The 144,179-nt window shown below is 44.5% G+C and overlaps 1 protein-coding gene across 6 annotated transcripts; it reads left to right on the top strand.

Moving 5' to 3' along the window:
* Positions 1 to 55,650: 55,650 nt before the first annotated feature.
* On the top strand, positions 55,651 to 127,314 carry MARK3 (microtubule affinity regulating kinase 3). 6 transcript variants are annotated; one of them, XM_088455303.1, is made up of 19 exons: positions 55,651 to 56,207; positions 64,190 to 64,381; positions 66,615 to 66,668; positions 83,492 to 83,540; positions 85,054 to 85,119; positions 90,054 to 90,124; positions 95,274 to 95,330; positions 96,533 to 96,769; positions 99,690 to 99,809; positions 100,506 to 100,605; positions 102,194 to 102,306; positions 103,225 to 103,378; positions 103,505 to 103,722; positions 107,426 to 107,529; positions 109,201 to 109,362; positions 110,827 to 111,084; positions 118,787 to 118,813; positions 123,670 to 123,714; positions 126,781 to 127,314. In XM_088455303.1, the coding sequence occupies exons 1-19, from the start codon at positions 56,157 to 56,159 to the stop codon at positions 127,124 to 127,126; spliced, it is 2,424 nt and encodes an 807-aa protein (XP_088311429.1). In that variant the 5' UTR covers positions 55,651 to 56,156; the 3' UTR covers positions 127,127 to 127,314. The 6 variants fall into 6 exon arrangements, with proteins under 6 accessions (XP_088311429.1, XP_088311430.1, XP_088311424.1 ...); XM_088455304.1 differs by lacking the exon at positions 118,787 to 118,813; XM_088455298.1 differs by lacking the exon at positions 109,201 to 109,362 and having other exon boundaries at positions 55,653 to 56,207.
* The last annotated feature ends 16,865 nt before the right edge of the window (positions 127,315 to 144,179 follow it).

Raw genomic sequence — 144,179 nt, 5'->3', positions numbered from 1 at the left:
CCCCCCTCCCCTAATAATTTCAGGAAGTGCCCCCAATAATAGTCCCCCCTATGCAGTGCCCCCAGTAGTAGTCCCCTCTATGCAGTGCCCCCAGTAATATTCCACCCTATGCAGTGCCCCCAGTAGTAGTCCCCTCTATGCAGTGCCCCCAGTAGTAGTCCACCCTATGCAGTGCCCCCAGTAGTAGTCCCCTCTATGCAGTGCCCCCAGTAGTACACCCTATGCAGTGCCCCAGTAGTAGTCCCCTCTATGCAGTGCCCCCAGTAGTAGTCCACCCTATGCAGTGCCACCAGAAGTAGCCCCCCTATGCATTGCCCCCAGTAGTAGTCCCCCCTATGCAGTGCCCCCAGTAGTGCCCGTCCCCCCATAACGTGCCCCCAGTAGCGGCCCCCACAATACAGTGCCCCCAGTAGCGGCCATCCCCCCCATAACATGCCCCCAGTAGCGGTCACTCCCTATACAGTGTCCCCTAGTAGCCACACCCCCCCCGTGCTGTGCTTGAAAAAAAATACACACACAAGAAAAGGCAACTTACCTGATCCCCGCTCCTGCAGATGACCACCGCTGTCCGCTCCTCTAGGCCCGCTCTTGCTCTGCACTATGGAATGGGAGAGACGTCATGACGTCTCTCCCATCACCCGCTGCGGAGGGAGCCGGTAGACGGAGCTCATGAGTGAGCTCCAGCCGGATCCCTCCGTGGACGACGCAGCAACCAATGAGAGTCTGTCTGACTCTCATTGGCTGGCTGTTATAACAAACAGACAGCCGCCGCTGGCTGCTATGTGTTTGTAACTGTGTAGGGCAGACCACTCTCACTGCGGTCTTCCCTACACTTGGGGACCGGGGGACTAGCGGGGCTAGTTCAAGCCCCTGGGGTAGTCCACCCATTGGCTGCTGGTGGCACTGCCGGACGGTGCCCCCCCTTTGGCCGGCGCCCCTGGCGAGTGCCATCTTGGCCAATGGGTAGATACGCCCCTGACCCCGAGCCAGAGGCACCTTAGTTTGTGTTGGTGCCCAGCCGGAGTCGGGTCACTGTTAACGCAGAGGGTCTGCTTAGTAGCCCCTAAAGCTATTTTATGATTTGGAAGTTGTTGTTTTTTTTAACTATCTGCAGAGCGCACAGCAACAGACTGCCCATTGGACGTCTGTGCTGCCTCTCCGTCACCCAGCCGGCGCTGCAACGCCAGTACCGATCTGGGGATTTCGTAGAGACCCCGGGGTCTGTGCTAGCTGGGCCCCGAGAACTTCCCAGACTGTGGCCAGACGTACGGTGACTAGGTAAGGCAGGTCACCGCTTGTGGTGACCCGCGTATTAGTAGACATTGTCTCAGGAGACAGACCGGAGACTCTGAGGTGAACGCAGGCCCCCCATACCCTGAGTTTCCACTAGACCACCAGGGACAGTATTGGCAACCAGCGTCCCAGGGGTTAATTTTCAGCCAGGGGAGTCAGCATTCCCTGTTGTAGCGGCTCCTCAGCTCAGTGTGCCTTTCCACTGCAGTCTGGCTTTGCTGAGCTGTTTCTTCCTGTGGTCATTCTCTGGTGTTTAATCGCAGATCTCTCAGGCCAGCGTTATCAGGCAAGTTATGGGCTGCAGGATTAAGTGAGGAGAATTTGAATATATATAAATAAACAAGGGAAAAGAAGTCTGTTGCTCAGATGTAAACTCCATCACAGTCTCATATAATCCGGCTTCTGAGAAAGTTCCACATTAGTAGGTGCAGCTCACTTCTTTGGCCCCCCTCACGGGCAATAATTTCTAGAAGCAAATAAACAAGGAGCGCACCATGGTGAAGTATGTAAAATATATACTGTATATATAATAACCTGGTCTCCTTTGTTCAGGTACTGGCCACTATTTCGGACTGCATAGCGGAACCGGCTGTAATTCCCCCTAGGGGGTTATCACAGAAGGACGTAATGCTCCCTTTGGGGTTGTCACATCAGGTTCAGGAGATACAGGTACCTCCTGTACCCCCACCATGGGTAGATGTACTCTTTAAGTCTGATGGCTACATCTCATGCCTTTCAAACCATGTTGCAAGGTGGGAAACCTCTACCCAGTAAATTCTTTACACGTTCTGTGTTATCGTCACAGATGCTTATCTCTCTAACCCTGACTCTCCTCTGGAGGATGAGGGTTCAGAAATTATTCCTGCCTTGGTGCGAGCTGTCAGATCCATCTTATTAATAGAAGATGACGAACCAGCCTCTAAATCCAAGCACCCTCTGTTTAAATGACAGAAAGAAGCTTCAGCAGAATTCCCTCTATCGGATCATCTAGCTGAACTCATGGCTGCAGCCTGGCAATCGCCTGGTAAGAGGTTTCATATTAACCTCATGTTACTCTTTTCCTGTGGCTCATTGTGCAAAATGGGAGACTCCCCCCTGCAGTGGATTCACATGTTTTGAATTTAATTAAAAGCGCTAAGTTGCCTATTCATATGGTTACTTCCTTGAAGGATCCTACGGATAGGAAGGTGCAAGCTTGCCTGAAATCGATAAACTATTTCAGGGAATGTTGCCCGTCCAACCATGGCTATTGCATGGGTGGCTAAAGCTATAGAGAGCTGGGCTGATGCACTTTAAGACTTTATTCCCTCAGATGCTTCTAGGTATCACATGTCTTTTGTTGCTCACATTCGAGATGCAGCTTCCTATATTGGAGAAGCGACAGTGGATGCCAGTCTCCTAACCTCCAGAGTCTTGGCTGTATCTGCCCGCCGTACCCTGTGGCTATGCTAATGGAAGGCAGATGCAGATTACAAAAAAGGCCTAGAAGGGTTACCCTACAATGTGGAGTTTGGCTCAGACCCTGACAAGTTTGTAACCATGTTGGCAGCATCAGAAACTGCATTTCTGCCTTCAGCAACTACTTCTATTAGGCCTCGGACTACATCATTTAAGTCCTTTCATCCTCAGGGATAGCCTAAAGGGGAATCGGTATGAATTACCGACAGCGGCTGCCCGACATTTGTGAAAATCCCGATCGTCCCCAGGTAAGTATTTACTAACATAACCCTAACCCTCCTTAGGGGTGTCTAACCTTAACCTTCCCCCCAGTGCCTAACCCTAATCCCCCCTCTAAGTGCCTAAACCTAACCCCCCTCTTCCCCGCCGCCTAACCCTAAGTCCCCCCCGGGGGTGCCTAACCCTAACCCTCCCTTCCCCTTACCTCCCAGGGGGTGCCCCTAACCCTAAGTCCCCCCCTGGAGCCTTAAACCTAACCCTCCCCCCGCGCGGCTGTCCGCGCTCGATGCCCGGCATCACTTCGATCGGGATGCCGGGGCCGGTCTCCCGGCATCGGTAAAGTGACAGGCGTCTAGATTTAGACGCCTGTCATTTAACCCTCGCCGGGATAAAGCAGTCGGGAAGACGGCCACCGGGATTACGTCCACCGGCTTCCCGACTGCATACCTCTAAATGTTAGTCTTTTCCTAGGCAGTCGGCTTCCACTAGGGCTACCAAATACTGGACCAAGCAGACCTGGAACACCAAACGCCCTGCTTCAAAACCTGAGGATATATCCTCAAGCCTGACGGGACGGGCCTCCCTCTGGGATATCCCAGAGTGGGAGGCCGACTTCTTCAGTTCACCCAGTGCTGGTGTCAAACCACCATGGATGCTTGGGTAAGAGAAGTGGTCTGCAAGAGTACACCCTCTCATTTCTCAGACTACCTCCCCAACAATTTTTCTACTCAGACTCTCCTTCAGACCTGAACAAGGCCTTACAGTACAGTTTTTGCTGCAAGCAGAGGGAATTGTGCCAGTCCCACTATCTCAGTGAGGGACTGGTTATTCTACTCTCTTTCTAGTTCAGAAGCCGAATGGGTCTCATCGGCCTAACCTCAAATTCCTCAGGGTACTCAGGTTCAGGATGGAAACCCTACGCTCCATCATCCTAGCTATGGAACCTGGGGACTTCATGGTTTCTCTGGATATTCAGGACTCGTACCTATAGTGCCCTCACATCAGCGATATCTCCAGTTTGCTATACTACAGCAACACTTCCAATTTCAGACTCTGTCCTTTGGACAATCCACAGCTCCACAGATGTTTACCAAAATTATGGCTATCATGGCGGCCCAACTATGTAGTCTGGGTGTCAAGACTGTTGCCATATCTGGATGACCTCCTGCTCCTAGCAGCATCCCCAGAAGTGCTTCACCGCCATCTGCAGTTAACCATTGCTTTCCTGCACAAGCACGGATGGTTAATCAACTGGAAAAAGTCCTCCCTGAATCCCTCACAGAGAGTGATTCATCTGGGAGTCCTGCTGGATTCTCAGGATCAGGGAATCTTTCTGACATCAGACAAGATCTCCACACTTTGACTACGAGTGCACAGATGTCTCCACAGTTACCGAGTGTCGATCCACTCAGCAATGCAGGTTCTGGTATCCATGGTGTCCACCTTCGACATGGTGGAATTTTCTCAGTTCCATTCCAGGTCTTTGCAAAGGCTGATCCTCTCCAGGTGGAATGGGTTACCCCATTGGATCAAAGCTCAGACAAGGGTTTCTCTCCAGAGGTGCATCTGTCTCTATCTTGGTGGCTACAGACATCTCATCTAAACAAGGGTCGCCCCTTTTGGATCCCAGACTGGGTAATCCTAACAATGGATGCCACTATCCGGGGCGGTGGCGCAGTGACTGGTCTGCACTCCTTTTAGGACCGTTGGACATCGGTCGAATCAACCCTGCCATCAACATATTGGAACGTTGATCTGTCTACAGGGCCATCAACCTGGCCCAGCACATACTGCACTGAAAACCTGTACAGGTTCAGTCCAACATTGCCACAAAAGTGGCTTACAATGACCATCAAGGAGGCACTCCAAGTCGGGCAGCAATGACAGAAGTGTCACGCATTCTGACATGGGCCGAGGGTCACCTCCCTGCCATCTCTGCAGTGTTCCTTCCGGGAGTTCTCAATTGGGAAGCAGACTATCTCAGCCGTCACAATGTGCATCCCGGGGAATGGTCGCTTCTCCAAGAAGTCTTTCAACTCTTAGTGCACAGATGGGGCCTCCTGACACAATGACAAACACAATCACAAAGTGTACGGGTCCAGAACATGAGATGCCGAGGCAAACTTGGTAGATGCACCAATGAAGTGGACCTTCCAGTTTGCATACCTATTCCCTCCAGCCACCCTTCTTCCTCGAGTTCTTCAGAAGTTCAAACAAGACAGAGGCACTGTCCTGCTGGTGACTCCAGCTTAGCCCAGACCTCATTGGTACTCAGATCTTCGGAGTCTCTCCATCGACACTCCGTTCCTGCTGTCTCGAGGTCCTTGCCTTTACCCAGACCTGGGTCATCTGTCTTTGACGGCGTGGCTCTTGAGACATCCCTCCTGAGGTCAAAAGGATTCTCTAGCTTTGTAGTCAAAACTATGCCCAGAGCGTGTAAGCCAGCCCCTGCTCGGATCTACCACAGAGTGTGACATACATATTACCAGAAGCTACGATCCTCAAATGTTTAGGATTTTCAGAGTCCTGGCTTTCCTTCAAGCTGGATTGGACCTTGGACTTCGCCTTGCTTCACTGAGTACATGTCTCTGCTCTATCCATTTGGTTCCAGAGTAGACTTGCTCCACTACCGGATTCAACCTCTCTTTGTCCCTCCAGTTGCTCCGTGGGATTTGTCAGTAGTTCTTCGTGCCCTCCAGGGTCCTCCATTTGTACCCCTGGATCCTGTAGAACTCAAGTGGTTCACAGCGAAGACTTTTTCTTCTGGCTATGGCATCTGCCAGGAGGGTGTCAGAATTGGGGGCGCTCTCCTGTCGTCCCCCCTTTCTGATATTTCACCAGGACAGGGCTGTGCTTCGCACTCGCCCTGATTTTCTTCCTAAGGTGGTTTCTCAGTTCCATATACACAGGAAATTATAGTACCGGCCTTTCAGTCACCAGACCTCTCGGCTGGTGAGGCCTCATTGGATGTGGTCCGAGCTCTCAGGATTTCAGTGGACCGTACCAGTTCCCTTTGGAAATCAGGCACCTTGTTTGTGATCTATGGATTTCACAAAAAGGGATGGCCAGCCAACAAACAGACATTGGTTAGATGGCTTTGCATGACTATCTCACAGGCTTACAGGCAGGCAGGCCTTCCTGTACTGGATACTGTTACTGCTTACTCTACTTGCTCTGTGGGTCCTTTGTGGACAGCTTGCCATGGTGCCTCACCTGAACAGCTTTGTAAGGTGGCCATATGGTCCTCTGTACATACATTTCTGAGGTTTTTATGCCTTTGATACATTTGCCTATCAGGATGAGTCATTTGGGCGACGGATTCTCCTCTTAGCATAGGAGCGCCCCCAGCCTTAAATGACTGCTTTGGGACATCCCCATTGGCCAGATGGCTTCGTATGACTATCTCAGAGGCTTACACATAGCCAGGCCTGCCTGTACCGGCTACTGTTACTGCTCATTCTACTTGGTCTGTTGGCCCCTTGCCGTGGTGCCTCGGCTGTTCAGCTTTGTAAGGCGGCCACATGGTCTTCCATTCAGACCTTTCTAAGGTTCTATGCATTTGATACTTTAGCCTCTCAGGATGCTTCCTTTGGGCTCCGGATTTTCCTCTCAGCGCAGGAGCGTCCCCACCCTTACAAGGACTGCTTTGGGACATCCCCAAGGTCTCCCTGTGGGGCCTGAAGAAGAAAATGAGAGTTATAGTAAGAACGTACCTTTATTAACACTCTTTCTTTGAAGTCCATAGGGTCCACAGGGCACCTGCTCTGACGCACCTGGCTTCATTTGGGCTATATTTCTGGTCACCGATTTACCGTCTCCTTCTCTGTGAGAGTGTGATTCTTGTGTGTACCAGTCTTTCTTCTCTCTTATCCTCCTCCGGCCTTTGGCTACTTACCAACTAAGGTGCCTCTGGCTTGGGGGCGGGTTATAGGAAGAATGGACCAGTTTATCCTGGGACCAAAAGCTTTAATTGCATGGTGCTCGGGATCCAGATCCAACCTACCCCCCAAGGTCTCCCTGTGAACCCTAAGGACTTCGAAGAAAGAGAGTTAACAAAGGTAAGTTCTTAACATAACTCTCATTATTCTTGCCTTGGTGCGAGTTGTTAGATCCATCTTACTCATAGAAGATGACGAGCCAGCCCCTAAATCTAAGTACCCACTATTTAAACAACAGAAAGTGGCTTTAGCAGAGTTTCCTCTATCGGATCAACTAGCTGAACAGATGGCTGCAGCCTGGCATACGCCTGGTAAGAGGTTTCAGCCCCAAAAAGGTCTGACCTCCTCTTATCCATTTCCTGTGGCTCATTGTTCAAAATGGGAGACTCCCCCTGCGGTGGATTCACATGTTACGCATTTAATTAAAAGTGCCACATTATCTATCCCCACAGTAACCTCTTTGAAGGATCCTATGATGAAGGTAGAATCTTGCCTTAAATTGATAAACTCTCTTTCAGGGGCTGTTGCCCGCCCGACCATGGCTATTGCATGGGTGGCTAAAGCTATAGAGAGCTGGGCTGACGCACTTGAAGACTCTTCCCTCAGATGCTACTAGGGATCAGATGTCTTTTGTCACTCACATACGAGATGCAGCTTCCTATATTGGAGAAGCAACGTTGGATGCCAGTCTCCTAACCTCCAGAGTCTCGGCACAGAGGTGTCTGCCCGCCGTACCCTGTGGCTACGCTTATGGAAGACAGATGCGGATTCCAAGAAGGGCCAAGAAGTGTTACCCTACAATGGGGGAGATCTTGTTTGGCCCAGACCTTGACAAGATTGTAACTACATTGGCATCAAAAACTGCATTTCTGCCTTGAGAAACTACTGCTACAAAGCCTCGGACTACATCTTTTAAGTCCTTTCGTCCTAAAGGTCAGTCCTTTCCTAGGCAGTCTGCTTCCACTAGAGCCGCCAAGCCCTGGACCACCAGACGCTCTGCTTCAAAACCCGAGCATAAGCCCTCAGCCTGATAGGATGGGCCTCCTTCTGGAGGATCCCAGAGTGGGAGCCCGACTTCTTCAGTTTGCCCAGTGCTGGTGTCAAACCACCACAGATGCTTGGGTAAGAGAAGTGGTCTCTCACGGGTACGCCCTCATTTCTTCGACGGCGTCCCCACCAGTTTTTCTACAAAGGCCCTCCTTCAGACCAAGGCCCTACAAATCCAGAAAGCCATACAGTCATTGCTGCAGGCAGGGGTAACTGTGCCTGTCCCGGTATCTCAGCGGGGGAGTGGTTATTATTCTACTTTATTTCTGGTTCAGAAGCCGAATGGCTCTCATCGACCTAACCTCAAATCCCTTAACAAATTCCTCAGGGTACCCAGATTCAGGATGGAAACCCTACACTCTATCATTCTAGCTATGGAGCCTGGGGACTTTATGGTATCTCTGGATATTCAAGACGCATACCTACATACCTACCTATAGTGCCCTCACATCAGCGATATCTCTGGTTTGCTTTACTACAGCAACACTTCCAATTTCAGGCTCTGTCCTTTGCACTATCCACAGCTCCACGGATGTTTACCAAAATTATGGCTATCATGGCGGCCCACCTATGTAGTCTGGGTGTCCGACTGTTACCATATCTGGACACCTTCCTGCTCTTAGCAAGATCCCCAGAAGTGCTTTATTGCCATCTGCGGCTAACCATTGCTTTACTTCACAAGCACGGATGGTTAATCAACTGGAAAAAATCCTCTCTGAATCCCTCACAGAGAATGATTCATCTGGGAGCCCTGCTGGATTCTTAGGATCAGAGAATCTTTCTGACATCAGACAACAATTCCACACTTAACTACGAGTGGGCAGATATCTCCACAGTCGCCGTGTGTTGCTCCACTCAGTAACGCAGGTTCTGGTATCCATGGTGTCCACCTTCGACATGGTGGAGTATGCTCAGTTCCACTCCAGGCCTTTGCAAAGGCTGATCCTCTCCAGGTGGAACGGTTTACCCCATCGGATCAAAGCTCTGACAATGGTACTCTCTCCAGAGGTGCATTTGTGTCCCTCTCTTGGTGGCTACAGACATCTCATCTAACTAAGGCTTGCCCCTTTTGGATCCTGGACTGGGTACTCCTTACAACGGACGCCACTATCCGGGGTTGGGGAGCAGTGACCGGTCCACACTCCTTTCAGGGCCGTTGAACATCGGTCAAATCAACCCTGTCAATCAACATATTGGAACTTCGAGCTGTCTACCATCATATTGGCTCAGAACCTACTTCACAGAAAACCTGTACAGGTACAGTCTGACAATGCCACAACAGTGGCTTGCATCAACCATCAAGGAGGCACTCAAAGTCGGGCAGCAATGACAGAAGTGTCACGCATTCTGACATGGGCCGAGGGTTACCTCCCAGCCATCTCTACGGTATTCATTCCGGGAGTTCTCAATTGGGAAGACTTCCTCAGCCATCACAATGTGCATACTCAGGAATGGTCTCTTCACCAAGAGGTTTTTCAACTCCTAGTGAGTAGATGGGGCCTCTCAGAGGTGGACCTCATGGCCTCCCAACACAATCACAAACTGCCGGTGTACGGGCCCAGAACAAGAGATGCCGAGGCAACCTTTGTAGATGCATTCTCAGTGAAGTGAACCTTCCAGTTTGCGTACTTATTCCCTCCAGTCTCCCTTCCTCAAGTTCTTAGGAAGTTCAAACAAGATGGAGGCACTGTCCTGCTGGTGGCTCCAGCTTGGCCCAGACGTCATTGGTACTCAGATCTTCAAAGTCTCTCCATCGACACTCCAATTCCTGCTGCCTCAATGACCGGACCTGTTGTCTCAGGGTCCTTGCCTTTACCCGGACCTGGTTCGCTTGTCTTTGACTGTGTGGCTCTTAAAGCATTCCTCCTGAGGTCCAAAGGATTCTCTAGCTCTGTAGTCAGAACTATGCTCAGAGCGCATAAGCCAGCCTTTGCTTGGATCTACCACAGAGTGTGGATACATATTTCCAATGGTTTCGTACCAGGAGCTATGACCCCCAAGTGTTTAGGATTTCCAGAGTCCTGGCCTTCTTTTAAGCTAGATTGGACCTTGGACTCTGCCTGGCCTCACTGAAAGTGCATGTCTCTGCTCTATCCATTTGTTTCCAGCGTAGACTTGCTCCACTTCGGATGTCCACACCTTCCTCCAGGGTGTCCTCCGTATACAACCTCCCTTTGTCCCTCCAGTGGCTCCATGGGATTTGTCAGTAGTGCTTCGTGCTCTCCAGGGTCCTCCGTTTGAACCCCTGGAGTCCCTGGAACTCAAGTGGTTCACAGCGAAGACTCTCTTTCTCCTGGCTATGGCGTCTGCCAGGAGGGTGTCAGATTTAGGGGCACTCTCCTGTCGCTCCCCATTTCTGATATTCCATTAGGACAGGGCTGTACTTCGGACTCGCCCTGGTTTCCTTCCAATAGTTGTTACTAGTTTCCACCTTAATGAGGAAATTGTAGTCCCGGACTTTCAATCACCAGACCTCTCGGCTGGTGACACCTCCTTGGATGTGGTCCATGCCCTCAGGATATATGTACCAGTTCCCTTTGGAGATCAGACTCCTTATTTGTGCTCTATGGATTTCACAAGAAGGGATGGCCAGCCAACAAACAGACATTGGTTAGATGGCTTTGCATCACTATCTCACAGGCTTACAGGCAGGCAGGCCTTCCTGTACTGGCTACTATTACTGTTACAGAGCTTACTCTACTTGCTCTGTGGGTCCTTTGTGGACAGCTTGCCATGGCGCCTCAACTGAACAGATTTGTAAGGTGGCCATATGGTCCTCTGTACATACATTTATGAGGTTTTATGCCTTTGATACATTTGCCTATCAGGATGAGTCATTTGGGTGACGGATTCTCCTCTCAGCATAGGAGCGTCCCCACCCTTAAATGACTGCTTTGGGACATCCCCAATGTCTCCCTGTGGAGCCCTAGGGACCCTGAGGAAGAAACGGAGTGTTATGGTAAAACTTACCTTTGTTAACTCTTTCTTCGAAGTCCATAGGGTTCACAGGGCACCCGCCCTGACGCACATGGATCCATATGGGCTATGTTTCTGGTCACCGGTTTCCCATCTCCTTCTCTGTGAGAGTGTGATTCTTGTGTGTACCAGTCTTCCTTCTCTCTTCTCCTCCGGCCTTTGGCTTGTCACGAACTGAGGTGCCCCTGGCTCGGGGGCGGGGTATATGGGGATGGACCAATGCATCCTGGGAGCTGAAAGCTTTAACTGCTTGTTGCCTGGTCCTCAACCCCCACCTACACCCCAAGGTCTCCCTGTGAACCCTATGGACTTTGAAGAAAGAGAGTTAAAGTTTTACCATAACTCTCATTGGTGCCACAAAGTCTCTGTAGTGCTTTACATAGTAAAAAAAAAGAAATAGGAATACAACCAATTTAATATGAAAAGTACAGACATTATAAACATTGTCTGTGAGTGGGATATAGAGGAGGGCCCTGCTCCTGAGAACTTTGACTAATGGTGCGTACACACGGTACGATTAAAATGCACGATATGAACAACGATATTGATCAAATCGTGCTTTTTTCGGTGCCTCCAACCGACCAATGACCTGCATTGTGCGGGCACGTATGGACGATAAAGATATCGTCCATCATCCGTGCATGCAGGCCAACCTGGTCGATATCAACCAGGTTACTATAGGGACCAGCGATCTTTGATCGTCGTTGGTAGTGTGCTGGACAATTAACCTCGATAGTCCACCACACACGGGAGATCTTTCAATGTTATCGTTGACTATCGTCCGTGTGTATGCTCCAGAAGAGTACAGGTATAACTGAGCTGAGAAGAAATGATGGAGGGCAAAATGTTGAGTTAGATATGTGAGGAGAGCTGATGGCTTTGACCGAGTGTTTTCAGGGAACATTGGAATAAATTTTGTCAAATATTAATAGAAAAACAAATAATAATCTAGACGTGTCACAAACTGCACTTTGTGGGCAGGTTTGCCTACTGCCCATAAAATTATTACAGTAATACATCACTGCTTGTAGCAACAGTCAAATATATGAGTCTTTGCAGTACTGCTCTCTCCATGTGTACTGTTTATGAGGGAATGGGATTGAAATGCCAACAGCTGTGTAGCCGCTGGTTCAATCCCGACAGCGTAAGCCCGACACGGAGGTAAGTAATCTAACCCTCCCGTCTCCCCATCCTAACCCTCCTTTAGTGGTGCCTAACCCTATCCTCCCCCCCTTAGTGCCTAAACCTAACCCTCCCGGGGGGGGTCCCTAACCTCCCCCCCTTTCCCTAGCCTAACCCTCCCCGGGGGGCTGCCTAATTCTAAGTCCTCCCGGGGGGTCCATAAACCTAACCACCCCCATCCCCGGCTACATTGCTACTTACCTCCGCTGGACGATTGATCCGGCGTCCTGTCGGGGTCCCGGCGTCGGGATTAACATAGGCGTCGGTATTTCGATGCCTATATTAAATCCCCTGCCGGGATTGTATTGTCGGGATTGAGACCCTACATCCCGTTTATGAGATGTGGCCCTACATTATACTGGTCAAATGGGCTACGTGGCAGGTTTTTTTATTTTTTTTATTTTAATACTTTCTTTGAAAGAATATAAATCCGTTTCCCAAACTCTATCCTCAACACTAACTGCATGGTTTTAATTTTTCCTAGTTGGTGCACAGGTGTATTCATTACTGGCTGACACATTTAAAATAGATGGAGCTAATTATTTCACACGTGATTCTGCAGGAGACCTGGAAAACATGCACTGAGGAATGAGTTTGGGAAACATTGATATACATAATGCTCATTGGCTGTCTAATGCCACACGACAGCTTTATTTTTACATTGCAATTCAGATTTGAGGTTTGCACACGTCCCTCCCAAATCTAACTGCACTTATTACACCTGCAAGTGCAACATGGTTTTACCCAGGTACTAAGGGCCTGATTCAGACCTGCTCACTATCTGCATACGCTCGCTGGATGCGTATGCAAATTTGTGAAAGTGACGCCACGGGAAGTGAACGCTCGCCAAGGCATAAGCATGCCCACTATGTCTTAGCGAGCGGCCACTTTGTCTGAGCGTACGCCCAATTGCACAGGCAGAGTCGCCCACCAGCACACGTCATCTCCAGGAAGTGTATTAAAACATTGGTACATCGAGCACCATCGGATGCTAACGCAGTGCTTGCGGTTGCTTTACCCTACCGCAAGCATTGCGAGGACTTCAGTGTAAAAAAAAGGCAAGTGACGGGTACTATGACGCTGCCTGTTAATTATGCACGCCTCTAAAACGGCTTTGAAACACTCAGGCACGCCTGCGTTCGCATCTCCAACCCCCCGTTATTAGTGTCCTGCCCGTTACCACCCACAAACGGCCTCTCCTGTCACTCTTTACCCTGGGCTGCCTTTGCTGGGCGAGAGGGTTGCGATCGCAGTGTGTAGTTCGCGCACGCGCAGAACAAAGCGTTCACATGCGCGTACGCAAAACATCGGGCCGCTTGCAAACGCACAGCGCGAGCGAGCTGCTCTGAATCAGGCCCTATAAGTTTCTTGCTCCCAACTTTAGAATCAGCCCTTAAAGCTTTACCGTCCCTCTGACAAAAATATTAAGTTATTCTTTGATATGTGCAGATTTAGAATTGCAAGTATATTCCAAAACCTAGAATACATTTCCAGTGTATATTCATATTGGACTAAATGTTATATGCTCAACACAAATAAAATAAAAACTGAATTAATGATTTTTGATTATGTGGCATATATATTAATGATCACAGCAATGGCGTTATTATCGACAGTCTGTTTTGTGACAGACTTCTTCATTTGAAACAAAATTTGCCCTTTTATGTACTAAAGGTAACTTGCAGGGACTGAGGTAGCGATAGTCGCTGTCCCTGTGTGCTAGATCCTGGCTGCATCGGAGGAGTCTTTCAGATTGCGAATGACTCCTCCAGGAAATCTGTCAGATTCAGGAGCCGGATGGAGGCTGCAGGAGAGGGATCTTGCGAGCATGCAATAGGTCAGAGGTTCCCAAACGCGGTCCTCAAGGCTCCCCAACAGTTCAGGTTTTAGAGATATCCATGGTTGAGCACAGGTGACTTAATTAGTACCTCAGTCAATTTGATTTAACCAGCCGTGCTCAACCATCGATATCTCTAAAACCTGAACTGTTAGAGATTTTGGGAACCTCTACAATAGGCATAAGGCAGTTCACACCATCTGTAGATGGTGTAAACCACAGGTTCTCAAACTCGATCCTCAGGACCCCAAACAGTGCATGTTTTCCTGGTCTCCTCACAGAATCAGCTAAATAATTAGCTCCTCCTGTGGCTCTTTTAAAATGTGTCAGTGAGTAATGAATACATCTGTGCACCTGCTGGGGGGTCCTGAGGGCCGAGTTTGAGAAACACTGGTGTAAACCACAGGTTCTCAAACTCTGTCCTCAGGACCTCAAACAGTGCATGATTTCCATGTCTTCTCACAGAATCACAAGTGAAATAATTAGCTCCACCTGTGGCTCTTTTAAAATGTGTCAGTAATGAGTGCACCTGTTGACCTGCTGGGTGACCTGGAAAACATGACCTGTGTGGGGTCCTGAGGACTGAGTTTGAGAACCACTGGTGTAAACCAATAGTGCCACACTTTTCAGAGTTTGGTACATAGGGGTCAGACCGTATGTCCCATTGACAATAATGGGGACTCTGGTCTCCAACGCTAATTAGTCATCTGCAGGAGATTTCTGTGAAATTTGTATTAGGCTGTTAGCACATAGTAACAGTTCATAAAATTATAGACACTGCTGTTTCTACATTAATTTTATGAATAAATACTTGATATATAGGCACCTATATCTCCATCTAATGTTGAAAATGGTATTGTAGGGGCTGTTACTTTTCACAATTCCTATTTCTAGCTATGGGATTATAGGCTAACTAATCTCGTGTGTTGGCTGGTACATGGGAGTTGTGGACAACGCTGCAAGAGTGTTTGCTATTGGAAATACAGATGGGGGAGCTGTATCAGAGCCCATAGCAACCAATCCGCTTATAGCTAGCATCAAGTATATGCTATAAACCACAGGTTCTCAAACTCTGTCCTCAGGACCCCAAACAGTGCATGTTTTCCAAGTCTTCTCACAGAATTGCAGGTGAAATAATTTACATCTGAAAATTAAATATAAATTATAGCAGAGAACCTCTGCTATATAAACTGATAGGTAGAAGCTGATTACTTGGTAAGGGAAACACCATTATTTAGAAACTTTGATACATGTTCCCCATAGAAGCAGACATAAGTTTCAGACCTAATTTCTGACTGGATGTATCTGTCCGACTAGGCCCTACATTAGATGGGTCTAGTCCCATGGCAGCCAGACCCTAGAACTGTATCTCATGGGGCTCTAGTACTGTGATGGGGCACAAACCCATCTCTCCAGTTACTTAGACGGAAAAGCTATCCCCGATCACCGGACTATTTGGCTATACTCCCTACCTGGTGACGCTGCATGCAGGACTGCGCGGAGTGTCCATCTCCTCGGTGGCTCCTGGAGTGTCACAGTGCGCCGGACCCCGGTACCGTCTCATCCGTTTGGTTTTGTGATGGCCTGTCGACTACGTTTATTCTTCTGCACCTGATCCAGTGTCCGCCAGTACCTGTTTAGGGGAACCTAACCTGAGGGCCGTGACCTGTGTGTCGGACGCAGCCAAGTCCATACCTTCTTGCGAGGGTCCCTGGTGAATACCGCCGGCACATTAGACTCCGTGCCTCAGGCATAGGTCTAGCCAATTCCCTAAATACGGGCCGCATCCACAATACGTTCGAGAGTTGTGACATGGAGGAACTGACTATCAGCCAGATAACACCCTTGTGCTCAGGCTCGAAGAGGTTGTTGACCTTGTGGGACATCCCAGCATTTACACCAGTGTGGCCGGCATCTCGAGAAAGACAATCCAGCATAACAAGAATTGCAGCTCCGGAGGAGAAACTGTGCTGCGGAAGAAGGGCACAACTACTAAATAACTTGCCAAGTCTGCGGACAGACACTCGGCCCTGGATGCAAGAGGCGCGTGGCCGGGACACCTTCCCTGTGGAGTTGGAAGACGGACTCTATTGAATCGGCGCCTATACCCCCTCAGGAAGTAGCGGAGGAAAAGACCTCTGACCTGATCGGCGCTCCACACCCGCTCTGTCGGGGATACTGCTAAACTGCGGTGGCTGTGCTGCTGATGCCAGAAAAGAGTCTAGCCACCAAAGGATAGATGCAGCTCTCCCGGTGTGAGGACTTTCTATCTAAAGTGGTCAATCCAGCCGAGACCCACGGACTACCAATACCTGAGGTACCCAATATTGATATTCTGCTTTAGCGTAACGCTGGGACAGTCCGCAGAGACAATTCACATCTGTTTATTTTGAATCTCTGAGTGCATTCAGTTAAGACCTACATGTGGTGTCTATAGATAAAAAAACAAATATCTGTGTATTTTCTGTCTTTTGCTAGTGAAATTGTGCTGGTATTTTCCAGGCATAAATTTAGATATATAGATCAGCTGACAGTCAAAAAGAATATTGACAAGTATATTATCAGCTATATATCTTAATGTATTGGAATATAATCTAACATAATTTTGATATCTGAGTGTAATGGAGCGTACACACGGTCAGATTTGTCAGACTTGTCAGATTTGTCAGATGAACGATTGAACGATTAAACGATCTGAACGATTTGAACGATTTTACCAAAGTTCTGAACGATTTGAACGATTTAACGATTTTTGACTGCATTAAAATGAATGGAATCGTCCAAGTCTGACTGCAAACCCATCAGATGTCAGATATCGTTATCTGACAAACGGGAACGCGCATCGTTGATCGTCCATCGTTCAGGCATGTCAGATATGAACGATTTTCCTTCAGATATGAACGACTGAACGATTTTTAAATCGTTATCGTTCATATCTGAAGGAAAAATCTGATCGTGTGTATGCACCATTACAACGATCAAGTATCTAATACTGATATATCCTACAGTCATTTGCTGCTATCTAGTGGTAATTTAAGAATATTGAGAAGGTCTCTATTTTCTTACCCTGATATCATAAATGACAAAGTGAGATGGAAGGGATATTTATCTAACCAAAGGATAATCTACATTAAATATCAGCCTGTCAATGAAATCTATTGTCTGAGGGGATTTAGTGAAAAGTGTCACGACCGGGGTTTCCCAGCATAGGGGACGATGGGTATTACCTGTGAGGGTGCTGTGGCGTGGTCCTTCCGGCGGAGGGGCTGGTGTCTGGCGGCGGGCATTGGCTGTGTGAAGTGTTCCGCGGGCACTGTGTCATTCTGGCCGGGGTAGACCTGGTGGTGTTTCCATTCCACTCTGGTAAGGGGGCCGCCATCTTGCCTCTGGTCATGTGACTTAGCTGCTCCAGTCCTGGCGTGTCACATGCTCTCTCTGACCTATCACGATTCTGCACTGGGTACTTAAGGGAGTTCAGAGCTTCCCATTGTTGCCAGTGAGATGTGTTTCACAGCATAGCTGTGAGAGAGTTCCTGTGCTTCTGAATAAACCTGTCTGAGTGCTCGCCTGTGCTCCTGCTGGATCCCGGCTTCCAAAGTAGCCTGCACCGCTCTGCCTGCTCCCAGTCTCCTGCTGGAACCATCCTGCACCTTCTATTTACCCTTTCCCTGCCAAAGGACCTGTGTCTACAGTTAACCCTGAACCTGCACTGCCTCCATTTACCTAACTCTACATTGAGCCATCTCAGTACAACTCTCCACTTAATTTCAACAGCTGCTGCTAATCCAATTACTCCATAACCTCTCTGGATCTTATCTCACCAGTATCAATTAGTAACTGTTTTCCTGTCTGCAGCCCTGCAGTGACCATTTGGATTACAAAGACTCTTATTAATTCTGCCACTACCTGGACATTACCCATTCATACTTCACTACAGTTTCTAATCATCACCATCCTCTTAATATTCTGGACATTATTTTATCTGTATACATGTCTGCAAGTTCACCCATTAAAAAAAACACTTTTCAATTTAAATCTGTTCTGGTGTCTGCTCTTATTTCCACCCTGGATCCACAACAAACCCAGATCCTAACAGTTTGCACTGGCCCAATGAACTCGGCCACGGGACAGGAATCTGGAATGGATTTCATTCAGACCATAGCAACCCGTTTGGAAAACCTGGAATCTATGCAACACCAAATGGCTCAGGGCCTGATTCAGACTCGCGAGCGAGCGCATAGCACTCGCAAGTGGGTCGATTTTCCCCCACTGCGCATGCGCCGCCTCCGATGTGCGCATGCGCGAGCCCCAGCATGTGGCAGCCACTCCGGGGCTCACTACAAGACAGGGCGGCTGTCGATGTTGATAGACAGCTCGCCCCTTTTTGTAGGCGGGCAGGGGGGGTGGCTACACAAATGCAGGCGTTCCCTTAGGTTTGTGGGCGGCCCTACTGACATCACTCATGATGTCTATTAGAGCAGGAAGTCCACTCGGGCTTGCGGGAGCCGAGACCCTCCTGCAGGGACCATCGCCAGGCTGCTCGCACTAGCTGTGGGTGGTCACCCACAGCTTTGCAAGCGGCCTGGAGACCGAAACAAAAAAAAAAAAAACTGCCCTGATTCAGAGCGAGCGCTCGCAAACAGCGAGCGCCTCTGAATCAGGCCCTCAGTTCTTTCAAGAAATGGTTAAACGTCAAGATATCATGCAAACTACTTTGACTACTTCAAATGTTACAGTGGTTACACCTGCTCCTCTGTCAGATAATACAGGTTATAAAGCATCTCCTCGCTTGCATCTACCTATGCCAAGTAAATTTGATGGCAGTCCTAAGTTATGTCACGGATTCCTTAATCAGTGTGATGTGCAATTTACTTTGCAGCCAGATAACTTTCCTTCCGCTAGAACTAAAGTGTCCTTATTGACCAGCTCAGCTTTAGATTCGGATTCTCCACTCTGGGAGCATTCAGACACTCTGCTGGACAATTATACTGAATTTCTAACATCATTCAGGAGGATTTTTGATGAGCCAGGAAGAACAGTTTCGACCTCATCCAGTATTATGACTTTAAAGCAGGGAACCCGTCCTGTCAGCCAGTATATTGTACAGTTTCAGATTTTGGCATCAGAGCTCAAATGGAATGAAGAAGCCCTCACCTCAGCTTTTTGGCACGGACTTTCTAATCGGTTAAAAGATGACGTGGTCACCCGCGAACTTCCAACTAACTTAAATTATATGATTTCTCTCTGCAATAAAATTGACCTACGCTTTAGAGAACGCCAGGCTGAGAAGCATAGAACTGACCGTTACAAGCCACCCCCACTACCCACTCTTACCCACCTACCTCCTTCTCCTACAAATGAAGAGCCCATGCAGGTGAATCATACTCGTCTCTCTAATGGAGCATACACACGGTCAGATTTGTCAGATGAACGATTTGACCAAAGTTTTGAACGATTTGAACGATTGAACGATTTTTGACTGCATTAAAATGAATGGAATCGTCCAAGTCTGACTGCAAACACATCAGATGTCAGATATCGTTATCTGACAAACGGGAACGCGCATCGTTAATCGTCCATCGTTCAGGCATGTCAGATATGTCAGAACGATTTTTAAATCGTTATCATTCAGATCTGAAGGAAAAATCTGACCGTGTGTATGCACCATTAAGAGGAATGACAGAGAAGAATATTAAAAAACTTCTGCCTATATGGTGGAGATTCGGGGATTGCCCATTCCTAACTGGTCCTAGGGACATCAAGTTATGAGTAATAAGTCCGTTCCCAAAATCGAAAGATTCTGCCTTGATCTTAGCCATAGATCTTAACCCTAAACCTGTTTTTGTCACTGCTCTGTTAGACTCTGGAGCAGCAGGAAACTTCGTGATCTCCAGTTTTGTTGACAAGGTATAAATTCCTTGTACATCTCTTGATCACTCTATCTCCCTGACCTCTGTAGATGGACGACCTCTGTTAAATGGAACTGTCTCTCAGGAGACTCAGCCAGTCTTGGTTCGTATTGGAGCACTCCATTCTGGGCATCTTAAGTTCTTTGTGATACCCAAGGCTTCCCATTAAGTTATTCTAGGATTACCATGGTTACGTCAGCACAATCCGAGGATTGACTGTTGCACTATGCAGGTTCTCTCATGGAGTACAAGTTGTCAGGAATCCTGTCTTCCCAAAGTACGACCTGTGAGGAAAATAGCATCATCAGTACTTCCAGCAATTCCTAAAGAATATCAAACCTTTGCTGATGTCTTTTCTGAAAAACAAGCTAATGTTTTACCTCCTCACAGAAAATGGGACTGCCCAGTCGATCTACTGCCTGACAAGATGCCTCCTCTTGGTCATACTTATCCTTTGTCACTGCCAGAGACCAAAGCCATGTCAGAGTATATCCAGGAGAATCTGGAGGAAGGATTCATTCGACCTTCCACTTCTCCTGTTGGAGCAGGTTTCTTTTTTGTTGCTAAAAATGATGGTGTGCTAAGACCATGTATAGACTACAGAGGCCTTAATAATATTACAGTTAAGAACAGATATCCACTTCCATTGATTACAGAACTATTTGATAGAGTCAAAGGATCTATCATATTCTCCAAGTTACACTTATGAGGGGCCTATAATCTTATCCGTATTCGCGCAGGAGATGAGTGGAAGACCACTTTCAATACAAGAGATGGACACTTCGAATATCTTGTCATGCCCTTTGGGTTGTGCAACGCACCTGCTGTTTTCCAAGGTTTCGTCAATGCAATTTTCAGAGATCTGTTATACATTTCCGTTGTCTATCTAGACGACATTTTGATTTTCTCTTCATCCCTAGAGGAACACCACAAACATGTAAAAGAAGTCCTGTCCCGTCTGAGAAAGAACCATCTCTACTGTAAATTGGAAAAATGTGTCTTCAGCGTTCCTAGTGTACCATTCTTTGGCTATATCATCTCTGGTTCCAGTCTAGAAATGGATCCTAAGAAAGTTCAAGCGATTTTGGACTGGTCTCGACCTCAGACAATGAAGGTGTCACGACCCTGTCTAGTTGTCACCTTTTTGCCTTGAGACTTACCCCTGTCAGCTGTCCCATGGATCTGTGTTTGTAGTTCTCCCTGGGGGATCTGCTCTGACTTCTCTATGCATTCCTGTCATAGTGATTATTGTACCTGGCCTCTCCTGTCTGTGAGCACTGCTAGCCCTGATTGGAGTTGCAGGTGTGGTTCTGATTCTTAGTGCTGCAGAGATGAATACTCCCTCTGCATGTTGTGCCTTCCACCACTCAGAATGCTACAGTCAGACCACCTGTCCATATCCACCAATTGCTGCCAGACTCAGGGTATATATTTATCCTCCCCTGATAGCATTCTGGGCCTGAACATCTCGTCTTACCGTGGTGTATGGTTCATGCTGTTTCTGCATTCAAGTATATCCCTGAAACCTGCTACAGCAACCCCTGGTGCAATCCAGAAAACCTGTTACAGCTGTACCTGGCAATCCAGTAAATCTGCTGGCAGCAACCCCCGGTGCTTCCAGAAAACCTGCTACAGCTAAACCTGGCAATCCAGTAAATCTGCTGACAGCAACCCCTGGTGCATCCCGAAAACCTGCTACAGTAATACCTGGCATCCAGTCGTCCTGTTACAGCAATACCTGGCCTGTGCTCTGCTGCTAGTCCTACTCCTGGTTGGTTCCTGGCACTCTGTTAACCTGCATCGTGTCATCCTGCCTTGCTTCCTGCTGTGGATCAACTCCTGCTCCTTTACCTACCTACTCCCTCCCTGAACCTAAAATTCCCAAACCTACCCATTCCTTCCTGAAACCGGTTATTCCCAATTATCCAATCCAGCCTGCACCTGAGTTCCAACCTTGTCACAGCATTTCCGGATCACCCTGTTTAACCCTCGTCTCAGCATTACCTGATTTCCCTTCAGCCATTGTCACATTATTCCAGTCCAGAGTCAAGTTCCAATCTCATCAGTTCAGTCCACGTTGTTCCAGTCCAGAGTCAAGTTCTTAGTTCATCAGTTCAATTCAACAAGTCTTCCTGCTGGTCCCAGTCCGGTTCCTCCAGTTCCTGTCATTTATCATCAAAGGCAGTTTTCACTGCTACACAAGTCTTGTAAATAGAGCTATCTACATCACCCATGGTTCCGGTCCAGCGGGCCTCCAGAGAATCCAGTTCATCACCTGAGACAGGTAACTCACAAGCACCAATCATGACAGAAGGCTGTTCAGAGACTTCTCAGATTTGCCAATTATTATAGACATTTCATCAAGGGATTTTCATCTTTAATGGCTCCCATTACAGCTTTAACCTGCAAAAATGCCAACCCTGCCAACCGGACGCCTTCCGTCTAGGCCGGCCCTGGTCACGGGTTAGCTCTTTCGGACTCCCACTCACCGTCAGTGACTGGCTGTCACTGACTCTGCCCACTGCACCGTGTGCGTTTACTGAAGCTGCCACCACCCAAACTCTACCATCGGCGTTTGGAACCGCTTCTTAGTTACACTCAGGCAAACTCTACCTCGGCACCTGGAACCGTTTCTGCTGCGTATGTGTTTGACTAGCTGTGGCCACACCCCCTGATTGGTGTCAGCTGATTCCTCCTGATCCCTCGCAATGGACCAGGTCTGCATGGTAGTTTGGCAGAGGGCTTGAACTTGGAGACATGGAGCTCTTACCCAGAACAGCCGGATAACGGAATAGCGTTTGGCGCAATTCTGTTGGTCGCAGGATTGAGATGCAATAGTCAGGCAAGTTGTTTATTGCTCAAAGTCTTGAAAAAGACCTTCCTTCAAGTTGAAGGGGTACATCAGCATACAGGAATCTTATCAAATAGCAGTTCTTCTCCTCAAAGAATTTACAGGGTTGTACAATACTACCAGGCACGAAGCCTTCATTTATGCCACTACAATACACATTACCACAGGGGGTAAGTCCGCCCTGGGCTCCTTCTAGCCAATCATGCTAGCTCACAAAATATAAATAAATAAACACATCTTACATTTTAAAGATACTAAGCTAATTTCCTCTTCACCACCCAAAATCAGTTGGCTTCCTAAAGCATAAATTGAGTTAGCATATACTGTCTCTCAAAAGGTAAATAGAATGCAAATTTCTAGTGCATTCGTCCTTTTACATATCTACAACTAAAACCAGTTTTGGATTTCCCAGTTTTAACACCTTCTGAGTTCTTAGGAAGTTACACCCAATAGGAGCTCCTTAAAAAAGAAATTGTTTTTTTCCACACTTGCTGGGTATTGTACACAGAGACACAGAGGAGCCTTCCTAGCCCGCATTTCAATGAAAGTGATGTAAACGAAGGGTTTGGTCACTACATTGGGATAATTACATATCACTAGGAGGTGACAATGTCTCATAACCATTTGACTTAAATGTTACAGCCTTCTAAAACAAAACAACGTATACATTCCTTATAAGTGCATAGCCTAAACATTTAAAAAGTGCATTTCCACAACTGCGCAAAGCACATTGAATGACATGTTCAAACACATTACCCATACATTCGCAGTACGTGGTGCACTGCGCCCAAAGGTCCCTTTAAAAATGGTGCAGCGGCATGAGGGTTAATCTCTTCAGTGCCATGGCAGCCATTTTAATCACGTGTGGTTGGCCTCCGGCCACAGAAGTGGACGCATCTTCAGAGGCAGTGGGAGCTGTCCTCTCCCAACGATTTGAGGATAATCGAATCCATATATGCTGGTTCTTTTCTAAGAAGTTCTCTCCAGATGAAAGAAACTACGCCATAGGAGAACAAGAACTTTTAGCCATTAAATTGGCATTAAAGGAATGGCGATACCTTTTGGAAGGAGCTAAATTCCCCTTTACCGTCTTCACGGATCATAGGAATCTTCTGTTCTTGAAAAATCGTGAGTCCTTGTTTGGCCCAATGGGCAATATTTTTTGCTCGTTTCCAATTTACTTTGACTTTCCGCTCAGGAGCTATCAACCAAAAGGCTGACGCCTTGTCAAGGTCCCTGTCCTGTGACAACAATTCTGAGATTCTGCGTAGTACTCCAGTGTTAGAGTCGAATGTATTTGCTGCAATACAACTACAACCTCCTACTGGGAAATTTTTGTGGCTCCGGAGTTAAGGAAGCAGCTACTTACATGGGCTCATTCTGCACGGTTCACAGGTCACTCTGGCCTTCGGAAAACACTGGAGTTCCTAAGAAGATCTTACTGGTGGCCATCAATGAAAGTTGACGTAGTGGAGTTAATTTCTTCCTGTACCCTATGTGCACAGCACAAGTCTCCTCGTCAATCCCCAGCTGGTGAACTTTTACCTCTGCCCATTCCATCTCGCCCGTGGACACACCTCTCCATGGATTTTATAACAGATTTACCAAATTCTGATGGCCAAACCACCATCTGGTTCGTGATAGACCGATTTTCAAAAATGGTTCACTATGTACCTCTGAAGAAATTACCTTCTGCATCGGATCTGGCTCATCTTTTGTTCAACACATATTTTGTCTCCATGGACTTCCTGCCGAGATTGTCTCGGATCGTGGTGTTCAAGTTGTAGCGAAGTTTTGGAGAGCGATCTGTTCTTTTTTACAAGTGAAATTGAATTTCTCTACGGGTTATCACCTGCAAAGTAATGGATCTACTGAGAGAGTAAACCAGGATCTCGAGACATTTTTAAGAATTTTCATGTCCTCCTCCCAAAATAATTGGTCTGAATTTCTTCCCTGGGCTGAGTTTGCGCACAATGCTTCTTACCATTCCTCCACAAATCAAACTCCATTTCTGATTGTGTACGGTCTCCACCCTCAGGTCCTGAATTCCAGAGTCTGCCTGTCTTTGACGTACCGGCTGTGGATGATGTTACAAAATTCAGGCGGACAGGAAGAGAAGTAAAGTGTCTCAAATGCAAATCGGGGATCAAGTTTGGCTATCCACCCGTAATTTGCGCCTCAGAGTTCCATCAATGAAGTTAACCCATCACATTAATTGGACCCTTTTCCATTACTGAAGTAATTAATCCAGTTTCCTACCGTCTCCAACTTCCTTCCTACCTAAGAATCCCTAATTCTTTCCACATTTCCCTACTCAAGCCTTTGATTCTCAACAAGTTCCTCAAAGTCCTTCCAGTTCTTCCCCGTGTACAAACTGAGAGAGGTGCGGAGTTTGAAGTGTCCCAAGTCTTGGACTCCCGTGTCCAAAGGGGTCAGTTGCAATATCTTGTGGATTGGAGAGGCTATGGCCTGGAAGAACGCTGCTGGACTAATGCCCAAGACATTTGTGCTCCTACACTTATCAGGAAGTTTCACTCTGCCCATCCAGTGAAGCCTGGTAAGTGTCCTGAGACCACCCGTAAGGAGGGGGGTACTGTCACGACTGGGGTTTCCCGGCATAGGGGACGACGGGTATTACCTTTGAGGGCGCTGTGGCCTGGTCCTTCCGGCGGAGGGGCTGGTGTCTGGCGGAGGGCATTGGCTGTGCGAAGTGTTCTGCGGGCACTGTGTCATTCTGACTGGGGTAGGCCTGGTGATGTTTCCATTCAACTCTGGTATGGGCACCGCCATCTTGCCTCTTGTCATGTGACTTAGCTGCTCCAGTCCTGGCATGTCACATGCTCTCTCTGCCCTATCACAATTCTGCACTGGGTACTTAAGGGAGTTCAGAGCTTGCCATAGTTGCCAGTGCGACGTTTTTCACAGCATAGCTGTGAGAGTTTCTGTGCTTCTGAATAAACCTGTCTGTTTGAGTGCTCGCCTGTGCTCCTGCTGGATCCCAGCTTCCAAGTAGCCTGCACCGCTCTGCCTGCTCCCAGTCTCCTGCTGGGACCATCCTACACCTTCTAAAAAACCCACTTTTCAATTTAAATCTGTTCAGGTGTCTGCTCCTATTTCAACCCCGGGTCCACAACAAACCCAGATCCTTACAAAAAGCCACTGTCCCCACAGATCAATTAAGTTACCTAGGCACAACTACAAGGGATTCTGAAAGCTTATTTTACAAATGAATCAGTACACAACACATGCTATGTCTCTGTAGACTGGTCCAGTAACTGTTGGTCTGACATTAGCGTTGCCTCATAGTGTTTTGGTTAAAACTATTATTCATCAGATTTTATTAACCAACTGATTCTGTTTTATCTCGATATCTCAACCTACTGTAATCTTTATTATAAGTATCCCAATATTTAGAGGCATGGGTACAATTACTCAAGTTTGACTAAACCTTTCATACTCATTTACCTTGTTATCATTAAATAGAACTGAAATGTAACATAAATTTGCATTACCAGGACGCTGCCCTGGGAACTATAATGTAAGGTAAACAATATTACTCCCGTCCAGATATTTTATCTATAAATAATATCATCTAGATGAATAACAAACTGTATTTCTCACAATCTCAGTTCTTAGGACATGGATAAGATTTGTAGACAGAGCTATGCCTCCCAAACATTCTAATCCATCACAAAAATCCGGCAAGACCAAAGGTTCTTCTCAAAAGTCGGGTCCCTCATAACCATCACCTTCTGATTCAGGGTCAGTAGACTTACCAAATGACAAATCTACCCCTCTCACTGCTAAAGAGATCTCAGATGTAATGATTTGAGGATCTTCAGATGCGTCTGGAATCTGGATTAGCCAGAATTGACTCACGTGCCTCCCGGTTCTAGTAGCTTTGGAAACCAGATTGAGCGACGCAGAGGACCACATGCAGGCCTGCCAAACAGAGGTTGACACTCATGATAGGGAAATACATCAATTACAAGAAAAAAATTGATGATTTGGAAAATAGGTCTAGACGGAACAATTTACATTTTGTGGGGTTCCCAGAGTCAATCACTGGTATTAGCCTGTTATCTTTTTGGCTACTGACATTCCTAGTGCTTTAGGAGTAATGGATGAGCTTGAAATCCCTCACATAGAGAGAGCACATAGAGTCGGAATAGAACAGGAAGGAGCTAGATGGCGATCTCACCCAGTACTGGCCAAATATTTAGACTTCAGAACCAAGTAAAAAATATTAGCCTCTTACCGCAAAATGAAAGAATTGATGATTGATGGCAATAAGATCTTGATTTTTCAGTGACAGTGACCCAGAAACTTAAGGCATTCTCGGAGACCTGTACCTTTTATATAATAAAAATATATGATCTGCCTTACTCTATCCAGCCAAACTAAGAGTGGTGGAGAACAGTAATAGTACTTTATTGACCCAGAGAAAGCAAGATCTCACTTTATTTCCCCAGGATTTCCGTCTAGATCCCTTAGAAAGTGATTTACCTTAAATATGAATATCTGATATGATTATTAGGGGTTATTTCTTCTGGACGGGGAGTTATCTATTTCTTCTTTTGACAACCCCCCTAAGGGGTTTCATTCTGCTATAATATTTACTGAATTCTATTGTTAGTGTACCAATTTGGTGTGCGCCTCTAGGAGTAGATGGTGCTCACCGTAGCTTTGGAAGTTGAAAAAAAGTTTAAAAATGGAGTTCTGGGACATGGTGAATTTAAGAAAATAAATTAGCAAAATTTATGGCAATTATTAGTAATGAAACCGATTTCTATTGATTTATATACTTAAGGTTGTCACAACCCTGGCTAGTTTTTACCTTTTGCCTTGAGACTTACCTCTGTCAGCTGCTCCATGGATCTGTGTGTGCAATTCGCCTGGGAGATCTGCTCTAAATCATACTGGCTGTAATACTTCTGTGTGTGTATTTTGACTGTGCTCTCCTTTCCACAGTGATTATTCACCTGGGCCCTCCTCTGTCTGTGAACACTGCTAGCCTTGATTGGAATCGCAGGTGTAGTTCTGACTCTCAGTACTGCAGAGATGATTGCTCCCTTTGCATGTTGTGCCCTCCACCACTCAGAGTGCTACTACCAGACCACCTGACCTTATCTACCAATTCCTGCCAGACCCAGGGTATATACATCCTCCTCTGATAGCATTCTGGGCCTGAACATCTCGTTACTACCTGTGGTGTACAGATTGTGCTATATCTGTATCTCTGTGTACTAGTGTATCCCAGGCTCCTGCTGGCAGCAACCCCTGGTGCATCTGGAAAATCTGTTGGTTCTTAGACCAGTCATCTTGCTAACAGCAATTACCTGGCAAATCCAGAAATCCTGCTTACAGCAATACCTGGCAAATCCAGAAATCCTGCTTACAGCATATATCTGGCAAATCCAGAAATCCTGCTTACAGCAATACCTGGCAAATCCAGAAATCCTGCTTAAAGCAATACCTGGCAAATCCAGAAATCTTGCTTACAGCAATACCTGGCATACCCAGAAAACCTGCTGATTCCCAGACCCGTTCAATCAGCAATCCTGCTAATAGCTATACCTGGCGCATTTGGAAATCCTCCATTTACGTGGAGTCCAGTCACCTCCCAGTCCTAACCGGTAAACCAGCCATCCTCCAATTACGTGGAGTCCAGTTACCTGCCGGTCCTAATCAGTGATAATCCAGCTGTCCTCCATTCACCTGGAGGGTCCAATTCAGCAAGTCCCCTTAGTTTACTAAATGAGCCTCCTCACTGTGCTTCCTAAAGTATTGATAGCAGCACCGAGTAGCAGTCCATGCTACCACCATTCTCATAAGGTTCCCTAGCCGCACCGAGTAGTGGTCTGTGTTACCACCATTCTCATACGGCTCCCTAGCCGAACCAAGTAGCAGTCCGTACTGCCACCATTCCTCATACGGCTTCCTAAGCCACTCCAAGCAGTCCGTACTGCCACCATTCCTCATACGGCTTCCTAAGCCGCTCCAAGCAGTCTGTACTGCAACCATTCCGCATACGGCTTCCTAAGCCACTCCACGCAGTCTGTACTGCCACCATTCCTCATACGGCTACCTAAGCCGATACAAGCAGTCTGTACTGCCACCATTCCTCATACGGCTGCCCAAGCCGCTCCAAGCAGTCCATACTGCCACCATTCATCATACAGCTATCCAGCCGCTCCAAGTAGCGTACGTGCTACCAACACTCATCATACGGCTACCCAGCCGCTCCAAGTAGCTTCCGTGCTACCACCGTTCATCTTACGCTACCCAGCCGCTCCGAGTAGCTTCTATGCTACCACCAATCACCAGTAGGACGGGGTACCTACTGGTAACCCGTCCAGCTCAGCAAGCTTTCCTGCCAGTCCCAGTCTGGTTCCTCCAAGTTTTCTACTGGTCCCACTCCAATGTTTCAAGTTTCTAGTTCCTGTCATTTACCACCAAAGGCAGTTCTCACTGCTACACAATTCTTATGCAATAGAGCTATTAACATCATCCATGATTCCAGTTAAGCCGGTCTCCGCTGAATCCAGTTCATCACCTGAGTAAGGTAACTCCCAGACACCAATTGTGACAAAGGTATTATTTTATTGAAGATGTCTGTCTGCCGGAACCTGGAAGCCAGGAGATCTGAGAAATACCGTTCTATTGTTCAAATCTATTCAGTTATGATCCTGCTCCCATGGGGGAGGTGAGTAGCCATGCCGTCATTAATACATGATCCTACAACAGTTATTCCTCTGACACTGCTAAACATATTATCCTGGAATGTAGGTGGTCTGAACTCTCCTATAAAAAAGAAAAAGAGTTCTTACTAATTTGAAACGTTTCTGTCCTGATGTAATATTTTTTTACAGGAAACACATTGGCTTTCCTCAGAGGAAAACAGCTTACAGGCAAATTGGATAGGCTCCTGTTTCTCAGCCTCTTATAAGATAAAGGTACGTGGGTTTGCCATCCTCTTCCATAGAGATCTCCCAGTGACTGTTCTCTCTCAAATTGCTGATCCAAATGGAAGGCATATCATTCTAGATACAACACTTTACCAAACTAACTACACACTTGTAAATGTAAATGCTCCAAATGTGAAAACTCATCACTACATACAGGATTTTGGGCATAACCTTCAGGGGCGAACAAATCGCCCTTTAATTGTTGGAGGTGATTTCAACATGGTTGAAGATCTATTACTGGTCAAATCACCCCCTCTACCACGGACAATACTTTCCCATCACCAATCTCTCTGTCACGAATGGTGTCTGAGTTACCTGTCTCAGGTGATGAGTGGGATTCAACGGAGACCGGCATAACTGGAACCACAGATGACGTAGATAGCTCTATTGCAAGATTTATGTAGCAGTGAGAACTGCCTTTGATGATGAATGACAGGAACTTGATTGAACTGGACTGGGACTGGCAGGAAGACTTGTTGAGTTGAACTGGTGAACTTGGAACTTGACTCTGGACTGGAATAACGTGGATAGAACTGAAGAACTTGGAACTTGACTCTGGACTGGAATAACGTTGATTTAACTGAAGAACTTGGAACTTAAATCTGGACTGGAATAACGTGACAATGGCTGAAGGGAAATCAGGTAATGCTGAGACGAGGGCTAAACAGGTTAATCCGGAAATGCTGTGACAAAGGCTGGAACTCTAGTGCAGGCTGGATTGGGTAATTGGGAATAACAGGTTCAGGAAGGAATGGGTAGGTTTGGGATTTTGAGAGCTAAACAGGGTAATCCGGAAATACTGTGACAAAGGCTGGAACTCAGGTGCAGGCTGGATTGGGTTCAGGAAGGAATGGGTAGGTCTAGGAATTTTAGGTTCCAGGAGGGAGTAGGTAGGTAAAAGGAGCAGGAGTTGATCCACAGCAGGAAGCAAGGCAGGGTGACACGATGCAGGTTTACAAGGTGCCAGGGACCAACCAGGAGTAGGGCTAGCAGCAGAGCACAGGCCAGGTATTGCTGTAACAGGGCGTCTGGATGCCAGGTATTGCTGTAGCAGGTTTTTGGGATGCACCAGGGGTTGCTGTCAGCAGGTTTACTGGATTGCCAGGTATAGCTGTAGCAGGTTTTCTGGATGCACCAGGGGTTGCTGTCAGCAGGAGTCAGGGATACATTTGTATACAGAAACAGCATGAACCATACACCACGGAAGTAACGAGATGTTCAGGCCCAGAATGCTATCAGGGGAGGATATATATATATACCCTGGGTCTGGCTGCAATTGGTGGAAATGGACAGGTGGTCTGGCAGTAGCATTCTGAGTGGTGGAAGGCACAGCATGCAGAAAGAGTATTCATCTCTGCAGCACTGAGTCAGAACTACACCTGTGATTCCAATCAGGGCTAGCAGTGTTCACAGACAGGAAAGGACCCAGGTGAAATAATCACTGTGGAAGGAATGCATAGAGAAGTGCTGCAGCAGCATGATCAGAACAGGTCTTCCAGGTAAATTACACATACAGATCCATGGAGACAGTTGGCAGTGGTAAGTCAACAGGCAAAAGGTGAAAACTAGACAGGTTCGTGACACTCTCACAACTTCTCGACAATTAAATATGTCAGACCCATGGTGATTAAAAAACCCAACAGATAAAACACATACATTCTTATCCACAGTCCACGGATCTGTTTCCAGAAAAGACAAAATATTAATCTCCGATGCCTTGATGACTAATGTATACCGAGTGGATATGCAAGATATATTAATATCGGATCATTCACCGATCTCCCTGGCCCTAACGCGCCCACAGATGCATCCCACTGACTGGATATGGCATTTTCCTTCTTATCTAGTATGATCAGAGGATTTTAATTTGTATTTAACTAACCACTGGACGAATTATGTAGATGACAATCTCACACATTGGGATCAACCAATTATTTTTTGGAGTGCCTCTCCATATTATTAGTTATGTCTCCCAGAAAAAGAGAACAATGAGGGAAGAGTATAATTCTTTAAACTCAGCAATGTTGGAAGCCTTCCAAAATTATTCTAATAGCCCCTCAGAGGAGCATATGCATGTTTATAAACAGGCACGTCAGATGTTGGAGGCATATTTATTAACACAAGCACAACATTCACTAGAATTTACAAAGAATACATTTTATCGTTGAGGCAACAAAGCGGGCAAACTCTTTGCTACATTATCTAAACCCCACAAAAGAACGGCACATAATTACTTCGCTAAAACACCCCCATACAGGTAAAATAATAACTGATTCCCGGGAAATAATACTTCAATTTCAAAAACATTTTGAAGATCTATACCCTTCCTCCCCTATAGATGGAACGATTCAAGACGTCCTTCTAACAGACAAGATATTACCTCATTAACATTAGACCAAAGGGAGGCGTTAGCGGGCGACATCACTGTAGAGGAAATACATAGAGCTATTTCACTACTCCCTCATGGCAAATCTCCCGGCCAGGACAGGTTGTCAGGGGAATTTTACCGCATGTTACAAACACACATCACCCCAACGCTGTTGTAACTTTTCAGAGTTATAAGTGAAAAGAATACACCTTATCCTGCTTTTAATGAAGCCTACACAACTCTTATACCTAAACCAGACAGGGACCCGAATCTACTAACTTCTTATAGACCAATCAGTCTTCTAAATGTAGATTTTAAACTGTTAGCGAAGATTATGGCATTAAGTCTTCAAACAATGCTCCCAGATATAATCACCGAACATCAAACAGTTTTTGTCCAGGGCCGTCATGCGTTGAAGGCCATAAGAACAGCAATAGCGGCAGTAGTGTTGTCTGGTAGATCATCTCACAACGATAATCTTCTGGGCATAGATATTAATAGAGCCTTTGACATGGTTTTGTGGGAGCATCTGTTTCACATTATGGAGTGGAGGGCTTTTGAGATGGGTTTCATCAATTTAGTTTGATACTTTCACCAGAATCCCTTCACCTCTCTACTAATTAATGAAATGGTGAGTCCTCGTTTTCACTTAGGGGGCATCCTTGGCGAGTACTTCTCTCTATCACCATTACTGTTCAATATAGCACTGCATCCATTAATTAGATATCTTCAAAATTAGAAATCCTTCCAAGGTATCAAAATGGGTCATCAAGAAATAAAAATATCGGCATTTGCAGATGATATCCTTCTCTATATCAGGAACTCCTCCCAAACTCTTCCTTTAATCTTAAATACATTAGGTCAATTTAGATCAATATCTGGCTTAAAAATTAGCATGGAGAAATCAATAGCGATGCCTCTTACAGGTTCAACTCGCTGTCCTGGATGGGCCTCTCAATTCTCCCTCCAATGGGCAAAACATCAAATCCCTTACTTAGGAATAACGCAACATATTTAACCTATATAAATTAAATATTAAAAAAGCTATTGCAACTTTAGCAACGGATATTAAGGGATGGGAACGTCTTCCTTTGTCCTTTTTGGGGAGAGCGAATCTTTTGAAAATGGTGGCACTACCTAGACTACTATATGCCATACAATCACTTCCGATAATATTAACCAAAACGGATCAGATCCAAATTAACACATTAATTCGTAGATTTATCTGGAAGGAAGGCCGACCCAGAATAGCTCAGAGGAAACTACAACAATTGCAAAACAATGAAGGTATAAACTTCCAAGATATTATTGCACACAATCAGGCTGCGATCATGAGCCATTTGAGGGACTGGCTTCAGCGAACCTCAACTTACACCAATTTTTATCTGGAACAAGGTTTTCTAGAAAATTGTGACTTAGTCTGTCTACTGCATCAACATGATCAGGAGATAGATGAATCAATAAGAAAATCCATTGCTGTGGACTAGAAAGCTATGGCATATTTTGCATCACAAAGCTGGCCTTAACCCGTGTCACTCCCTCCACTTACCACTAATCCGATATCCAAACTTTCTTGATGGCATGGATGCTCACCCTTCACGATATGGCGCTTAGCAGGTATCTTAAACGTCAACTCTCTTGTCTCGGCCTGGGGAAAGACGCCTTGTCATGTACACAGAACTCTTGCAACACTTTCCAACCATTTGGGGCCTATCTGTTAGCATTTTTATCTGGTGGCATGTCCAAATGGCTGATTCATTTTCCATCCTTAACAATACCTCTGATGGAAAAAGCATTAGAATATTCCACGAAAACTTTTCCAGCTAGTATGTACACAGAACTTTTCCTAAACATATATCACAACACTTACCTATCCCCACTCCGACGGTTTAAGATGGGAACAATTACAAACCACGTGTCCCAGATGTCATCAGGAAAACGCAGATAATTTTCATTGCCTTTGGGCCTGTCCCATTGTAAAATACTTCTGCCATTTAATCCGAAAATATGCACAAGAAAAGTTGGTGAACTATGGCCCTCATTCAGAGCCTCTTTCAAAAAGCAAGCGCTCGCTCTGAAGAGGGCGGCCGCTTATTTTTTTAAAGCCGGCCTCCTGGCCGCTCGCTAAGCTGTGGGTGACCACCCACAGCTTTTGCGAGTGGCCAGGTGATGGTCACGACCATCGGGCTTGCGACGAGACCCTTGTGGTAGGGTCTCATCTGCCGCAAGCCCCAGTTAGCTTCCGGCTCTAATAGAGCTGGAAGCTCACTACTGACATGGTGATGTCAGTAGGGCCGCCCACAAACTGCAGGCATTCCTTCAGGAACTCCTCCGTGTGTCCAGCCACCCCCCCACCCCGCCTACAAAACGAGGCGAGCTGTCGATCAACATCGACAGCCGCCCCGTTTGTAGCGAACCCCGGAGTGAGTGAATTTCTCACTCACTACGGGGCTTGCGCACACCGCACGTGTGCAATGCACAACCATTGACCCGCTTGTGAGCATATAGCGCTTGCGAGCATATAGCGCTTGCGAGCGGGTTTGAATGAGGCCCTATGTCCCTTTCACTCCTGAATGGGCAATTTTGGGACTTTTTAACTCAGAAATAAGGATGACTCCAGAGAGAATAAAAAATCCAGCTGGCTGTGAGCGCAGGTGGTAGAAAAACAATATTACAGACAGTTCAACCCCCAGTTTCCGTTATTTCAAACGAAGTTCTATTTTATTTTTAAGATGGACTGGGTGGAGACACTCTTATATAAAGAGAAAAGAGTGGAACGTTTTTTTAGGTTGTGGGAGGTATATATTGATACCCTTCCGTTACCAACAAGAAAGCAATTACATAGCAGCTTTAAAAACACCGCATGGTACCTCACCAGGTTAGTATCACAAGACCCACCGATAAACATGATATAAAAAGAGGTATGAGTGGGTTCCTTCTTCCGAGATCCCAGGACAACGGACTCATTGTTTATTTGTCTAATTGTTTATTCGTTTAAATTAATTTGCCATTACGAGCTTAAGATATAACTATGAACTACTGAAATTCTTTCTATTTCAATCGTTGAAATATGTAACTATGAAAATGTTATATGTGATCTATTGAATACAACTGTTAATGTATGATTTTCTTTCATGATGTCTCAATAAAAAGAAAGTAAAAAAAATCTAATAACAATAATTATCATAATGCGTACATAGCGCTCTGAAAAAGTACATAACCAGAAAGAAAAAAAATTTTGCAGGACTACAAGGTTTATAAACATTGTTACACAAGCAGTCATAATACCCAAATAAACAGCGCCAGCTGAATGCAAAAGTTTGATGCCATTGTTGGCAGTGGGGAGGAGATGATATATAAGGGAGGGAAGGAAAACCACATGAAGGTAGAGAGCCCTTCTCTTGAGAGCTTACAATCTAAAGGGGGATGGAAGACAGACAGGAGTGACACGGGGTGGAGGCAGTGACCGATGAGCATGGAGCAGTGGATTAGAAAAATAGCTGGAAAGCTTTGACAGAGACTTGGGGGAATCTTTATGAGAAATCTTCTGAAATCCAATGTTATCACTCTGTGAAGTTTTTGTCAAAATTAAGTGATGTCGTCCAAATCTATCCCGTGAAAGGCCCAGAAAAGGATCCCTGGTTCAAATTTATGCCCGGCACATTCTGACGTGAGGTCCAATAGTGACCAATCCATTAGGCATCCCAGACCAATTTCCACCCCTCTGTGAAGTTTTAATCCAAATCCATCCAGTGAAAAACCCAGAATAGGCACCCGTGTCGAAGTTCTGCCTGTCGTACACCAACCGGAGGTCCGCCCGGAACCTCAACCCCCTAGTATGTCTTCTCGGATCCACTGTTGCCTCTCTCAGAAGTTTTTGTCAAAATTATGTGATGTCGTTCAAATCTATTCAGTGGAAGGCCCAGAACAGGCTCCCTGGTTCAAAGTTCTGTCCGGGGCACTCCACCATAGTGGCCGACCAAGACCCCAACTACTCCATTAGGCATCCCACAGACCAACTGCCACCCCTCTGAAGTATTCATTAAAATTTATCCAGTGGAAGGCCTAGAACAGGCTCCCCGGGTCACAGTTCTGCCCAGCATACCCCAACGGGAGGTCCGACCGGGACCTCAACCCCCTAGTATGTCTTCTGGGATACCACTCTGTGAAGTTTTCGTCCAAAACCATCCAGTGAAAGACTCAGAACAGGCTCCCCAGGTCAAAGTTCTGCCCAGCATACACCAATGGGAGATCCGACCGGGACCCTAACACCCTAAAACCTGGCCAGGATCCAACTGGACCACCTCGGGTTGGTTTAACCCCAATCGGTGCAAGGGTTTCAGAATGCACCAACCAACAAATTTTATAAATAAGATAATTTACTCGATAGGGTTCAGCACAGAATGTTGTTATCTGTCCACTTATACTGTTGTTTTTATTAAATGTTCTAACTTTGTCTACAATTCTTATTGTAGGGTAAGGTTCTAAATTTAGAGTTATTGTCTTTTTATGATTTTTCCTATCTGTTTCTCATTAATAAATTGTGGTTCTTTTCTGTAATTGTTTCTATATGCATTTGTCTTATTGTATTGTTCTTTGGAATCCTTTTGGGGATTCAAAGGGTAAAGAATGTTTTTTTTGTTTTGTTTTTTATAACATGCTTCCCCCTCTTTTAATCTTGATTTTATATATTTTTTTTATGGTGTTTGTAATCAATTCCATGTTGCCAATATGTTCTAATACACATTGTTTAATCCTTTGTTTTAAACTACATATAGCCAGTGGGGAATTAAAGCTTATGGGGGCCCCCATCAATAAAATTGAAAAAAAATTATTCACTAGCAATGTTATTAAAAAGTATAATGTGTTAATCAATATATATAGGGCATGATTCATTACGGATCGCAATATTGCGCATGCACGCAGTTCAACTGCGATAGCATGCTAATCCATTGCGATCACAATGCAAGATCAGCACTACATAAGGACGCCCACTTTACATTGCACACATCCGTAATACTTTGCAGAATAGTGAAACCATCGGTGCAATCGAGTACCATCGCAGCCTCACGCACACTTGCACAAGCTCTGACCTTACTCAGAAATTGCTAAAAACCACGCACGCTATGAGACCGCAGACTGCATATGGGATCGCAGTGGATAGTTTATGCATGCCCCTGCAAAGGCATGCGGACGCAATGGCACTGCTGCGTTTGGCCGGCCGGTCACCACCCACAAACGACACTTCCTGTCAATCACTCTGCAATGGGTCTGCATAGTCACTGTGATTGCAGTCCCCACCACAGCGGCCGGTTTGCACACTGCGATGCATACTCATGCACAGTGTGAAACAATCGGCAGATTGCGTACGTATTCGCAGTTGCATACGGAGGTGAATCAGGCCCTTAGTACATAGAGCATCCCAATGACTGATCACCACATATCTCTATCTCTATAACTCAACAGCTAACCCTACCCCACAAGCTCACTGCTCAGGAGTTATACCTGACTCTAAGCTGTCCTTTGTTCCTCAAAGTCAATATGTTTCCAAAACCTATCCAGAATATGACCATATCCTACGCAAGATACTGCAAAAACTCTTATTCATGCACTTGTTATCTCCCACATTGATTATTGCAATAGTCTCCTTACTAGTCTTCCCCAAACAGACTCTCACCACTTCAATCCATTTTGAATGCAGCTGCGAGTCTGTTATTCCTGGCTAACCGCTCATCAAGTGCTGCTCCGCTCTGTCAGTCCCTCCATTGGTTACCTGTATTCTATCGAATTCAATATAAAATACTTCTACTCAGAGCCGTAACTAGACTTTTTGGTGCCCTATGCCACAAAGAACATTGGCGCTCCCCCTATTTTTCAAATAGGGACATAGGACCTCATTCAGAGTCGGTCGAAGCGGCCGCACGGTCGTACAGGAAAAGGGGCCGGATATTCAAATGATTCCCTCGCAAGTTGCGTCCCTAAGTTCGGATCGGTAGTTGGCCGACCAAGGGGAGGAAGCGGTCGGAAGACAAAAAATACGCCCCCTTCTCGTACGCATTGAACGCCATCTCCGGGCATATAAGGATTAATCGAGACCATCGGGAACCATCGGAACTGGTCGTAGAGCTTAAGTTTGACCATACCCTCTCTTAAGCTCTACGATCATGTCAGTGTAAAAACCTCCCATGTCACATGTGCCATGACGCTACTTTAATTATGCACTCCCATAAAACGCCGTTCGCATAATGAGGCACGCCTGCGTTCGGATTCCACTCCCGCGTTTTCAACCACCTTCCCCTGTTACCACCCACAAACGCCTCCATCTGTCACTCAAACTACCGACCTGGCTGTGTTCAAGGAGAGAGAAGTTTCTGATCGTAGCGGCTAGTTTGCACACACGCATTGCGAACTTTACACATGCGCATTATAGCAAACATCGGTGGCGTACGACCGTGCGGCCGCAACGACCGACTCTGAATGAGGTCCATAATGCACCCGAAAAAGAGCCATGGCCTGATGGGGAAGGGCCAGGAAAAAGACAGGGGAGGACAGAAGATGCTGGGGATAAAATAAGATGAAGCAACAAGTGAGAATAATAATAAACAGAAAATTGACAGGCCCGAACAACGCCCCCTGCCCTGCGGTGCCCTGTGCCATGGCACTGGTCGCACTACCCTAGTTACGGCCCTGCTTCTACTTACACATGAGGATATTAACCAAACTAAACTGACATACATCTCTTCACTATCTCATATCTCACAAACCAAACTCTCCTTTCTGCACAAGATCTGCGTCAGTGTTTATTTTGTCGACAAAAATTTTGCCTAAAGGTAATTGTCAACAATTCTTTTTTTAGGACTAAATTGTAATGATAACGAAAATATAAATATTTTAATAATGAAAATTACGATATAATCTGTGTTCAATTTTAAATAAGCAACTAATACTAACACTACATGTAAAAGGGATAGTATGAAAGATCGCCGGACCTATGTCCGACAGTTCAAATACCGACAGCAGAACACCGGCAGCCTCCAAAATCCCGATCGTAAGTATTTTAACTATTACTAACCCTTTCCCCCCCTAACCCTCCTTTAGGGGTGCCTAACCCTAATCTCCCCTATAAGTGTCCAAACCTAACCCCCCTTCCCCGCATGCTAAACCTAAGACTCCCGGGGGGGGTGCCTATCCCTAACCTCCCCCCGGGGGTGCCTAACGCTAACCTCCTCTCCCCCCCCATGGCCCATGGCTGTCCGTGCTCGCCGCCCGGCTTACCTTTGTTTGGTATGCCGGGTGTCGGGCTCCCAGCGTAGGGATAATGATAGGCGTCGTTATTTCGACGCCTAACATTAGTCCCATCGGGATTAGACAGTCGGGAAGCTGGCGGTCGGCATTTGGACCGTAGGCATCTCGACTGCATACAATGTAAAATCCTTGTCAAAATGAACACTGGTTTTAACAAATTTATGGGATTGATTTGTATAACGCATGCTCACTCTGCCTACTGAGCCTTGAATACTAAACACATACTGTAGATAAAGGTATGCTGACTTCAAGTTCTCAGGGGAATTTCAGAGAAAGGTTCTTCAGTAAAGTCCATTACAGTATCATTAAATTACAACTAAAACCATTGACTAAAATGAAAACTGAGGTCCACTGACTATGGGTCTCATTCAGACCCGGTCGCAAGCGCCAATGCACTCGCAACCGGGTCGATGGTTAGCCCTGCGCACGCGCAGCGGCTGCACTGCGCACGTGCAAGCCCCGGAGCGAGAGAGAAACTCTCCCGCTCCGGAGCTCGCTACCAAAGGGGCGGCTGTCGATGTTGATCGACAGCTCGCCCCGTTTGGTAGGCGGGCCGGGGGGGGGTGGCTGAACAAATAGAGGCGTTCCTTTCGGAATGCATGCCATTTGTGGGCGGCCGCACTAACATCAATGATGTCAGTGGGGAGCTTCCTGCTCGATAAGAGCAGGAAGCTCCGTGGGGCTTGCGGTAGACGAGACGCAACGTTAGGGTCTCGTCACAAGCCCCGATGGTCGCCATGGTCTTGACCATGGCGACCATCACCCTGGTCGCTAGCTAAGCTGTGGGTGGTAACCCACAGCTTAGCTTGCGACCAGGAGGCTGCACTAAAAAAAAAGAAACGCTCGCCCTCATTCAGAGAGAGCGATCGCTTCTTGTGACCGCCTATGAATGAGGGCCAATATCTTGACTAAATAAGTGATTATAGGCCGGATTCAATTAGAGGCGAAAAGCGTTTGCCGATGCGTTGTTTTAGCCACATTCCCGCTTATCGCTCTATTCAATTCCACATATGTGAACAGTCCATAGGCAAAAACAGATGTAAAAGTTTCTCCACCCAGAGGCAGGAGAAAAGTTGTGCAAAATCTCTATTTTGGGCTAAAAAATTGGGGACTTGGGGCCCAATTCAAACCCGCTCGCTAGATGCGTTCGCACGCTGCCAAAGTATGCAAATCCCGCGATCGCATGGCAAGGCATTAGCATGGAGAATATGCCAATCAGTGCATATGCATGGAGACCGCAGCACAAGATGCAGATGCCCAGCCCCATATTAAGCCGCCCATCTCCCTTTACTCACAGCCTGATCAGCACGCAAGATAGCGTAAACATCGGTAACATCAAGAACCATCTGACCCATTAGCATAATAGCGGTTGATCTGACCTGCAGCAGGCATTTGGCCGCTTCCTGTGTACAGCTTACGGTATGGCTGCATATGCCGCTGCACTGTCTTAATTATGCACGCCCCTATAACGGCGATATAACGCCTGCGTTTGCCTGACCACCCCCTGTCACCACCCACAAACGGCACTTTCCTGTCACTCAATCTCTGAAGGGTCTCCGTACACACTGCGTGTAGTCTACTTACCATAACCCGATCACACTGGCTAGTTCGCGCATGCGCAGTGCAAAAACATCGGCCAAGTGCGTGCCTTCTCTCCTTTGCGTTCCTTGCTGAATCAGGTCCTGGGTCTGGTATTTCAGGTCCTGGGTCTGGTATAGGTGGGACAGGTGTTTTTAGGATTGCAGGAGGCTGCAGCAGGTGTTTTGTTTTTTAAAAGGCACTTTAGAGACCCAAAAAAATACTAGCACCCATTTAAATGTACCCCCAATTTAAGTACAGCTATTATGTTTCACAAAAGTAATTGCTTTAGATCATTTTTCCACACTTATGCAAATATGTATATAACAGCCTTTTGACTCAATTTAAGAACTCATAATACTTTTATTAGGGCTATTAATACACTTCTATATTAATCTCAGTTAGGCTTTTTATGGGGGTACAGATTGATTTCCCCCAAATAAGCTTTCCTTTTCGCTAGTTTCGCCAATCGCGCATATGCGTTTTCGCCTGTTTTGGAATTGAATAGGGCAAAAATCAGGAGCGTGCATACTGAAAGTACATGAAAACTTTGCGTCCAAACAGGCGAATGTGGCAAAAAGATTGCAGTGGCTAATGCATTTCACCGGCCGTGACTTCTCACTTCTAATTGAATTCGGCCCTATGATTGACACTAAATTTGAAATCCTTGTCATAATTAATACTGATCTTCGTTTCATTAACACGCATCATCTGCTCCCATTCATGGTTACAGGACTTTTTTCGGGCTGCAACCACTCTGTCGAATGCCCTCCCATGTACAATAAGACTTTTTACTAGGGGTATATTTACTAAAGTGAGAGTTTGTAGTAGTGGAGATGTTGCCCATAGCAACCAATCAGATTCCAGCTATTATCTTCTAGAAGATGCCAGTTAAATGTTAAGTAGAATCTGATTGGTTGCTATGGGCAACATCACTTCTAAAAACTCTCACTTTTGTAAATTTACCCCCTAGGGCCATATTCAATTTGGAGCGAAATGTCAGAATCGCCTATTTCAATTGTTTATTATTATTATTATTATTATTATTATTTTTTCAGAGGTTCGAAAAGTCTTTGAAAAAAAAACAGGGATAACTTTTCACCACTGAAATAGGTGGCGAAAAAAAGTGCACAATTGGGGATTAGGGGTGCAGGCTTGAAAAAAATAACCTGCACCCCTGGGAATGTCATTTTAAAATAAACTATGTTAAAAAAAAGTATAAAAATAAAAAATCGGGACACCCCCAAAAAATTAACTATAATTTTGGGGGTAAAAAATAAAATAAAATAGGGAACACACTTCTAAAATTGCCAAAATAAATTCAGAGGGGTTCCCAAGTATGCGGCAGGTGTTTTCTTCATTGAGGGAGTAGCGGCAGGTGCATTTTTGCAGAATTTTTTTTAAAACATTTTAGGGACTTAAAAAAATGTTTACAGCCACTTTCGCGTACCCCAAATTTAATAGCAATAGATATTTTTTTAAAAAAATATAAAATCTAAGTGCTATTCTTCACCCCTTCTTCATAGCCGCAAATTTGCACCTGCCGCGGCTATTAGAAACCCCGACTTCCTTCAGCAGGTAAAAATGGGGGTACCCATAGTGATCCCCCATGTCTAGACATCTTTAGGGGGGTCCCTGGAATATTTCCCTAAAATTCCTGTTTTTTGGCGATACTTACCTTTCCGCCGGCTCCTGTTTACGTTGATTTCTAATTGAATACAGGGATAAAGCGGGCACGAGCCCGATAATTTATTCCCAGAAAACCTGCGATGTGGAGCGAAAAGTTCAGCATGGACTTTTTCGCTCACAAATTGAATACCCCCCCTAGTCTTCAAACCTTCAAGTGTTCCCTGAAATCTCACCTCTTCAGACAAGCTTATCAGATTCCAGAACCACCCATATAACTTCCATAAGCTATCCTATCCGATTACATCCCCTCTATACAGTCCATACATAACTACATATTTTCTCTTTCACATCCTGCTGACTCCAGGCCAACATTCCTGTGTGACAATGGGGCCTATTCATGATGTTAATTATGGAGGTCCATTCAGACCCCGATAATTAACATTCTAACTCGCCGTGGAATCCGGAGCAATTCATCATTACTTCGGCGTGGTGACAGCTGATGCAAAATCAGCTGTCCCCATTTGCAGCTTCACTGCTCCTTTCGGAGCAGTGACGGTAGTGCGCATGTGTGACCTACAGGTCACGCATGCGCACAAGAGCCCCGACGCCCGGCGGAAGGAGCCGGACAGGGACAGAGGGATCCATATGGAAGGAGTGGGTTGCGATCCACAAGCAGGTGCATTCGACATATGAAGCAGTTTGTGAATCAAGGGGTGAATACAATTGACACATTCACTGTAATTTCATAAAAATGCAAATATTTATTTCTAACAGTGAGATTAATTAAAATGTGAAGTAATTACTGGTACCATTCAGAAATAAAACATATATATTCTAACAGACTGTTAACAGTGTATATATTCACAAATATTCTCTATTCTACTTCTTTAAAATGTAGTACTTGAAAACACCATACAAACTTGTAACAGTGGGTCTCAATCAGACCCGCTCGCAAGCGCCGATGCGCTCGCAAGCGGGTCGATGTAGAGGCCCTGCGCAAGCGCAGCGGCCGCACTGCACAAGCCCCGGAGCAAGAGAGAAATTCTCTTGCTCTCGGGCTCACTACAACAGGGGCAGCTGTCGATGGCGATCGACAGCTCGCACCGATTTGTAGGTGGGGCAGGGGGGTGGCTTGCCAAACTGAGGCGTTCCCGACGGAACGCCTGCCGTTTGGGGGGGTGGCCCCACTGACATCACTCGTGATGTCAGTGGTGAGCTTCCGGCTCTAATAGAGCCGAAAGCTCACTAGACGAGATCCTACCACAAGGGTCTCCTCGCAAGCCCTGATGGTCTCGATGGTCTTGACCATCGCGACCATCAGCCTGGCCGCTAGCTAAAGCTGTGGGTGGTCACCCACAGCCTAACGAGCGGCCAGGAAATAGATGCGGCCGCCCTCATTCAGAGCGAACGCTCGCATTTTGCGAGAGCGCCTCTGAATGAGGTCCAGTGTGTCATAACATATTGCTACTGTTATTAATTGCAACTCTGCAGAAACTTGATAGATATTATTGATACAGTGTATGTGTACCTGTAAGAAATATTTAAGTAGGTGCTGGACAAAATTGTCCCTTGAAGGAATGTTCAAAAGCTGCGATGGTATAATTCAGCACAGCTCTACCCTTAATGGGGAGTGATTTAGTTTATGGAAAGAATGTTTATCCTTTTCAACCCCTTACTGTGTATATTCACTATTAGGAAAGTTTGATGTTGAATTACTACCTGTCGGACTCCGTATATTGAACTCCTTTATCAGCCGCAGATGAATAACGGGAAGTAGACGTGGAATCAGCAACTGGAATCCCGTTCTAATTTAAGGAAGTCACAATATTTATGCTCAACCCAACTAGTGGGGAGCTTGGATCTCCATACAGCAATTTCTCCCAGCAGCTGCAGATTCCATTGCCGGAGGTCACAATGTCTCAGCTCCACCTGGCTTGCAGGGAGCCTGGATCTCCGAACGGCAGTCTCTCCCAGTGGCTGTGGATTCTGGTGTATGGGGACAGCGGGCCATTCCGCAAAAGGAAGGTAAGCAGGAGATATCTGTGATATCTCCTGCTTTACCTTCTTGATGAATGGCCTGATAACTTGATTTCTACGATTGCAGGTGAAAATGTGAATTACCACCTGCTTTTGTACATATCAAGTGATGATGAATAGGCCCCTTAATCATTCAGCCCACCGAGAACCTCTGCAATCTGGCTGGAAAAATATTCAATAAGTTGCACCTATAGAATGTAAGCGTGTAAGCTGGGCCCTCTTACCTCTATGTCTGTCTGTCTTTACCCAATCTTGTTAAATTACTGTTTGTACTTTGTTCCCAATTGTAAAGTGCAACGGAAATTTGCTGGGGCTATATAAGTAACTGATAATAAATAAAAAAATAAATCAATCAGTACATACAGTACAGAGCATCCAAATGTACTTATTTATATAGCGCAGACATACTTCACAGAGCTTTACAGAGCATATTTGGTCAATCACATCAGTCCCTGCCCCAGTGGAGTTATACATATAACCTAGTGTTACATTTTTTTGTGAGAAGCTAAATAACCTATTAGTATGTTTTATGATTGTGGGTGAAATATGGCAGAACAAGGATACAGTCAGGAAGCCGACGGTCGAAATGCCGCCCACCGGCTTCCCCACTGTGAAATCCCAGCAGGGGTCTAATGATAGGCGTCAAAATCCTGACGCCTATCATTATCCCTACGCAGGGAGCCCGACGCCAGGCATACCGAATGAAGGCAAGCCGGGCAGGGGCCGCAGGGGAGGGGAGGGTTAAGTTAGGGGCTCCCGGGGGACTCTTAGGGTTAAACCTTTGGAGACATGAGGGAGTTTCTTAATGAATATTTGTACCAGTTGTATAAACTGAATAGTAAAAAGGCTGTATCTTTATTGAGATGTAGTTGACATCCTGGCAGTCGGGATGGTAGTACTCAGAATACGACAGCAGTTGGAATCCCGGCTCCAGAATCCCGACGGTAAGTATTAGGGTTAGGGGGGACGGTCAGGTTTAGGCACTACGGGGAGGGTAAGGGTTAGGGGGAGAGTTAAGGGTTAGATAACTTACCTTTGGGCATCAGGATTCAGACTTTCACAATGTCGCTGTCCGTATTCTGACTGCCGGCATCCCGACCGCTAGGATCCCGTATCCAAGCTGTTTAATTTATAGTAATTGATTATACTATAATCTGTCCAGCAGTGACTGAAGAGCTACCAGAGAGGTTTCATGGTCCGTTAAAGACAGTAGTATGTCATCAGCATATAAACATATTTTGGGTCTGAGTTGGACACATGGGCAGTCATGTCTTTTGCTGCAATCACATCTGCGTCTTGATGCTAATGCCGCCACAAAGCCCTTCCCTGGTGTACGTCCGTAGCTCCGAATGTGCAAGGGCTGAGGCACCCACTGCTAGAGTCCGTAGGCACTGTAATGCCTCTTGATGCGTCTTTAGATGCCACCATTGGTCGCCCCATCGAAACTTGCAGGCAGGTGCAGTATGTCTGTGAGTATGGCCTCCCATGTGTGTGGTTCAGCGACTTTGTATGCAACCACTTTCATCGTCGCACCTACGACATTCCTGCTACAGTCCCATTAGGCGCAACATCACCGTGCATCTTCATAGCCACCCCCTTGCTGCTTCCAGTCACCGTCCTGGAATGCCCCTAACATTTCTGATGCCGTGGGTCCAGATTTCTACTGTGACTCTGTACGTACAAAATCTGGACGCAAGTGTGACTCAGATGCATGCACAGAAGAAAACCATTGCTCCACTGCGTCCTACATGTGACTTAACGTGCCGCTATAACGCTTTCTGCTTTGCCTCTTTAACGAGGCGAAGCAGGAAGCACTACCGATGAGATGTATAAATATCTCATCGGCCGGAGCGGGCAAGCATTAACTTCCCCCTCCGGCGATCCCCGCTAGAAACCACAGCGCATCAGCCTAGTGCTGATGCGCTGTGTCTCAGTCCCAGCCGGCTCCACTGAGCATGTGCGGGATCTCACATGTATTGCGAGATCCTGCTGGCTCCAGTGCTGTCCCTGCTGTGGGGATAGGGCATTGCCAGGCTGTAGCTGTCGATAGCTACAGCGGGCAGAACGGTCAGGCGAACTGACCGTTCATACATTGCCCAGGTTGACGGCGCTGCTATCTTGAAGATAGCAGCGCCGATAATGTCATTTACCGCCAAACTCCCCGATCATACGTCGGGTAGAAGCGATATCAGCGCACATAACGTGCGCTGAAACCGCTTCTTACATCTCTCCCATTGTTTGTAATGCAGACGCATTACATGAAAACAGTTGTAGACCCTGGTACAGTGCCAGGATACCTTAAACTATGAATCCCTCAAAAGCAAATTGTCAGAGGGTGTGGGCAAGTTAGGACCAAGGGTGGCAGTCAAACGCCTTTTCAGCATTAAGAGACATTAATGGGGAGATTTATGAAACTTTCTAAAGAGGACAAGTGGAGCTATTGCTACCAACCAGTTTCTAGATATCACTATGTGGTGCATTCACTAAAATGATAGCTAAAAGCTGATTTGTTGATATGAGCAAAACCGCCGCTTGCCCTTTTTAGTTTTGATAAATCTCCCCATAACAGAGAAAATGGGATTTTGGTACCTACCGGTAAATCCTTTTCTCTGATTCCACAGGGGAGGTGCTTACGCTGGGGTATAGAGGCGTGGTAACTGGAGCTTGTAGCCAGGAATGGGGAGCAAGAGAATCTAGCCTTCTGAATGCTGCACACTTCCTATATAAGGGAGAGATGCTGTCATTTAACAGTTAAACATCGGCAGCCACGCTGTTACTACAGCCGCTTGCCGCATATAGAGAGCCTGCGCTGATTAGGCTCCGCCCCCTTCTTTATGCCCTAAGGGCTCCGATTATGGCTGTTATGAAGCCATTACCTCCCCCTCCGCGCTACACCATGTGTATGAGCGGGGAGAGGGGAGAAGCAGGGAGCCGCGTGTAGCGCTGTTTCAATAGCGCTATGTGTAACTGAACACAGCGCAGCCTGTGCTAGCGCTGGTCAGCGAGGAGAGGGGAGAAGCAGGGAGCCGCGTGTACTGAGTACACACAGCTTCCCTGACACAGCAGGACGGGAGCCACGTGGGCAGGAGCCGGGGAATGTGCAGCATGTTACTCACTGCGTGTCCCTTGTAGTCTCTCTCTCGGCAGGTCAGCACAGTCTTCTCTTCTTCTGTGTGAAGACTTGCTGTGGCGGTAAGGAGCTGTCAGGAGCTCTTTTGGAATGAGCCCTGTGCACTCCTTCCTGGTGTTTTCTAAAACCCAGTGCGCCAGGTACCCGGACCCCACCTTTTAGATAGGTGGCGAAGGGTACCTATAGGATATAAAAGATGCTTAGAAATAAACAAAATAAATAAAATAAATGTGTTGCTGGAGCACAGCATAATGTGACCAGCTCCTAGAGGCACATTTTCTAAACTGAGGGCTGATGGGGCATAGAGGGGGAGGAGCTTCACTTCTAAATTATTTAAAGTGCCAGCTCCAGTTACCACGCCTCTATACCCCAGCGTAAGTACCTCCAGTGTCCCCTAGTGGATGAAAGAGAAAAGCTTGTAAGACACAGATGTCAACATAATTAAAATGATTATTCTTTGATTGCAAAGCTTGTCTGCAAATAAGCATATTTACAAAAAAAAAAAAAAAAAAGACTGATGTGAATCAGTTCCGGAATTATCCTTTGTAGTTTACTAGCTATACACAGAGTTTTCCAAACTCTCTAATTACAGCCCAGGTTTGAAGGATATCCATGTCTGAGCCCAGATGGTTAAATCAAATTGACTGAAGTACTAATTAAGTCACCTGTGTGCTCAAGCAGGGCTATCCTTAAAACCTAGACTGTAATGGCAAAGTATGGGAAACTCTGAGATATAGCATACGTTTTGAGTCTGTAGTAGAGTAATGGAATTAGTTTAAAAGGTGTGTGTGGTGAGAGTCTATGTAAATGCTTTCTAAGATTAGCCGTCTGGGCCAGGGGTTCCAGCCAATGAAAGGGAATTGATTGCTGAAAATATCTCCTCTGACATACAAGGGGCATTGAGGTGCACTAGGACAACTTTTGATTAGTTTGGGTAAATGGGTAGTGAAAAATATGTTAAATATTAAATTATATTTTGGTGTGGTTTTTTGTGTCATATTTTAGATTATGAAGACAATTATAATCTGCAAATGTGTATGCTTAAACTGTAGGCAATGACTAAAGGCCTGATTCAGATATGTACATCTCTGATGTTTAGGGGTATGCGCCCATGCAGGATCCGTTCTGCGGATGTACAGAATGGGCCCTGCGATTATGCTTGCAGTGCCCCCTCCCCCCCTAAACCGCAGCAGAATTTACATGCTGCTGTGTTTGTGGGCGGAGCAGGGGTCTGGCCAGGGTCAGGGTGGGCGGGCGCAGCTTCCTGGTCTCTGTAGTGACTAGCACCCGGTCAGCCTGCGGGAACCTTCAGCTCCGGCAGCCTAACCAAATGAGCAACCATCGCGACCAGGGCCAAATTAAGGTCTGTGTGGGCCCCTATTAAATGTGGACAAACTAGGGGTATGCGCAATGGGGACCTCATGCAGAGCCCCCAGTAGTGCCCCATATGCACAGCCCACAGTAGTGGTGCGCTTTATGCAGTACCCCCAGGAGTGGTGCCCTTTATGCAGTGCCCCAATTAGTAGTGCCCCCAGTAGCCATGTCCCCAGTAGTAATGCCCCCCAGTAGTAATGCCCCTAGTGCTCCCAATAGTAATGATCCCTGTAGTAGTGCCCAAGTAGTAATGTCCCCCAGTAGTAGTGCCCCCCAGTAGTCATGCCCCCTGTGGTAGTGCCCCAATTGTAATGCCCCCTGTATAAATGCCCCGAGTATTTCCCCCTGTATAAATGCCCCAGTAGTAATGCCCCCCGAGTATTGCCCCAGTAGTAGTGCCCCCTGTATAAATGCTCCAGTAGTAATGCCCCAGTAGTAAAGCCGCTTGCAGAAAAGAAAATCTAATACTTACCTTGAGCCCCGCTCCTGCTGCCGTCTGGTCCGCTCGGCTGCACTATGGGAGAGACGTCATGACATCTCTCCCATAGTGCACTGCGGGAGCCGGAAGTCAGGATTGAGCTCCAGCCCCCGGCTCAGCCTCCAACTGCCGCTGCGGGGAGGGAGCCGGGCGCCCGCTGGTTACAAAATCTCAGTGGGCGCCCGGCCAATAGAGCCTCCTTGCGGCGCCGGACTGAGGTGGGCTGGAGAAGGCGGAACTGGTTCCGTCTCCTCCGGCCCACTTTAACCACGATGTGTGGGGGCCCAGGGACGACCGCCCCTGTCTCCCCCCCCGTTAATCCTGCCCTGATCGCGACCATCGGTGTCTGACACCTCTGTATTTGCATCAAGATGGACGTAATTGCAAAGCTGCTTGTGTGCGGATCTGCAATCCCGTCCATCTCTGAATCGGGCCTTAAGCTGTCTACGTCCGACTAGAGCTCTTTCAATAGGAAACATGCCGAGATAATTTAATACATTTCTGTTTTAAGAGTTGCTCATGAGCTAATACAAACTGTTTAATGAGACTTGGGGGTATATTTACTAAAGTGAGTTTTTAGAAAAGGAGATGTTGCCCATAGCAACATCTTTAAAATTATAACAGTTTGGTGACGAACAATGCCTTTTCCAGCATGATGGAGCACCTTGCCATAAGGCTAAAGTGAAAACTAAGTGGCTCGGGGAACAAAACATCACAATTTTGGGTCCATGGCCAGGAAACTCCCCAGACCTTAATCCCATTGAGAACTTGTGGTCAATCCTCAAGAGGCGGATGGCCAAACAAAAACCCACAAATTCTGACAAACTCCAAGCATTGATTAGGCAGGAATAGGCGGCCATCAGTCTGTATGTGGTCCAGAAGTTGATTGACAGCATGCCAGGGCCAATTACAGAGGTCTTGAAAAAGAAGTATCAACACTGCAAATATTGGCTCTTTGCATAAACTTAATGTAATTGTCAATAAAAGCCTTTGACACTGAAATGTTTGTAATTTTATTTCAGTATACCATAGTAACATCTGACAAAAAGGTCTAAAAACACTGAAGCAGCAAACTTTGTGAAAACCAATACTTTTGCCCATGCCTGTACACTCCACTATACAGAGTGACAGATACATCCCATTATACAAAGTAATAAACACCTATACCCCACTACACAGGGAAAGAGTTATTTAAACCTCACTATAAAGAGTAACAGACAGATACACCCCATTATACAAAGTAACAGCACCTACACCCCACTATACAAAGTAGCAGACAGATACACCCCACTATACAGAGATACAGACAGATACACCCCATTATACAGAGTAACAAACCGATACACCCCACTATACAAAGTAACAGACAGATACACCCCACTATACAGAGTAACAGAAAGATGCACCCCATTATACAGAGTAACAGACAGATACACCCCATTATACAGAGTAACAGACAGATACACCCTACTATACAGAGTAACAGCACCTACACCCCACTATACAGAGTAACAGACAGATACACCACATTATACAGAGTAACAGACAGATACACCACATTATACAGAGTAAGAGCACCTACACCCCACTATACAGAGTAATAGACAGATACACCACATTATACAGAGTAACAGACAAATGCACTCTATTATACAGAGTAACAGACAGATACACCCCATTATACAGAGTAACAGACAGATACACCACAGTATACAGAGTAAAGGCCCCCATACATCAGCAATCAATTTCTGATGTATGGGGGCCTTAACAGACTGATACACCCCACTATACAGAGTAACAGACAGATGCACCCCATTATACAGAGTAACAGACAGATGCACCCCATTATACAGAGTAACAGACTGATACACCCAGTGGTCGAAGTGGGAATTTTGAAGTGGGGGTATGGAATATTTAAAGTCATACTTATGTGTCAGAAAGGGGGCATGGTCCCTTAAAGGGGTGTGTTCTTAAGACACGCCCCTTTTCATCAGTGTACTGTACCACATTGTAGTACCCCTTATGCACATTATGCCACACAACAGTAGTGCCCCTTACACATTATGCCACACAGTAATTCCCTTTACAATTGATGCCACACAGTAATGCCCTCTACAAATTATGCCATTCAGAATAGACAATTGGTAGGTTAATAGCAGGTTGGTAGTATGTTGGCAGGTCATAGGTAAGTAGAGAGTAGACAGGTAAGTAATAAGGTATGTAGTAGGAAAGTGGGCAGTAGGTATGAAGACAATAGTTAGGTTTATAGCAGGTAGGTGGTATGTAAGCAAGTGGTAAGTATGTAGTGAGCAAACTGTAGATAAGTAGTAAGGTAGGTAGTAGGTAAATTAATGGGTAGTTAGCAGGTACACAATGTATGTAGGCAGGTGTTAGGTAAGTAAGTAGAGAGTAGGCAGGAGACAAACTATAAGTTAAACGTATATAGTCGGGCACCGGCTCCCAGGGGCAGATTGGGATGGAAAACCAGCCCAGGAAATTTCTGGAAGCAGGCCTAATTGAGGTGGGGTTACTTGAGGAGACGGGGGCTGTAGAGGGGGGTGAGATCTAGGCCATAACAGGGCAGTTGCAGCCTGTGCCGGCCTCTCCAACACTAAGTGTGCAACGTCATGACATTGTGCGCATGACATCCTGACATCGCGCGAAAATGGGCGCAGCAGTCAAAATCCAAGCACCAGAATCCCGACGGTAGGTATTAGGATTAGGGGCGGGCTAGGTTTAAGGTTAGGGGTTAGGACCTAGGGGGAGGGTTAGACTGCGAGAGGGAGGGTTAGGCTGCAGGTGGGAGGGTGAGGGTACTTACCTAGTTGGGTCGGGATTCTGACTGTCGGGATGCCGCTGTTGGTATTGTGACCGCCGAGTCCGTACCCAACCTAATTGAAAGTAATTTTTGTATTGTGTTTGTGAATGCTACGTAAGGGGTCACCAAACCTAAAGTACAAAGTAAATTATATAACAGAACTATCAACAACATTCAGAAACCTTTCACTTCTCAGAACGAATGATATTTAAAAGAAATGTGAGATCTTGGTAAGGAAAGCAAACTCCCTGGGCGGGATGTATCAAAGCTTACCGACTTGAATGGCGGTGCTGACTTCATCGGGTTTCTTTACATAGAGTTAACTTGAAAAAAAAAATGGGAAAGAGCGTCATTGAACTCCCGCGATGTTGCATACACAGCTGATGGGACAAGCATCTGCGCGTACGTAACAAGGGAGGCGGAACTACTTTTCACGTTAACTTTATGTAAAGAAACCCGATGAAGTCAGCACCGCCATTCGAGAGCTTAGACCGCGCCGGTAAGCTTTGATACATCCCGCCTCCTATCAGTTGTCCCATTGAAGAATACTAGGCTTAATTCACTAGAGGACAATCGCAGCTGCATTCTCTCACGGATCGCAGTTGCTAAAATATGCTAAAGCCCTCCAAAGCACAGCCAAGCACAGGAACGCCCACTGCTGCCTTCTCTTTAACGTATGCCGACGTGCAACTGTGTACACATCGGTACCATCGCCGTACATCAGGCAGTCACGCAGCATGTAAGTCATGTCTGACCAGACGCAAACACTGCACCTTTCCTGACACGCAGAGAGGTCTCATACTCTGAATGCAATTGCAAGGGCTAATTTATGCACGCCCATGAAACGGCATTCAAACATTCAGACACACCTGCATTTTTTGGGCCACCCAAGCAATACCTCCCCCAAATGCTGACCTGTCACTCACTTTGCGATCACTGTGAATGCGCAATAGTAAACAAATGCTCGTTCTGCGTAAATATTGGCATTGCGTTCTCTGGTGAATCAGGCCCACTTAACGCAGTTTTATAACCATCTTTTACAGGCATTGGGCTGAGAATAGTACATTATACTGCACATAAAATGTGAATGTACAGTCACACATCTCAAGTTATGGTATGGAAAGTTTTACATAAACATGTTTAAATGTGATTAGCTGGGGGGTTTTTGTATTATTTATTTCTAATGGTCCTGTAAGGAAAGTAACACATGGGTGCTTTAAGTATTTGCATGTTTTAGCCCCATGACCTGCAATTACACTGTCATGCAGGTACAAGCAGTTTCTTCCTACCTTGTCCTCCTGTCCTGTGAAAAGAGCAGGGAGCCAGGACAGTCAGTGTTGTGAGGAGGGACATGTACGCAGTGAATGCCTCAGTTGAGGAGCAGAAAGAGGAGGGCTGATTCGTGCAGCCCACTGAGCTCGGTGATAGGAAGGCTGGGGACCCTTGGGGAAGGGCCAGCCAGTAATGTCGGACAGGCTGGCCCCAGTTCCCGGAATGTGTGATACCTGGCCGGCCCCTCACTGCCCTGGCTGCGCTGTAGCTGACAGCACCTGTCAACACCTTTCAACGATCAGTACTGCTCCAGCTCCTATCGCGGCAGCCAGACAGCCACAGTAATGAACAGCAGGCATGGGAGAGAGCGCGGCCACTGAGGGGAGCACGGGGCCCGGCCCAGCGGGAAATGTCCCGGCGGCTCCTCTGCAAGTAAACAGCCAGAGCCCCCGAAGGACTGGAGGGTGGAAGCAGCAGCGGGGAGAGAGACGCTGGTCCCGATCAGGGTGACAGCAGCAGCAGGGCCCGGGGGAGGGCACAGTGAGTCTCTACAACTAGAAATCCACGGGACCGAGCCCCTCTGAGGTAAGCTGCTGCTGCTCTGCACTTCTCCTCCGGTGATCTGCCAGGGCTCCCAGGTCGGCAAACTCCAAGTGGCACGCGGACCTGTCAGCCTGGCTGGGAGCCCTGATAGAACGCAGGGGGAGAAGTGCGGAGCAGGAGAACCTGTCCAGAGCACGGAAGAAGTGCAGTAGGCAGCAACTTACCTCGGGGGAGAGGGGGCTCAGTGTTCATCTCCCGCAGTAGGGACTCGGTCTCCTGGATTTGTAGTTGCGGAGATTCTCTGCGTCAAAAGTTACCTTTACCTCACACCTCCCACACACGCTGGTTTCTCCTCCGAGCCCAGCGTCTCCCTGATTGCCACATGAGTTGAGCTCATTTCCCGTTCACGCTGGGGAAGTGACTGTGGTAGTTCCGTCCTGTTAGGGCAGTGGACGGCAAAGCAGCACCCCATTATACAGAGTAACAGACAGATACACCACATTATACAGAGTAACAGACATGATACACCCCATTATACAGAGTAACAGACATATACACCACATTATACAGAGTAACAGCACCTACACCCCACTATAAAGAGTAACAGACCGATACACCCCATTATATAGAGTAAGAGCACCTACACCCCACTATAAAGAGTAACAGACAGATACACCCCATTATACAGAGTAACAGCCTGATACACTCCATTATACAGAGTAAGACATATACACCCCATTATACAGAGTAAGACATATACACTCCATTATACAGAGTAACAGACAGATACACCACACTATACGGAGTAAAGGCCCCCATACATCAGCAATTGATTGCAGCAATTCTGCAATTTGCAATCGATTGTGTATAAAAATATTTCCCTTTTTCAATCGATTGCAGATTTGCCACAATCGATTGAAAAAGGGAAAGATTTTTATACACAATCGATTGCAAATTGCATGATTGCTGCAATCAATTGCTGATGTATGGGGGCCTTAACAAGTTGATACACCCCATTATACAGAGTAACAGACAGATGCACCCCATTATACAGAGTAACAGACAGATACACTCCATTATACAGAATAACAGACAGATGCACCCCATTATACAGAGTAACAGACAGATACACCCCATTATACAGAATAACAGACAGATACACCCCATTATACAGAGTAACAGATAGATACACTCCATTATACAGAGTAACAGATAGATACACCCAATTATACAGAGTAAGAAGCACCTTCATGTCACTATATACAGTAGTGTAGAGTAACAGCACCTACACCCCACTATACAGACTAGCACGGTGCACCAGCTCCATAGGAACACGCAGAGTCGCCCTTAGCAACAACAGGCAGCAATGCGCTTGCTCCAGAACCAATAACGACCGCGGACGGGACAGACGTCACTTCCGGCGGTGGCGGCAGCGGGGCTGGGCTATTAGGATCCGTCCGGAGGAAGCGGGGCGGCCATCTTGGATGGTGTAGGAGCAGCACGGAGGGGGCAGAGCGGTTCTGTGTGGGGGGTGGAAATCATCGTAGAAACCGCCCCCAAATGCTCGGGGGAGTCTGGAGAGCGAGCCGGGCCCTGTGTACAGCGCCGGCGGCGTAGCCTCCCAGCCGCTCTGTGAGAGGTCGCGGTAACCCATGAGCCTCGCCCCAGTGACATCTCCTCTGACTTGGGGCCTGTGTGACTGGCTGCTCGGTGCCCGGGCTCACCTTCCCCCTCCCCCTGTATGTGGATGATGGAACACGGTATCTGACCCCCCGGAGCCGCCTGTACATAATGAGCCCCCGGGAGGCCAGCGGGTGTCTGCTGCGGTGAAGGACGGCGCCTCCGGTTACACATTGGTGGATCTGACCGTAACCACTAACGCCCACTCCCAGGCTCGGCGATCCCGGCCTCTTCCCACACTGCAGGGTGCTCAGACAGGGGTCACCATGTCCACCCGGACCCCCCTGCCCACGGTGAATGAGCGGGACACCGAGAACGTAAGTGGATGGGGCACCCCTTCATTTGGGCATCTCCCCCCTGTACCACCTAGTTGGGCACAGGCCCTCCTCCCCTATTGCCAGGTGCCTGTCTGGATATCCTGGCTACATAATATCTTCTCTGACTAGTGATCATCATCTAGGTCAGTCATTGTGGCACTACACATCCCAGCATGTCCTGCCACAGTTATAGCATAGCTGGCAAGGCCTCCTGGGGCCTGTAGTTCCACAGCAGCTGGTGTGCCACACTTTGCTGATCCCCTGATTTACTGCACAATTGGTTCTTAAGTTTCCTGGGAACCTGTTCTGGTCCCTCTGTGTCACAGACCCTGTGGATATTGTTGAGGGTTAGGCCCACTATTTAGGCCCTGATCAGTTTGGGAACTGTGTGTATAAGCAACCTCCATATCCTTGCTTAATTTCCAGCAAACACATTATATCTGTTTTCTATCAAGTCAGCGTCCTTTTATACATAAAGACATGTTATTTGAATTGTATATATTTTTAAATAGTTTCTTTGTGCAAATCATTTTATTGTCTACTGTGATGTGTTCTCTATCGTTGGCTTATGGGAAAAGTGGAAACGGTCATGGTGGATCAATACTAAATGCACGTTTGTTAAAATATCTGATAATCAGGTGGTGCAATGAGTGTATTATAGATTTTTGCTGTATTTTCCTTTCAGTATATTGACTTGTTATTTTGAAGAAGGCTCCATCATTCTGTAATGTTGCTTTTGAAAGGTTTGTTTTCCCCCAAATTTCCAGTAAGTACTGTTTATATCCATATCCCAATGTAGAGTTGACCAGTCTGTAGGAAAGAGCTATGTGGTTACTGGTTTTTATGTAGTGCAGGCTTGTGGCAGCAATGTGTTGCTGTGCATCACACCGAGGTTCCCCGTGTCCCAACATTACACATTTTGGTGCATATCTCTATAGCATGTGAGGGAAAATGTGGGATGTTGGTGGCCACGGGGTGTCTGTGTTCCTACAGTTTCTTTGGCTCTTTTTGACCCTTACCGCTAATTGAATTTCCCCGTGGAGTCTATCATGTACATGTATTCCAGCATGATCACGGCTTGATTAATATTCAGTTGCATTTTTTTGCGTCTGCTTCCAGATGTATTTGTAATGCTGCATACACATGATCAGATTTTAAAGATATGAACGATTTTTACAATAGTTATCGTTCATATTGTTAACATGTTGGGCATGCATCGACCAGCTATGCTTGTTCCCACATGTCCGATAACGATATCTGACATCGACTCGACTGGTTGCAGTAAGATTTGGACGATTTCATTCATTTTAAATGTCCGAAATCGTCCATCGTTGATAAAATGGATCAAATCGTTCATCGTTCTCTTTCAACGATGATCTAGCAAATCTGACCGTGTGTATGCACCATTACACTACCAAGTTTTCTGTTTCAATTACAATGGAGCTTTGGATATAATTGTCCTTATATTGTTTAGAATGCTGTCCTTTAAGTCCGTTTCAATGCATCGTTTTATTCACCTCTGTAGTGATGACATTCATCTCATCTCTTCTGTGTGACATGTTTCTAACCAATTGAATTAGTGCTTTTACTGGTGTATAGTGCTGATACCTAGAGCAGTTATTTAAGGAGTGAACTTATTGGGCGGAATTAAATTCTTTTCATACCCTATCGCGCCCGACGGAGCTATTCTATTCTTGCTCCTGTCGGGCGCGATCAGCTGCCAAGCGCTACATTTCAGCTTGCAGCCCCTGGGGGATGAGAGCTGAAATGTGCGAAAAGTGACTTGTTTGGGCGCCCAAACATCACTTTTTGCGATCGCGCCCAGCACTTTGGCCGGGGTTAGCCGTTTTACGCGGCTAACCCCGACCACTTTGGGTGCGATCAGCGTGAAACGCTGGCACAATTGAATAGCGGCCCGCGATCTCCTGTCACTTTAGACGGGAGATGCGGGCCGCGAAATCAATTGAATTCCGCCCTAAGACTGTTTGTTCAGTCTATAGCATGATACCACTATTTTAGTAGTTGTTGTTGTTTTCTAATTGCATTTTTGTATGTTGGAATTCCAGCCTTTTCAAACCATAGAACTACCTGCTCATCAAATGTATAATTGCATTAATGTTAAAAAAGAAAAAATAACTTTTTATGATGAATTTGTGCAATACATTTGCAAGTATTGGCATGTGATCTCTTCCAGACAGGGATCTCCTTTCCACTTGGTGTCATACACACACATTTTACTTAATTATATGTCTTAAAAAAACTATAAAGTTCATGACATATTTTAATGTGGAAAAAAAGTAAATTTTTGTGGTCAAAATAAACGTATAAATGCGTCATTGTAACAAATAAGACCTACTCTGTTATAATGAGACTATGCACTGTGTTCTGCAAAACTATTATTATTACATTTATCTGACCCCTGTGGTATTTGCAAAGCATGTTGTTGTTGGTTGTTTTGATTCCATGCTGTAAATTATTTCCTTTATGCAAATTTAGAGGGAAAAAATGTCATCTGCATTACTGATGAGTGGTAGTGGGGTATATGTTTAGGTCTGTTACAGAAGCTCCGGTTACAATGCCTGTCTTGAGCTGGCTGTCAGGAAATGCGTCAGTGCTTTGTGGGGAGAGCCCGGCAGATGACGATGTCAGTTATGCAGCCCACAGACTGAAGTGGGCCCTGCTTTTCATAATGTTCTCCCTCTGCTTTGTGTAACCTTGTATATTTAACACACCAATAATCAGTGGTTGTGAAGATATTCAGCAGAGAACAACGGTATAATGCTTGCAGTCTGCGGCATAGTAATGCTTGTCACAGTCTTAAAATAGACGCTGCTTAACCATTTTCACCGAGTCCCTGGTAGCCAACGGTTGGCATTCACTGGAAATAAGTAGATTTCCATAAAGTTAATAGCTTCGGGTGGTGATCGTCTCTCCATTTGGCACATATCGACTGACCTGGATTTTGGTTGAAGGATAGTAGGACTATTGCATGTTCTCTAGTGATGCAGCAACACCCAGTAATTTTAGTTTTGAACTAGAGACTATATACGTATTTTCAAGGTGCTCTTTAGCAACTGATTCATACTTAAAGTTGGGGTTATTTGCATGTATGTTTTGAGGATAACTCGATTGTCTCTAGAACATTGTTAAATACAGAACCAAATGGTTATACTTAGTCGTTTTCTATACTTTCCACAAGAACCATAGTTTTACACAACTGGAGTATTCCATGAATTTGTAGCATTAAGCTAGGGTTCACACTATACAATTATTGGGCTGATTTGTCAATAATTGGGTGATCTCCCTGATTTATTGTATAGGCATGAGTGTTTCGGTGTTTTGCTGATAAAACAGTAAAAAAAGGCCACAAACGCACTCCGATTATTCGTTTGGTCAAACTTGCCAGAAAATATTGGCCAAAGGTATCATGCATTGGACTCTATTCAATTCAATGCGAATTGAATAGGGCCAGGAATGAGCTCCCGAAGCTATTCAATCAGCGCGTTGCTAAGCCTGATTAAGGATTTCTTCTCGCATCCCTCATGGGGTGCGAGCAGAAATGTGACAAAAGTACAGGTGCGATGCTGTTTTCTGCCCTTAGTGCGGCGGAGACAACATCGTGCCGGGAAGCTTAGTTGGAGAAAGCCCGTTTTCATGCCTAAACACCCTGTTTAAGGCGTGGGAGAACTGGCATTCCCCGACCTAACAGAGCGCAGAATTGAATAGCTCCAGGAGCTCATTCACGTGCTATTGAATTTGCGTTGAATTGAGCCCATTGGGTGGAATTCAATTGTATTCGCGGCCCGCATCTCCCGTCTAAAGTGACAGGATATCGCGGGCTGCTATACAATTGTCCAAGATGTTCGCGCTGATTGCGCCCATAGAGGTCAGGTTTAGCCGCGTAAAGCAGCTAGACCCGACCAAAGTATTGGGCGCGATCGCGAAAAGTGATGTTTGGGCGCCCAAACATGTCACTTTTCGCACATTTCAGCTCTCATCCCCCAGGGGCTGCGAGCTGAAATGTAGCGCTGGCAGCTCATCGTGCCCGACAGGCGCAAGAATTGAATAGCTCCGTCGGGCGCGATAGCGGCTATAAAGAATTGAATTCCGCCCATTGTGTGCATACTTGATCTTATAATTCTTGATAAGCTTTACCTGATTACCTCATCCTCCTTGTGGGCGGACATATGCAAATTCAGTGTCGTGTAGCAGAAATTCGTTAACTTATTTAAAAAAAAAAAAAAGTTTAATGTATAGCGACATTTTTGGGATCTTCCACTGACAGAAAATCAGGTTGTTTGTCGGTCTGATTGAAAAGTATGTAGCTTTCTTAAGGGGCCTATCCATCACCCGACTTTGAACTGTCCGACCAAAACCAGGAGGTTTTGGTTGCATTGTTCACAAAGTCGGGTAATGGATAGCCAGCGATGCGCGTGCACGCTGCGTCCTTGCCGACTCCGACTATCTACTGAACATGCCCGTCAACCTGACTACGCTCGTCAGGTTCGGCATGTTTAGAGATAGGAGGTTGGGCTCCTGCAGTGAACGTCGTTAATGTGCGGGCACCGCACCTCGGTCACCTGAAGGTCTGAACGCTAGACGTTCAGACTTTTCAGGTCGCCTAATGGATAGGTACCTTTAACTTTTTATTTCTGTGCTGTAATTAAACAAAGTATGGCAACAAATCAAAATATGTCAATAAACACTTCGGGAACCAATAGCGAGCATAGTATACTAATTTGTTTAACTATTTTATCATATTGTTTTTAGGCAAGTACTCTTCAATATTCACTTAAAAATAATTTGTCTATAGCTTAAATGCTAGTCACATGGGGTTATTGGGATGTGTGAATTAAGCATTAAAAGTGCAGTTTGTGTTGTGGTCCTCGGGGGACAGATTTCTTTCTTTGTTATATACTCTGATATAATCCGTTCTTGATGGTGCAGATCAGTGTTTCAGGGCCATGTATGGGATGATTTGGGGGTTGATTTTTCTAAAATGCGAAGGCTTTTGCAGTGGCCTTGTATGGCAAGCAGAACACTTTTTACTGAATAAATCTCCTTGGTGAAATGCAATTTGTTTTTCCGCACCCCGGATATTTTGTGCGTCCTTCCGAGCCATTCAGTTGTTTCTGCCGATGACAGTGAATGCTTAATTTTGTCACGCACCTTCCTAAGGTGGCAAACGAAAATCTGCAGAAAGTGAGCATGACAAGCAGGACAGGTATAGCTGGTTTACACGGCTAATACCAGTCTAAATGGGTGCAACATGCACGAAAATCTGCAACAGTTGAATATCGCACTGTCCGTTTGGACGGGAGAATAGGCACGCCAAAAAAAAATTATTTCCCCCCTTCGAAATTATCCTTTAGTTTGTGACCGTCAAGTACAATATATAGAAAATGTTGGTACCATGCTGTATAGTTGGAATATTGATCGGTTTGTTCCACTGTGTGGTATACACTTGATTTTTATTTTTTTTTAGATTTACCTGTTGGTCTGGGTGTCACGTCATGGCTCATTTTACAAAATGAAAAGAAGATTTTAATAAGATTACTTGAAGTGATATTTATTTGGATGCAGTAGACTGGCTATGTGAATCTGGCCATACTTCCCGCGTTATTCAAAAGCTGTAGACCTCTTACCACTGACCAAACATAGGGGGCGATTCAATTCAACGGAGGGAGCCCCCGCAGCTATTCAATATACAGCGCTGATTGGGCGCGTTGAGGATTTTCTCTCGCACCTCCCTGGGGATGCGAGGAGAAATCCGACCAAAGTGCCAGGCGCGCAGCTGTTTTTCTGCATAGCGCGGCACTAACAGCCTCGTGCCCAGCACTTTGGTCAGAGGATGCCGGTTAATGCACCTTAACACCCTTGTTAAGGCACGATAACCGCATTTTTCGACCACACACCGCACTGAATTGAATAGCTCCTTGAGCTCGCTCCCGGCGCTATTCAGTTCGCGTTCAATTGAAACGCTCCCTTTGCCAACATGTTGCGCAGCACTTTACAGTATAAATAACTGAATCATAATCAAGGTGGAATGAAGGCTTTTCTGCAATTGAAACATTTAAAAGGGTAATTGGTTGTATCGTTGAGATTTCTGTAAACAATGTTTGTTCGTTTTATGCTGAAAATCAGTATAAAACAGAAAGGTGAACTCATACTTTATGGCTGACCCTGAAATTCCTTTTGCGGCACTGTCAGAAAATGCCCAGAAGGGTACCAAGAGGGAGATTCAATTGTTTTACCACGCCTTCTCATGCGATATTGAATTGTTTGTTACGGCACTTGGGCGCCTAGTGCGTTGCACATGACACTCCCAAATAGACCGGATTTAGATGCGTTAAGCATCTAAACTATTAGGCGTGACAAGGGAAATGTGAGATGCTGGACTTATCGCACATTTCTGCTTGCCACCTCAGCAGTGTGCGGGCATAAATTATGGGCGCCCAAAAAACAAAAGCATGCATTGTTGTTTGAACTTTTGAGGGAGAATTAAATTATGTGCTTTACCGTGCCCCTCAATTTTACTTTGCATATTTGTACAGAATATTTGTTACATTTTATATTGCAAGCCAACCATTTTTCTTATTTTTAGGCTGCAGAATAGCGCATCAGCTTTTTAAGATGGCATAAAAGGCATTCTCTGCAGTTTTAGTTACATGTAGATGCTTTCGTTATTTTGTGTGGTGCAGGAATAAAGTCTCAGTTCTCGGCCATTCTTGGTACTACTTATGCTGGGCATACACTGCCAGATAAAATGTCTGTCAGACCGACAGACATTTTATCTGGCTGCCTGCCAGCCGCAGATGTCGCCGGCATACACTGTGAGAGAAATCTCAGTGTATAGCCCGACATCCGCGCTCCGCCCCCGGTGGAGGAGACATTTCCCTGTTCCTTCCGTAGGAAGGAACACAGGAAATGTCTGTCTGTCGGCCGCGCTGGGCATACACTGCCCGATGCGGCCGACAGTTTCCCGGGTAAATATCGCATCGGACGGGCATGCTGGACAATCCAGCATGCCCGACCGAGCAATATTTAACCCTCGGTCGCCCGCATACACTGCAATTATCGCGGCGATCCGCCGATATCGGGCGGATCGTCCCGATAATTGCAGAGTGTATGGCCAGCATAAGTATGTCTGATTATTATTATCGTTTATTTATATGGCGCCACAAGTGTTCCGCAGCGCCTTACAAAGTACATAAACAAATAGATTGATATACAGTGACTTACAGTACAATACAATACAATACATTACAGGACATGGATAATGTACATTGCTACATTCACGACCATAACACCCAGATAAGCAACAATGCAAAGCAATCAAGTGTTAGGTGCCCTGGTAGAGAGTAAGAAGTAGATGAAGGTATAGTAAGGAGATGCACAAGAGGGTAGAGGGCCCTGCTCATAGGAGCTTACATTCTGAATAAGTATATTTGGTGTGCGTGTGCGAATACCCAGTGATGTATAATACCCAGATATTTAAATTGACTGTAACAACCATGGTCTGTTTGTAAATAAGCAATTATAGTGCTCAATGGAACAATTAATTTTCCCCAGGGTCCTAAACCTGGCTACACACTAGTAAACCTAGTCACATGACCCTTCTTGTAGTTTACATTTTATCACAATTGGCTTAAAATGGAAAAAAAATTAAATAAAATATGAATTTCATAAATTGGTGTAAAACAGATGACTAAAGTCATATTTGGGTGACCTTGGAACGTTCCTGGCTCATAAATTGTTTGGTCTAGTGTTTTAGTTGGAGCACCTGTTGTATTTGTTCCTCTAGCAGAAGTAGCGTGCTGGGGTAAAGCAACCTGTACACAGTTGAAGCCTTAAATCACATATATGCTGTGTGTGTATATGTATATATTTTTTATTTTATTTTTAATTTTTTTTTATTTTATCTAGCATTAAATGTACTGTAAGCTTATTTTGTTTTTGTTTTTTCTCCTTCTATTATTCAGCATACTTCTCATGTAGACGGAAGGCAAGATGTCCCGCCCCGTTCCGGCCGTTCTGGAGCTCGAAACAGGAATTCAATAGCGTCTTGTGCTGATGAACAGCCGCATATTGGAAACTACAGACTTCTTAAAACTATCGGCAAAGGCAACTTTGCTAAAGTGAAACTGGCCCGGCACATTCTCACTGGCAGAGAGGTAAAAAACCACAGGACGTAGAAGAATATCGACAGCAATTTATGGTCGTCATGGAGTGTTATGTAACATAGAGTAGATTGCATGCATATTTCATGTGTGTATGCTGGAATTTACTGAAGCATGTGTATCTTTATAAGTCCTCATTGTGCATTCACTAAGGCTTTCCATCCCCATGTTGAATGCGCTCCGGTTCACAATGAGCATGTTTGCAGTAATTTTGCAGTAAAGGTCATGGCTAAGACTCGGCCTTGTCATTATAGGGTAGCATTAGCATGACGTTGCTGTAGGCATTACAATTTACTAGAATAAATCTTGATGCTAGAAATAGTTCTTCCTGAAGTCGCCTGTTGAAATTGTAGAAACACACTTGCTGTGATTTGACACGTAGAGAGGATCTGACCTTCCTTTGCAATGTCTGCAGTCAATCAAAATGTGTACTTGCATGATTAAAAAGCATCTGGAATTATTATGTTAGGTTGTAGACACTGTTCTGCAATGTTTTTTTTATAACTCTAAGCCAAAAAGTAACTATTTAGAAATGCAAACTAGAACACAGGCAATTGTTTTTGAGATGTGATTTAATGGGTTGGCGACCTTGATCTTTTTCCGCCTCTGCTTGCAGAGCTGGGGCGTCCCAGTGCTTGACTCCTGCAAGAACTCCATCCCCCCCCCCCCTTGCCTCTGGTTGTGGTCACTTTTCTCTATTGAGATTGAGTGAACACGTCATCAAATTGTAAATGCTGAAAAGTCCGTTTTAATGCACTGTTGCATTTTACAAAAGCTTGTCACTATCCCACTCATTGATTTACAAAGAGTGCATTTGAAAATGTTTAATCGATCCCGTAATATGACTAAGATGACTACTCCTCTAGTGCAGGGGTTCTCAACACAAGTCCTCAGGTACCACCATCTTTCACCTAACTGACTAATATATAATCCTAAAACAGCTCAAATTATCGTGGGATCTTTATGATTGAATTAGGTCAAAATCATCTATTTATAACTTATCCAACACAATTTCTCTTTTTTTTTTTTTTTTTTTTTTTTTTTTGAAACACAACACTAAATCAATTTTCATATTGGTCGGCGATATATCGAACATCACAAATTTGCTTTTCCCCAGCGGTGCTGCTCTGCACGGCCGCCAGGTGTACACTGGGGGGGGGGAGGGGAGGGGGCGAGGGCTGCTTCATTTACATTTTCCTGACAGCTGCTTCTCTCTTCAGACCCCTGGTAGGGGGTGCTACCGGGCTGCCCGATCAGCAGTTATCAGCTTCATGGCAGACACTGGCGGAGAAGTTGCAAGGATGCATTGGGGCCGGGAGGTCCTTCTGCGATTAGCGGCTGCTGGAAGATAATCTCCAGTGGGTACTTTAGACTGGTCTCATTGTTTGAAACCATGTCAGGGAGCTTGCAGCCTGGCATGGTCACAAACGATGCTGCCAGGCAAGTGGTTAATAATGCACAGGTGAGTATCTATTTTGCTGGGTCAGTAATTGGTGTTCACGCCAGACCAGGGGCAAGGCGCGGAGCTGATGTGTGTGTGTTCTCATAAAGGGGGTGTGACTGACTGGGGAAGGGTCGTGTCCTTGTGACACATCCCCAATTTGTCACTTTTCGGAGGTGCTGGGCTTCCCTGAAGCTGTCCCCTCACTGTCAGTAGATGCCTTGCTCATGTGCCCGCCATCTATTCATCCGGAGGTGATTGGAAAACGCAACATTTCACACCTGCGGGACACTGCGGCCCGAGCGTGGGGATGGCACAGAGCAGGCTGCTTTAGCTGGATGCCGCTATAAGGGCTGGGCGCATTTTGCCACTTTAAAGTCGGTCCGAGCACGGCGCCACGCTAAATCAGCCTACCGGGAACACTGAATTATCCCACCTGCTCCCACAAACCGAAGTCCACAAAAGCATTCTAACCTGGTTGGATTCCGTACCCAATACACAGGATTGCTTAAAGAACCACTGGCTGATACACAAGCCTTTGTGTGATTCAGTTCCTATACTTTGCCGTTTACTTTGAAATACATCTCAATAACAATGCGTTCTGGGAAATGTCATTGTGTGCCCTGCTAATTATTGCGGTGCCTAGTTACATTCCCAGGAAATGTGTGGTAATATTCAGGAGCACCTTGTTTACCCAATTCATATCTGTGGTTTGTCGTCGTATGCTCACTGCTACACAATGTCACACAAGGACTTACATCATTTTTTTATCTATTTTCTCTTTAGGTGGCAATAAAAATAATTGATAAAACCCAGTTAAATCCAACTAGTCTGCAAAAGGTAAGATTCAAGTGTGTTGTGTATAATAGTATCTGCTTACAAGCTGGCACATGTATTCCCTGGAATAGCTGCATTGTCTTTATGTACGATGCAGAACACTAGAGCAAAGTGACTTACTTTGTGACTTCCCTCTGCTAGGGCAACTAAGTCTCACACAATAATGTACATGGGGATGCAAAATGTTCAGGAAGGACACTGATCAGTGTTTTAATGATCTAGATCTATATATGTCTCTAGCTGTGTAGGTGGATCTAATCTATGTCAATGCAAAGTAGCAACTGTGTTACTAAATTTAGTAGTGGTTATCCCTGTTCCTTTCGAAGTGGTGTAGTCAGTGCTTGTTGCAATACTCATTGAATGTACTCTGGGAAACCAACTAATCCTGATATTAGCAAATAGCTAGTAAACGAATAAAGATAATGTCTCTAGGGGAGACCTAAGTAATGCTCTGTAAGGCCTAGCGCCCCTACACACTAAGGAAAAGAAAATCAGACTAGTGCAGAACATGACTCTGCCACCTGTTTCCAAAGTTTAAACCTAACTTGCCATTTTGAAGGGTCCGTGTTTATCACTTCATCAGAGAATAAAAGTACAGCTGGGTACACACTGGAGCGACGGGCATTCGTTCCGTCATCTGAACGAATGGTCGTGAACAGCGATTGTGCATCCACACTGGACGACTTTAATGAACAACGATATAATTACCATTACGGCATTCATTAAAAATGCACTGGCCACTAGCAATATTGCTAGGTTTGATAATGCAGCACGTCAAACCTGGAGACCGTCGCCAGCGACCGCGGGAGCGTGCAATTGCTGGTACACACTGAGCGCTGTAGGCGATTTGTCGTTCCAAAACAGCAAATTGGCCCGATATCGCTCCAGTGTGTACCCAGCTTAACTCCTGTACAGTTACTTCACTCCCTCCCCCCCCTCCCCATGATTCTGTGGCCACTGCATGGTCAGTCTGAATTATTATTTGAAGTTTCCAAATGGCGCTCTTGCTCTGTTTATGGCACTTAATGAGGCGAAGAGTTAGATAAAATGCCACATTTCCAAACACTGCTGTGTAACAGATGGTGACTATTTCCCAGCAGTGTTTTCAGTTTGAAACCTGATCAGGATGCAATTGTTTGTGCAAACGTAAAGCTTTCTAACCAGGCCAGTCCCTGCCAGAAGTGCAGTTTTATTAGAAAAAGAAATTGTATTGTTACTGTTTTCTCCAGACATGTATAGTATTGCAAATGACAGTAGGCAATGTGGGGTCAACAGTCAGCTGTCTTTTCCATCCCCATAAAGGAAGGTAGGAAGATCATTTCCCATAGGCAGCAGTTTCCTCCCAGCTCCTGTTGTCCTGCTATCAGCCACATAATCTGCAAGAATGGGAGACGGGGGATGGGGAAAGGAATGCCACTGACAGACAAAAGTCCTGTTCATGCCATCCTGCCACAGACCCCAGTACATTTATCTTCCATCTAGCCTGCACAGTCTGAACTCCTCAACTCTGGGCTTAATAAGGCTGGTACCAAAATGTCTGTGTATCCCCCTAGTAGGAAACGTATCCTGAATTAGCATAACACATTATTCTTAAACAATATATAGGTTACTTCAGTGTCTGAATCTGCCGGTTTTCTAAAGGCTTTTGTATGGTAAAAAGACAATCTCCTTGTGATGGGTGATTGACCTCTGTTCTGCTGCTGCTGCGTGAGGTCATTGGATAAGCTCATATTTAACCTGCAGTACAAACAGTATGGAAGCTTCCACTCTAAGGGGCAAATTCAATGCGATGTGCCGCAATGCCCGCCTGCGCACATATTGGCCATGTAAGCTTACATTGCAAGTCTTCCTTATCACCTCTATGTGCTGCAAGGGAAAACCTGTGACGCTAGCAGGCTTGATGTGCAATACCGGAACAATCTAATCGCGATTAATTGAATTCCCCCTTAAGTATATGCTAGTAACGCAGGTCCTGTTTTAATGAATAACTGGACATGTAAAGTGAAAGTAAACCTTTCATATATGTAGTGTATTTTCTTATGACTAGACCCTTGTCTGCAAATCTCTTCCTTGCTGGATATTTGAAGACCATTTGTCTTAGCACTGGACTACTGGTAGTATAGTGTTGCCTACTGTAAGCTTGTGGTAGTCGGACAGAGTATCGTGTGGTGTCACAGTGATCGCAAAATACACGCTATAGTGTGTATTTACGGGCAATGAGGGACTCGCTTTTTAAAAATGAATGGGTCCCGAAGGACGCGACGCAGCAGCCGGCCAAGCAACTTCCCAAACCAATCCGCTTCGGGCAGCAGCGTCTCCTCATCCAATGAGGACGCCGCCCGCGGCTTTCCGCCCACTAGCTATTGGAGGAGACAAAGAGCAGGGCCGGGCCTGGATTGTACAGCACACAGCAGTTGCTACCACAGAAGGGGAAGTGCGGACTGTGCATGATTAGCCTGGAGCCCAGAGAGGCGGAAGCTAGAGCATGTGCTCCCCAACACTGAACCTCTGAGCACTGCACCTCTGTTCTCCTCCCATCCCCTCCCCAGTACAGGCGGCACCTATGATCCCCCCCCACCCCCCATACAGGCATTGGCAGCATCTGCACCCTGGACAAGTACAGGCAGCACCTTCGATCCACCCCCAGGACATGTGGCACTTGCATCTCCGCTCCAAGCAGCAGAGGCAGGTGCCAGGGGAGCTGTGTGTTCTGGCGCCCTTTTCCAGTTACTGGCGTCTACACTCCCGGCTGCTGTGGACCGAGGGCTCTGCAGAAGGACACTCTGCCCAGGAGCCATGTGAGAGGTGGTAGAGTGCCCTTGGCCGAGGGCTGTTTGGGTGAAAAGTGACTTAAAGTAGTGTGGGGAGGGGGCAGCTCATCTCCAGATCATTGTCACTCTCCGGAGTGATATGGAGGATGTGAGGTGCAGGAAGATATCTATATATGTCTACTGTACCAACAGTCCAGTAAGAAGCACGGCACTCCAGGGTGTAATCCAAGTAAAAAAAAAAAATGATTTTATATATAGGTGGTTCGTATCAAAAATACATCATAATCCTCATGGGGGGGGGGGAATTCAATTCGACGCGATGTTGAATAGCCGTGGGAGGGAGCTCCCGCAGCTATTCAATTCACCGCGCTGTTTGGGTTATGCGAGGAGAAATCCAACAAAAGTGTTGAATGCCTTGTTAAGGCACGATATCCGGCATTCTCTGACCACACAGCGCGGTGAATTGAATAGCTGTGGGAGCTCCCTCCCGCGGCTTTTCAACATCGCGTTGAATTGAATTCCCCCCATAGTAAAGTGTCAACGTTTCTGACCCACTCGGGGCCCCATCATCAGGACACAGGAGATGTACAGAAACAGCTCACATCAGGTGGGAAAGAAGGGTTCCTTCCTCACCTGATGTGAGCTGTTTCTGTACATCTCTGTCCTGATGACGGGGCACCGAGTCCGTCAGAAACGTTGACACTTTACACACACACACACCCAGTATCTTCCAAAGCCAATCAGCTTCGTTGGCAGTGTCTCCTTGTCCAATGAGGGTGTGGGGGCTGTACTGACAGGGAGATCCCGTCGCCACTACTCTGGCTTTCCCCTTGTCTTAATTGCCCCAGGGTGCTGACAGTGTGTGGTGGGACCTTTTTGTACAATGCCAGTGACAGCCCATAACCCCCTCCTTGACCCCCAGTACTGCACCAGCTATCTACCTTTGCCACCTCCCGCCCCCAGCACTATTGCAACTAATGTCTGCTCTTACTCCCTCCCTACCCTCCGCACTGGCTGCCCATACTCCACTCTAGATCTACCCCAACTTCTCCCTGCCTTTACCCCCAGCTCTACCCCAACTGCTGCTTGCCCTTATCCCCCTGTACCCCATCTGCTACCTGTCCCCAGCACTGTCCCAACTGCTACCGGCCCTCACCCCTCCATAATATCTGATGGGACCCAGAAACAATGGAGGAGGACCCCAATTTTTTAAAGTGAGGGGTCCCTGGGATCCACAATTTTTTTCGCTCAGCGCGATCACTGCAGTGTCTAATGAAATCTGTACACCACCATGACTGTACATGACTCGTTAAAGACTGGTTGCTCAGTCAGCAGTGCCCTGGATTAAGCTCCTATTTCTGTAGTGTTTGTTACAGGGCTAAACAGTTTCCTGTTGGAATGGATCTAAATTACCAGCCTGATGCTGCATGTGCGGTTTGCAGAATTTATGTTAGGGGTGCTTTTGGAGAAAGTTACTTGCTGTGATCACAGGTCCATTGTGTGTGATGACTTTGTTGAATGACTGCTTGATAGCCATACACTTATTTAGAAAAGTCATTGTTTAGATCCTTTTATCTGCTAGGAACTAATCAATGATGTGTTCTACTTGCAAACGAAAGCTCCTGACGAACTACGATGCACAAATACATTCTGGAGACATGTTCTTGTAGTTTGCAAACCAAGCTTTTGTGAAGTTCATTTTCAGACATTCTTGTCAACAGAAAATGCAATTGATTTTTATATTCATACACCGAAAATAGTGACAGGCCTTTAGGTTTATTGCTAGTGAAAATTGGGATGTGGAGTACAGGTTGCAACAAACTACATGTGGTGGAGGGGGGATGGCGGGGGGAATAATGAAACACATGAAGCTTTTAAACTGCACTTGGGAATAAAAGTGCAGGCAATCATTTGTAGTTTGCAGTCTTCCTTTATTATCTCTTTAATATTTGATAAGATGGCCATCTAATATTGCCTGACAGAGCAGATTTAAAGAACTCTGTATTGCAGGAAGTGAGGTAATGTGGAAAATCTAGATCAATGAGACACTTATCTTTGTAACCTGTTACGTGTTTTGTAAGACATTTTGCACATATTAAACTATTTCATTTTAGGTCATCCATTTTGGCTATATCCATTTATAGTACACATGGCAATTACGTGCAGTGGATCCAGCGATTTTGTGCGCTATATAAATATTCATGATGATGCAGATTATCTAGTCTTGAGGAACCAGTGTTGCCCAAATATTGGTCATAAAGGGAGTGATTAAATTCAGCGAGATGGAGTTCTTGCAGCTATTCAATTGACCGTGCTGTTAAGTCTGACTAAAGTGCCGACTGTGAGGCTGTTAGCGCCGCACTAAAACAGTAAACTGTATCGTGGCCGATTCTTAAATCTGATTTCTGCTCGCACCTCAGGAGTATACACTACACCAGGGATGGGGAACCTCCTGCCCGGGGCCTTATAAGGCCCTCGGTATCATTTGGTCTGGCCCTCAGAGTTTTTTTTTGTTTTTTTTCTGCTAGCCTCATTTGGCTAGCCGTGTGCCTAGAATGGCACCCTGCAGCCAAAATCTATGCAGCAATGCTACCTGGAGCATCCTTAGGATGCTTCAGACGGTCACACTGCTGCCCTTACAGCTCCCTGGAACATCCTCAGGATGCTCCGGGCATTGCTGGAATTACCCCTGTGATGTCACGCGGAGGGTGCATGGCCTAAACCAGGCACGCAAATAATGTTATATATATCAAAATGGCCCTCGGCAGAAAAAAGGTTCCCCACCCCTGCACTAGACGATGTATCTTTTGTGCAGCTGGCAGAGGATATATGTACACACTGCCAGACGGACTGTTTGATATATCTGTGAAAGACTTCTTTCACCAATATATTGCATCAATCGTGCTGCACGACGATGTAATATAACTGAGAGATGAATCTTTCACACTTGTTTGTATGTACACCTGATCGATAATGACTTCACAGCTGGTTCTTCTGACCAGACCTAGCGGGTGGCTGATAGGAAAGTGTGTATGCACAAGGTCGTTTGTGAGTAATCTTGTCAAGTCTTTAGATCAGCCAGCGGGTCGGCCGATCTAACGATTTGCCATTCAAGTGTGTACACCCCACATAAGAGCCCTCTGGATCCTAGTCAGTCTGTTGGCTGCATACCTATTGTGCATTCAGCCCACAAAATGGCATCCTCCATTGTGTGTAAGAATGGGTAAACTTTATAGTCTTTTACTATGCAGCTTACAGTTAAGGCTCCCATACACGGGGCGATTTTGTATCAGATCCGATGGCACATACGATTTCCCTTCAAAATTCGACCTTTGACATTCTGTAGGATGTTGTGTCTAGAAAAGGTACGATTGTACAAACGACCATATGAGCCGATGTATTAAGATGCGTCACATTGTACTCAATCGGTTGAAATCTTTCTGAAAAACCATTCGATCTACGATGCCGGTACACTACTGCGGGGACGCACATTGTAATAGTCTAGAAAACACCATTTTTTTACACGATTGGTCGTTACGATCATATCGTGTGAATAATTGCCCCGTGTATGGGGGGCCTTTACAGTGACCAGAAGGCACAAACTATTTAGCCCAGAGGACCTCTTGTAATTTGTCATCTGTTTGCAGCTGCTGTTCCTTTAATGGCAATGATAGGGGACTAGCATCTATTATATGCTTTTTACTATTTCTTGTACATCAATTTGGGGGTGACCACTTATCTGTGAAGCTGCGTACACATGTAAAGATTTTCTGTCCAACCATCCAACTAGTTGATTGGTTGGAATGACAATCTGGTAACGTATGGGAGTAACTGATGATCAGCAATTTGCTCCTAAATGCCAGAAAACAGATGAAAATGGTCGTCAGACAAGTTTGTTAAATGTTTGCTCTAAACAATTTGTTCAAACAGTTTTTGTCCATTTTCCGGCGTTTGGGAGCAAATTGCTGATTGTCATTTGCTTTCATTCCTTACCAGGTTTTCATTCCAACCAATCAACTAGTTGGATGGTTGGACAGAAAATCTTTACGTGTGTATGCAGCTTAACTGTATTGTTTTGCTGTATGTTTTGTGTGAAGTCTAGTTGAAGAGTATACTGTCCTCAAAGTGCTGTTTATGATTCACCATTTTAAGCATATGCGATTTCGCTACTAATCATCTCTAAGTGGAGTGAGGAAACAGAAGGTGATTTGGCAGCTACCAGTGTGGGCAGAATGAGATGATTCACTGGTGAAAGTCTGGCATACAGAAACCATTCTTGCAAGCAGACACTAGATCATTGTTTTATATGGAAAGATGCTTTGGAATTAGCACTTGAGATAACTCCCACAATCCCAAAGGCATGCTTTGCAGATGAAGATTAACCTTTTGGCTTATATTGTTGATTTAAATCTCAACCACACTCACAATTTTTTTTATCATACGAGTCTTAAAGGTAACAAATCTGCCTTTTAAATCTTTGTATGATAACTTTTCAGTGCGTATTTTGTTAGTCATTATATTTCCACAACCCATTACAGCCAAATCCCACAACCCTTGGTTACTGGTAAGAGTTTTGCTGATGGACAAAAAGCTCAAAGTGTAAAGCATTCTAATACTAAATCCATATGGAGATGAGAGGGTCTTCAATCCTTGATCATGCATTTTTTTTTAACAGTTTGCGAACTAGGATGCAATGGTTTATATGCAATTATTTTGCAGTCTATTACTGATCTGTTACTGACGTATAGTAGCTTTACTTGCTGTTTCAAGTAATCTTGCAGAATTTATATTCTGAAACTGAGGTCCTATAGTTTATTTTCCAATATGCAAAATTACCATTGCATTTGAACCCCACTTTATTTATTTATTGCCAGTTATATAGCACACACATATTCTGCAGCACTTTACAGAGAATATTTGGCCATTCACTTCCGTCCCTGCCCCAGTGGAGCTTACAATCTATATTCCCTACCACATGCTCACACACATACACACTAGGGTTATTTTTTGTTAGGAGCCAATAAACCTACCAGTATATTTTTGGAGCGTGGGAGGAAACCGGAGTACCCGGAGGAAACCCCGCAAGCACAGGGAGAATATACAAACTCCACGCAGGTAGGGCCGTGGTGGGAATTGAACCCATGACCTCAGGTCTGTGAGGCAGTAATGCTAACCATTACACCGTCTGTGCTAGAGGCCAGTGTAATAGCAAGCCTGAATATGTGCTTGCTTCGATATGTTAAAATGTGTTCTATGGAAACTAAATTAGTAAAAGCTTATTTTATCATAAATAATATAATCCCATCCAGACTTCAATTCTCCTCCTTTTACTTAGTTTTATGTAATAAACTTTGAGACTTCCAGGCTGCTATCCTGAAACTCCAGTTTTTCCTCCTGTCACACAAGATTGGAGTCGCTGCCCTCTCCATGAGGCCGATTCAGTTCAGCAGGATGCCCCGGCAATTTGGCTGCTCAAAATAAGTCATCTCCATGTTCTAAAACAATTCCACACTCCCTGGCAATTGTTGGAGCAAAATCACATGTCTTTTCTTGCACCCTATACCCCCACCTCCCCTGTTGCTGAGCAATGTCCTCCTTTTGCACAATTTACCTTTCATTTCCTGGACTTCCTGTCGCGCTTCCTTGCTGTGGTGCTCCTGTCCGAGAACAGCGCTAACTTCCATGGGTGGTGCCTCCTGTTCACCGAGGGCATGTGGCTGAGCGGGAATATAACGCCGGAAAGGTAGGGTGGAGTGGTGGTGGCCGGAGTCCACCTGCTAGTTCAGTGTAGGGATAGATGTCTGAATCCGATGGCTACTAACCGATGTTTTTGTTGCGATGGTAGTGGTAATACCATTTGATGGTGGCGGTCCGATGTTTGAAAAATCAATCGATGATGTTCCAAGTTTTGTGTGTATGTATATGTGTGTATATATATATATATATATATATATATATATATATATATATATATATGTATATGTGTATATATATATTATTATTATTTTTTTTTTTTTAAAGAACAATTCCTAATAGCTATGCCTACCCTGGCTCCTTCCTGGCTACTGTCTGCATCAGGGCATCTTCGTGAGTTTGTTGGAGGCTTTCTCTCACTGTCTGCCTCAGACGTGACCCTGCACAGTCCCTGACTCCCTCTCCTCTATAGGCTGCTGCTAAGCAACAGGGCACACTACTATCTGATTGGTTCTCTAAGACAGTGAGAGCCAATCAGAGCGTAGCCCTTGGCCTTGCAGCAGACACTCACAATAGTTTTTTTTTTTTTTTTTTCTGTGACTTGCTTCTCTTGCTGTTCCAGCACCTTGGCCAACTTCTATACAGTAGCTTGGTGAAAAATTGTTTTTTGTTTTTTTCTGTGACTTGGTTCACTTCTCGGCTCCCTTTTGCCACAGATAAATGGTTCATACACCTAAACCTTCCTCTACCAATGCTGTATGGAATAGTGAAAGCTCAATCAAAATCCCTCCAGTGGTTCAAGAGATTAGCACAAACTAACAGGCAGACCCCTAATCGGGGACTTTATTATATATATTATGTTCTATGCTATTTTTTCCCAGTCTTGCAAGAAGAAAAGTTAGTAGCAGGGGGTGTGATCCTGAGGATCGCACATCATTGCTGCGGCTCTGTTTGGGAGAGGGGGAGTGCCTGGGGGGAGGCACAGCTGCAGGCAACATAGAGCTTCAAACTTTGTTCAGTTTTCAGGATCACTGATCAGTCTGGATGGAGAGCAAAGGATGTCTCTGCCATGTAAAGTCGGGCCTCAGGAAGACTATCTTGCTGCGGCTGGATCGCCCATTGTTGTGCTTGGGGTAGGAGGAGGGGAGTGTGGAGGATTTGGAGGGTGCTTTGGGTCTGGCAATGCCTCCTCAGGCCAGTGGCTGCTAGAAGACCACCTTCCAGCAGCTGCCGGTGGGCGTTTCTGACATGGCCACATCAGATGCGACAGTGTCAAAGAAAGCCCAGCTTGGAGTGGTCACATCAGAAGCAACCACGCCAGGCAAAGGGTTAATCATGGAAATGGTAATACCCACTTAAGCTAAGTCAGGCAAGACAACAGATCACGGTCATTTGGGTCATTTGTCTGTTGGCCGTGATTAGAGTGCTAAGAATTTATCTGGAAAAGACAGCCAGTATAAGGAAGGCCGATAATTATATTTATCCTTTATGATGTTAAGAAAAGAGGTCAGCGTCCAAGCAGACTAGCAGAATTGATTAGGGCCACCATAAGATGGGCATTTGAGGGGGCTGAACGAGCTGTCCCATCTAGGATCTCTGCTCATTCCAGGAATGGAGGAAGAAAATAAAAAATACGAGATTTGGCACTTACCGTTTTAAAACTTTCTCTGACTCAGTCAGGGGGACACTGCAATCCCTCCCTTATTGGGTTGTGCATGTGAGAAGAATGCAATGCTGTCCTTATTCTTTAGCCTATCGTTGGGGCTTTTTAAGGTTTGAACTGAGGAAGGGGTTGTAGGGGAGGAGTGTATAAACCTTTAGAAAAAAAAAATCCTTTTAAGATGGTTGAGCACAGGTGGTTCAATCAAATTGACTGAGGTACTAATTAAGTCACCTGTGGCTAGGGTTCCTTGAGGACTAAGGGGGTCATTCAGACCCGCTCGCGAGCAAAGGACGCTCGCAAGCGGGTCGATGCTGTGTGAATGCACATGCGCACGATGGAGGGAGCTCCGGCGAGCGGCGAGGAATACGTCGCACGGGGTCTCGCACCAAAGGGGGCGTGCTGTCGAAGATGAGTGACAGCACGCCCCCTTTGGTGGGCGTGCCGGGGGCGTGGCTGCCAGACGGAGGCGTTCCCATGGGAACGCCTACCGTCTGAAGCCGGCCCCACTGACATCAGTAATGATGTCAGTGGGAGTGATTTTTGCTCTGATAGAGCCAAAATCATTCCTGGGCTTGCGGCAGCAAGACCCTACCGCAGGGTCTCGTCGCAAGCCCGATGGTCTTGACCATCGCGACCATCTTTTTGGCCGCTCGCATATGCTGTGGGTGGTCACCCACAGCTATGCGAGCGGCCAGGAGGCCACTCCATTTTCAGGTAGGAGGGCACTGATTCAGAGCGAGCGCTCTGGTCAGAACGTTCAGCTATGAATCAGGCTCAAAGTTTGGGAACCTATGTATTAAGTGCTTGCTCCTGAACCCTCTTTACACCCCATGGTCTAGACAGTGTTCCCCCCAGATGGACTCTGAGAAAGATTTAACAGTAAGTGCCACAAATCTTATTTTTACAAACTTGTCTAAAACACTGAAAGATCAGTTTACAGACTTTTTTTTTTTTTCTGCATCCCAAAATACTGGAAAAACTTTATTAGCAGAAAAGCATTTGCTGGCTCTAATTTTTCTACCATTTTTAAAATATGTTAAAATAAAACAGCCATTTCACACACAGCTTATTCTGCAGTCTTATTTGTCATTTTTTTTCTTTGGTGCGGATTCGCGCCTCCAAACTTCCGCAGGATTGTATCGGCCCCATGAGTCTCTCAGAGCACTATCATCCCCTTTATATTCTCTTGATAATTCGGAGTTGGTTACAGTAGTACTGCCACCATTAGTGATCTAGTATTAAGTGAAGCATAATGTATTGGTATTGCTTTACTAGCAGTTTCTTTTGTTAAAGACCTGATCGGCCACGCTGGTGTAATGATGTAGCGGTATAGTGATTGAATGCATATTCACCAGTGATGACTAAATAAGCTCTATAGTGCGTATTTACGTCCTAACAAGCAGTCAGGGACTCTTTAAAATTGAGCGGGTCCTGCAGGACGCGCTGTGCTGAAGCCGGCCATTAACATCTTCAGTGTCTCCCTGCAACCCCAACCAATCGCTGTGGCTGACAGCATATCCCCGTCCAATAGCCGCCTGAGACCTCTACTCCCGGTCACATGATGCCGCCGGGGCCGAGCTTGCTCTCTTTTATCCTCGAGCCTGGAGATTGTCTGTCTGCCCCGGACGTTCTCTTCCAAGCGCTACAACTGCTTCTCTTTGCGCCAGATCAGGGAGTGACTCTGGGATCCGGGCATTAGAGCTGCATCCAGAACCAACGCAAGGATGTCTGTATTGAGGGAAATGGGTGTGTGACTGGGATTTGATGCAGGTTACCAGGGCAGGTGTGGTGACCACTTCCTCCACCTGACCTCTACCAGCCTACATCCCTATGCTCCTGGCTCTGATAATGGTACAGCTGACACTGCTGCTGTGTGCACAGAGAGGGGGGATGCTGGCAAGTAAGCAGCTGGCACTGCCACAGATGTTAGATTACACACATCATCATGGCAAACCTGCAGCACTGACCCCTTCATATAAGAGATTCCATGTCACTATAATACTATTATACATATATAATCTGGAGAGGTGTCTACGTGCCATTATACAGCACATTCACAGGACAAGGTCATTGTAATAAAATATACAGCTTGCAGCTTTTGTATATAGTGTGGGTATGAAGGAAAACTAGTCTGCATTCAGGCTCCTGTGCTCTGTCTTTTTTTGGTCTTACGCTGGAAACTGACAATTTCATGAGAAATACAAAGAAAATAAGTTTTCTATGACCCTTATCACATATTTCCCTAGCAGTGATGTTAATCATTGCTGCATTTTTCTTTCTTCAATTCGCATTTTCAATCATTCGTTGAGTTTTTTTCTTCCCTGGGTCTGGCCATTAAAGGTGGGTACACACTATACAGATATATCTGCAGATGATGGTTGTTCGTACACACTGAACAATCATCATCCGTGCCTGTCCGCAGGTCCTGGCAGGCAGGGGGCGTGTCCTGGCAGGCAGGGGGCGTGTCCCGCCCCCCTCCTCGCTGCGTGTGTACAGGCGGTCTGCAGACATATCTGTCCATCAGCTGTGCAGTACAGCCGATCCGATATGTCTGTGAACGCCGATGTTCACCGACATATCGCGGGTACACACTGCCCGACGGGCAGCAGATACATTGGCTGATCAATTGATCGGCCAATATATCTGTCAGTGTGTACCCAGCTTTAGAGAGTAACAACGGGCTTAGCCCAAGGTAAGGAGTATGGTCGACTCCCACTGCCTTGAGGGAGTGGGAAAACCTGGTTGTGAGCATGACCGAGAGGAAGGGGGGAGGTGTGTGTGTCTCTGCAGGGGGCGAGGGCCACTGTACAGCTCCTGGGTATAGGGCCACTGTGCAGCTCCTGGGTGTAGAGGCACTATGTAGGTCTGTTACAGGGGCCCTGTCAGGGGAAGTAGAAAGTGCCCTAATAGGCCTCAGGTGCACTATACCCACCCACACACACACACACACACCACCTGCCCACTACCCGTGCATACTGACCACCTGCCCACTGCGCACACACTTGCATCTACCCTTGCCCTCTATTCTCAGCACTGTCGCAACTGTCTGCATTTACCCCGTCCCTACCCCCAGCACTGCCTGCCCTTACTCCCATCTAACCCAAGCTCTACTCCAAATTATTCCTTTTTTTTACCCCCAGCTCTACCCCAACTGCTGCCTGACCTCAACCCCCTCTACCACAACTGCTGCCTGTCCTCACCCCCCCCCCCCCCCATAATATGTGATGGGACCCAGAAACAGTGGAGTAGGACCCCAATTTTTTAAAGTGAGGGATCCCTGGGACCCACACATTTTTTTTGCTCAGCGAGATCATTGTTCACAGGAGTAATGCCGCGTATACACTAGGCGATTTTAAATGAGCGATTGAACGATTACGACATAGTGCTCATTCATCGTGTACTATAATGTCGGAAACGACCAGCGATGCGCGCTCCCCCTGGTCATTTCCGACATCAATCATAGTCTGAACATGCTGGTCAATCTGCCGATAACGACAGATTGGGCATGTTCGGGGATGAGGAAGGTGTCTGCACTGAATGACATATCGTTCAGTGTAGGCACTGCACATTATGAGAAAGTACGATTACAACATTTCTATCATTCCTCTATCTGCTAGTGGATCCGCACCTTAACGTAGTCTGTGACATGAGCTTGCACCTCTGCAGTGACTGTCTTTAGCAAGCATCTGTTGGCTACAAACAGTAGCAGTGTTTTCCCCAGAAATTTTTTCCAGCCGGGTATCATCCAAAAGTTGCCGGGTGGGGGCCTTTGCAATTATACGCGCACTGGGAAAAGGGGTATCTCCCAGACCAATCCAGCCCGACATGTCTCAGGCTGCTCCCCCACTGGCTGTCTGTCAAAAGTGCCCATTATGCAGTGCCCCCTGTATTTGTGCCATTTATACAGTGCCCCCTGTAGTTTTCCCCTTTATGCATTGCCCCCTGTAGTTTAGCTTTGCCCTTATACAGTGCTGAAGTAGTGCCCGCAGACTGGTCCCTTATATAGTGCCCCCAGGCTGGCCCCTTTATGCAGTGCCCCCAGACTTAAATAGTGACCCGAGACTGGTCCTGGCTCCAGCACTTACCTTTACTTGCTGGCCGCTTGCCTGCTCTCCCGCTCGCCGTTGCCTCGCGCTGACTGGATCTAACTAGATCCAGCAGGTGCGCGGGGCAGGCTCCTCACGTCGCGGGTGATGTCATGACGTCACCCGCACAGTGCGTCACTGGGAACGCTGGCCTCTGAAGTGAACGGAAGCTTCTTTAGCCTCCGGTCACTTCAGAGGCCAGTGTTCCACAGCGGGGAAAAGTGCCGGGCGGCAGGCTGTTTCTGCCGGGCGATGCGCCCGCAGAAAACTGCCTGGGGAGAACACTGAGTAGCTGCCATGTTTTGGCTTGATGAGTCTGTCAGTAAGAAGCAGTGTCATGACTGACCTGTAGCATTTCAAGCTCGAACTGTATTTTCTTCAACAGACTTTCCTTGTTCATGCTACAAATGTATTAGATATGAAAGCTTTAATGTGTATTCTAATGAACTGAAGACCTTGAGTTAATCATTCCTGACCTATCGTATATGAAACGTCTGTGAGGTTTATGGTTGCTAGTGAACTGATAGGCTGTATATTCCAGTCCTACTTAAAGCATATACTAGAATAAAGCATTTCTGACATGGGCTGCAAATTTGGTCGGTTATCCTACATCACCCTGATAAGCATCTTGTGGTAATCCTGTACTAGTCAGATCTCTGCCCACTACAAGTCTTTATCTAACCTATATGTATTATTAATGAGGAAGCCTTGCTAACATGCTGAGATTAAACATCCTGGTGTCAGTGCTTCCTGCTGTACTGGAGCTAGCTTCCTCTGACAGATCACAAGTCAGCCCTACTTGCACTGTAGGCTCTCAGACTGCCTGGGTGGAGTAGGAAGCTCGGAATCCCATTTATAATTTATATCTTGCATCAATCAGCTGATGGTTAATGAAGATGATGCTTTTGTGCTAAATGTAGATTCTGATATGGCCTGGTTACTCAGTTCTTTCACAATACGAATGTCATTTGTTGAATTACAGGCCTCATGTTGTTGTAAGACTTGTTTCCTTCCAGTCTGTGGGAATGAAATACTTGTTAGATGCGATGAACACACAGGGGACAATATGTTTGTGTCTTTCCAGTTCACTATTAGAGCTGAATGTAGAAGGTTCAGTAACTTTCCCCACGTGGTTTTTAGACAATGGGTGGCTGTGATTCCTATTTGGCATAATGTTGAGACTGCATCTTGGTTTTTAACTGGAAGAGGCTGTAAATAGTGACATAATAAATACAGCTTGGTACTTTAGATTCATGTGTACTAAATTATCATTTTGTATTGCATGTATTTCTACATATTAATAGTTTTTATAAAACGATCCTTTATACTTCGGATTGGTATGTGTTCGGCATCCTGGCGGTCGGGATGCTGACTCTTACATCACTGGTGCCAAAATAGACGCCGGTCTGAATCCCTGTGCCGGAATACCGACCACCAGGATGCCGAAGGTATCAGGGGGAGAGTTAGGGTGTGAGGAGGGGGATGTTAGGGTAATATTCAGTTTGCCTTTTCCCACATAAATGCATTGGGTTTAGATGCGTAAAGCAGGTTTACATCATCTAAACGTGTGGTGTCAAACTTGCGGCCCTCCAGCTACAGTGGAACTACACATCCCAGCATGCACCGTCACAGTTTTGCTATTGGGGCATGCTAAAACATTGTGGTAGGGCATGCTGGGATTTGTAGTCCCACAGCAGCTGGATGGCCACGAGTTTGACACCCCTGCTCCAAACTATTGATTGCACTGCCGAAACTGCAGTTTGGGCACACAAAAGCCAGACTGTCTGTGCATTTCTGTTTTCTACCTCAGGAGGGTGCAAGCAGAAATAACGAGTGCCTGCGAAGCTTGCGCTCAATCGGCGAAACAAATGGCTCCATCGGGCGCCCAGAAAGGCATCCCCCTCCCATTAAACTACTCTGCATGAGCAGTTCTGCAGCGAATGACTTAAATAGGTCCTTCCACGTTCCAAACTCTGATCACCTCATTTGAAATAAATAATCCTCCTTTAGTCCCAAAGGTACAATAAATAATGTACATATTTTTATTAAATTTACTTGTGCAAGTGTGTATTAAATAATATGGTGGTAGATGTCCTAATTGTGATATTGTATTAGAATATTTTGTGTTTAGGACTGAGTGGGTACCAATTGGATGTTTGTAATATATGTAACATTTTTATAAAGTTGAGATGATGTTTAAAATTTGAAGACATGTTAGGGTTATTTTAAAATACTGACTCTTTCTCTACCATATTACTGTGTAAATATACCCTTATTTGATACGATGATGTATATGTTTTACTGAAATATGCAATTATTATTGTTACTGTTTGTATTGAGTGTTGGTTTTGTGAAAACTCCAATTAAAAAAAAAAAAATACTCAATTTAAAAAAAAAAATTACTTGTGCAATATACTGTAATTTATTTTATGTTTACAGTACTAAAGTCTACATTGAATGTGCTTTGACAATAGTGTAATCCAGTTTGATCAGTCTTTCAATGGTAATTTTTCAGTTATGGTGTTAAATAATATGCAGAAATTACAGTACTTTAAACATTGTACCATGTTTGATGCATCTATGTATTTTTAACCAATTTTTTTTTTCTTTTAGCTTTTCAGGGAAGTACGAATAATGAAGATTTTAAATCATCCTAATATAGGTGAGAATGTTTTTGTATATATTTTTCTTTAAAGTTTTATGTTCCTCTTTGCTAAATAATGTATTCAAATGTTTTCTTTCTGTACCTCTACAGCTTACATCAAAGTCTGTTGCTTGTCACATAATTGCGTCCTGTGTTGCTTTAGTAACTCCTGACCGTCTTTATAGTTTACACACAGAAAAAATGATCCCATATATAAAGCTTTAGAATCTTGTTGGGCTTTTGAGGCCATCATTGTGTGAGCAATGGTTCCTTTAATTTGCAAGCAAGCTCTGGAGAACCCCATGATCGCAATTACAGTCTGTCCTTGTTAATTTGACCTCATGGGGTGTTCATAAACAGCCCCACATTAAACACCTGACCATTGTCCTTGCCAGCGCTCGTATTAGAGGATAATCAAGGTCATTTATCCTTATTTTCTGGTTTTCTCTTCGTGTTGTCATAACACAATGAACGTTTTGGTTTAGTGCACATTTAATACAAACACAGTTTTCATGCCCGCAAACGGGACTTTTTTCACTTTCCCAGACATATTAGGAGTCATTTTACAATTATCAAGACATGTGTAGCAATAATCCTTATAGGAAGAGCTTAATGGAAATGTTTGTCCAAATTTGAGAATGTCTGTCCAGTACATGGAGACAGATCATTATGTGTGTGGGCAGATGGGTCAACCCTAGGAAAGCGATATCTCCAGCAAGTGCTAAATATATTGAGTTAAGCAGTTTTGTTTTTTTTCTTTTTCATAATTCTGTGTGAACAAATCACTTAAGTAAAAGACACTTTTTATAGCTGGTCACGTTTGATGGGATCCTTACATGTTTGGGCCGTGTAATGCTATTAGGTCAGAACAGTTTCTGTGCATTGCTGGGCTCCCTGCCTTCCCCCTACCAGGCTCCTGAATTCTGGAATGACCGTGCTTAATTCTGCCACCTGTCTAAGAGCTTTCCAAGCTCCTGCTATTTTGCTTTATAAGCATGTTTGTAATTGTAGTGCTTAATGCCTTTTGCCTGTAATTGGGTCACAACTGTTTATGCTGTATCCAGGACATACATAAAAACAAGAGGTGACTCCATGTATTTCTTCCTGGTAAAATCCTTTAATGTAAATCCTTTAACTCTATAGTGTACATCTGTATAAACTGAAGTTCAACAGCGCCCTGTAGTGATTACACTAGTGCTTTGCCTTTTATTGTGTTTCTGACATTACATGTGTGTACAGCATTTCCTGGAAATTCTTCTAGCACAGGGGAATAATTAAATCCCTTAGTCATAATTTCCCTTACTTTTTGTTAAGCCCCCGGATATGTGTCCTGTATTGCTGTCGATGTGTCCATGCTGTAGATAGAATCCTGGTCAGGCTCACAGATGATCCTTTTCTAATGTTCTTATTGGTGTCGGCGGGCGATGCGTGATTTAGGCTGCGCAACTTTTTTTGTAAAATAATCAGCAGGACAGTAAGGAAAATCTAGTGTCCGTGTATAACATGCTCTTTTCTGGTTTTTACCTTGTAGTTAAATTATTTGAAGTCATTGAAACAGAAAAAACACTCTACTTAATAATGGAATATGCAAGTGGAGGTAAGTGCTTTTATACATGAAGACCTTCTCATAGACAGCGACCAGATGCCTCCAAAACCTTGGAATGATTGTTTATGATGTACATTGTGGTCTGTGCAGTCATCCCCAAGCCTTAAGTCTCATTCAGGGGACACTGCACAGTTCATTGGCTTGAGCACTGTGGGGGGAATATAAATAAAATAGAACAAGGATTATACGACTTGTGCTTTTTTTTTTTATACATATATATTTTTAGAGAACTACTGAATTCTATAGTTATGCTTATTGCCACTGTCAAAGCAATGGCAATAGTACAACTCACCGGAACACTTCAATATGTACAGGACAGGTTTATCATGTCACTACACATGAGTGTATATGGCGGTTTTGTCTGAATCAGATTGACTTGCTCATTACTTTTAAACCATGCAGAGAAGATCCATACAGGGCTCTTATTGGAAGCTAACTAATAACACCCAACACTTGTGAGGCAGCAATGCTAACCACTGTTCTGTCTTGCTGCCTTTAATGACAAAGTGCTGCCTGTGGCACTAGGTCATGCCTGCAGCTTGCTGCATTGGGATGTTTATCACACACAGGCAGGGCATTTCAGTTGGCAACGAGGGGGGCAAGTTGCAGTTGCAATGGCATAGAAATGCAAGCAACGACTCCTCTGCTCACCCCCCTCATGGCCCGAACACTCCCGGACTCGCTGATTTATGTACGCAGCCCCAAAAATCGTCGAGTGCGTAGCTACCCCTAAGTGTGGCTGTTTGTTACTATTTATTTGTTAAGCTTTATTTATAGGGTCCACAAGTGGTACACAGCGCCGTGCAGGTAAGAAAATGACCGTAAAGTAAACTGTACAATACAGTACAACCACTGGTTCAAAAGCGGGGAGGGTAAATATTCAGTACAAGCTGAATCCTTTACATATAGCATTGGACACAGCTAAACAAGTTCAGAGCCATTGCGAAAGAAGGGGCAGAGAGCCCATGGAGGAAGTGTGGCCGGCGGCAGGAGAAGATGTAGATGAGACAGGAGGGAGGAGGGCCCTACTCATAGAAGTTTACATACTAAAGCGAGAGGGAGACAGATGACACAGGGGAGCTGAGGGCAGCAGCCGTACTTACTCGAGGGGCGAGTCTAACTGAACCCCAAGTAGTAATATTGACAAATGAATATATGGGGGATTATGGGTAAGAAATAAAAAACACTTTCTCTGCAAGATGAATTTAACACCTAAGCTAGTTCGTACGAAATGTTAGACATTTTATATTTTACTTTTACATACAAAGAGTAATAAATTGCCTTAAACATGGTGTATGTAATTTGGGGCATTTATAAACATAGGCTGTATGGTATAAATTTTTGGCCGTAATCTCATTGGGTAACCCTGAGCATAGCTAATCAGAGGGATGCGGTCAATATCTTGATGGTCGGGATGCCGGTGCTTAGAATACTTGTGCCGGAATCCCAACACCTGTCAGAATCCCGGCGCCGATATCCTGAAGGTAAGTAGCAGGGTTAGGGGGATGGTTAGGGTTAGGCGCTAAGGGGGAAGGGTTAGGTATAGGGTATGGAGGGGGGGAGAGGTTAGGTTTAGGGGGGGTTGGGGGAGGTTAGGTTTAGGCATCGGGGAGGGTTAGGATACTGACTGACAGGGGTTTGTATCCTGACCCTGTCAGGATTTTGACTGCTGGGCTCCCGAGCACCGGCATCCCGTACCCAACCCCTAATCAGCTCATCAATGTTCCCAGCAGTAGACTGGGCTTCCCGGGAGGCAGAGACCTGTTCATGTGTGTGATTTATGTGAGGGCATGATAATAATGGAAGAGGCAGGGTCCCCGGTAACACTGCAATGATGAAAAGCTCCTGTCCCATGACTGGATGTAGGAAGATTTGAGTGTCAAAAGTTCCTGTGTATAAAACAAAGTTCATATAAGCTGACTGTTTCATGTAAGCTGACTATTTGGTAACGTAATGGTCGTCTCCATCCCACATAGCGGTCACACAGTCACTGGGCTGAACATTGATCTGCAGTGTGATTGGCCACTAATTTGGGGCTGTGCGTTGAACATTCTCACAACTACAAAAAGTCCATCTCATGTGCCAGTGAAGTCTGCTCCATAAGCACTGTTTATATCAGCAGACAGCCTTTATATTTCCTTTTGGTGCTCAGTGGTAAATACTCTGCCCCTTTTTAAAATGTCATCTTAGAAGAAGTGTTAGTATTTTGGCAGCAGCCCTGTGTGAGTGTGGTCAGCAGTGTTAATGAAGTACAGGGAAGGGAAGTTTATTTTACAGATTAAAGTGCCAGAGCAAGAGTTCATGTTCTGCAAGTTGAGCCTTTTTGGTGTAACCTCAGATGTTCTTATTAAGGTCATGTTTGAAATGATGTAGATGAACGATCTGAACTTTACAAAGCAGGATTTGTTTTGGTTTCTTTTTGGGGGGGGGGGGGTAGTTTCCTGTGAAATTGTTTCATTTGCAAGTTTGCGATGCAGGGGAGAACTGCATGTAAGATTAGAACAGAGGCTTTTATTAGGTTTAGTAATCTATTCGTTGCTGACCGTTATGCAAAAAAACCCTTCTGCTTTATCACTAATGTCCACCCCATGGCTTGGTTAGATATGTTCCATGTTCAGTGTGTTGATGTGCTGGGAATGACTTACAGTATAGCCTGAATTAAATAGGAACCTGACCCCTCCTGTGGGTGCAAGCAGGTATCAGACTAAACTCGCACTAACCGGCATTCTCCGACTAAACTCCCAGCTTTAGCTGCATTAAGTGGCATTCTCCTACTTAAGTAGCTTTATTCATACTTAACAGTGCGCAGAATTGAATAGCTCAGGGAACTCCTTCCCGGTGCTATTAGCAGGACGCTGAATTCAGTCAATCTCCTATAGAGAATATAGATAGACAGTGGGTGTTCGGCCTCAAAATGCATAGTCTTGTGTTCAGGGATGTCATGGAAGCAGGCCGTACCGCGTTTCAAGCAGAACACTGACCAGATTGTGTTTAATAGATTCACAGACAGAGGAGTACCCCATCTCTTTCCAGTGCAAGGCCATTTTGACATTTAGCAGCATTCAAAATATGTTGCGAGTTTTTGGGCTGAATGCGTGATTTTACACATGGGTGGGGGTAGCAAGGATTGCTCTGAGGTCATCAGTATTTTCACAGTAGGTCAGTGTTTAGGGCAAATCCGCCATATGTGCCGCAGAGTGCCTTGCTGGCCAGAAGCGCCTAGGAGGAGACAATTTAGGGACAATTTTTAAGCTACGGTCATATTGTTTATAACAGCATAATCCATATTACACAGCACTGTACAGAGAAACTAATTGCTGAGATCAGTCGCTGTGAACAGTAAAATCACACTCGCCACATATAGGGCCCTGGTCGGAATGGAGCAGCAGCATAGCTCACTGTGACACTGTTATATGCACTGACGCAGTATTCTCTACTGTCAAATGTTTATTTGTAAAACTAATTCAATGTACTTTTTTTTTTTTTTTTTTTCTTTAATTCACAATTTGTTCACTACTTTTTTTTAATGTGCACAACATATGTGATCTTTCTACCCTTAAGTGAATGGTGAATATTAGCACAGCCACAGTGTAGCTGTAATGTCATGATCTTGCATGCATAATATGATAGTCACTGCTCAATATAGAGGGGTATTCAATATGAAACGTAAACTTCGCAGTCTATGCATGTCGAAGTTTTCGCCGCACATCGGAGCTTTTGCCGGCGGAAAAGTATCGCGCATGCCCCCTCTTATACAATTTGAAATCGTCGAAAACGGCACCCGGCGTAAGTGAAATCAACGAAAACTTCACTGATTTCTGGGGAAATCACCCTAACACTCCCAAAAAGATGCTCCGACATGGGGGATCACTCTGGATACCCCCGTTTAGCCCTGCTGAAGGTTTTTGGGGTCTTTAAACGGGCTCAATAGCTGCTATTTTGGGGATTTGGGAAGGTGCTAAAGAATAGTATTTAGAAGGTTTTTTTGCAGAAAATAAGTAGTCCCAGTAAATTTGGGGTACTTGAAAATGGGGGTGAGCATATTTAAAAGTTGCTAAAGTGAAGTTTTAAAAAATGAAAAAAACACCTGGGGCATACTTGGGGACCCCCCTAGATTGTAGTTCGCTAGTTTTTAATTTTGTACCCTCCAATTATTTTTTTCGCCCCAAAAAGGAAAGTGCTTTTTTTGTGGTCTTCTGAGGTATTTTTTTTTAAAAAGTTTGACACCGTTTACCTTTGGGGGACTGTCTGAAGGTTGCAGGGTGGTTTCCGAAATGTTGCATCCCAAAAACCTAAATTTTGCACTTTTTTTCGCCACCCACTCCTTGGTGATACTTTTTCGCATGGTCGAATGCAATATACTTTTCGCACCGGCGAAAAGTTTTCAAATTGAATACGGTGTAAAAGTGGCGAAAATGACGTCATCGGAGCGAAAACATCGAAGAACCAGAGTTTTCGCTCCATATTGAATACCCCTAATAGTGTCTGGTGCTCTATAACAAATTTAAGACAGTCGCACTACATTCTTCTGAAACTCTGTACAATATGCTGATAATTAGGCTTGCTATATCATCCCTTTTAATTAGGGACATGTGAATTACACAGGTTTTGTGGCTGATTAAAACCAGATGAGCATGGATACATGAAGCCAGCCAGCCACAGAATCTGTGTAATTCATGTGTCCCAAATTACAGGGGTGATATGGCAAGCCTACTTATAATAAATGTCCCCTTAGTTGTCTAACATGTTTAATTGCTTTATTTTGTACAGACAAATCATTTCTTTCTATTTCGTCCTGAAGCATCATAGGTGGATGGCATTTCCGCATGGCGACTGTTCTAATGTGCTGTGTTTTAGTACTGAATCTGATCTTCCTCTATATCTCCCATTTCATCTCTTTCCTTTCCTCATGGTTTCCTCTACAGGGGAAGTGTTTGACTATTTAGTTGCACATGGAAGAATGAAGGAAAAGGAAGCAAGAGCCAAATTCCGGCAGGTGTGTAATGTGGACATATTCCCTTGAAAACCCTAAAAAATTATCTCCATGCAGCATATCATTTGCAAGAAATCTGTTATCCAAATCTGGGTTTCAAATTACTAAAAAAAAAAATTTTTAATTCACAACCATAAAGTTCGACTTGTGGCTTGATTAAATCAAAGTCCAGATTGATAAATATAGGACAGAGCTTGTGTCCTTTTAAAAGAAAAAAAAAACTTAACGGTAGGAAAGGGCCTCAATGAATATAATTCACTTAGTGCTTTCCTACAGTGACTCAAGTTGGTTGATATAATATTTCTACATGATTGACTTTGTCATTTTTTTCTTCATGATAATTATTTTTTAGTGCTGGAGTGGCCGCTGTTCAACCAGGGTTGTGTTTATACTTTTTTATATAATTTAGTATGTGTCCTGAAGCCTTTGTTTCGATTGTAGCTTGTGTTGCTTCTTTACTTGTATGTAATGTTTGGTGATGGGAGCACGTGCTTAAGTTTGTCCCTTGAGTACCAGTCAGCTTACTGTTCTGTTATGGTAGTCACTGCTACTATATGTCATTTTAGATTATACTTAGCAGTGTATTTATTGTGCTTTGTTATTATTGTCCAGGTATGCTGCTTTTTGGTTGCCAGTGTCCTTGTTTATTGCAGTTGTTGTTGTTTTGGTTGTTAAGGAGACCACATGGTGCTCCTTGATGAGCACTTCCGGTCCGGCCTTACCACGGTGCTTGCCTGGGTTCTGCCGATCAGGCTGGCATGCAAACCAGAAGTTCCACGGCGTGTACTACCGGTATCGATGGTTTGTTTGATTACTTACCATTCCGACGGCATCTACAGGAGCAGTAAGAGCGGCTGAGACTAGGTACTGTGATCTATCAGTAATGTTAGTGAATAGGTCATCTTATTGAATTTTCAGGGTGAGCCTATGTGATGACGTCACCTCCAGTGGTGTCACACGATGTTCACTAATTGGGGAGACTGGCTGGTATCTATAGGGGGCAGAGTCACTGTGGTGATCATACTGTGCTTGCTGTCTGGATCTGAGGAAGGTCTCATAGCAGACCGAAATGTCACGTGCTGATATGGATTGATGTGAATAAAACTTTTCATTTTCTATTGAAAGCTCTGGTGAATGCACTCTTTATTTATTATTTTATTTTATAAAACACACCAATTTTCATGTTAAAGCTGCCTATCTGTCCAGTGACTAGGAATCTGAGCTCTATTAATATTAAGCCATGTGAATATTTGACCACTTGGTGCCTTGATATTGTCACGTTTGAATTGATGGGGTAACGTTCTTGTGATGAATGTTGGTTCAGCTGACAAAATGCCTGCTTCTAGTCTCTGTGCTTTGCTATTGCAAAGGAAGATGGTTATATATATTACAGTGGGGAACTTGGCAATGTGCTTGTATTTTACCACATTTTCCTCTTATTGTACAGTATGTTTACAACCCACAAACTATTGGTTCTGCCCGGTCACAGTGATCTGGTCATTTGGTGTGTGGCCTGATTTACAGTGGTGATCACATTGCCAGTGATGGAATTACCACATTGGTTATGTTAGGCATGTGCTTTGTTTTAAGGAGTTATTCCAGAGGTTCCCAAACTCTGTCCTCAAGGCACAGTCCAGGTTTTAAGGATATTCATGCTTGATCACAAATGACGTAATTAGTACCTCAGTCAATTTGAGTTAACCACCTGTGCTCAACCGTGGATATCTCTAATGCCTGAACAGTTGGGGAGCCTTGAGAACCACGTTTGGCAACCTCTTTAAGTTGTTCAATTCCATCATCATGGATAATAAAATGTAATTAAAATCTGCTTCCTTAGTTGAAATTTTTCTTTAGGTCATATGGATTTGTGCATCAGGTTCCACTATAATTTATTAGTTAGTTAGTAAACATTGTAAAGAAGACTACCACTTGTGTGTTTACTGCTGCTGGAGGGGTGGTACAGAATGTCCACATGGTCATCATGTCAATATAAGGTTTTAGGTATTTGAGCCCTAAACCTAATACTAACTTGAGCTGTCGCCATTGTGGTTGTCTGCAAGACGTCCATGTCGGCATAACTGCCTACTGCTTCTAGAATGAGCTGTACCAGTTACAGATTAAGATATGGGTTTCCTTTAGTTGCTAGGACATAACTCTTCCTGTACAGCCTGCCCTTCATGTAATGTCTGTCTGATAGCATTCATGTATAAATAACTTTCCTTTCTGGAAACGTGAATATTTGTCGGGGTTACAATGTGCTAGTTAGTGGCAGAGGGACTGATATGCGTTGGCTCAGTGCGGTAGTGGGTGGTTTGTTCTAGCAGCCAAAAGGGAGCCGACTCCTGCCCTGTAATAGATATAAGTCGAGAGATTTAAAGAACAGCGGGTTGGGTGAATCTTTTTACGGATCTACTGGTCTATTGGGAATCTGCTGGTAAGAAATGTATGATGGCAGTTAAGTCACATGCCTGATTACTAAATCGTGTAAGTGCTGCTAACATGCTTTCAGTTTCTGAAGCTGAAGTCCCTGTATAGCCTGCCACTGGCCTTTAGCCTTATGCCGCATTCACACTAGACGATATGAATAACTGTCTTTCATCGCCCGTACTTGCAGGGCAACCTGACTATATCGTGTGGTTCTGCAAGTATAGGGATGAGGGAGGGTGCCGTCACTGAGCGATATCATTAACTATATCGTTCAGTGTGTATGCTCAATGTCGTTAACGACATTGAGCCTGGCAGTGCAGAGGAAACGCTTAACGATATGTGTATGCGGCTTTAGCCTGCCTATGTATGGCCCTTAGCCTGCCTCTGTATAGAAATGTGAAAGCAATACCTTAAATGTCTGAAAGGTATTAAAAATATTTCACCCTGTAAATCGCAATGTATACTACAGCTGACTTTATTAGTGCACCATGATGCTTGGGTACACACGGGACGATCTGTTCAGCGAACGATATCGCTAAACGATCTCTCTTGAAATTCCTGGTGTGCAGGATGACGATATTGTTCATCCACACACCAACGATGAACGACCAACGATCGTGCTCCCATATAGAAAAGTAACGATATCGTCCAGCAGTGATCGCGGTGAGCGACAAAATTTGTGCCTCCCAGGGACCCACCACTTTAAAAAAAATGGGGTCCTACCTGACCATTTCTGGGTCCCATCATAATTTATGCTTTAGAGCTCCCCATATGCCTCAGACCTCCCCACATGCCACCACACATCCCCACATGCCCCTAAAATGCAGATTTGATACCCCCAACAGCATCAGATATCCCCACAAGCCTCTTAAATGCATGTTTTAATGCCTCCATGATCTTTCAGGTAATATGGCGGTCCCCCTGTGCAGTGCCCCCAGGAGCGGTCCCCCTGTGCAGTGCCCCCAGGAGCGGTCCCCCTGTGCAGTGCCCCCAGGAGCGGTCCCCCTGTGCAGTGCCCCCAGGAGCGGTCCCCCTGTGCAGTGCCCCCAGGAGCGGTCCCCCTGTGCAGTGCCCCCAGGAGCGGTCCCCCTGTGCAGTGCCCCCAGGAGCGGTCCCCCTGTGCAGTGCCCCCAGGAGCGGTCCCCCTGTGCAGTGCCCCCAGGAGCGGTCCCCCTGTGCAGTGCCCCCAGGAGCGGTCCCCCTGTGCAGTGCGCAGTTCAATGAAGGTATCTTCCCCCCTAATAGGTGTGAGTGACCTGGGCATTAGGCCCAAGCCACTAAAGGGCAAATACGTGGGCCCTCTAGTGACCTGGACCTAATTCCCAAGTCACACACCTATTTGGGGGGTATATACCTTCAATTGGGCCTAATGCCCCCTATGTTGCCCGGGCCTTGTGCCCGCCTAGAGACCCACAGGCCTATTGCCTGAATTCATCCCACGGGCCTAGTGCCGACAACCCTGGTGGTCTAGGAAGGAGTGAAAAAAGACTGGTGGCCCAAGGCCGCCTACCGGTATGGTGGAAGAGGCTGCGGGAGGGAGCTTCGTTAGCTCTTTCGCTTTCCTCCCCCGCAGTCCTCTTCGGTCCTCAGCTTCAGTCTTCTGCCGCTGGCCCGTCCTGGCCAGCGGCACCGCGCCGTCTTCTGGCTTCTTGCGCGCCCGCCGGAACTGTTGCCGCGCCGCTCTTCTCTTCGGGAGGTCTTCACTCCTCCCCTCCGCCGACGAACTAATCGTGTTCCCGCTCAGCAGCGTCTATTCAAGACGCCGCGAGTGGGCGGGGCAATGACGCGGCGAGCCGCGATTGGCTCGTCGCGTCTGCCTCCTATTGGCTGCCGGACCGTGAGCCAAAGCTCGCGGCCAGTGCCAAACCACTGCCGCCGCTACTTGGCTTCCGGGCAGCGAGCACCGCTCAGCTCGCGCCCAGAGCAAAGCTTCTCCCGCCGCCACTGGTGGAAGGGACCAGGCGGTCCCTTCTACCAGGTACCCGCCGCATTGGCTTACCCGGCGCTGGGAACAAACACTGTCCCAGCGCCGGGCACGGACGCTGTGCTGATGCTGGGGTCAGACACTTGATCCCAGCACGGCTTTCTACAGCAGCAGCCAATAAGAGTCTATCTGACTCTCATTGGCTGCTCTAACAGACAGCGTTGTGTCTGTTACTGCAGGGGGACGCGCTGTGCTGCAGCCAGCTGTCAGGGATTGACTTCAAAAAAGTGGGTCCCCAGTCCCCGATATGGGGTAAAATACGCGCTATAGCGCGTATTTGCGAACACTGGTCCAGATTGGCCTGCATGCATGCCTGATGGACGATATTGTTATAGTTCAGCGGGAGTGCGCATCGTTGGTCGTTCATTGCATATAAACGGAACGATATATCATTGAACGTTATTGTTCATATCGGAATGATATATTATGCACCTTAATTCCATTACTATAAAATATCAACTAGTATATAACCTATTTTTATCTCTCATATCTACACCGTTGTTTTGGGTGTACAGTGGCTGCATACATGGTTAGACATGGTCATTGTACAAGTGCATCAATCGCTACTCTACTAATTCAGTAGATTTTGATCGGATGTCTTTGGAACCATTCACGCTGCAATTTACCAATTCCGTATAAAATACTAGTCTATTGCATGTATATAAATGTTGCGTGGAACTATTCATCACTTTTATTTTTTTCTACAGCTCAGTTAACTTGTAAAACATTTTCTTTTATCAGATTGTGTCTGCAGTACAATATTGCCACCAGAAACACATTGTGCATAGAGACCTTAAGGTAAGTAAAATGATGTAACTCCTTATTAGTCCAACTCTTTTTAGTTCAATTTACTTTGAGTGATTTTTATATTGTCAGCCGGTTTGTAACCTGCAAACATTATTAAAGTGTGTGGATTATACAGCATAGCTCTGCAAGTGTGTTCCCCCAATACCTACTGACTAATAATAATATAAATTGTTATATATCTATAGCTATTTGTGGTACCACCTTTGGCACACTGGGATTTGCATCCTTCCCAAGTAAGATGACTGTACAGAGAAGGGCTGTCTAGCAAAAACGACCGGCACAAGAACGTGTATTAAGTCTGTTTGTATCCATTCTAGAACGGAGTCATCGGGGTAAACGTAATAGGCTGTGGCTTGGAGACATTGGTGAGTCCCGTGCAAGACGGCCTGATGTTTTAAAGTAGCAGTGTTTTAATAGGCAAAATCAACCTGGTCAAGTCTCGCACAGGACTCGCTGATGTCTCAAAGCCCCATCTTATTACACATACCCCATCGGTATGGAGTTATGTGTGGCCGCCAGTCACAATCCCGACGGGAGAATGCCGGCTAGGGATATATGATAGGCAAGATACCGACTCCTATCATAATCCCGATGCCGGAATCCAGGACGACGTGGGCCCGAACGAAGTAAGTCCGGGCCGCCTGTTATCTTAGCCATGGGGGGGGGGGTGGGGGATAGGTTTAGGACACCCCGGGGGGGACTTAGGGTTAGGCACCCCCGGGAAGGGTTAGGTTAGGGGAAGGGGGGAGGTTAGGATTAGGCACACCTCAGGGAGGTTTAAGTTTGGGCTGCAGGGAGGGTGGTGTTAGGTTTATTCACCCCTGGGGGGAGGTTAGGTTTAGGCATTAGGAGGGGAGGTTAGGTTTAGGCACCCCTAAGGGAGGGTTAGGTTACTTACCTGCCACTGTGAGGATTTGAATCAGCAGCTAAAGAGCCGCCGACATTTCAGTCCCATTCCTACCCCATCATGTGTATTATCTGTGACGTGAGCCATCACGGGTTTTCAACTTGTGGATATACAAGAGGTTTAGCTATTGGGACTCTGGGTGGGGGAGAAACAAGTCTGTTATGATCTTATGCCTGGACACTTTTGTATGGCTTTAAACCAGGTGCATAATGGGTTTGCTTTATGTGCGAGAGGTCTGCTTTAAAGATTTGGCTTTTTATGGTATTATATTTTCCCAATTTTACAGGCAGAAAACCTTCTACTGGATGCAGATATGAACATTAAAATAGCAGACTTTGGCTTTAGCAACGAGTTTACTGTTGGCAACAAACTGGACACTTTCTGTGGGAGCCCCCCGTACGCTGCTCCGGAGCTTTTCCAGGGGAAGAAGTATGACGGGCCGGAGGTGGACGTTTGGAGCTTAGGGGTTATTCTTTACACTCTTGTCAGTGGATCTTTACCCTTTGATGGACAAAATTTAAAGGTGTGTTTCGCTAATTTGCCAAATCCTAGTAATTTAGCTGCCTAGTATGTAAGACGAGCATGGCTTAGATATACACACTCGTTTCTTCCCTGTATAATGCTGCCCAAACATTCATATGATTCTCTATATGGGAAATGTGACGGTTTTCTCTGCTATTAGTATTTTGTGTATAGAAGGTTATCCTCGGTAGTAAGGAAGGATGCCAATATTAAGAGTGTAGGACGGTTATAAAGAGGGTGAATTGTTTTATTGAGGCTATGGGAAAATGCTTACATCCTCTTGATTACTTGGCAATATATTGGTGGTATTTTCCCAAACGCTGCATCCACCTGTAGCTCCTACCTGACCTCCACACACTCACACAGATATAATGTGTATATATATGCGTTTCCCTGTGCCTAATGCCATTCCAGCTTTGTCCCTCTGTACTGTTATTAGCCGCCCTACATGAATACTGGAGGAAAGGCAAAATACTTGAATGTGTACAGACATTTGGGTTAATACACTGGCAAGTGGACAGACTGTATGTTTTCTGGCTACTCAACATGACCTGCCGCCGTCTATTCTGTGAGAGGGCAGTTGTAATGAAAGGGAAAATGAAGTGTTGCACAGTACAAAGCCACACACAAATAATATTTAGGTATTTGTATGTTTAGAACGTTTCCCTCCCACTGTTGCCCTACTTCTGTTATGTCTCTGTGCTGTATGGCACAGTCTGTGATGTACACGGTAGCAGAACATAACAGACTTGTCACTTGGTGTATAATGTACCTCAGTGAGACAGAGCACCAAATAGTGGCAGGCAGAATTTACGGGCTGGGGCAGAAAACTTGGAAAATTGCATATTTATTTTTATAAATTTGTCTTTTTTTCTTTTGTTGGAAGGAAAATTGAAAATTGGAGTTTAGTGAAGCAAAGCACTGGTTTTGGTTTTTTTTACTGTACCTTTTTATTGTATTTTTCTAAAATGTACTTTTGACATTTGTTACTTGTCTTACACTCATCTGTGGGCTCATTCGCATTTTATTCCTTTTTTTTTTCGGCCGCCTCCCCCCCGTTTCACTGGGCACTATTCTCTGGAGGGCATTGCTCAACATTTTTTTTTAGATGGCACTGAGGGATAGCCTACCCGCACTTGGAGTGGATCCGTTCTCCACCCGTAGCCCAATTAGGTTTGGCTAGATTCATGCATTGCAGCGCCATATCGCACTAAATCTAGGGGTGTCGCCATTCTGTTCAAACGCGGTTTACCATTTTCTTTTTTTAAAGCAAATAGTGGATTGGCATGGTAGATTTCTTATACTTGATGTTGAAATTCTGCATTCTCTGTTTACATTGGTTAATATATATGCTCTAAACACAGATTCCCCATCTTTCTTTAATCAATTCATTAAATTATTACAACAAAGGGAAAAATTACTCTTTAATCATAGGTGGAGACTTTAATACACTGTTAGATCCCCAAATTGATAAGGCCCCACCACCAACTAGACCGGTCTCTACCACGTGGCAGGCACTCCCATCTATACTGACCGTGTCACACGTCTCATATCCTTGGCATCTATTTTTAGAACTTTGTCTTCTATGATCAGTTCTAAAGGACTTTTTTTTTTTAACTTGCATTACTTTGGAAAGGCTTCAACAGCACTTATAAAGTAATTGTTTTTAGAACAGAAAAAAGCAATATATATGTATTGTGATTGCTACTATTGCCATTAAAGACCGCTGAACCAATTGAGGCCTAGAATATTGAAAGATCTGTAGTTTATAAAGCTTATTTTACAAGGTGACCTAATGACTTATTAGTATATGATACATGTTGATGTTTGTTTCTAACCTACTATGTTGGTTGTGTGCACTTTGTTTCTTAATGATGCACGTTTCATCCTTCTGTTATGTTTAACAGTTGGGTCTCCTAACTCTTGCATTGTGGGCATTTTATTCCCCTGTCTCACCAATGTCACATTAATGTAGAATGCAGCGTTCTCCCAGCCAGGAGAATTGGGCTGTCTGCTGCCCCTGTAGCTTTTATTTCTTGATAATGTCCTGTTCTGTGTAAATGTTACAGTGGAAATTTGGCTGAAAGATGGAATCTGTTGTGGCTGTTCTCCAGTGCTTTATGTCCTTGAGATGTGGGTGGATGCCAGTGAGCTGGTCGATGTGATTGTTACCTGCTCAGTGTAGCTGGTTTCTGTTTTCATCAGTGGTTTGGCACCGAGGCTTGAAACGTGTGATATGAAGCTCGTTATAGAGTGTTGTTTACCAGCACAGTGCATCCAGCGCTGCAGTTACGTGTATGCAAAACTGTTTTGCTAGAGTTTATTTGGTATCTGCCTGATAATGGAAGGTGGGCAATGATTGCTGACCTTATGCTCTGGCTGGGTACACACTGGAGCGACATCGGAACGAATCACCGTGAACAGGGATTGTGCGCCCACATTGGACAACAAACGACGGAACGATCAGTTACATCATTCTTTAACAATGCACTGGCCGCTAGCGATATCGTTGGGTTTGATGTGCAGCACATTAAACCTGGCGACCAGTCGTTAGCGACTGGGATCATGCGTACACTCTCAGCGATGTAGGCGATATGTCCTTAAGAAACGGCGTATCGGCCTGACATCGCTCCAGTGTGTATCCAGCTTAACAATTCGATTTGGTTTCAGGAGGATGCAACTTATCACTTCATTAGACACCAGAGACTTTGTGGTGTAGCGGAATATTGATTCAGCCTCCATTCATGTGAAAGACAATACATTTTAAGCACCTTGAGTCCTTTTGGGATAAAATGCTATATTAATAAAAATATAACTTTTTATTATCCAGTTGCCTCATATATTTCAACTTTTTTTTTTTTATTATTATTTTTTTTAGTCAACTTGTTTTCTGATTTTGGAATAAAATCCATTTTTTCTAGGAATTAAGGGAACGAGTGCTGAGAGGGAAATACAGAATTCCCTTCTACATGTCTACAGACTGTGAAAATCTTCTCAAGCGTTTCCTGGTGCTAAACCCAACCAAGAGAGGCACTCTAGAGGTAAGTGCCATACTACCAGCCAGCTGCTACAATGTCGGGACGTGCCAGCTATGTACCAGCTGTCACACCTTTTGCATCCAGCGACTACGTTCCAAGATCCCAAATGTGCTGTGGAACTACACATCCCAGCATGCCCTGCCACAGTTTTGCTGTTCATGCATTCCAGAACTATGGCAGTGTTTGCTGGGATGTCTAGTTCCACAGCAGCTGGAGTGCCACAGGTTGCCTACCCCTGCACTAGCACACTGCAGTAAAGGGGTGCCAACTACATACCCTTAACGAATAGTGCTTTTATCAAATGGGCCATTTATATCTTTTATGCACATTAAGAGTCTGGACTATCCCTGGTTATATAGTGGCGTCTCTGAATGCTATCCACTATTCAACACCACTCTGTGGGATTCTTATAGGAATGAGCAGATATGGCCAACCTAATGTGTTATTTAGCACCATGTATTGGAGCAAAATATATATATAACCTGCCACCAAAATACAGCTCTCAGACAACCATGTGCCTAGATAGGTTTTATGTTTTTGCCTGATTTGTGGATGCTGCCTGTGTGTATAGAGAAGGTGTATATGTTTAGAGAATGTGAACAGCCGGTGAGATCTTGTTTGTCTCATTGCTATGTATGTGTTAAATGAACCGTGTTAATGTTTCCTCTCCTGCCGCCCTGTCATCTGTTTCTAACCCAGCAAATAATGAAGGACAGATGGATCAATGCGGGACATGAGGAGGATGAGCTGAAACCATTTGTTGAGCCAGAGCTTGATATTGCGGACCAGAAACGAATAGGTAATCAATTGCTATTTAAAGGATAGTGTATGTGTGGCAGCATTGGAACTAGTTATCAGAATCTCTCCTGCCAGAATGTTTTGTGAATTAATCTATTTTATTTTTTTACTTGAAGATAAGAGCAGAGGAGAATGTTGTTCCTTAGTACATGGGTCAGTGGATCAAAAGTAGATATGTACCCAAGACTTTAATGAGCACCTATTCAGTTAGCAGAACTGTAGGCATCCACAATTCTGGAGCACACTACCTAGTTAGCACTGCACTCTAGCCCGGTTCGATTCCCGTCAGCGGCAACCCGACAAGAGCAGAGTTAGAAGCAGCGGAAGCCCGACAGCGCTGGAAATCCCAATCGTGGATAGGTAAGTATCTACTAACCTAACCCTCCTTAGGGGTGCCTGACCCTAACTTCCCCCACCAAGTGCCTAACCCTAATCCCCCCTCTGTACCTAACACTAACCACCCCCTTCCCCGCTGCCTAAACCTAAGTCCCCCGGGGGGGTGCCTAACCCTCCCTCCCCCTAGCCTAACCCTCCTGAGGGGGTGCCTAACCCCAAGTCCCCCCCAGGAGCCCTAAACCTAATCCCCGCCCCCCCCCCCCCCTAGCCCCCCACCCCCGGGCCTGTCCGCTCGCGGCGGCCGGCATCTCTACGATCGGGATGCCGGGCGCCGGTCTCCCAGCGTCGGGGAAATGCGGGCGTCTACATCTAGACGCCCGGCATTTCACCCTTGCCGGGATATGACAGTCGGGAAGCCGGCTGCCGGTATTTAGGCAGTCGGCTTCCCGATTGCTTCCCATTAAACCTACCAGCTAACTGTTTTTGCTCTTGTAGTCGTACAAGAACTTGTCCGTAGCCGTACAATCACCTTATTGAAATATCTAATTTCTACGGTCCTCTTATTCCATTATCTTTAATACACAATATGATCATGCATAATCTAGAACAGGAATCTAATGTTTTAATGCTTTGTTGAATTCAGCAGCAAATACGATGTTGAGTATAAGAGTCCTTAAATTGAAACCTAATCGACAAGATTGTAGACTAGTTATTAGGGTCGGATTAGGTTGGTGCCTCGGCAGGCATCTCATACATCTTCTCTAAATGTAAAAGCATGCTATGATTTAGTCCAATGTAACATAATTGCATTATATTTAGAATTTCTACTAGTTTGGGTAAGTCTTTTCGTGCCCCATTAGCACCAACCCTTAATGAAAACAGGGATTCTCACCTGCCATCCATTTTCTGGCTATGATGACGACCATAATACCAATTGTGTAAAGCGCAAAGGAGTGTGCTGGCGCTATATAAATAACTGTTAATGAATATTAAGATGCTGACTTGCACGTTTCATGTGAAAAATAAATATGCATTAGGCGTAAAGGGAAGAAGATCCACCTGAGTGGATACATTGTACAAACATTTAGGACAAAATGTATTTTTCCCATTTCTTTAAGATGAGGAATGTGTAATACACTGTGTACAGGAATTTTACCACCTGATGCAGTTGTATTAGCACAGCCCAACATAAAGTCCCAATCCTCATCTCTATCCTGACCAATAACATAAACTGTATGTTTGTCTCCTTTTAGATATTATGGTTGGAATGGGATATTCAAGGGAAGAGATACAAGAATCCCTTAGCAAAATGAAATATGATGAGATCACAGCTACGTACCTGTTACTTGGAAGAAAATCAACTGAGGTGATTTAATCGGACCCTTCAATATAAGTTTTCAGTGTTTTGAGTTGTATTTCAGGTCACACAGTTAGTCTGATTCGATTGTTCTTACAAAAACCAGCACTACCAATTGCATTCAGCTAATTCATTGATCTACACATACTGTACTTAGTATGGGTACATGCTTGTTGATATATTTATTTTGAGACAAATGATAAGTTGCTCTAGTACATCATCCAGATATTTCGGTACGTCTGGCTGTTTGTACGGGCGACCCACCGTCCGCCCCTATGCTGACCCTAACATCAGTTAGGCGGGCAGTTGTTATGTCTGGACACTCCCTGCTTTCTAACCACTTCATACTGTTGCTCCCAGGTAACAAAGGACCAGTTGGATTGTTTTAGTTACCTTTGAACAGTGTCTCTCAAATCTAGTCCTCATGGAACACTAACAGTGCATGTTTTCCAGATCATCTAGCTAGAGCAGAAGTGTGTTAATAGGCCATCAGAAAATAGATCTACATGTTGTACTAATTATTATTTCTGAGGATACCTTGAAAACATGCACTGTTAGGGTGACATGAGCATGAAGACTATTATTTTTTTCTTTCATTATAAGATAAAACATGAAGACTATTATTTTATTCATATATCGTCAGTTCTAAGTTTTGACTGCAATTTTATTTCTTCAATGCTACTATGCCATACAATGATCCAATCACTTGTCCAGATTAGTTTTGGGGCCTTGGAGACTTTATTTGGCCAACTTGTTTAAGTCCGAGCTTTAGGACTCCCTTTATTAGTAACAAGGAGATTTTGCTTTTTATGGCAGTCTGTTCTTGTCCAACTTTTGTGCACTAGTCTTGGTTCATAGAAGGAAGTAGTGGTGTACAATTGTAGATCTCTGGATCAGTGAATTTGTTTTTTCTCCCCCCATGTACAGTTGGATGCCAGCGACTCCAGCTCTAGTAGCAATTTGTCACTTGCTAAAGTCAGACCGAGCAGCGATCTTAACAATAGCACTGGACAGTCCCCGCACAGCAAGGTGCCGCGCAATATCTCTTCCAGCCAAAAACAGAGGCGGTACAGTGACCACGGTGAGTCGATGTAACATCGGTGTCCCATTTTCAGGTTCAAAACAATCAGGATGACGTATCTATTTTTTTTTATTTTTTTTATTTTGTACAATGAAAGAAAAATAAGGTACTTATGTTCTCTTCTAGCTGGCCCTGCCACCCCTGCAGTTACAGCTTACCCAAAACGAAGCCAGACAAGCACCACGGATAATGATCTTAAAGAAGAGGGAGTGCAGTCCCGGAAATCTAGTAGTAGTGCGGTCAGCGGGAGAGGAGTAACACCTCCTAGCCCGATGCTTGGGAACGCAAACAACCCAAATAAGGCGGATATCCCCGACCGTAAGAAGAGTTCTGTTGTTCCCAGTGTAAGTATAAATTCGTATGCTCTGGCTACCCTGCAGCACTGAAGTCTTAGTGATGTTTATGAAGCAGGTCTGAGCAGGGAGTATTACTACTTACTATATAGCCTCTATCTGTACTTCAGAGCTAATAGGGACATAGGGCCTGATTCAGAGCTGAACGCTCTGACCAGAGTGCTCGCTCTGAATCAGGGCCCTCCTACCTTTTTTTTTGGAGCGTCCTCATGGACGCTCGCATAGCTGTGGGTTACCACCCACAGCTATAGCGAGCGTCCATGATGATGGTCGCGATGGTCTTGACCATCGCGAACATCGGGCTTGCGACGGAGACCCTGTGGTAGGGTCTCGCTTCCGCAAGCCCTGGAGTGATTTTGGCTCAATCAGAGCCAAAATCACTCCCACTGACATCACTAGTGATGTCAGTGGGGCCGGCTTCAGATGGTAGGCATTCCCATGGGAACGCCTCCATCTGGCAGTCACGCCCACCAAAGGGGGCGTGCTGTCAATCAATATCGACAGCACGCCCCCTTTGGTGCGAGACCCGGAGCGACAGCTTGGTTATCGCAGTCCGGGTCTCACGCATGCGCAGTGGGGCAACATCGACCCGTTTGTGAGCGTCCTTTGCTCGCGAACAGGTCTGAATGACCCCCATAGTGTGAGGCAATTGGTGGGTGTCTAATTTTATTATGCACTTTAAATTAAAAGATGGTAGTTTAAAATCCTTTCACCCGATCAGGCTTAGATTGGAATCGTGCAACACTTGTGGGGCATTGGCAGTTCCCGCATCTGCCACTATGAAATCTTTCACATAAGCCCCTAATTTGTCACTTGCCATTTTGTTCAGTGAACACTCTTCATAAATGTAGCAGATAAAATATTGAATGTTATTACTTTACTGGCCATGCTAAGGGTTTTGGGGCCGATTTATAATTTCAGGGAATTTGTGGTAAATTCCCAGAAAACAGGGATATCTGCAAATATTAAGTATACCCCAGATGTACTATGGGAGGATCACAGCAGATCTCTCCAATATCTCTTCCCCCTCATTTTGACAGCAGCCACAACTCCCCAAAGAGGGATGCAATGCTGTCAGATTTACCAAGGCCCGGAATCTGAATGCGCAGTTTATGCCATCTGATGGTGGTGTGCTGCTGTAACCTATGGGCTACACTTCGCAAGAATTACCGGGAGTGGGTTCTGTAGAGCGCGCTGATGCGGTCACTTCAGTCTGAGCAATCTGCAGGGACGGGTTCCTTTCATAGCCCCTGTTTCTGCTTCTGCTATTTAATAGATTCGGCCAGCATTATTGCATGTTGCAATGCAATAATGGGCCCTAATATCGCACCCAGATCGCTATGAAGTATGTGATTAATGATAATGGGCGCCTTGGTTTGTTCAAGTTGTCACAGAACTGTGGTCAGTCCACGAATCAAGACTTGGACTCTCTAAATGTTTTACTATCCAGAGAACCGTTTGTTGTACTCTACAACAGGGGTGTTCAACATGTGGCCCTCCAGCTACTGTGGAACTACACATCCCAGCTTGCTATTAGGGCATGCTAAAACTGGCAGGGCGTACTGGTATGTACAGTTCCAAAGCAGCTGGAGGACCACATGTTGAATATCCCTGCTCTGTACAATGGTTTAAACATATTTTCTTCATTTAAGATTAAATAGACCATATACAGTCAGGTGCATAAATATTGGGACATTGACAGAATTTTCATATTTTGGCCTCTATTCACCACCACAATGGCTTTGAAATGAAACAAACAAGATGTGCTTTAACTGCAGACTTTCAGATTTAATTTGAGGGTAATTACATCCAAATCAGGTGAACGGTGTAGGAATTACAACGGTTTCTATATGTGCCTAAACTTTTTAAGGGGCCAAAACTAATGGGACAAACTAAACAATCCTAAATCTAACTTTCACTTTTTGTTGCAAATCCTTTGCAGGCAATTACAGCCTGAAGTCTGGAACGCATAGACATCACCAGATGCTGGGTTTCATCCCTGGTGATGCTCTGCCAGGCCTCTACTGCAAATGTCTTCAGTTCCTGCTTGTTCTTGGGGCATTTTCCCTTCAGTTTTGTCTTCATCAAGTGAAATGCATGCTCATTCGGATTCAGGTCAGGAGATTGACTTGGCCACTGCATAACATTCCACTTTTTAGCCTTAAACTCTTTGGTTGCTTTTGCAGTATGCTTCGGGTCATTGTCCATCTGCACTGTGAAGCGCCGTCCAATGAGTTCTGAAGCATTTGACTGAATATGAGCATATAATATTGCCCGAAACACTTCAGAATTCATTCTGCTGCTTTTGTCAGCAGTCACATCATCACTAAATACAAGGGAACCAGTTCCATTGGCAGCCATACATGCCCACGCCATGGCACTACCACCACCATGCTTCACTGATGAGGTGGTATGTTTTGGATCATGAGCAGTTCCTTTCCTTCTCCATACTCTTCTCTTCCCATCACTCTGGTACAAGTTTATCTTTGTCTCAACTGTCCATAGGATGTTGTTCCAGAACTGTAATGGCTTTTTTAGATGTTGTTTGGCAAACTCTAATCTGGTCTTCCTGTTTTTGAGGCTCACCAATGGTTTACATCTTGTGGTGAACCCTCTATATTCACTCTTGTGAAGTCTTCTCTTGATTGTTGACTTTGACACCTATACACCTACCTCCTGGAGAGTGTTCTTGATTTGGCCAACTGTTGTGAAGGGGTTTTTCTTCACCAGGGAAATAATTCTTCTGTCATCCGCCACATTTTGTTTTCCGTGGTCTTCCGGGTCTTTTGGTGTTGCTGAGCTCTCCGATGCATTCTTTCTTTTTAAGAATGTTCCACACAGTTGATTTGGCCACACCTAATGTTTTTGCTATCTCTCTGATGGGTTCGTTTTGATTTTTCAGCCTAATGATGGCTTGCTTCACTGATAGTGACACCTCTTTGGATCTCATATTGAGAGTCGACAGCAACTGATTCCAAATGCAAATGTCACACCTAGAATCAACTCCAGACCTTTTACATGCTTAATTGATAATGAAATAACAAGGGAATAGCCCACACCTGTCCATGAAATAGCTTTTGAGTTGATGGTCCCATTACTTTTGACCCCTTAGAAAGTGGGAGGCACATATAGAAACCATTGTAATTCCTACACCGTTCACCTGATTTGGATGTAATTACCCTCAAATTAAATCTGAAAGTCTGCAGTTAAAGCACATCTTGTTTGTTTCATTTCAAAGCCATTGTGGTGGTGAATAGAGGCCAAAATATGAAAAATCTGTCAATGTCCCAATATTTATGCACCTGACTGTATGTGCTAACATATCCATGACATAATATTCTTTAATAGATTTTAGTTATTTTTATAAATGGGTTTTTATTTTGCTTCCTAAAACAAAATTGGACTTGCCAAAATCCTGTCCTGTTGCTTCTGTCTTTGCTGTGGGAAAATAATTTGTTGGGTTAAGGGACTGACTCTTAACCGGGGTCTGAATTATTTTGTTTTTTGTTTTTTTTGGCTTGTTTTAGTTTTGCTTTTATTTTTTGCCATAAAATGCCCCAAGCCCTCTTGAGGAACTATTTTAAATATTAACGTTCAAGTCTACCTGTGTTCACAAGGACCATGCGCGGGGAGCTGGTGATTAGTGGTGGTCTGTGCAGTCAGCACTTTATCTCGCTGCTTCCTCTCATTGCAGAATAATTCTGCGTCCAGTGGAATGACCCGTCGAAATACTTATGTCTGCAGTGAGCGCGCCTCCACTGACCGGCACTCAGTCATTCAAAATGGCAAAGAGAACAGGTATTCTATACATTTTCGTTGTATATTTTTGTAAAAGCCTTATTGCAGACACCAGGTTTTATATGATACACCAGTGTTCAAATTTCAACTCCACCTCCAGCTGTCAGGGTTGCTAAGGTATGAGGTGTCCAACCTCTGTATTGGCAGTGTTCACACAAGTGCTCGGTGCTCTCCTATGTACTGAATCCTAATGTCTGATCACTATGCCTTGGTGCCATTGTTAATGTGACAATATATCATACAAGGTAGACACAGTGGCAGTCGGCAGAACGGCATTCTATACTATGTAGAGATTGGGTACACATAGCTGGAGGAATGCTAGTATGTAATGGATTATCAGTGTTAGCCAACTCATAACCTTGCATTCTTGAATGAATTTAAATGAAAAAAAATTAAGCATAGTAAACCATTTTTGTCTGACTGCTTAAAGTTTAGTTATTCAAATATATATATATATATATATATATATATATATATATATATATATATATATATATATATATTATAATGAAACACACACAAGGCATAGAGATTACAAACACTTGGATCCCCTACATAGGAGAGTACTGGGTAATCCTATGGCACTTGGACTTTGCAAAAACCTGACATAGCAAGTTGTAATTTAGGTGTCCTAACAATCACAGCTGTGGAGAACATAAAGACGGGGGGCAGCGAAGCTGTGTTATGCCTTGTTAGCATGGTGTCTGCTGCTTCCCTCTACAAATCATTGCCCTTTGTGGTGGCCTGCTGTCTTTAGGGCACTGAGCAGTGCAAAGGATTATTTCCCAGATGATGGTTTCCACAGTTCATGTGAAGGAGAAAATGACGGGTGAGGTCACTCTATGATTAAAAATGTTTTTCACCTGAGACGTTTCAGTCAGTCTTCTCTCCACATCATCCGCCCAAGTGAATGAGCCGGCCAGTAAGTGGTTGGCAGGTTTAACACCGTAGCAGTTCCTCCATGTCATATGGCTTTATATGGTTGGGTTAGCAATGCTTCTGTCTTCACCATTAATGTATGCTCTTAATGTCTATTCTGTCCTACTCGATAAAACAAAAACTATTTCCCAATAAGTGATAGGCCAGTTGTAGGAATAGTGTATATTGTAAATAAATGTCCGGATTCTTAAGAGCAGATGATGGTCTAGAATGTTGCAGGCATTATAGTACATGTCCCTCAGCCAGCCCATAGTGTTATGTAATGCGCCACACTACTGTACTGAAAATCTGCATAATGACACTTGGCCTGGCACACAGATGTCACTGATTTGATGCAGGCGGTTTCATAGCCTATAGCAATCAGCAGGCTTCAGAAGAGGCTGAACATTTTACCGATGGGAGCTTTCTCCTGAAATCTGTATTTATTTTTGATACCTAAATGCTGTTACTGTAATGTATACTTATAGTATATGCATAGAATGAGTGAACTAAAACACAGCGAATTTGGAGCAGTCAGTGTGTGTTGGGCTGTTTAGGACATGTGAATTATTTTGTTTCCGACCGTTATGCATGGAAATAGTGATTTATTTATTTCTTTTTTAATTTAAATTTAACCTGTAGAATTTTCTGCTCTTTTCATTTGCGCCTGTGTTATTGGTCCATTTATACCGTTCTGTCTGCCCAAACCCATCCCACCCCACCCCTCGCCTTTTTCCCTCCCCCCTATCATAGCCTGACCGGAATTTTCACTTACGCAACTAGTCCTGCTTCAGTATGCGCCATATCTTCCATCTTTGCTCGACTGCGGCATCCGAAATCTATGTCCAGGTCAGCCTCCAGGCACTCCGAGATGCTACCGCCAATTACCTGTGAAGCCGATAACTTCGGGCCGGTGTAAGAACATTTTAAAACGGAAAAAAAAAAAAAGTTTTCGGAAAGTACCGTCACACTAATATGCTGCCCACTTCCCTTATGTCGCTCTGTCCACCAGTTGTAATACAAAACCAAGTTGTATTGTCATTGAAATCCATTATCATTGTTTCTTGTAGCTAAAGGTGTTAAAAAAAAAATATATATATGTATTTACTTAATGGTAATGTCGTCTGTGCTTGATCCTGTGTGTTGCTCTGTGTGTCTTCATGGTGTTGCTGTTATTTTACCGCTAGTTGAGGTAAATTGTAACGGCCCACATCCTGTGTGTAACATGCAGATCATATTGTTGTGAATTATCACACTAGTCAGATTTATCTTCGTTATCTTACCATTTTCTTTCCAAAACTTCAGCTTTTTACATTAGACATCGCTTTGAATAGACGACTCTGTCTAAAGGTGCGTACACACGGACGATCTTCTCCCCGAACGAAAAGCGTCCTGTGTGTCCCCCGGCAGTTACTGAACGAAATCAGTAACTATTTTGTTCACCGCCGGGCTCCCACCCTCATCCCCGAACATGTTCAATCTAACAAAATCGTCAGGTTGGACAGGAAGTTCGGATGATGAACGAAAACTACAAACGGGAGCGTGTATTTGTAGTTTTCGTTCATTGTAATACCTCAGAAACTGAACGATTATTTTACCGATTTGTCATGGACAACTCGTTCAAAAAATAGCCCCGTGTGTACGCACCATTAGGCTGTGACTGCATTTATTCAAAACGTGTTGCGTGTAATGTATCTGTGCATTCCATGCATCGTGCAGGACAAAGCTGTAAAATGATCAATGCAGCATTAAATGTCAAACTGCAAATGTGAACGGCACCATTGAAAGTAACGTGTTCTGTGTTGACTGCACTTTTCATGCCATCGTGCGTAAAAAGTCCCGGTGTTAACATGCTCTAATGGACCTCTAAACCTTTATACCTCTAAACCGCTGCTTTATACAAGAGCTACTGAGACTATTCACAAATGTATGTAAAAGTCCCAAGAGCTTAGAGAAGTTAATTTGGTGGAGGTACTCGTCCTGATAGACATCAGACTACCTGGCAGCCTGCTGGGGCATACGCTGGGCATTGTGGGTCTTACAATGGCTGGACACCGCAGATTGCAGAGTGGCAGTTAGTGTTTCGTCTTGCATGCCTTGTTGCCAACTCTCATCTGTAGACTGCCATCGCCTTGTTTTCAGCCATATTAGGCTCCGAGCAGTTGGCTAAGGTACATGACATTAGTACTAATGTAAAAATTTACCCATTAATCACGTCTGATATCTAGAATTCCAAGTTCATGAAACGCTTCTCTATTTTATTCGATGGATTTGTGAATGTCTCAGGTAGACTTTTTGTATACGGCGGTAGCACCCCACTCCCTTTAATACTATGGACTGTGTATGGCAAGAGTCATTCAACTGTTTCTTCCATCACAGCACAATCCCTGATCAGAGGACATCGGTGGCCTCCACGCACAGCATAACAAGCACCACTACTCCAGACCGCCTGCGCTTCCCCAGAGGAACCCCCAGCCGAAGCACTTTCCATGGCCAACTCCGTGAGCGACGAACTGCTACCTACAACGGCCCACCCGCCTCGCCCAGTTTATCCCACGAAGCCACACCTCTGTCACAGACTCGCAGTAGAGGCTCCACAAATCTTTTTAGTAAATTAACGTCAAAATTAACTAGAAGGTAAGTTTTGGTGGTTTGGGCTTTCTTCACCAGTCAGTCGCTGCTTGCCATCACTCCCAAACGACACCCAGTTGTGGAATTAAACTTTATTGCATTTTTCTTTTATTCCCATAGCTGTGTATTTTGTGCCATATTTATAGGGTTATACCCTTTTTTTTTGTTTGTTTTTTGTTCTGTAAATATCCATCATAGCAAATATAAGTTTCACAGACCAGATTACAATTTGCCCACTAGCAGCTCTGTGCTGCACTGTAAGTCCTATTGAACCTTTATACTAGGAAGAGAATGCGGGACTTGTAGATCAAAATCAGCTGGAGTGTCACAGGTCACAACCTCAAATCCATCACGAGATAGGATGTTATATACCGAAGTCTTAAATTGGGGTGACATCCATTCTCTGCAACGGGTGACAATGGTGTTTAGTAGAGGGGAACAAATTTACAGTACTTAGGATGTGCAATGTAATACGTAGAGGGTAATGTGTGCAAGCCAGCAAAATATAGGGGTATACAGCCCAGTTACCCTTAACAAGCAGTAAGTATAGTTTGCCTGAAACATTCAGTTGAGTGAGTTCAGTTGCAGGCAATGTGGGTAAAGTGCCATCGGGATGGTTGGAAAGCCAGCCACCAATTTTCCCTTGCGCCCCCACAGAAGACGACTAGGATAACTGATGTAGCTACTGAATTCTCAGTGATGTGTGTAGACTGACATCACAGTAGCACATTGCCAAGAACTGAATCTCCCACCCACCCGATATGTTTTAAACAGAATATTGCAATCATTGGATTTACATCCTATAGTTTATTTTTTTGCTCTCTGTAACCCTCCTCCCCCATGAATAGGAGAGTCTGGGGTTCCAGTATGACTCAACTCTTATACCATTCAAAGTTTAGAATTTGCATCTTTCACTGATAGGACCCCACCATTCTGGAGTATGAAATGATGTCCCGTTTAAACGTCTTGGGTGCATGCTTTTGGATCCAGCGCACTTTTGCATATAGCCAAGTCGTGTCTTTTCATATATGTTGGGCCTGTATGCTTACTGCTTGTTAATTGTTATGCTGAAAGTGTGTATATCACAGTGCAATAATAAACCAGATGCCTTCTATTTTCTCCTATTCTGGACCAGGCATGAAAGTGCTGCCTGCTGAGCCATTGAGAGACTGTAAAGTATCAATGTACTGTTTCCTCTATGTCTGTAGAATAGAGCTTTGCTAGCTTAAAAGAAAAAAATATATATATATAATGTGTATAATTTTAACTCTTGCAACCTTGGGCAGCACAGACATGCAAAGGTTAAATTAGTGTCTATTTAAAATCCCTCGCTGTGTTCACTACTTATAAGTAATTTAAGTTAAGAATGGAATTTCTAGTGCTTGGCAAATTGACAGAAAAGTTTTTTTTTTATGTCTGTGTTTAACACTAAGTCTACCTCCAAGTCTTATTACGCTAGTGTAGTCTGGTATAGCGCACATTGTGTTCCTGAAAAGTTTTTGTACTGGGGAAGCAAAACTGATCCTTTTCAAACATGGTCTGAAGTAAAAAATAAAGAAAAAATAATAAAAAAAAATAAAAATTCTCAGTCAATTAGCAATTATGAATTTTATTTATTATTTTTTTTTGGAAACACTTATGTACACCTCTACTTCCCCTAACTTAATTTACTTGTCCCTAGATGTGCACCAGAGGTCCTGAGCCTCCTGATCACCACAATTTTATTCTGAAACTAAAAAAAATATGATTCTCAAAAACCCTTGACTTGAGGACAATTAGAGAAAAAAAAACTTCTATAGTTTGACCCATTTTAGACTCCTTTAGAAAAAAGACCAGTCACAAAAGGATCTATTTGACAGTGCTGATGGCGTATGCAAGTTAAATGTCCATGGAATTTTCACACAAGGAGGTAACCATTTTGTATGCTCAGTTACTATTGAGATAAAATGGCTTCCTCCACTGTGGGTACATTCCAGACACTCTTTAAATTGGTTTTCCTTCAACAAAAATATTGTTTGTAATCAAGTTACTTTTTTTACATTTAAAAGTAAATGCCTATAGTCATGTAATTCACAAGAATTAATGACTAAACTTTCTAAAAATTTAATTTTTGAAACGCCAGGCTTCTGTAATGCTAGGACTTAAAATGAGTGTTTTGCAGTGTGTCCAATCCTTGAACAAAAACTAACGTGTATTGTTATGCTTTAATGTATGTACACCATTTTGAAAGTATTAATGCTGCCTTAATGTTCATTTTTGGTCTAAAAAGTATATTTTTTTCCATAGTCACTTAGCAAACAGTGATTTGACTAACATTTAACTAGTTTTGGGAGTGTTTGAAACCACAGAAAATGTTTTTTTTATATGGACTGTATATTGTCATTTGTCTCTAGCGAAACTAGTTTACACCAATCTGTTAACAGCAATACAGTAATGTTAATTTTATGTGTTGTATTCACTGACTACATGAACTCTCTAACAGGACAAAACTTTCTCAGGGCCAAATAATCAACTCTAAATTATGTTCCAAATTAAGACCCTTATGTCAGAGAGCGGTCCGACATCTGGCAGGTCCAGAAGTTGTCAATGAAACGTCTAATCCTGCTGCTGCGGTTCAATTAACCATCTTGAATTAAGATGTCTGTACATTTTTGGCTTAGTTTCCATCCTAACTTGCTTGTATCAAAGTTAAATAAAACTTTCAGAAATACCCCTGTTTGTGTGAAATACTTACACAGTTACATAGAAAGTAAGTGTAAAAGTTTAATATCCATTATTCCTTTTCTTTTAATTGTGTTTTGAGTTGAGATCTCAATTTTTGGCGGGGGGGGGGGGGGGGGGGCTCAATTGTAGTGTAACCCAAATGAGATTTTAGCCAGCTGAATTGCACATATATTATATGAACATACATCAAACACAAAGGAGATGCCATTTAAACCATTGAGTCCTTCCAAGCTGCTTGGTCCTAATGTTACCTGGCTTTTGGGGAAGATTTGATCAGTTATCTGGAACCTGTGACTCTCCAACTGTTGAACTACTCCTCCTATCATCCTGTGTATTGCTATACAGAGCTGAGACGCCGACTATATCAGGATTGATAGGTTTGCGTCCTATCAAAAGGATCTGATATCCTTATAAATATTCCCACTTTTCTCATTATGCAGCTGTAATTTACGCTTTGGGCAAAAGTTATTTTGAGAGCAGTTAGACATTCTTAAAATATGCAATAAGAAAAAAAGGTTAAACAAAGTATAGCTGAACTTAACGTAAAGGAGCATTATTTAATATATTCTTTTGCTATGTAAAATAAAAGAAGGAAGTGCTTATCTATTAGATTTACTCTGACACTATAAACTTAAGTTCATCCTATATACAATGCATTGAGAGAATTTGCGAATGCATGAACTGTCAGCACATTGCGTCAAATACACCAAGTGTTTACTAGCGGGCTACATGGAGACATCTGTGGGTGCTGCTGTACATAACATTGCTCTATAAGTAGTCCTGGAGGGGATCATGGGAAGCTCATTTCTATCCTAGTGTTGCATAGCACTTTATCATATCTTATCAGTTAGTATATTACTCACTTTACAATAATGTTAACTGGTGTATCAATCTACGGTGCTTCTTTGAACTTTATAAGCTGTGTGCATGTATGTTTGTGTATGTATGTAGCGCCCTAACTAAGCTCTGCTAAAATTGCGCCAAAGAGACCCCTCTCTCACGCCACAATATTGAATACAGTGGTAAGCCCTGTTATAGGCCATACGTAATGTGTAAGTTCTCTCATAACATACCTGTTCGTCTGTATGTAATATACAAGCCAATAGCACTTTCAGTTGTACAAAATTCGCACAATATTAATGAAAAGTAGCAAAGAGCATTCAGATTAATGAACATTGCTGTTTATCCATAAGTCTAACAGTGCAGTTAAACATGGAAAAATCATGTCTTGCATACGAGGTGTAGCTATTACATAACGAGACTGTACTCTCGTTAAACGGGAATGGGGAAACATTGACCTTGGACTATCCCAAAACTGTTTGGCAAGTTTCACCCCTCTCGCACCGATATTTTGCGATCGCACAGCATTCGAAGAAGTTTTTCCCGTGAGTCGTAAAAATGCTTAGTTCGAAATTAGAGCACCGTGTTAACTTCAAATTTTTAGTTAAACAAAACGCCCGCCGAAACTTTCCCTATGCTTACCGAGGCTTACGGGGGCAGATTCTAAGCCATGTTAATTGTTTTCTTTGATATCAAGGGTGTTAGTTTGGAAGACTGGGTACCAGAAGGTGCATCAGTGAATCAACATCACTACAAAAATGTTCTAGCAACTTTTCAGGAAAGAATCTGAAGAAAGGAGGCAGAGTTGTAGAAAACTGGTTTCATCCTCCATCAGGACTGTGCACCGGCCCCACACAGCTCTCCCTGAAGCAGTGTTTGGCAGAGAAACACATCGCAGTGCTAGAACACCCTCCATACTCGCCAGACCTAGCACCGTGTGACTTCTTTCTTTTCCCTAAAGTCACATCTGTACTCAAGGGAACCCGTTTGGCATCGGTTATTGAGGTAAAGAAGAAACTGACGGAGCTGTTGAGACAGCTGACGGATAATGAGCTACGGCACGGCTTTAGCCAATGGAAAATGTAAATGCAGCGGTATGTGGATGCAGAAGGCGAGTAAATAGAAAGGGAACGCAGAATAAATTTGCTTAATATAATTAAATAGGAATTATGGCATCAGTCTCCTTTAATAGCCACACCTCGTATAATAGTGATCTGGCTAACATGACAAACTACAATTTGACATTTATTTTCCACATTTAGCCGCATTGTCAGTCTTTTTTATCGATGGCAATACTTAAGGGGCCTATCCATTGCGCAACATGAAAAACTGAACGACTAGCGTTCAGGTCGCCGGGTGCGGTGCCGCACTAAACGGCGTTCACAGAACTTCATTCAGTTCAGGATCCCGACCTCCTATCTGGGAACATGTGGAACCTGACTATTGTCGTCAAGTTGACCAGCATGTTCTGTAGATAGTCGGGGTCGGCAAGGACCCAGCGTGCACGCGCATTGCTGGTCCTTGCCGACTATCCATTACACGACTTTCTGAACAATGCGTCCAATATTATGCTACCTTTTGGCTAATATGCTACTTGTATGCAACTATTTGTGCAAATTAGTTAAAGTATAGAAGTGTGAAAATACAATCGCGAATTTGCTAAAACTGGTGCCACAGTGGCGGATGTGTTGTGCTGAGAATGGACACCTCTTTATATGAACTAGTGTGCGTTTGTGTGTGTATGTGTGTATATATAAAATATTAGATCAGCAACTTGTATAAGCTTTGCAGTTTTGTAGCACAACAGTGCTTAGAAATACCAAAGACATAGAGAAAATGAAGCGTGAGGATTAGGGGTGTTTTTTTGTTTTTTTTTCTTTTGCAATTTTGTACATCTGCATTGAACATTCAACTCTGCATCATACTCTTCAGTTGGACTGGTTGCAATATTTGTTTAATATCTTTTAATTTAAACGGTAACCTATTATTAAGCACTTCACATTGATAGGATCTTCACTCCAATTACATACAACATAAAGCATAAGGTAAACATGTCCCTGCCCAAATAAGCTTACAAGCCAAGAGATGTGAGGAACATTATGATACATAAGGGAGCAGAATCACCGTTGTAGTTGCTGGTGGTGAATGTGCCTGTGGCTATTGTTGGGTGGTCAGAAAACACAATGTAGGGTAACGAAATCTCATACATTATTCTTAATTTATTGCAGTGGATGATGACTTTACTGTTCTAGCACCTTGGGGTGACAACTACCGCACAGCACCTCACTACTGTTTCGATTCTTAAGCCTCTGCAGCTTTGCTCAGGGTGGTGTAAACGCACACCTCCTGCATTTCATGACCTAACAGCATTGTTTTCTTGTCTAAGCTATGACCATATGCCCATTATGTTCTTTTTCCGCTATAGTTTGTGTGTGTGTATGCTGTATGTATAGTGTACACATGGGTGCTGGTCAGTGAGGAGGACGTATATTAGTTTTCAAGCACAATTTTAAATGTCAAGGTACGATAACTGTAGCGATCTAGTTCTAAAACTAAACTGAAATGCTATAGAAATGTTGGAACTTTAATGAATTGGTGTTTTACACTGATTTAATAATTGCTGCTTACATTATCTATACTGAGAATAACGTTCTGGCAAAATGCACACACGCATGCAGTTTTTGTTCTAGTCACTGATGAGGGATGTAGTCTCTCATATGGCAGCGTGCAGCAAGCCATTTAAAGATATTCTGATTGAGCAGGTCATCCTGAAATATCAGGAATTACAAGGTTGGCGCCCTCTAGAGCTTAAGAAATGTTAATAAAAATGTGTGTGTAGTGTATATGTATATTAGGTATCTGATTTACTGAGCAGTGGTCCTAGTACCTAGAAATATGTGATGGGATAGGAGGTACATTCTATGCATATTGCAGGTGTTTATTCCGCTAATCCAGGGATGGGCACTAAGTAGCCCTCCAGCTGCTGTTGAACTACATTTCCCAGCAGGCCCTGCCAAAGCTTCAGCATTCTCTGATGGCAAAAACTGCGGCAGGACATGCTGGTATGTGTAGTCCCACAGCAGCTGGAGAACCAGTTATTGCCTTTCCACCCCTGCTCTAATCTATCTAATAGTATGTAATTAACATAAAGTAATCCATTAATACATTTTACATTGTTGCTTTAGTATTTTAAGAGTTATAGCTCCTCACTTTACAGCATAGGAGAAATTATTCTGATATGCAATATTAAGTCCTTACTGTAAATGCCACACAAGCAGGTGTTCTACTAGAAATGGTCAGTTGTTAAGCAGTATTTACGGTTTAAAAAGTAAGCAAATTTATTTTTAAAAAAGTCATTAAACATTAAAATATTTTATGGTCCGTTCTACAGCACACTGGAGGGAATTCAATAGTTTTTTGAGCTGCGATTATTCATGGACGCCCGATTGACAAATTCGGTTGTTTAGGACGCCTATCAACTATTGCGCTTGTCGCGCATAAAGAGGCTAAACCCGTCTAACGTCCTGGTTAGGGCGCCCAAACTATTGACTTTTCGCATATTTTTGTTCACCGCCTCAGGAGTCTGTGAGCAAAAATGTCGGCTCCAGTGGCTCTCACGCCTAAATGGAGCAACTGCTGTGTTGGGCGCCCCCAAAAAAAACAAATTCCCCCCCCCCTTGAGTCCATTTCGAAGAATGTGGCCGTAGTTCTTTTACCAGATTCATTTTTTTTTATTATTGGTCACTTTTTGGTCTGGACAATTTTTTTATTTCCTCCCACCCCAGGGTTTGGGCTGTTTGGCTGCCTAAAATTTGCAATATCATGGGTTAGTACATTTGAGATAATTATGAGTATCACAGTAAAGTTGAACATGATTTATTTCGATTCAACATTCTGAACGAAGGGGAAATAAATTTGCATAGGTGATCTAGTAATAGAGAGCAGTAGCCATGCATTTTGTTTTAGGTGGATTTATTTGTTTGTGTTTGCTATGAGCTTTTCATCTAGCAAGTCAACATTTACTAGTGGGACAATTGGCAGGTTTTTATTATGTTTTACACACAAGAATGACTGACTGCTTTTTACTTTATTTCTGTACGTGCACATTTTTAATATTTTGCTTTGAACTTTGTTTTGTTTTTAGAAACATGTCATTCAGATTTATAAAAAGGTAGGATTTAAGTTGTCTATGCATTTTTCTTTATATAGTTGACTCTGCATTTTTTTTTCTTAAATGACTTGTCTCCCTCGATCTGATTTTTATATTTTCTGAATACTAAACTTTCTGCTGAAAACTAAATTTTAGACCAGTATACAGGCTTTCATACTTTTCACTGAATTGTACCCTTTATCACCTGAGCATGTACTGTGCAATCATAAGTCATGTGCGTCATAAACTTCATGTCTCATTTTTACTAATACACACTTGGCATGCTTGCAGCAGAAGGTTTGTGGTGTTAATGCTTATAACATTTTTTTTTTTTTTTTGTCAAGGTAAGTTTTTGTTTTTCCTTTGCTTTTTATTTCTTTATGTATTTCCTTCCTTGTTCCATTTAAAAAATATATATATCTCCTTTTTATTATTTTTTTTTTATATATATATATATTTTACATTTTGTTTCTACCCTAAAGATGTTAATGCTTTGACCTATTCATTGAGCACATTAGATAAGATCTATACTTTACAGTTAACGTTACGCTTTCAGGCAACCCCTCCTTTCGTGTAGCACATGGTTGTGTCTCTCAGTCAACACCAATCCGCGTATAAAGCTGAATATTTACTTATATATAGCGCTAGCAAATTGCATTGATAAAAGCCAGCCGCCGCTTTTAAAATGTTTTCCACCTTCGGAAACTATTAGCTTGTGTGCACCCACCTACAGTGTGTTTAAATTTATTGACTAATATTTAAGGCTTCCTTCTCTGCATTTTTAGACATGGATTAACATAACCAGATAACCTTTTCTGTCATCCACAAAGGTTAAACTGGTAGTTTGAGGCGGAGAGGTGTCATTTTCCAAAGTAACCATGTTATAAAATTCTTTTCACTCATATAAAGACTTATGAAGTACAGAAAGACTTGGAAAAAAAAATAAAAAATTTTCAGCCAGGCATGTACTCTCTAGAATTAAACGCTCGTCAATAACCCCTTTTAAGATAAGAATTTGAATATGAATGGTGCACTGAAACATTCTCACAAAGTTTGCTAAAATGTTTCCACTTTGAGAATCATTCTCTGTTGTTGGTACTTTTTTCTTTTTCATTTTTCTTGTGTTTCCATCTACTTTTGAATGGGTTTATTAAATTGAAAAAAATATATATATATTCTTGCATTGTGCTCACAGGGGTTTTGGGTATGATGCAAATCTGCAGACTAACCACCAATAAGACCATTGCTTTCAATAGTCTAATTTGTACGTAGTCTAGCACAGCTTTATTGCCCTATAGTTTACTGTAGCGTCATGTTGGTAAATTGCTCACAGGATGTTATTTTGTATAAACCATTGTGCCACAAACAATGTTGTCATGCCAAATGTATCCTTAGAATTCGTTATAGGCCAAGTTAAAACCCATAAACATGTTTAATATATGCTATGAACATTACAAATAACTATTTTATTTACTGATATTAGCTGTAAATCACTTTTTCTCTATTTAAAAGAATATTCACAATTCCTCTAAATCCGGTTCTCTTAACCTGTGTGATGTCTGACAATAGTCATAATATGAAAGTTCGGGAACCATTGATCAAGGTCGAAATGACAGTATAGACAGGGTCCAAGAATGGGGGAAAGGGATAATCCTGATATAATAAAAAAAGGAAATAACCAATTTAATAAAAGTAGGGCTTATTTTTCTTTTTAGTGAAGAATTTAGTGTCCATTTCTCATTTTACACAACTTTACTTCTTTGCATACTAAATAATGGTAAGTGTTAAACGTTAATAACTGCGCTGAGAGCAAATAAACCGTTCTCCCCTATACCCTGAACTAAATGGTACCGTTACCGGTTAAATGTTTTATAAGTGTTGGAGGAGTCTTTCAACTGCAAAACAGCTTTTTAGCAAAGAATTTTGAGCCCTTGTATTTTAATTACCTAGTTATACAAAATATCCTCACTGTTTTTAATAGGAGTTAGTCTGAAAATATCAATGCTATTTTTTAGTTACTAGACCTAACGGCAATTAATGTACGTACAATATTGTAGGATACAGTTTTCAGAGCATTAAATTATAGGTGTTAAAATGAGGTACAATTTTTTTTTTTTTTTTTTTTTACAATTTACTGTGTTGACTCCTTTCCAACTGAAGTTCAGGTCAAACTGGTGTAGACTGCCAGTTTGGTTATTTTTTGCCAAATAAGCCCAACCTTGTATCTGTGACCCTCAAAGTTAAGTTTGATTGATCCCTAAAGGTGCATTGAAAATAACCGATAGACGAGTGGCTAGTCAAGCACAAAGCAGGTAGGACCTTTTGTGATCCTGTAGCTAAGCACAACCCCATAGCGGTAGGTTCTGCGGTGTAATAAGGTATAGCTATTGCTCCAAACAACTGGACTGCAGGCAGTTATCTTAAAATTGTCCCCTAATTCATTTTAGCTTCACACTGCAACCTTGTGCGCTCGCATCCATCTTATAGTTTTTGTTAGTTTGAAAATACTAGTGTAACATTGTATTATTCGTACATACCCCTTTGCTAGCTGTTCAATGAAGCAGAGCCTCACTTTAAAATACAAAACAAGCTTAACGTCACATCTTGGAAACTGATTCAACTTGCATGTTAAAGCTGCACTACCTCCTAGAAAACGGTTTTGTTTTTGCCCCCTAAGCTGGCACCTCCTTATAGAGTCTCGAACTGGCTCTACCTGTTCTGTAATTATGAAATACAGAAGCGGCATATAGAGGTCACCACCTTTAAATGGCGGATGTGTGGATCGGGAGAAACATGTGCACGGAGCAGCCTCCTCCATCTTGGATGGGGCTGCCAAGGAAATTTTTTTTAGTAGGAAAAAATACTGATTTAAATTGAAACTATTGAAAATGTTTGTGTGCATTACTAACCTGTTGACAGCATTTAATATATTAATATTTTATTTATATAGACTTTTGTTATTTAGTACAGGTTCCTGTGTGTTATGCTTGTGCCAGTTACAAACTTTGGTGTTTTTTTTTTGTTTTGTTTTTTCCCCCTCTCTGCTTTTAATCAGCCGGAACCTTTTATCCTTGTTGCCCTGAAATACAGTACAAAGCTGCTCTCTGTATCCGATTATTTCCAGTGGAAAGAGCACAGCAGAGATGTTCTGTATCCCAGGGAAATCAAAATAAACTCTCTCCCACCTGATATTAAATGCATTATCTATCTGCCTAGTTCATAATTTACAAGTTCCAGGACAAGGGAGAAACTTAATCTACAAGTATTAAAAATTTTGTAACTTTATTAATTTTGGATGATCTAATGTTGCTGGAAGCTCTTGTACTACTTCAATAGCTTAGGTTTTAAAAAATATCTCCCACTTAAAATATCTCCCATAAAGGGCTTCAGTGATGTCATAAGTTCCTAAATTGATAGGCTTCATATAAACTGTTCAGTCCACAAAATGGCTGCCTCTACTATGTACTAGTGACCGGATTATTTAAATATTAAATGTATTAGATTGATAAGTGTTTTAATGTCCTGAATGTACCAGCATAAACAAAATAGAATAATTAGGGGGGAATTCAATTGGCCACGATGAGACACTTTTTCGAAGGAAAAAAAACTGCTTGTCGCGCAAATTTGTACTTATCGAGCTATCCTATTAGCTTCTGTTTTCGTTGGTGCGAATTCTCCATAGCATAAAGTCGCAATAAGTTTTCACCACCTGAGCAGGTGACAAGTTGGGGAAAACCCCTTTTTCAAGGTAATTGGTTCAGAACCACTGGGATACCCTCAAAGTCTAGTTAGGCAAATAATAATTTATAATTACTGTAGCTTAATTTGACCGATAATGACGTCATGTTGGGGGTGACAGTTCAAAAACCAGCAAAATGGGTTAATGGATGTAGGACCGGTATATGGGACAGGAGTGTTATGCTGCATACACGCGTAAAGATTTTCTGTCCAACCACCCAACTAGTTGATTGGTTGGAATGAAAGTCTGGTAACGTATGGGAGTAACTGATGATCAGCAATTTGCTCCTAAATGCCAGAAAACAGAAGAAAATGGTCGTCAGACAAAATGTTTGATCTAAACAATTTGTTCAAACAGTTTTTGGCCATTTTCCGTCATTTGGGAGCAAATTGCTGATTGTCATTTGCTTTCATGCCTTACCAGATTTTCATTCCAACCAATCAACTAGTTGGATGGTTGGACCGACAATCTTTACGTGTACCCAGCTTGAGGCCTATTTTGAAGTGTTTGGTTTTTTTTGTTGTTGTTTTTTTTTTTTAGTGTCTTTAAATGACACAAATACTTATAGGCATTTTTTTGCACCCCCACAATTTAAATGGAACTCTTGTATGCATATGTCTAAAACAGTCAAATAGAAAGCATTTTTTTTTTTTGCAAAATAACAGCAATTTAAGAACCTCAAATACTTTTATCAGGGCCACTAATACACTTCTTTATTGTTGTCCAATATGACTATTGTTTTTTTTGTGGGGTACAGGCAGATTTCCCCATTTTCAGCTATACTTATAGTTGGTGAAACAGGAAGAATTTTTGCACGAATACAGCTTTGCAACTCTTGCAATCGAAGTGCGCTCATAGGTGTGATAAGCGAATTCGCAGGCGAAGATGTGTGAAAACTTAGCGTGCTCAAAAATATAACATTTTCATCATGGCTAATTGAATTCCCTCCTCCCCCCCCCCTTAGTTTTGTGAGTTTCTCTACTCTTTGGATTATCATAGTATGTTTGATATATTTCCACTGCAATGCAACAAAAGCTTTGTAAGTCTGATTAGCAAAGTCATTGCTGTAATTAGAAGTACACCAGTGTAAGATTACTCTTCTCTGCTTGTTTTTGCTTTTCTCATTGTTTTCATTGAGGCTCCCAACTGAATCTGAGAGAAACGGGAGATATGAGGGCTCAAGGTGAGGGCGAACATATTTTTACCTTAACCATCACCCACAAGCATCCGGTTGCATGCCACTTCTGCTAGCCTAAAATTGTTTGATTTTATGCAAAAGTTTTTTGTTTTTTTTTGTTTGGGTGAATGTCTGCATGTCCATCCTTGTTTCCTCACATGGTGCATAGACATAGCTATGACTGAGTAATACAGTATTCTGGAGACAGTAATTCCAGTCTGGGACTCTTTACCTCTTATCAGAGACTTTGACTGTATTTCAGCTTTCTCTAAAAGGAGTCTTCAAAAAACCTTACATTTCTGCACATGTGGTTTTGTTCTAGTTGCAGTTTTTTACCCACCTTAAGAAATTCATATATGGGCTGATTCTGTGTTGGGAGTAAAGCAAAAAAGAGCAAAGTAACTTTGCACATTTTAAATCTATCCCACTGCAGTACAACATAGTTTTACCAAAGTGCAGAGAACTTGAAGTTTGAGAGTGACGTGTCCATACTCCAATCTCATTTGCAGTGTAAAAGTAAAGCTGCCCAGCATGTGTGGGCCACATGCAAAAGTAGCCCGTATTTACCCTGCATGTAAAAATAACTGGGCGTGATTCAGCAAAGAATGCAGTTGCTAATACACATGTAAACAGACTATTGTGTACTGCGTATGCATCGCAGTGCGCTCAAACCGGCCACTACGATTGCATTGGCTACGCAGACCCATCGCAGAGTGACGGGGAGTCAGGGAAACGCAGGCGTGCCAGTGCGTTTGAACGCCGTTGCATTATTCACTGCGATGCCCTACGCAACCTGATGGCGTGCGATGATAGCATTTTCTAAGTAAGGTCAGAGCTTGTGCAAGTGTGCGTGAGGCTGCGATGGTACTCGATGTTACCGATGGTTTCACAGTCTTGCTAAACCTTACGGATGTGTGTAAGGTAAAGTGGGCGTCCTTATGTAGTGCGGCGGCATAGCGATCGCAATGAATTGGCATACTATCCCAGTTGAACTGCATCCGTAATCACAATTGCATTCGCAGTTGTGATCCGTAATGGCCCTGAATTTGTACCACTTACATTGCAACATGGTTTGTTCCAGTTACTTGTGTTTTTTTTTTTTTTCTGCTTTGCTCCCATGTCATGATCCGCCCGACAGTCTTTAAACAGATGACGTTTGAAGATTGAAATTGTGCAGAATCTGAAAGTGAAAGTAGCTTCCACGTGTCCCCCCTTAATGTTTAAATCAATGTCCCTTAGGGCTTAAAAAGACTTGACTTAATGCATAAAATTCACACGGCAGACTGCATCCTCCCACATTCACACAGGATCCTGTGTGGTGTATAGAAGATAACTATTACCATAGAGTGCAGTTCCCAAATTCTACCATTACAATCTACAAAAAAAAGGAAAAAAATTATATATATTTATTTATTTATTAATATATATATATATAATATATATATATATTAGTGTGTATCCTGCTGTTCAACCAGAGAGATGCACGGCACTTCAGGATTTATGCTGGTAAAAAAAACTTGTTTATATCAAACATTGGAACTGGTCAATCATACATCATAATCCTCTTCAATAAAGTCAACGTCATCAGGACTGAGGAAATGTACAGAGGAATGTCTGTGAGAATAAATAGTGGTTGAACAGCAGGATACAACATAGATAGAAACGGCAGCAAGGGCACACAGGTAGTTGTCTACGATTTTCACAGAGTGCCAGAGGATTATATATAATATCATTTTTTTTTTTTCCTCCCAATCCGTGCCCCGGCACTCCAGACCCAAACAACCCTTCAACTTGCTCCGGTGCCCTCCTTGAGGTGACCCCCTCAGTGTATACAAGACTGGAAAGAGGCGGCACTCGGAGACCGGTAACAAGTGGTGAACCCCCTGATGTAGGGTCTGCCACTTGCTACAAGTCTCCGAGCGCTGCCTCTTTGCTGTCTTGTAGTGTATAATATTATACATACACACACACGTCAGAGGTTCCATAACTCCACCAATACAGTCCATGTTTTAAGGATATCGATGCTTGAGTCCAGATGGTTACATCTCATGGACTGAGGTACTAATTAAGTCACCTGTGCTCAAGCATAGATATACTAAAACATGGACTGTATTGGTTGAGATTTTTTAACTTCTGACTTGGTGTTAAAATATATATATAATCAGGCTTAATCCACGGCACTCAACCATCTGGGGTGCCCTTGGCATGTGACCACATCATCTAGATAAAGAATATCATACAAACTCTGCACTCACTTGCTTTTCAAACTGAAACTCCTTTGAATACAGGGAATGATGGTTCCAAAATATTGCAATAATTTCTTAAGCTGACCATCACTTCACGGTCATTCCCATCTGGCCAGTCCCTACACTGATTCTCAAATGGTCTTGGTCTGCCATCCTGGGCTCAAGCTTGCATACATTTTAAACAGGAATATGGGTTCTGGCTTGAAGAGACAGGACCACACTCAGGGATATTGGTTACTAAGCACCTGGATATAGACAAAAAAAAGTTGGTCTAACACTTGAAAAACAGGGTGCCCTAGCAAGCGTGACCACAAAATTCAAATAAATCACAGGCTTCATCCACGGTGCTTATTAACTGATATCCCTGGGTGTGGTCCTGTCTCTTTAAGCCAGGATCCATATTCATGTTTAAAATGTATGCAAGCTTGAGCCCAGGATGGCAGACCAAGATCATTTATCTGAGAACCAGTGTAGGGACTGGCCAGACGGGAATGACCGTGAAGTGGTGGTCAGCTTAACAAATTATTGCAATATTTTGGAACCAACATTCCCTGTATTCAAAGCAGTTTCAGTTTGAAAAGCAAGTGAGTGTCGAGCTTTTATGATAAAATATATATTTATAATTATACTTTTTTAATTATTACTAAATATGGTCAAATTGGGTACTTTTTGAAGTTGACGACTTTTCCCTCTTTTTGGCAGAGGAAGCTGTAGTTAAAATGTATTGATGAGGTAAAGACCCGATAGTAGAATTACATTTGTAGGTCATCTGAATAATCACCCTGGAATGACTGAATACAATAGAGTAACTTCTCTTTTCTTTTAGTCGTAATGTGTCAGGGGACCAGAAAGATGAAAACAAAGAATCAAAGCCGCGATCGCTGCGATTTACCTGGAGCATGAAAACCACCAGTTCCATGGATCCCAACGACATGATGCGCGAGATCCGCAAGGTCCTAGACGCCAACAATTGTGACTATGAGCAGAGAGAGCGCTTCTTACTCTTCTGCGTTCATGGTGACGGCCACGCAGAAAACCTTGTCCAGTGGGAGATGGAAGTGTGCAAACTGCCAAGACTCTCTTTGAACGGCGTTCGCTTTAAGCGTATATCTGGGACATCAATAGCTTTCAAAAACATTGCTTCCAAAATTGCCAATGAGTTAAAACTGTAAAATAGGGGGAGGGAAAGAGAACAGTCAAGTTGTAAATGACGTAGCGATTCGAAGTGTTTTCCCAAGAACACTGGTTTAATGTATAGAATTATTTAGGCAATAATTCCTCCATCTCCTGAATTATATTATAAATGGAACAAGCTGCTGGAATAGGAGGGAGAGTTGTTTTTTTTTTTTTTTTATTTAAATATATATATATATATATATATATATATATAATTTAGTGCACTACAGCATTAAAGTTGCCTACCATGTAAATTATTTACTTTTTGGCTTTTTCTGTGCTCTGTTCATGGCGATGATATTCACCTAATATTTCCTTATTGATATTCATCCTGTATGCGTGTGCAAAAATGGATGTTCTCTATTTGCGCTGAGCACACAGAATTGTGTTTAAAAAAAAAAAAAAAAAAATGGCTGTTATTAAACAGACCTACTGTACCACCGAAAATACCCCCTTTTTGTTTTTCTCTGTATTTTTTTTTTTTTTATTATTATTTTTGAAGGAAAATTGCTTTCTTTTGTTACAAAAAAACCAAAACATTTTATAATGCAAAAATGTTGATTCCACATGTCCTGTTCTGACAGTATTTTCCTTGTCCTGTTTGAGAGGGTAAGAACAGGGTGAGAACTGTAACCTAATGGAAGCGACCAGGCCAGCGATTAAACTGTTTCCCAGCTGAAGAAATGTAAATGGAGTCTCCTTTTTGTTCCTTAAAGACGTAGTAATTCTATTGATGTCTTAACTGGAGCACCAAGTGGTTGGCTTTCCCACTGGTATTATAATTTATTTCAAACCTCTTGTGCAGCATAGTAAGAAATACACTGTGGGGTGTAAACGGTACACTAAGCTAGGAGATATTTTATATAGCTTAATTATTCCTGCTAACTGCAGTATAAAGACCTATTAGTACCATTATGTGTTTTCCTGATCTAATAGAAAACCTAATTTATATTCTCATACACATTTCCTTTTGTACCATGCTATGGATTATGTTCCCACTGTGTATAATTAGATTTTTGGTAAGCAATTGAATAGAACTGGGTAATATCCTAGTTTATCTTACAGGCAAACCAATTAAAGGAATAAAAAAAAAAAAATCAATGAGCACTGAGATATGTGGGTTTGTGCTTTTGTAAGTGTTTTGCCCTAAAGGCCCATAACACACCTAAAGATATCTGTCCAATCTGGTGGGAAGGAAAATCTGGTTCATTTTCCAGTGTTTGGGAGCAAATTTCTATTGTTATTTGCTCCCATACATTACCACATTTTTTTTTTGTTTCCACCAGACAGATTGGACAGATATATCTTTAGGTGTGTATGGGCCTTAAGACACTGCTTTAACGTATAGAATGGAAAACATCTGAAGACTATTAGAGAACGATGGCCCTGAATTAGGACACTGCTGGTTTTGTTTCAGGTAGCCTGCTGCACAGGTAAGTCCTGAGGAATGCATCCATTTGTTTCTGGAGTGTAAAACCATTATGGAATAATCATCTTAATCCTAACTGGTGCCCCTCCTGTAAGTTAAGGGAGGTGGACATCTCCAGCATTTTATTTATTTGTGCACCTGGATAATTTTGGCAGTCTAGAATGTTGACATCCATATATTTTGATTTAGAACAGTCTCAAGCATACATCTTGGATGACCACTGTAACTTTACATATTTCATCCTTGCTGTCAGACCGTAGTTTATCCTCCACAAGATGCTCCACTAACAAGTGACTCTGCTGCACACTTCGGATTTTTGACATTTGCAATAATTTCAATGCCTTTACCCCAGAGGTTTCCAAACTCTGCCCACAAGGCACCCTAACAGGCTAGGTTTTAAGGATGTCCATGCTTGACCACAGGTGACTTCATTAGTTCCTCAGTCAATTTGAATTAACCACCTGTGCTCAACCATGGATATCTCTAAAACCTGAACTGTTTGGTTTCCTTGAAGACCGCATTTGGGAAACTTTTGCTTTACCACCTAAGACCAGGGTAGAAAATGTCACTCCAGCTGCTGAACTACATATCCCAGCATGCCCTGTCACCGTTTAGTATGCCTTTATAGCAACTCTGGCAAGGCATTCTGAACCCCCCCATCCTCCAGAAGAACCTGATCACTTTTGTGGGGTGTATTGGTGTTTGCAACGTTCCACCGTGGACATTTTGGTCCATAGTGACATGATAGCAGTGTGCAGTTGCTGAAGATTTGTCAGCTGCACATTAATGTTTAGAAATTTCCGTTCCGAAACGATGTAAGGGTGCTCTATCGGATTGATATCTGGTGACTGAGGTCTTTTGGTGTACACTGAGCTCATTGTCATGTTTGTGGGACCAGCTTAAGATGTGTGCTTTGTGACCTGGTGCCATGACATTGGGAGTATGTGTTGACCGTCCATACATGAATGCTCATGGTCAGCAACAATACTTGGGTAGGTTATGGCATTCAAACAATGCTCAAATTGTACTGTGGATTTTGGGGGAGGGGAGGCTTGTGTTCCAAGAAAACACTCCCCACACTATCCCATCACCACCAGACTGCTTCAGTGACACGAGGCAGGATAGATTTCAGTTTATACTAACGTACCAGCTGCATGTAGTACCAGAAATCGAGATTTATCAGACCCCGGAAATGTGTTTCTTATCTTTTAACTGCTCTGTTTTTCTAGAGCTTTTGCCCCCATTGTGGCCTATTTATTGTTCTTCGCTGATGGAAGTCAATGTAGCAGCCTGCTACTACAGTATATCCCATCCATTACAAGGGTTGATGTGCTGTGTGTTCTCAGATGTCTTCTGCACCTCACTGTTGTACCTCATGGCTATGTGAATTCCTGTTACCATCCTGTCGGCTTGAACCAGTCCAGCCATTCTCTGACCTCTTGTTAATAAGATGTTGGTTTTTTTTTTTGTGCACTATACTCTGTAAACTCCACAAACCCTATTACCACCAAATATGATTAATTTGGCTATCAGGTCTACAACAGGCTGTCTGAATTCCCCAAGTGCCCCTTATAATGCCCATATTGACCATGTCTGCATGCTTTTATGCATGGAGCTGCTGCCATATGGTTTGCTATTTGCATTCATAAGCAGATACACAGGTTTGTCAAGCAATGTGTCCACGGAGTATCAGCAGTATACAGGTTTGTCTAATATATAGTCTATATGGGATGTAGTCAGGATACCGGCAGCCGCCGACATCCAGACACTGAAAGCCCGACATGGGACTAAAGATGGGCGTTGAAATCCTGATGCCTATCATTAGCCCTATGATGAAATCCCATCACCTGACATACTGCACAAAGGTAAGCCGGATGTCTTGGGTTATAGGGGTGGGGGAGAGAGGGGGAGGGTTAGCTCTAGGAACTCCCTGGGGGGGATATGGTTAGGCACTCCCCCCCCCCCCCCCCCCCTGGAGGGTTAGGTATAGGGTGCAGGAAAGGGGGGGGGGGTTAGGGGTAGGCACCACTAAGGTTAGGGTAGGGTTCTTGCCACCCCCCCTCAGGATTTAGAACAGTCAGTCTTCCGCTGTCGTTACCGATTCCGTGTATATTCTCAATAACATTTTTAAATGGCTCATAATAAATATATATTCAGTATGCCATGGTGGCTCTTACAATGGGTTTGGTCACTTTAAGAAAATGTCCAGTGATGTGTTTTACATAAGTCTCTAAGGTAGTGTAGTCGTGGTAAGTTTATAATTACGATTTTCTGCAGTGCAAGGTCTTGCATCTCTCATTGGTCCCAGTGATGCGATAGTTCTAATGTAATCTGAGGATGGGCTTGCAGACCCTAGTACATCAGTCTGCTACCTGTGGGAGTAGAAGTTGCTGTGAATATTTAAAAATAGAGCACCACATCGAAAGACCCAGTTCTCTGCATATGTGTGCACCACATTATACAGCAGGATAGACATGTCAAAGCTTCCAGAGAGTTGAAGTGGAGAAGTTGTCCATAGAAAACACAACTGTAATTTTATGGACAAATGTGAGCTACACGATGATTGGCTGATATGGGCAACTACTCCACTCTCCTTCGACGGTTTGCTACATCTCCCCCGGAATGTGCTGGGAATGCTGTGCACTCTGTAATACTTTGTTTTTATAGCCGGAAACAATTGTCCGGAAGCAGAATGGAGTTTGAGCCTGAAACCAAACAACTGAAAGACATTCACTCTGAGGTAAGCCCCAAAGTTAGGTTGTTTTTTTTTGGGGGGGGGGGGGGTTTCCCTTCAAGATGGGCATGGATGTAGAAAGCTTTTCTCAGTCATAAAGCCATGCCACAGGGATAGTGGTAGACTCCCCTAGTGCTGCTTCTGCTGGTACTGATCAAACACTCATCTGTATGGGAATGGCTAATTAACCTCCACATCACCACCATAGCTGCTCCTCAGCCTCTGCATCTGGCTAGCATGGGGCCTGGAAAGACACCTTGCAGCCATAATCTGTGCTGCCCAGAGGATGCACCAGGCATGTCTGTTCTTCTGGCATGGCAGCTCCGCCCCATGGCATGACGCTGGCAGATGGCACTGTAACACCCATTTAAAGCGCTAACTGAAGTAGGGTTGCTAATTTAGATGCAACCAGTGTCTGCGAGAGCTCCACTAGAAGATGTAGGTCCCCTGTGAACCCCCTTACGTAGAGAGATGAAAAGTTCTTTGAGAAAACATCATATATTCTCGCGATCCATATTGAAATTTGATATTGCCATGGCCTTTCAGTTAGATAATTTTGAGATCACTTCCAAATGGAATGAGAGAACTGGGTAAAGAAGCAATACCTCTTAAGTGTGGGAATTATGCAAAAAGGAATTGATTTTCTATGTGAAGTGTCTTTGGACACCATTATTGCTTCAGCAACAGCAAAATCGGTGTAGAGGGGTCTCAAAATTCAGCACTTGTCCACTGCACTTAAGGTGCTAACAGTGAAGAGAGTGCTTCAACTGTTGGTAATTTTCACCACCACGGAATCAGGCCCATGTGCAGTCTTCAGCTGGAATGGTGGATAACTGTAATCACAAACAGTCCACCAGATTACACCACCAGCCGGTCGAGATCTCCTAAGAAATACGGGGCAAGACCCAGAATTGATGCAGGGTGTGCCTTGCCCAGATCCAGAATAGAGAATATAACAGATTACTGAACTGCAGACTTTGAAGCTTATTTTCCCACAGCAATAACATAAGGGCCTTGCTAACAAAAAGAAAGGAAGCTCCACATCAATGTACTGGAAATAAGCTCTATGGAAACCAGTTCAATAGCCGTTGCTTGGGAACTATCTTGAGTATTGTCTGATAAACAACATTGGTGGCCTTCATAAATCAGATCATCAGAAGCCCCAGAGGCAGAGCTTATAACTCTGGAAGTAGCAGAACTAATACCTTGGGCAGAAAGCATCCTATAATCACTTAGCATTGCATTTCACCGTCAAGGATGCAGTGACACATTATGTAAGCAGCAGGCCAGGGATTTCTTGATATAGCAATGATTCTTCATGAACTAAACTTCTTATATGAAGGTACGATCTTCCTCAGATGGGCATTATCACAACGAACAAGTATGCAAAGTACTCAATTTTCTCCACACATAGATCCAGGAACAAAAGGTGTTGATGCAAGATTATGCCATGGTGATGTCAACTAGCTAATATAGTCCCTCCATTTCTGCTCATATCTCACCTGCTAAGAGGGATCAAATAAGAGAAACTAGAAGTAATAATTCTTCAATGTTGGTCCCTACGTCAGTGGCTTGGGAGATGCTTCAGGAGGAACCAGTTTTTTTGTTTTGTTTTTTTTAAATCGAGTGGCAGTTTCTTCTGCCCAGAAGTGTTGGAGATGTGAAACATCTCCAACCCTTCATTTTCTAAATATATGTGGTCCTAAAGTGGTTGTAAGAAATAGTCTAACTATTCTGTCAATGGTATTATCTACAGTATATTTCATATCAACCAGAAGATTGGTTGTTGGTGATTCCAGTGCAACCTCAGAATTGGCATCTTCCCAACAAGCCATTGCTAGATGGATCAAAAGTAATCATTACAGGCATATATAGTAAACACTAAAAGCCCAATATGCTCAAACAGTGGCAACTCTTTGGACAAAGATGCCTTGGCTCTTGGTGACAGAGCAGGATGGAAGTCTGTCCATGCCTTCTCTAGTCATCATTACTTAGATATTTTGGGGCCTATATGTCAAATAGTTGCAGGATGTCCCCCGAAAACACCACGGGTTTTACCATGGAGGAACTGCAGCAGATATCTCTGATCTGCCGCCCCTTCTCCATTTCTGACCGCATAAGGTTTCCATGGGGGGGGCAGCTATGGAGTCTAATTTTCCAAGCTCTGAAATGGCCTGGTAGCTAACACCATCTGCAGGCTGTGTTTTGTGAATTTTTTCAGAGAGGGATCCTCCAGATCCCTTTCCATCGCCCCTCCCACTGATGCATGTGCTGGCCTCCTGATGCACAGTATGTGACCTGATGCCAAACCAGGGACTAGAGTGATAGTGTCAGATATCACTCTGCTTGTACTTGTTTATTGGGACGGGCTCTTACCGGAGCCGGTCTCTCGGGAAGAACTTCTCAGTAAATTTGCATGAAAATATTAATTTTCACATTGCCAATTTAGGCAAAAAATATTTCACATCAGCATTAAAAAAAAAAAAAAAACTTAATCCGCCTGCTGATTCTTAGTTTGGGACACAAGTTCTCCACACAGCTATTACAATAAATGTTTGATAATGCAGAATATATGGTTTTAATTTGTTTCTTGTGACCATCCCTATTGTGTTGTTTGGTACATCCCAATTTAAGCGATGCTGTAGGGTACTGGAGGAGAAAACTATGAATTATGCTGTCTGATCATTGTAGCCCAGGTTTTCCACCCATGTTTCAGATGTTATGTATTTTGTTGGAACAGTTTGGGGTGGTACTCAAACACAAGAAAAGCAGAGAAGCCTTTATCGATACCCCTAAATCTATATACACAAAATGTCGCTGTTTAGCGCTACAAGTCGCATAAGACATAATTGCTTTCCAGATTTATATTGTGGTTCCAAAGCACAAAAGTTCTTATTGCAATAAAAGAAAGTTACACGCTTTGATCTATCACCATTAGAGCAAAAGACAATTAAATACGAAAGGTACAAGCCAATACATACGCATGCGCACTGGTCCCACTAAACAGTCGTCTCTCCAGAAGCCTGTGGTCATCCAAGAAGCTTGGCTGTATACTATAACCAGTAAGCAGGCCATATACATTACAGAACAAAGAAACTAGTTAACAGGTTTCCATTGGGTCTTGCTCCTGGACATTCTGGTACGATGCAGGTCATTGGACAGTTCACACAGCATCACTGGGGGTATGTCACACTTCCTCAGATGTTGCTTTGTGTGGTTTTCTTGCCGAAGAACTGGTTTAAACTAGTCAAAAGACACTACATACAGCTTTACATTCTAACCACTAATTTCATATAGTTCATATCTTGCGAACGCATGATGCGATTTCCTTGCGAATAGAACCGGAAATCTGCAAATAAACTGATTTAAAATGGTACCAAACATGATATGTCTACTAGCTTATGTACCTTAAAAATCGTATACATTACATTTCACAACATAAGTATTCGCTAATAAAACCTCTAATATTAAGCTTAATGCGGAGGAGCCTTTTTATAAGTTATTGTATGTATAAGTGTGAGAATATTGCGTAAAGTCGCTAGTATGCGTGGTGCATCTATGTGTTTTGTGCTTTGATAAACAGCGTAACTGGGCGCTGTGTATCTTGTATATTTTATGTTTTATTTAATGTGCGTATGGGTTATGGTAGGACTTTAAACAATATGCGGTAGCAACGCAGACGCACAACGTTAATAATCGCATATAGCATCGCACACAATGGTTTCATGCTGATGATGCAAGATGGCGTCACCAGATATTAATTTAAGATGTGGTCTCAGCCAATCATCCGGCTTCGACACCTTATAGCCCTGGATGCATTTATTTACTAGCTGGTGGGATAGACAACGCATTGTTGCCTTCTCTCCCAGAACGGCTGGGAGACTCCCGAAAATTGGGTGGCAACTCCCCTGGATTGGCTGATGCCACCCTACACCCAAGGTAAAGTGGGTGGTCCGGGGGGTAACGATACTGGATTTAAACCTCTATACGCTCCTGCCTATACCTTCTAAATCCTGCCTATACCTTCTAGAATTGTCGCTATTTGCGTAAGCAGTCATACAGTAAATAAATGCCTTCAGACCTTGAAATGTGTTTCCAACGCACAAAGGTTATTATTCAACATAAAAACAGGTTACAAGCTGTGATCTAAAGACAATTTAGCGCAAAGAAATCATACAGACCCAAGGTACAGTTATTACATACGCACGCGCTCTGGGATCAGTTACCAGGATCAACAAGAAACCTCCTTCAACAGCATCAGCAAGAAGACTCCAGATTGGGGTCTAAACGCACATATATACCCTAAGATCTATTTCACACATGCCGGTTGTTGTCGGCCAGGCAAGAACCGGGCGGTAGCCGGACGGCTTTTTTTCGTGCCTTTCATAAGCAGCAGCTTTGAGACGCTTTTTATGTCAGGTTTTTATTTTTTCTTATTGGGCATGCGCAGCAGCTGCTGCAGTAGCCTGGGTGTGTGAAAGGAAAACATTGTTTCCTTCAGAATACTGGCGTGCAGGGATGGCACGGCCACGGCACCGTCCTGAATAGTAGTTTTCTCTTTCATCCACTAGGGGACACTGGAGGTGCTTACGCTGGGGTATAGAGGCGTGGATAGCTGCAGCCGGCACTTTAAAATTTAGAAGTGTGAAGCTCCTCCCCCTCTATGCCCCACTAGCCCTCAGTTTAGAAAATGTGCCCTTGGAGCTGGTCACAACCTGCTGTGCTCCAACAAGCACATAATTTATTTATTTTATTTCATATGTTTTATTTTTAGTTTTTCTTTTGTTATTTTAAGCATCTTTTACATATTTTTTCATAAGTACCCTTCGCCACCTCTCTAAAGGTGGGGTCCGGGTTACTGGCACCCTGTTAACCTCCTGGGTTACAGGAAGGAGTGTACAGTGCTTAACCAAAAGCATCTGACAGCTCCTTAATGCCGCACACAGCACACACACTAGAGCTGCCTTCATGAGAGTGCTGTTCAGAGGAGCTGTCCGGAGAGGGAGCGCAGTGAGTATGAATCACATGCACATCCCCCTTCTCCTGTTCCACGGCCAGCGCTGGCTTCAGAGAGCGCGATAGCGCTGCTCATTAATTACATCTATCTCCCCTCTCCCCGCTGATGAGCGCGGCTAGCGGCTCCTACTCAGCGGGGCTTGCACAGGGGGGGAGATGATCCGGCAGCGGGGGCAGCCATTTTTAAGCCTTTAGGGCATAAAGAAAGGGGGCGGAGCCTAACAGTGCGGGCTTCCTCTGTCAATAGAGCGGTCTCCCTGTCTAGATAACGCGGCAGCGGCTGCGTGCACAGCGTGGCTGCCGTGTTTAACCTGTTTTAAAGACTGCATCTCTCCACTACAGGTGTATGCAGTATTTACTGAAGGCTGATTCTCCTGACTACATCCCTGACAAGAGGTTGTGAGTAACACTGGGGTGTTTGGCAGGAAATCTAATCTGTGGGAAAGAGTGGGGAGTGCCTCTTCCTCTGTGTCCCAAACCAGCCTTCTGTTTTATTTCTATTTTCACTTCTGTCCCTCTGTGTCTGGGTGACAGTGTGTATCCATGTCAAACAGAACAAAAGCGGCTCAAAAGATGTTTGTCTGTTCTAAGTGTAACAACAAACTATCCAAGCCGCATGCTGCTGGGTCCACGTTATGTGATGCTTGTATAGCACTAGATCCACCTATGGCTATTACGGCCGCACCTGCTCCCCCATGGGCCGCTGACATGGTAGGAGTAATGAAGGATTTAACGTCTGAGTTAGCTGAGGCACGTAAGTCTCAACCTTCCTGGGTGGCGGGGCTAACCAAGTCTCTAGACACCCTGGTACAGGTTATGGGTACAGTGGTGCCTGCACCTCCTACCAAAGACCGACACAAAAGCGTACTCTGGCGACTGTTCTCCAATCAGAAGAGTCGGACGAAGAATTCTTCGCTATGGAGGAAACAGAAGAGGGGGAATTGGAGGAAGCGTTACAGGATGCTTCCCCTCAAGAATTAGAGTACACTTCTCCCGGGGTGGAATCTCTAATTTTGGTGGTCAGAAAAGTTCTGAATCTACCTGAGGATTTAATACCTGCATCCCAGGAGTGTGAATTATTTCATGAACAACCAAAGAGCTCTGCGGTTTTTCCGTTCTCACAGCAACTTCAACAGCAGCTCTGACAGGCCTGGAAGCAACCGGATAAACGGTTCCAAATTCCGCGCCGGTTTTCGTCTAGCTATCCTTTTCCATCATCCATGATGGAAAAGTGGGAAACACCCCCTCCAGTAGATGCGTCAGTCTCCTGTCTCTCTAAGAAAACAGCACTCCCAGTACCGGGAGCTACAGTACTAAAGGATCCTTCGGATCGTAAGTTGGAGACAACGCTAAAATCAATTTATACTGCAGCGGGTGCTCAACTTAGACCACCCTTGTTACCGCTTGGGTTAACAAGGCAGTGGTCGGCTGGGCTGACCAATTGATTACCGGTTTGGACTCTGGTACCTCCAGAGCAGAGTTACGTCTACTAGCAGAACACATCCGTGAGTCTGCAGTTTACCTGGGAGAAGCTTCGAAAGATATCAGCCAGATTAGTGCTCGCATATCTGCTTCTGCTATTTCGGGCCGCAGAGCCCTCTGGTTGCGCGCTTGGCAAGCGGACGCAGAATCCAAGCGTGCGGTGGAGGGTTTACCTTTCACTGGCGATATGCTGTTTGGCCCGGAACTGGACAAATGGATATCCCAGGCCACGGGGGGTAAGTCTTCCTTCCTCCCGTCGGTTGCTCCAGCTCCCAGAAGATCTTACAATGGACCTTCGTTTCATTCCTTTCGTGTGCCACATTCCTTTCGTGGTAGAGCCAGAGGTGCTCCCACGCAACATAGAGGTGGCAGAGGTAGAGGTTGTCCACACCCTGTTGCATGTAGACCAGAGCCTAAACCAGCGGAAAAGCAGGTGGCATGACGGTCTTCCGTCCCACCTGGGACCTCCTGCAGTGGGAGCCCGCCTGCAAAACTTTCAACAGGTTTGGAACCATACCTCTACAGAACCGTGGATCCGCAGACTAATTTCCCTGGGGTACCGAATAGACTTCGAGGTCCCCCCTCCACCTCGGTTCTTCACCACAAGTCTGCCAATGCCTGCAAGCAAGGCCAAGGTTTTACAGGAGGCTATCCAGTCTCTAGTAGTATCATCTGTACAAGTTCCGGAGCATCAGAGAGGTTTGGGGTTTTACTCGAACCTGTTTGTAGTACCAAAACCAGATGGCTCGGTCAGGCCCATCTTAAACCTCCAGTCTTTGAACCTGTATCTCAAGATTTATCGCTTCAAAATGGAGTCTCTGCAGTCAGTCATAGCGAGCTTGGAACCAGGGGAGTTCCTATTATCCCTGGACATCAAGGATGCCTATCTCCATGTTCCCATTTTTGGGAACCTCACCAGCCTTTTCTGCGTTTCGCCATATTGAAGGATCATTATCAGTTTCGTGCATTGCCGTTTGGGTTATCCACGGCTCCCTGCGTCTTCACCAAACTCATGTCAGTCATGTTCGCTCTCCTTCGGTCATCAAGAGTGAACATAATCCCTTATTTGGATGACTTGTTTCTCAAGGCTCCATCAGTATCTCTTCTATCAAATCAGGCCTTACTGACATATCAGACCCTAATCCAACACGGTTGGATAATCAACTTCAAGAAATCAAATCTCAATCCATCCCAGAAACTTCTGTTTCTGGGCATGATCTTGGATACGGCCTCACAAAGGGTTTTTCTTCCAATAGACAGGGCCTGGGATATCCGGTTGTTAGTGCAGCAGGTCCTCAGAACAAGGAAGGTGTCCCTGCTTCTTTGTCTGCGTCTCTTGGGGAAGATGGTAGCAGCTTTCGAGGCACTACAGTTCGGCCGGTTCCACTCCAGGGTGTTTCAGCTGGACCTGCTAGCACAGGGGTCAGGATCTCATCTGTTCCTAAATCAACAGATCCGTCTGAGCCCGGTTACCAGAGTAGCCCTTCTTTGGTGGACACAATCCAGCAATCTGTTAGCGGGAAAACTGTTCGGAATGTGGGACTGGGATCATCATAACCACGGATGCCAGCCTTCGAGGATGGGGCGCAGTAGTCCTCGATTCTCACTTTCAGGGTCGATGGTCCCCTCTAGAACAGAAGTGGCCCATAAATGTGTTGGAACTCAGGTGATTTACAATGCTCTGATAGAGGCAACAGAGTTGCTAAAGGCTCGTCCGGTAAGAGTTCAGTCAGACAACGCAACGGCTGTCGCTTACATCAACCGACAGGGAGGGACTCGGAGTCGCATTGCTATGCGAGAGGTAACTGATCCTCCGGTGGGCCGAGAATCAGTCAATAATCCTGTCAGCGGTATTCATTCCGGGTGTGGACAACTGGGAAGCAGATTACCTAAATCGACAGGATGTCCATCCCGGGGAATGGAAGCTTCATCCAGATCTGTTCAACGCGCTGATACGTCGATGGGGATGTCCTCAGGTGGATCTCATTGCTTCACGATTGAATCATCAGCTTCCAGTATATGTGTCAAGAACTCAAGATCCGCAGGCGGAAGCAGTAGACGCTCTGACGAGTCTGTGGACCTACGACTTCGTTTACCTTTTCCCTCTGATTCCCCTTCTTCCTCGTCTTCTAAAAAGGATAAAACAGGAGTTAGCCTCGGTAATTCTCGTGGCCCCGAACTGGCCTCGGAGAAGTTGGTTCTCGGACCTTCGGTCCCTATTATCAGATGATCTGTGGCCCCTTCCTCTGTGCCCGGATCTTCTACAGCAGGGTCCTTTCATACACCCCAACTTAGCGCAGCTACGTTTAATGGGGTGGCTCTTGAAACCGATATCCTAAGACGTAGAGGTATCCCAGACGCAGTTATTCCCACCATGCTACGCGCCAGGAAGCCAGTTTCGGCTGCGCATTATCATCGCATCTGGCGTGCTTATATCTCATGGTGTTCCAGTCGGGATCTTCCGTCTAGGACCTTTCGCTTATCCCGGTTTCTGCTTTTCCTTCAGGCGTGTCTGGATTCTGGCCTTCGTCTGGGAACCTTAAAGGTGCAGGTTTCTGCCCTTTCCATTTTCTTTCAAAGGAAATTGGCCCTCATTCCTGAGGTGCAGACGTTTCTTCAAGGGGTCTTGCGCGTGCAACCTCCTTTTGTACATCCAATTGATCCATGGGATCTTAATCTAGTTCTTCTGTTCCTTCAGTCGCCCATGTTTGAACCTTTGGAGGAGGTTGATCTTAAGTACCTATCTTGGAAGAAGGTAATCCTCCTGGCTCTTGCTTCGGCTCGAAGGGTTTCGGAATTGGGGGCTCTTTCCTATAAATCTCCTTACCTAGTGTTTCATGCGGATAGAGCGGAACTCCGGACGATAGCCGCCTTCCTTCCTAAGGCTTTCCATATCAATCAGCCTATTGTGGTACCATTGTTGGTGGAGGACTCTGGTTCTTCTACCTTGGATGTGGTTAGGGCTCTCTGCATCTATGTTGACAGGACTGCTTCCCTTCGTAAGTCGGAGTCGCTTTTTGTCCTCTATGATGCGGTTCGGAGGGGTTGTCCAGCGTCTAAGCAGACTTTAGCACGTTGGATCCGGCTGACTATTCATCAAGCTTATGTTAGTGCTAACCGTTGGCCTCTTTCGTCTATTTCGGCTCATTCCACACGTTCTGTGGGTGCGTCATGGGCGGCCGGTAGAGGAGCATCTACGTCACAATTGTGTCGTGTGGCCAATTGGTCTTCAGTTCACACGTTTGTCAAGTATTACAAATTTGATACGTTTGCCTCTTCGGCGTCCCGTTTTGGCCGCCTTGTTCTGCAGGCGCCACAGAGCACTCCCGCCTGTGGGGATAACTTTGGGACGTCCCCAGCGTAAGCACCTCCAGTGTCCCCTAGTGGATGAAAGAGAAAATGGGATTTTGGTACCTACCGGTAAATCCTTTTTCTCTGATTCCACAGGGGACACTGGACGCCCACCTCTGCGCTCTTAGCCTGCCTGTTCGGTTTTGTTCTGTATGCTGTTTAATTCAGTTATTGTGTGTTCTTCTTTCCTTTCACTCCGCTTGTTCTCCACCTCCTCTCGGTCTTCATTTTCTAAACTGAGGGCTAGTGAGGCATAGAGGGGGAGGAGGTTCACACTTCTAAATTTTAAAGGGCCGGCTCCAGCTATCCACGCCTCTGTACCCCAGCGTAAGCACCTCCAGTGTCCCCTGTGGAATCGGAGAAAAGGATTTACCGGTAGGTACCAAAATCCCATTTTTTCTGGCTATATCACGGCGACCGTGCCGTGTGAAAGGAGCCTGTCCTTTCCCTGCAGTACTATATTTCACAGCCGGTTAAATAGGGATAAACAATACAATAGGCAAATTTGGCATGATTCCATTGGTTCTCCATCATGGTGCTTCTGTTACAGGTCATTTAACAGGTTGATTCGAATGGACACAGATCAGCCTCTGACAGCCTATTGTCTCCTTTTTCCCGCCGCATGCCAATCTAAATTGCTAACTTTACATACTACATTTTAGTGTTTTAACTCTCTACAGTCCATAAGTTGCGAACGCATGTTGCGATCTTCTCACCGATGACATCGGAAAGCTGTTGAGACAGAGTAGATCAGTACAACACCAAACACGGTTTGCTTATCATGTACTATACCTTAGATATCAAATAGTCTTTATTTCACAACATTAGTAATAAATGAATAAACCTTGCATATTACACTTTGAAGCTATGGAACCTTTTATGTGAGTGTGCAGAGTGTAAGTATTAGAGGTTTGGGAAAAGACACTAGTTAGATTTATGTAGTGAGGACTTTTAACTTAGGGAAGCTGTGTACGCAGGAAGCTAGTAAACAGTGTCCATATGCGGGGTTTTATGCATTCGCTAATGTGCGTATTTTAATGTGTGTATGGGGTATGGTGAAATATGCGATCGCATGATGCTAATAATAGCATCGCCATATGTACTTAAGAGTGAGTTTCTCTAAAATGGCGCTGGGCGGCCATTCGCAAAATGGAGTCGTGCAGATCTCATTTTTAAAATGGTGTCTTGTCACCATTCGCAAGATGGCGTCATTCCAATCTAATTTTTAAACTGATTCTGTCTCAGCCAATTAACCAGCTTCGACAGGAGTATAATGCGATTTACACTGAATTGTGCCATCGTAGCCCTGTACCTTGTTTTACAATGCCAGCATTGTAAAGCAGGGGTGGGGATGCAAGTGATCCGCCCACTTCTGCTGCCACCACGCCCCCCTGCTGCACTGACCGGGCTCTCTCCTCCTGGAGGGGGCAGCCAGAAAGTCTGTAGGTATGACCCAAAGTTGCCCAGGTTGAAGAATGGACCTTGAAGTACATCTGCAACCTTCATTTTTTTTTTTACATTGGAGACCAACATTGGAACCCATGGCATATGAAAATGTGCTTGGAGGAAATTAGTAACTGTCAGTGCAGGTGCAGTGTGACAGTTGATCCTCTGACTTGCTGCTCTTCAGTTAGAGCTCTGCTTGCCCCCCACTGGTACTTAGCAGTCTGCCTTCAGATCAGTGCAATTTTAGGCACTGGAAGACATCCTGAGCGAACTTTGCGGTCACCATGTAGACCTCCATGGCCCTGACAAACTTCAAACATAGCCAAAAGCCTAATCAAATTACACCACAATGCCAAATTTGGTTGAGCTAGGTACAAAGCTCTGGCCGTGCCTAAAGAGCAAACAGACGCACACACTTTCTCGCTTATTATATACTGTAGATTTGAATTTTACTTTGGTAATATCAAGAGTTAAGCGCTATGCACAAACTTATGAGAGCTAATTTCAAGGTTTATTGCAGACTCTTTCTAATGTTTGAGCCATTTGGGTATTTTATTTTACTTCTTCAGGGTCCATAGGGGGTTCACAGGGTTGACCTTGGGGAGTATAGGTTGGGAACCAAATCTGGGCACTACACAGTTAAAACTTTTCAGCTCCCAGGATGCACTGGGTCCACTCTCCCTTTAATCCCGTCCCAAGCCAGAGGCACCGCAGTTTGAATAGGTGCCCGGCCGGAGTCAGGTCACTGTTATCGCAGGGGGGGCTGATTAGCAGCCCCTAAGCTACTTTTTATTTTATGAGTTTTTAGTTTGATCTTTTAAAACCCGTCAGAGCGGCAGCGGCAGATTGACCATAGGACGTCCAAGCTGCCGCTCCACCACCCCGCCGGCGCCATGATGCTAGTACAGATCTGGGGATCTCGGCGGGACCCCAGAGTCTGTGCTAGCCGGACTCTGCGGGTGCCCAGGACTGCGGCCGGATCAACGGGGAGCAGGTAAGGTCGTGGATCACCGCTTGCGGTGATCCGTGCATTGCTGCAGTCTATTGCCTCCGGTCCTGGGGACAGACCGGAGGTGCTGGCAGTGGCAGCGGGCCCCCCCCCCCCCCCCCATACCCCGCGTATCCACTAGACCACCAGGGGGCAGCGGGAGCCGGTGCCCCGGGGGTTAATAGCTGGCCAGGGGAGGCAGCCTTCCCTGTTCAGCGGCTCCTCCCCTCAACTCAGCACGCCTTTCCAGCGGAAGGTCCGGCGTCCTTGAGCTGCTTCCTCCATGGGCCATGCTTCCTCTGAGGTCTCCGGGTGGCCATGTTCCCTCTGGTGCAGCGCAGAACACCTAGGTTGTCAGTTGGTCCAGTCCCCCTGCGTACCTCGCCATTTAGGTCAGTGTACACAGCGCTATAGCCTTCCCAGACACTATCTGGGCAGTTGAATGTAGTGCCATTGGCAGTATATTATATGTAATGTTTGTATATATATATATATATGTGTGTATGTGTGGGTGAATATATATATAATAAATATATATATATATATATATATATATATATATAAAAGGTTCTGCATTGTATGTGACTTATCCTAGCGCTGACT

The sequence above is a fragment of the Taudactylus pleione genome, unplaced genomic scaffold, assembly GCF_031769625.1.
Source record: "Taudactylus pleione unplaced genomic scaffold, aTauple2 ptg000652l, whole genome shotgun sequence".
In the NCBI taxonomy this organism is placed as follows: Eukaryota; Metazoa; Chordata; class Amphibia; order Anura; family Myobatrachidae; genus Taudactylus; species Taudactylus pleione.
The sequence above is the reverse complement of the archived record's forward strand: the minus strand, read 5'-3'. Positions and strand labels throughout refer to the sequence as shown.

Coding starts and splice junctions, on each gene's coding strand:
- MARK3 (XM_088455303.1), top strand. CDS start 56,157: ATGTCCACCCGGACCCCCCTGCCCACGGTGAATGAGCGGGACACCGAG. Junction 85,120..90,053: donor AATGGAATATGCAAGTGGAG/GTAAGTGCTTTT, acceptor TTTCCTCTACAG/GGGAAGTGTTTGACTATTTA. Junction 90,125..95,273: donor CAAGAGCCAAATTCCGGCAG/GTGTGTAATGTG, acceptor TTCTTTTATCAG/ATTGTGTCTGCAGTACAATA.